This window comes from Lepeophtheirus salmonis, chromosome 3, assembly GCF_016086655.4.
Source record: "Lepeophtheirus salmonis chromosome 3, UVic_Lsal_1.4, whole genome shotgun sequence".
NCBI classification, from domain to species: Eukaryota; Metazoa; Arthropoda; class Copepoda; order Siphonostomatoida; family Caligidae; genus Lepeophtheirus; species Lepeophtheirus salmonis.
The window spans coordinates 35,534,249-35,678,427 of record NC_052133.2 but is presented as its reverse complement, the minus strand read 5'-3'; the positions used below and the strand labels follow the sequence as shown (position 1 = coordinate 35,678,427).

General features: G+C 30.5%; 7 protein-coding genes and 1 long non-coding RNA gene across 12 annotated transcripts; 3 read left to right on the top strand and 5 right to left on the bottom strand.

Annotated features, from left to right (window-relative positions):
• Window positions 1–31,103: 31,103 nt before the first annotated feature.
• On the bottom strand, window positions 31,104–36,533 carry LOC121114991 (uncharacterized). Of its 2 annotated transcripts, none has more exons than XR_005863393.2 (4): window positions 36,387–36,533; window positions 32,909–33,607; window positions 31,865–32,683; window positions 31,104–31,806 (listed from the first exon to the last, which is right to left on the bottom strand). It is a non-coding gene; the product is annotated as an uncharacterized lncRNA (long non-coding RNA). The 2 variants fall into 2 exon arrangements; XR_005863392.2 differs by lacking the exon at window positions 36,387–36,533 and adding an exon at window positions 35,933–36,135.
• A 135-nt stretch (window positions 36,534–36,668) lies between these two features.
• On the top strand, window positions 36,669–40,356 carry LOC121114990 (uncharacterized). Of its 2 annotated transcripts, XM_040709128.2 has the most exons (4): window positions 36,669–37,012; window positions 37,073–38,003; window positions 38,069–39,260; window positions 39,666–40,356. In XM_040709128.2, the coding sequence occupies exons 1-3, from the start codon at window positions 36,872–36,874 to the stop codon at window positions 39,256–39,258; spliced, it is 2,262 nt and encodes a 753-aa protein (XP_040565062.1). In that variant the 5' UTR covers window positions 36,669–36,871; the 3' UTR covers window positions 39,259–39,260; window positions 39,666–40,356. The 2 variants fall into 2 exon arrangements, with proteins under 2 accessions (XP_040565062.1, XP_071743470.1); XM_071887369.1 differs by lacking the exon at window positions 39,666–40,356 and having other exon boundaries at window positions 36,695–37,012; window positions 38,069–39,368.
• Window positions 40,357–48,129: 7,773 nt separating this feature from the next.
• On the top strand, window positions 48,130–59,715 carry Rme-8 (receptor mediated endocytosis 8). Its single transcript, XM_071887368.1, is given in 18 exon segments — window positions 48,130–48,773; window positions 48,854–49,185; window positions 49,258–49,759; window positions 52,883–53,248; window positions 53,325–53,504; window positions 53,556–53,786; window positions 53,858–54,262; window positions 54,323–54,682; window positions 54,746–54,981; window positions 54,983–55,201; window positions 55,266–56,408; window positions 56,473–56,680; window positions 56,767–57,457; window positions 57,522–57,788; window positions 57,860–58,136; window positions 58,193–58,567; window positions 58,640–58,790; window positions 58,847–59,715. Coding segments are annotated over 18 exon segments (6,540 nt in total). The 5' UTR covers window positions 48,130–48,446; the 3' UTR covers window positions 59,117–59,715.
• A 4,044-nt stretch (window positions 59,716–63,759) lies between these two features.
• On the top strand, window positions 63,760–70,132 carry LOC121114987 (uncharacterized). Its single transcript, XM_040709125.2, has 3 exons — window positions 63,760–67,049; window positions 67,727–68,853; window positions 69,141–70,132. The coding sequence occupies exons 1-3, from the start codon at window positions 64,150–64,152 to the stop codon at window positions 69,701–69,703; spliced, it is 4,590 nt and encodes a 1,529-aa protein (XP_040565059.1). The 5' UTR covers window positions 63,760–64,149; the 3' UTR covers window positions 69,704–70,132.
• Window positions 70,133–70,961: 829 nt separating this feature from the next.
• mRpS29 (mitochondrial ribosomal protein S29) lies at window positions 70,962–72,705 on the bottom strand. The gene is given in 3 exon segments (XM_040709126.2): window positions 70,962–71,831; window positions 72,134–72,355; window positions 72,358–72,705. Coding segments are annotated over 3 exon segments (1,188 nt in total). The 5' UTR covers window positions 72,620–72,705; the 3' UTR covers window positions 70,962–71,127.
• A 7,375-nt stretch (window positions 72,706–80,080) lies between these two features.
• Window positions 80,081–88,704, bottom strand: LOC121114986 (uncharacterized). Of its 2 annotated transcripts, XM_071887367.1 has the most exons (3): window positions 88,553–88,692; window positions 81,168–88,423; window positions 80,081–81,104 (listed from the first exon to the last, which is right to left on the bottom strand). In XM_071887367.1, exons 2-3 carry the CDS (start codon window positions 81,180–81,182, stop codon window positions 80,280–80,282), a joined length of 840 nt encoding a protein of 279 aa, XP_071743468.1. In that variant the 5' UTR covers window positions 81,183–88,423; window positions 88,553–88,692; the 3' UTR covers window positions 80,081–80,279. The 2 variants fall into 2 exon arrangements, with proteins under 2 accessions (XP_071743468.1, XP_040565058.1); XM_040709124.2 differs by having other exon boundaries at window positions 81,168–88,704.
• Window positions 88,705–111,787: 23,083 nt separating this feature from the next.
• LOC121114984 (uncharacterized) lies at window positions 111,788–119,458 on the bottom strand. 2 transcript variants are annotated; one of them, XM_040709122.2, is made up of 4 exons: window positions 118,980–119,458; window positions 117,626–117,781; window positions 112,666–112,984; window positions 111,788–112,033 (listed from the first exon to the last, which is right to left on the bottom strand). In XM_040709122.2, exons 1-4 carry the CDS (start codon window positions 119,035–119,037, stop codon window positions 111,913–111,915), a joined length of 654 nt encoding a protein of 217 aa, XP_040565056.1. In that variant the 5' UTR covers window positions 119,038–119,458; the 3' UTR covers window positions 111,788–111,912. The 2 variants fall into 2 exon arrangements, with proteins under 2 accessions (XP_040565056.1, XP_040565055.1); XM_040709121.2 differs by having other exon boundaries at window positions 117,626–117,787; window positions 118,980–119,136.
• A 606-nt stretch (window positions 119,459–120,064) lies between these two features.
• Window positions 120,065–121,036, bottom strand: LOC121115487 (uncharacterized). The gene is made up of 2 exons (XM_040709652.2): window positions 120,935–121,036; window positions 120,065–120,870 (listed from the first exon to the last, which is right to left on the bottom strand). Exons 1-2 carry the CDS (start codon window positions 120,992–120,994, stop codon window positions 120,124–120,126), a joined length of 807 nt encoding a protein of 268 aa, XP_040565586.2. The 5' UTR covers window positions 120,995–121,036; the 3' UTR covers window positions 120,065–120,123.
• Between the last annotated feature and the right edge of the window lie 23,143 nt (window positions 121,037–144,179).

Here is a 144,179-nt window from a genome sequence, read left to right as displayed (position 1 = left end):
AGCCTTACCAGAATCGATCCCATTTTACAATCACGGACTTGAAATGTGCTCAAAATAAGTTTAAAAACGCAAACTGGAATCGATAAAAATATTCAAGAAATTGGAATTTACTTCGACTTATGAGAAAAGACTTGAAACTCAAGCTAGACCTGCAGTATAATTACTTTTCCCCCACCTCTAATGAAAATATGTAGAGAGTCTTGACAAAAAAAACCTTTAGAAACTCTTTAACATGTGGCTTGAAGCTAGACTTAAAAAAAAATATTTAGTAAAGGAATGGACATTATTTTGTTTTGGATAAAGAGGCACTGTATGATTTGAAGAATTGCAGGTACCATGAATGGATGGGTATACACAATACATATCACTCTAAAGGGGGGACTTGAAAAGTTTTACATACTGTCGTAATGAAATTAGAAACTTTTGCGTACATACTTTCCGTATGTATGCCAAGCATTCATAGCTATCTAAAGATAATACATATAAATATAGGTATAATTATAAATTAGACTGTCCCGAGTTCGGGTAATACTTCTGTTCCCCAGTAAAAAGACCCTTTCTGCTGAGGACTATAAAAAATGACTTTGGCAATGTTTGAGGCCCCTCAACCCATTATTTGCGCAATAAACGCCATTTTAAATTGAAAAGATGGATTTTTGGTTGGAAATTAGTGTCGACATGACACCAATACTTTGTACCAGTTCCGGTACTAAAAAAGAAATTGGTATTTGGCTACTTTCTGATAATTTTTAAATAAAAATTTGTTAAGATTAATTAACATTCATTTAAACTTTCACTTTTTTATAAATAAATTTTTTCATTTTTGTTTGTTTTATAAAAGAAATTTTTGTTTGGAGTGAAAGAGAGGCTTACGCTATTCTCAGTTCAATGTTTTTATAACGTGGTTCCATTATAAGTACCGGTTTTAGTATCAATTTAGTATAGTACGTTTTTAAACGCCTCAGTAGCTGGGTTTTACTATTTTACCGGTATACAAAACAACACTAGTCCAAATTAGGACTTTTTATGGCCCTTGACCCGTCCCAAATATGATGCTATGAGTCCAAAGTTACACTTTATATTTTCTTAGTATTTGGTTTATCTTTAAAAAAGATGAATGTACGTCTTTTTTTTTAAAATAATTTAAGGGGTAAAATATGTCCTCAATGATTTGGGGTATCACTGTTTTATCAAACATTCTAATTCTAGTTGAAATGGTCTTTGTTTAATAAAATGGTTATCTTTGATAAAACAGGAAAACTGTAAATCATTGAGCAAATCTTATTAGACCCTTAAATTATTAAAAATAAAGTACGCAATATCTATTAATATATTATATTAATTTTTTCATTTATATACTGACAGTGCTTAGAATTTACAGCTCTATGTCTATCAAATGGATATTTTGATCTTGTTTTTCTGTATCTAAATATAATGAAGATAAATAATGTACACAATTTATTATAATCAGATTTTTAAATACTAATTTATATCCGTATCCATACATAATTTTTTTACATATTTTATGTATGTATATATTTATAATTATCAGATTTTCAAAGTCAGCAAAATATGGCAAGTCTTGTATTTTATCGAGTATACTTAAGTATTTTTAGTGATGACTAAGAATTTGCTTCCTTTTATGTTATTCTTAGATCTTTTTATCATTAAATCTTTGCTTGGATAATGCCAAAGGATAAAAAAGGCGTGAATTAAATTATTAGACTCCCAGAGGGATGTTCCGTCATACATACACAATATGTACATTAGACTGTACAGCATTTTGATTTGAAAATCTTTAAGATATCGAAGAAAAATATCTAGATACAGGATTTTTATCATAGCTGACCTTAAATATATATCAATGATGTGTAGAAACATGACACCCTGATCGTGGTTCGAAAATTGGGTTACCATGACTTTTAAATCAATATGGATCCACTCATAGTACAGAGTTGAATGAGTTTTTAAAAAATAATGGGACTTTGCTTCGCTATAACATGACTGACTCATAGGAATAATACTAATAACTATGAAACAAAAGTATAAGAAAAGTTTCCCATCAAAACAGTGGAATATTTAAAAGTTTTTTGAACAAATATTCCTACATCAACGTATATAGGTATGCGTATATGCTTGATTTAATATCAAAAAATTCAAACATACAAAAATAAATGACAAATAATTCCTTTTTAAGGATTTATTTTATTAATATTTTAAGAAAATGAGCTGCATCGTGTTAATCCTTTTTATTATGCTTAAGAATAAGCCATATAGCTTTGAAAAGTCAATAATATTTTAACACTTTATCCCACATTCTATAAATCTTTATGCAAGAATAACAATAAGAAAAATTATTAATAATAATAATGTGTCATGCACTTAAAATTTTGTGCTTACTTAAAATATCTACACTTACTTGAATACAGTGAAAATCGTATATTTAATTTTCTTTTTATTCAAGTAAAACTATACTATTTATATCAAAAAATGTTAATTATTTTATTCGTTAAACATGTCCTTTAATCAGTGCTGCCACTCGTTGGGAATTTAATTTATTGTATGTATAAATTATAAGATTGAAGGAAAATAGTTTCCTATACTTATCCAAATATAGGGATTTTTTTATCTTTGCACTTTTTCTAAAAGGAAAATTGATTTAACCAATAATATGTAAGCAATGTTAATCGCCACAAAACCTCGTCGAGTAAAAATACGTTATCCCAGGAGATATGAGTTTTACTTACCTAAGTGGATTGATAGTTCTAGGGTATCGATGATTTAAATTATTTTTTGGGACGGAATATTTGGATTCTACCCATTCTTTCCTGACTTAAACTACCAAAAAAAACATTTTTCTAAGTAAAAATACTTTATACATAGAATTTGTACTTATTTGTTCCTTTCCTTATTCCTGACTAAGTAAGGGCTCTTTATTAGAATTTAATATTTATGAAATTGAAATTAACAACCGTGTTATAAAGGTTTACAGGTTGATTGTTTCATCTATCATGCGTAATACGGTTATAGTTAGAAAGTTATATGAACTTTGCATATTATAGTCTTCAATCCTCAATAACTCTCCTTTTCCAATTGAAAAGGTCGCGTAAAAAATGTCGTAAAATGTGTCTTGTTTGTAGGGGTGAAAATGCATTGATAAATTAGATTTTGGAATAACGAAAATTACAAAGGTTGCATTTTATCTCCTCCCAAACAAGAAACATTTTAAATCAAATAACATTTTTTTTAATAAGGAGTGTTTTTTTTTATTTGAAGATTAAAATAAGGAAAGCTCATAAAATAAATTGTGGTTATACACATAATAAATGTGGAAAATCACTTTAAATGTGTTCTTTAACCACTATAATTCCAAAAAATAATTTATATATGAAATTCAGGCTCTTTTGTTCCTTTTTCTTTTTTTGACCAACTAAGGGTTACTTTTTAGAGTAAAATAGATAATAACTGCAATAGAAAGTTGAATTAAAACAATTGTGCAATGAAAGTCTTAATGAATTAAAATATTTACTTTACATATTTTACCAGAATAATAATTAATAAACAAAGTTCTTTTAAGTTATTAATACATTCATAACAAGATAGTTTTAATCTGATTGTCTCCATCATTTCATAACTATTCCACAATAGAAAAATTAGCCTCGAGTTGGTAAATAAAAAAGAAGGGAGAAAAGAGTGTGCGTTTCATGTAAAGAGTATTATTATATAATTGGTTAAAATATTTATTATTTGTAAATTCAAATTCAAAATTGTATTTCGGGCGCAAGAAAAATAAATTAAAAAAGAATACTCTATTTAATTTATTTATATTGCGACCTCAAACTTTTTACAGATAATCTACCTTACATAATATATTTTTATATATATGGCTCATGAGTCATGCCTAGGGATTATCACGGGAATTTCAAACATGGTGCGTTTTTATGAAAACTTGTGATTTTATGTTTTTTTTTGGTTGCTGATTCAGAATCTGTATTTAAAAAATTGAAATTTGGTTGTGGTGTTGTTTTGTACAATTTACTTTCAAGGAAAAGCTCAGCTTTTGAGCTTACGTAAACATTGGAAAATAAACATTGGGCTCATCTTCAAACATTCAAATAACTCCAACAGCATCTCCTAAAACATCCTAAGAATTTGATATTTCATAATTTTTATTCGATTTTCGGAATCCGCATCTCAAAAAATATATATCTCATAAATTTATTAGTTTTAAGCTACTTGTTCTTGAAGCTGAAAATGCTCAGAAACGCAGGTGTGCTCCCGTGAGAATCCCTAGTCATGTCCCATTGAATGAATTTGTAGAAGGAATAATAATAAGTGACAATATAATATTTAGAGACATTTCAAGCAGCATGCAGGTACACCTATAGAAACTTTGATTTTAAAAGGAAATTACCACTTTTGTTTTTTTAGGTTTTTTTAATGGTGTGAAAAACAATTTAACACAAAAAAAGAGATTCTAGTGTACCTATTTTTATTTTTTTGAAAGCATTTTTTTATAGTAAATTTCATAAGCATAAAATCAATCAAAAATATAGTTTGGTGATGGATTGAACTTAGTAATTGAAAATAGAATCTTTATGACTACTTTCAAAACCTTTGGGGGACATTCACGAACCACGTGAGGGGGTAAACCCTTAAACCACGTAAACCCACAATATGCCACGATGGCATAAATGACGACATGGGAACAATAAGGCCTTAAGTTTAGTTATAAAATAAAATAAAACAATATATCTTTTTTTTAGTTAAGGTGGTAACAAAGAACCACGTAGCTCAAGAGGGGGAGGGCTAAAGAAAATAATCATGTAAGTACACATGAAGGAAAGGGTAAAAATTAAGTGAAAAAAGAACCACGTGGCTTATGAATTACGTCTTACATAACATTAGTTTAAATCTCATTAAAACTCTTATGACACGATATCCACTTGAAATTAAATATATAATTTAATGTATACGAATCATTAATTAATTAATTATGTACTAGACGTGCTAAGTTTGTTGAATATAAACACTTGAGACTTTTGAAAAACTTATTTGAATACATTGAGAAATAGTGATTGAAAAATATAACTTTAAGACAAATAAAAATAATAATCTTTTCATGTTATCTTCTATGTTCAGGTTATTTTTTTTATAGATAAAATTTTGGATCCGTCAAAAACCTCAAATACATGATTAGACATGTTAAATGGTAGGGTTTGTTATAAATATGACATTTCCTCAACAAAATCGTGGAATTAGAATAGACTGACATTCACAGTAGAATCAGGTGGATTTTTTGGGATTATTTCCAAATGACGATAATTCTTTTCAAATTCATCCTTTAAAAACTACCAAAAATAAACACAAAAAAGCCGAAATATGGGAACTCCGACCCTTACATAGTTTTACTTATCTCTACAACAAAGCATATTCACTAACAAGATTTTGATTAATTATATCAAATAATTTTTCTTCAGATAATTTTTCTAATGAATCTAATATATGAAAAATATGTGACGAACAAACATAAACGGAATTATACAAGAAAAAAATTATTTTTTCTTCTTTCTTGTTTTTTTATCACATAAAAAAGCAAGAGTTAATATTAAAATGTAAATTCAGCTCTAGTAATTAGTCGAATATAAAAAAATCACAGTCAGTAATTAAAAAAACGAGCTATTATTTTTTTTAAATCCCATGCTTACTCATTTGACCCACTGCCTTGTGCACAATTTGGCTTTAAACGTGATGACGAATAAGCTTCAGAAATTATATTTATCATCATTGTGATATCTCAATGATTAAATGACCTAATTATGGGAATAGATTTATCATAGAATAATCTATCATTTGTATTAGATACATTTGTTGAAGATCCGTAGGACATTCAATTTTGAGGAAATAAAAATACAAATTGGAACATTTTCCATCACTTCATTTCTTTAGACCATAGAATTCTAGAGACCTGGAATAATCAGGAAGAATTTTTATTACCACACATGGGGAATATAAAAGGAGTGATTGGTTGAAAAAAGGAGAAAAATGGTCAATGTCCTTTTTTACTCTATTTCTTCAAGAGGGGAAATAAAGAAAAACAGTCTAAGCTGCATCCGTGATTATTCCATAAGTCTGGAATTCAATGCTTTAGACCTACATAATCCCTTTGTACTCAATATCTAACTTAATCCTATGGACCAATGATTCCCAAACTTTTCATGACTGCGTAATTATTTTAGCGGGGGAGTAGCAAATTTTTCCCAAATTGAGCCTACGATTTTATTTATTTTTAACTTTTTTATGTTAAAAAAACTTTTCTTTTCAATTTTTGACTAATTTCATGAGGTTTTTTAAAGTCATTTCCTGATTACCTTGATAACCTCATAGAGCCCTTGACTAGATGTACTTTAGAACCTTTGTGCAACGTGGAGCCCTGGTTATAGATCAATACATGTTCATTACTAAATTGTAAAGGTTTAAAAAATCAATTTTTTTCATCCGTACATAACTGTTTGTATGTTTCTTCCTCGCAATTTATGCTCTTTAACTTTTATTATCCATCCATCTAATCATTGAAATCACAAAATTTTCATGGATAGGTAAAGAGACTTGAAGGAATGAGGTGGCAAGATAGTTGAAACAAAAAAGAAGGAAAAAAATATTTACAAAAATTGAGCGGATCTATTCAAGCAACCTCGATCAAAATAAATAGAACAAAAATGACTTGGGATGGGATAAGTCGTTTTTTCTTTCATAACTAATTAAAGATGTGGTTATTAGAAAATTGATGGGGGTTATAAAATTATATTATGCAATATTCTTAGAAATAAATTACTTGTAGACGCAGGATCTATGTGGAACCCCATCTTAACTCTTAATTGAAAAAGTTATATTTTGGGCAAATAAACACCTAAATTATTTCATTTCGGAATCCCTCCAAATATATAAATGTCCAACCAATTCTTATGGGAGTTAAGCATTGGTAAAGATGAAAACCACATATTAATGCTATCTGTGAAAAATTGTTTTTATGTTTGCTCCCCACAAATGGCATTTCACTTTATTTTTGAAAAAAAGCTTTCACTTTTCAGTATTTGAAATCCAAGATCCTATTTGGGATATATTTCCCCTTCCAGCTTTGAATGGCAAAAGGATTCAATTGAAGAAGAAGAAGTAATGTGTATTTTTATAATATGCTAATGATTTTATATGTATATAAAAATCTCTATGAAGAAAAGTGTTGTGCATAGAAGGAAGAAAAGGAATTGGATTGGAGGGGGTCATTTTCTTAAGAAGAAGAAAAAAAATGACATTATACATAGAAGGAAGGAGGTTCCTAAAAGCAAGCAAGGAAGAAGTAAAAGAATAATAATAAGAGCAAAAGAAATAAAACCTTGAAAAAAAGGATATAAAAAAGACTTTAAAGGTTAAGGGTAAACTTTTGTGAGAATGAGTATATGTGTGTGCGTTGGAATGTCTTATAGCACACCCTTTTAGATATACTTTTTGTGTGCGATATGTATGTATTTATATATTATATGTTGTAGGACTTAAGTATGTCATGTTAAGTGTTGTTAGCAAACATACATACGATCAATTACAACGGGAGAAATCCTTGAAAGAGTTTGAGAGAGATCTATGAAAAGAGTAAAATACAAAATGGTGGAAAATTGATTATTAGGCTAAATTGGATGTACTTCACCCTGTACAATATGCTTAAAGTACGAATGTACTTTTATAGTATCTCAAAACATTTTATATGAAAATAAAACTATAAAAAAAAGTCTCAAAATCAGTTGGTTGTTACTCAATATCCCAGGTTAACAAGACCTTATATAAATTCATCCAATTAGCATTCATAACACTGATAATGGGAGTAGAAGCAGAAAAATGATTAATTGAACAATGTAGCTAAGTGAACAGCGCACTCGGGAGAAATTATTCTAATGGACTCAATCTACGCATGTTCGATACACGGGCGTTCCTAGAGTAGGATAATATAATTAATAGTATATGGACTTCACAGGCAGTTCCTAGACCAGATGGAGTATTTGTACTCTGTTAGTGAACACCCTTTTGATAACAGCCTTAGTAAACTGGATATACAAGAAACCCTATAAATAAAACGTGTTTAATTAAATGATAAGCAGTTGAACTATTATAATAAAACCGTCATTTAAGTTTTGTATCATTTATTTAAATATGACATTTATTAAGCACTCGTAAATATCGATTATGAAGCTACTAATACTTGTATAGATATAAGACATCCAGAAAAAATTTATCCTCATATTGAAATAATCATATAAAATAAGTTTGGAGTATCAAGAAAATATTATTTGTTATTCTCATAGAAAAAAAAATATATGTTCAGAAAATTATATGAAATATTCATTTCTTTATGCAAATTTTGGGAAAATTATTACCCATCACTTTTGATGAGGTTGAGTGTTTTATATAAAATAACAGCTACAATATTAAAAGTTTTGAAACTACTGTTGGCACAGGAAAATATAGGGAACCTTATTGACATAACTGTATGTTTGGTGCACTAAGTGATCATCGGATTAGTTGAATTTGTAAAATTCACATTAAAAGCTCTTCTTGATTAAAATTTCTGTTATGATATATTTTCAACTTTTTTTCTTCATACTTATTCTATGAACCTTTTCTTACTATTATTGTTTGCATAGATTATACAAGAGACAGAAAGACAATATTTTTCTATACATAAGTCGTAATAACATTACCTTCTACTTTTCTATAACTTAATACACTTACTCCCTTGAATTTACTATGAGCGGTGATGTATAAAACATGCCTTGCCGGTATGTAAAATAAAAGAAACCGGGGAAAAAAATGGTAAACATGACAATTTGAAGAATGGTTGAGAGGAAAGTAGCTTTTCTTTATGCCGTTTTATTAGAACAGTCGTAAGATTAAGGAAATAAACACAACACGTCCTTACCTTTATTGTATCACTCAACCTTTCCTCCAAAAAGAAATAGGAAAAAGGTCCAAAATCGTCTGGTAGTTAGCCAAATAAGTCAATCATACCAACTGCCATTTATCTCTTATATACTCCCAGACTATAACTGTCATATTATTTCTTCAACATGTTTAAAATGAATTAGATATTATTAAAATCTACATAGTATTTTATTCGATACTTTATATAATATTACCTAGTAATATTTGATTAAAATAGTTGTTAGGAGTAGTTATTACATTATATCTATGAAGAAATGCCCAAAATTTCTTTATAAAAATAATAAAATGGACAACATATATTATATAAACGACAGAGGATCAACAAGAAATTGTATTCCTGTTCTTTTGGAAACGGAGCATATGGATAGAATAACCTATTACTTTGTATATTTATTAAAAAGAATGAATTATGAAATGGCCAGGCATGCCGTATGAAGGGAGAAGAAGGAATCGACAGCTGACAACAAAATGCTTAGGTTATTTTTGCGTTAGCGCGGTAACACATGGACAAATTCTACTCAAATATACAGGAAGGACATATAAAGAGGAATTAATCAGATGTCGATCCTGAATTTTACTCCCAATTCAACAAAGAACTACACTTATAACTCTCGAGAAACCCTCATTGTTACTCTCCGTCTTTCATGAGCACACATTAGTTATTACTTTATACTTGCAATAATCATTAAATGTTATAAAGCCGTAGCCACTTGAAATTGGGCAGTGAATTTCCTACCATCGGTAATCTTTTTAGTAGAACTCATCATATGGCTCGAATTGCACCACCTGCGAATTTATTATTTTCGTTTCAAACAAAATCAACGTGAAAATTCTGCTCGAGGAAATACCAGACCTCCAACCCACATCCGGATTCCAAATTAAGTTAAGAGCAATCTTATAAACTTTGGGCGAGGTTGTAGAAATCCCGACAAGTTAACATCCAAGTTGCTCCTTGCTTCTTTTTAATGAAAAAATGTATGATGTAAAATAATTTTTCAAGCCAACTATTTTCCTCCTTAATCAAATGCTCTCTGATTATCGGAGACAAAATAGCTTTATAAAAGGTGCATGGAAATACTTGTGTGTTATATTAGTGGACCCTTTTTTCTAAGTTAAAATTTATCCACTCCGCTAATTTTTTATAGATCAAACTGTTAAGTGAACTCCATTTTCCTAACGTTACTCCGTGTTTGTCCTGCTTAATCCCAAGAACTTCTAAATTTTCTCTTATTATGTAATCTCGAACTTTATTGTAAGATATTGGAGCCCAATTACCAATCGATAGTATTCCCATTTTTTACTTGTTAACTGCGAGCCAAGACTTATCTCAAACTTCAAGAAGAAACCAATGAATTCTGATCAAATGACTACAACAGTATTTTTTTTTAAATATGCATCCCCTAATATTTATACTCGTAAATATGTACAATATTAAAGGAAGATAACCTTCGAAAAGGTTAATAAAGTGAGAGAGAGCGAGACTAATTGACAAATTTTTCACAGTTTAGCAAGTTTGTATCAGTTCTAGATATGGTACTTAAAATTGAGTCTATACCTCTTGCCAGTCCTTAAAAAAGTCACAAATTTTAAAGTGCCCTCCAGAAGGCATCATTTTAAAGTTTACAAATTGAAAAAGAAAAGTAAAAATTTAAATTTCCTTCATTTGCTAGAAAAGTTTTGTATTATTCTTAATTCAGGTCTAATTCAAATGTTTATCATTCTTATACAAATCTGTAAAGAATGATTGATTATGATGTCCCTGGATGATATCTACAATGACGTCATTTGCCAAATATTTTTCTATAGGACGTTTTTTGCATCCAATTCGGACTACTATAATAATCAATTTGATTGTTGTTACCAATATGTTATGTTTTTTTTGTTTTTTTAAGTATCTAAATTACTAATAACATAATTTTCATTGTGCACTGTTTACAAATAATAAATATTTATTGTCCCATATTGGTGTTAGGAATGTTGATTTGTTTAATTCAATGTATTTACAGTTAAACCTTAAACATGCTCTAAATTCTAATAATCAAAGAAAAATCCAAGAGTTGTGAAAAATGGTATACTATAATTACTGAATAATTTTTGTAGTTTTTTCTGTCTCTTTTAGGAGGAAAGGATAAGAGATATAACAACGATAACTATATTAAGTGTAAAATTACTTGTATGTTACATATAAAATATGTATATTTAAATAATTATTTGATATTTATATTATTATAAAAATACGAGTATATTTGTTAATTATTAAATAAAAAAACATCAAAAATGCACTATTAATTTATGGAACTTCTAGCACTATCCTCCTCACAAACACTCAACACATTCTTCATAACCATTGTACTCCTGATGGTAGAGACTGTGGCCAACTCGATACTTAATTTGACTTTTTCTACATATTTTTTAGATTAAGTAACATTTGCTACTTTTTTATTTTAAGGGGCATGGGTTGTGAATAGTTCATGATAATGAAGTGGCAGTTTTTTGCTTGAGTATCATCGGCATTTAACCAAATAGAAAAAGTAGGATGAGTCTCTATAAGTGGGCACAATGGTCATTTTATTTGAAGATGCTTTCCGTGCATCCATTCAGTGGGTTCATTTGTTAATCTTTTTCCACTCATGCCTTCATTTTTTACACGAAACAACAATGTCTATTTTAATATACTCCAGATTACGTTACATAATCATTATTTCACTTTGCAAATTGTTTTTATTGTTTTGTTGTAGAGTAAGTCATGATACCCACAGCATCCCTAACTGACAAAAAAAAACTATTTTTTGAAGTCAATTCAATTTGTTCAAAAAATGATTATGGTCTTGGTGTTTTGGTTTTAGCTTCAACCCCTTAATAAAAAAATATCTAGGAGAATAATAAAAAAAGAGAAAAGAAATAAACGTTTATAGTCAATGATGAAAATCCAGTATAGAATGGGCATGTTAAAAAAAAGGAACCAAAATCAACGTGGTAACCATGAACATTTGAAGAATGTTTAGGAGGAGAGAAAGAATAATGCTCATGACGTTTCATTAGATCCGCTATAATCAGCTGTGACAAGAGAGGAAGGAGAAAAGGATATAAAAAAGGCTAGAATTGATGCGATTTCTATCCCCAATTCTACTCTGAGTCAAATAAGGACTTACAATTAAGGACCCAACAAATCCTAAGGGTTACGCTCGGTCTTTTTATGAGGATACACAAATGTTCAATCAGGTTTTGAATATAATTGAATCTATTTAGGAAAGGATGTTCACTACTCAGGAATTAAATAATAATGACAACTGCAAAAGAAAAGAAAATTCCTTCTTTAGATTACCAATTACAAAGTAACGGGCAAGCTAAAAAGCACACCGGATTTACATCATTGGTTATAGTCAGTGCTGAATGATATATAAGTCCCACCAGTATGTAAAAATAAAAGAAAAAGAAATTTAACTATGTCTCGCTTTACAACTTTAATTTTTTGGGAGGACAGAATAACGCTGTGATGACGTTTTATTAAATCCGCTGCAAGCAGCCTTGAGAAAAAGCAAATAAACAAAATCCTACTTTGGGTATAGCAAGGGCATATGGGCAGAAACTACTCCAATTTCGATTCTTAATTCTACTCCGATTCCAGCAAACACTTACATTTATAACTTCCGACCATACCCTCATTGTTATTCTTTGTCTTTTATGAGCACAAACACTATTTATTACTGTATACTTTGATATTCTGTCTCCAAAAATTAAATAATAATGAAAACAGCTTTGGAAAATATAAAAAAAATAGATGTTCAGATTACCAACTGGAAAAATCCGCTTCCGGATTCTAGGACATCTTTTATATACATCTAGTTAAAATGAGCTGAAGTCATGAGCGGTGCTCATTTTTTGGCTGTTAATAATATTCTCCCACATTCGAAGTGGATGATTTTCATTATTATTTTCAATTTAAACATTATAAAATAAATTTTTAATTGTGTCCAAGTTGTCAAATGGATCCATTTTACGTACATATGGAGTATGCACGTTGAAGAAATACTAAAATCCATAAATGAAAGTGATGATGATACCAACAGCCGTTATAAAAAGAACAAAGTTATTTTATTACTTTCTTAAATTTAAAATAAGCGTCTTCATTCAGAAATAAATGTAGCATTATTCTCAGGTATTCAAGGCTTAAAATTATTCAGCATATTTTTGGTTTCGACGAGTAAAGTTACAACTTTTGCAAAACAATGACATACCTAATGCAAATATATTTCCGTATAAATTAGCTTTTTTGCAGCCTATCCTTTTGTCAATCCCGAAGTGTATCCTTTGAATTTATTGGTTGACTATTAAGGACAAATTATAGCTCTGATTATATCTTTTTATGCCTCACTTCATTGCGATTCCCTATAAACGTAATTTGTTCAAAGCAAAAAAAGCCTTGTCCTCTCAAGAGATGCATTTATGTAATTCTTCTATTTTTTAGGTAAACATAACCAACTTAAGGACTTTATTTTTTTCCTCCATATTGATATATATTATATGTACATTCTCAATCCATTTCAAAAACAGAATATTATAAATGTTATCATACAGTAGCAAAACTTGTCATGTGAAAAGTTTTAGGAATATATATGTAGTGCGTATTTTCATTTTTAGATATTAATTTTTTTTTAGACTTTTTAAATTATTTAAATAAATATTTGATGACTTCTAATAATTGAAATTTTTATAGTCAAAATTAAGTTCGAAATAAAGAAAATATGTTTTCCAAACTTTTTAAAAGAATAATGTAATCAAAAAGTTTTCTTTTAAAAGTGTTTTTTTCTTTCTATTTTTATGCTCATAAATACATATGTATTTTATATAAGTTTGATCAAACTGTTGGTTTCATACATACAGGGTTCTTCAAAGGGCTGGAGGACTACAAATGTGATTAGTTGGCATAGAGTTGGGTTTTGGTCAATGATATTAATTTTGGTCCAAATCGCTCTAAAAAAAAATCACCGAAGCAAGAAGAAGATTGTCTCGGACCGAGTTTCAACACTTGTAACTACATTAAGGGATCGATTAATATAATGTACATATTAAACAATCCCTTGAATCCAGTCCCAAGTCTCGAGTACAATTCACAATATAATGAAAAGACGTAAATTCATAAAATTGAACAATGGATTTGAGTTTCGCTGGAGTTACAGTTTTTGAGGTTTAATTTCACTAAACTTTTTCTCAGGAAAGAAGATTTTCAGAGTTGATTAATTCCACAACTACACTTTAGAGAGGGAAAGCAACAGGCCCTCACACCCAAATGTGGACTCACTGAAGTCCACCATAGCAGCTGACTTGCACAACTTGTCAGATGATTTTGTCATCAACTCCTCCATTGCCTTCTGACAAACGTGTGAAGGCTGTGATGGATAATAAAAGTGGCCATATTGAGAAAAAAAAAGGTTTGTAAAAACATTGCCTACATGTTTTGTTAACATTATTTTTTTTGCCTATTATTGAAAATATAAAATTATTGATGTATTTCTAAGTCCATCTCTCAAGTGCACGTTTTGCTGCCCTACCCTATATATAATATTTTCATATGACGTCAGCATTGTTGATATCTGCCATCTTAGGAGTCTAAAAAATCATTTATTATAAAAAGAATAAACCCTTTTTACATTGAGATAAAAGAAAATAGTAAACTACTGCTTTGTATTGAGATGTCAAAATGGAAACAAGAAAAAAAAAACTCTTTACCATCTTTAACAAATATTTCTCTCTTATGTCTGGCTTCATGATATATCAGACCTTAATATGTATTAAAAAATTTGTTATTCTAACATTACATAGAGGGGGGAAGCAACATAATCACCTTTTTCAAAAAAGCATTAAAACATGTTTTTATAAATGAAAATTTTTATATTTGTTTCATAATTATAGTACATTATTAAAGTTTTGTTTTACACTGTTTTGAAAATCATATCAGATAGGTTATGTCCCTCATTGTCCATAACCAAAATAAACCGAACTTTGGTATTTTAATCACCAGTGATTTTTCATATTTTTGCTTCTCTTTAAATTATCTTTGAGAGGTTGGAGAGAAAAATTTATTTCCTATAAAAAGATGGTAAATTTAATTGACAACATATCTTATGTTATAACTGTAGATAATTAGGTGATTTCGTAATTAGTTATTCCACAAAGATCTTAAAAGAGTTAGTTTTTTCAACATAAATCAAGTTCCAATCATTTGATTTGACCAAATTGCCCAACTTGGAATTAATGCATAAGACAAAATCTAATAAAACTAATTTCACCTATCTAAGTTTATTATCTGTGGAGTTATTTGTATTCAAATAATTTTTTTTCAAATTATGAAAATTAAATACAATATTGTTTTTTTGTATATTAGAAATTGAAGCAATTAATTGATTTTCATAAATCACACCAATAAAATCTCGGATCTAAATTTAAATTAACTTAATTGTATATAATATTCTGCCACCCCATTTTTTGGTAGTATTTGTTTTCGATGGTAAACCCACACTCCAACGCATGATAGCAGTTGACTGTATTTTAAAGAAAACCTTAGAATCTTGCTTCTAGAATGAAACCACACCCACTCCTCTGCTGTTTGTACAGCCCGATTGCCACAGATTGTAAAAAATGTAGTTATGTTTACGCATCCTGCACATTGTTCTTATTTAAGTATAGTTAATAAATTAACTATTACATTGGCAAGGATCAATTTTTTTTGAGCTATTAATTTAATTCAAATATCGGTGTTTTCATTGGCATCAAGTAGTATTCAAAACAAGTCTTTCTTTTTGTAGCCAATTGATGAAGTTTCTTTAACACTTTTATTGGAAATACTTTTATACGAGGCATTGAATAATAAAACTTATTTTGAGGTGTAAAAGTAATTTTTTTGACGAAGCAACATCTTCCCAATAATTTTGTTTGTTTTTCATTGTTTTTCTGTAAATCAATTGATATACTTTATCAACAGATATTATTGAATTTATCAAAACTCAAACTCAGGTTCAGCACAAGATCCTATCCCATTTTTATTAGGAGTCCTGCTCTCGGTGAATATATACCTAGAAAAGAAGAAGTTTTGATCTCTGTATACAACTGTATAACAGATCATTTTACTCTTATTAGACCTGCTTGTGTACAGAGATAATGCTGGTATCTTGTATTTTCTAAAGAATGTACGAGGGTGGTCTGACCTTGCGACCTAACAAAGATATTTTTTTTAAATTATATTGTAAACAAATTTACAACATAGTATCCTTATAAGTCTACACAATTCTCCCAGGGTGCTTCCATCTCTGTAGCCTGTCCAAATAGTACTTAGCATTTTTCTTTACAAAATAATTATTCACGAAGGTGATTGCCTCTTCATTTGACTAAAATATTTTTCCTCTGAGGGTCATTTTTAGATTAGGGAAGAAAAAGATATCCCTTTGGGCTGGATTTGGTGAGTAAGGTGGATGGTTCAAAAATTTTCGCCATGGCAACATTTTGTCCATTTTCACATAAGCACTCACATCAACTCACTCAAACGACTGTTACATAGCAACTACGCGTTTAAAATGGCTGAAACTTTTGTGTGTAACTGTTAACATATGCTAGACAGATGTAACTAGCCTTCATTTACGAGTGCTACCATCTTCAGCTTGAGGTCGGAAACTTTTCATACCACCCTCTTATGTTCTAAAGACAGAAAAAGGTTTGAATTGATAATCCTAGAATGAGATCTACAACCCTTGAAATCTAAGATTGGGATTTTTTTTTTTTTTTTTCATTTATTGTTTATAATATTTCTAACTGTTAATATACAAACTCGTACATTTTAGACGGAACATCATTTCCCTTATTTCTGTTTATTTTCATCCATAAATAAATAAATTAGTACAACATTGATAAGTTAGACTATAGTTGGATCCATTTCAAGATAAATAATTTCCTAAATCTAGTCAAAATATTCCATATTTTACTCCAGTTATATATTAAACTCAATACGATCCGTTTGAATTTATTAATATTTATGTTGAGAAGCACCCTTTGCACTGATTTAGTGGCATTACTCCTTCGGCATAACTCAAGAGTCTATTTCAAGACTTAAAGCAGGCATATACGAAGTGAATAAGTAAATAAAACATTTTTAGTAATGAAAATTGTGTGCATTTGGGCGTGTTAAAAAAAGAAACCCAAAATAAACCTGTCAATTGAAAGAATTTATTGGAGAAGAACAAATTAGCTATCATAACGTTTCATTAGATCAGCTACAATCAGCTGTTAAAGGAGGAGGGGGAGAAGCTAATAAACAAGGACATTGGCAAGAATTATTCCGATGTTGATCCCAATACTACTCTGTGTCCAACATTTACTTACAATTATAACTCAACAACAAATCCTCAAGGTTACTTTCTTTTTTTATGAGGATACGTGAATGTTCAATCAGGTTTTGAATATAACTGAATGTAGTAGAAAAGGAAGTTAACTACTCAGGAGTTAAATGATAATGACAACAGCTTAGGAAAAGAAAATTCATTCGTCGGATTACCAACTCAAAAAATTGGGACAAGCTAAAAAAACCACCCGATTTTGAGGACTAAATATTTATCATTTGAAGACTCCGGACTTATGCATCAACTTTTTGACATTTATTCTTGTTATTGGTAATTTAAGACAACTGATGTTATTTAATTAATTAGTGATAGTTTGATCCTTTAATGTATTGTTACTTTTGATTCAGGGTAACTGCAATAGAAATAACTATGATAACAGTACTAATAATAATATTGTTTTCATGAATTCGTCAATTTGTATCAATTAATGTTAGCTTTAAATATATTGTAATTTAAATAATACTAATACTAATATTTCGTCAGATTGATTTTTTTTTTTAATATAGTTCTGTTATGATATTTAAATCTACGGGTAAGTTGAATTACCTGCATTTGAGATGTAAATATATTTAAATTCCGCCAAAATTTTACTACGACTAAAAGAAGCAAGCTGAAATGAAATAAAATCAGCTTCTGGATAATATTTGATTTAAATTTTTCAAATATTTTAGTAAGTTTGATACAACTTTATTTGACAAGCTCCTACGTACTGTTTTTGAAAGTGAAGGGGTCAATAACTATAATTTTCTCTAATAATAATAAAATAAAAGTCAGTTTAAATATAAAAAGTGAAGAATCAAAATTCAACCTTAAATTTTACTAATTTCAAAGTATTTATTCTCTCTCCCTACTGATTTCAAGTCTATGATAAAAATATTCCAAAATATCTATATCCACTTTTTATGATCATAACATAAGAAACATATATATACCAAATTTTATGAGCATCCATGAAAAATAATGTTTTTCTTGAACATTATAAGATAATGATCATAGAAAATATTAAGTATTCACAATGTGACTAGATTTTACTGATCAATTTTGACTCATTTTTAGAGAAGAAGGGGGGAGTTAGTTATATAATGGATATTCATAGGAGAAAAAAAAACGAAGAATATTTAGTGAAAGCCTAATTCAATACTAACATTGATTGTAAAGCTTCGGGTATAAAGATTATTTTCATGTTTACTAAGGTTAAAGAATTAAGGAACACATCATCTTAATCCAAGGGCAAAAGTTTGTTGACTAGTGTCAGTCGTTTGAAACTTGTTTCTAAAGATTCTGCATAGATTAATGACAAAAGTATCATTCATAGGAATTAATCTATATTCCTCATTCTAAGATTGATGGATCATACCAGGCTTAGACCCTTCATCCATTCAGATTTTTTTTTTCTCACTAATTAATTTATTTTTTTCAGTTATTTTAAAGAAGACGGACTTGACTGAACCAACACAAGAAAGTATAGATGTTTAGAGGATCAGTAACATTTAACCCATTTCGTCTCCATTGGACACCTCTTCAGAAATAAAAAAATAACAATATTCTTAAATTTTCAAACTTTCACAAAATAATAGAAACATTAAAATTTATAATTAGGAGGATTTAAAATAATAAACCAATAATATATATGCGTACATTAATTTACATGCGGTGGAACAATGATTTGGTTGTTGGATTGGAAAAGGTCGATGATGTGACGGTTTGATCCGAATTGTTTATAAGAAAAATGATAGTTTCGGAGTATCAGAGTTTTTGACAATGGTTTGGGATTAGGTTATGTTGGTCATTTTTGAGTTGAAAAATTATTTCATAATTAATTAATGAAAAAGAAACGCATGTGACAAATTGTACCTAACAATAAATTTACAATAATTATTGTAGTAATCTCCATAAATTGTAACGATGAGATACCACAGCTTACAAAAAAAAAAAAAAAAAAAAGAGGAAATATAGCCCCATCAGTGAAAAATTTTAGTGGTTTATGTGAGGGGGGATGTTAATATTTTGACATTAATAAAATTTCAAAAAACTTAGCAGTTTAATATATTCTTGTTAATTTAATGATTTCCTGATTTTGGTCATTCCTAATTTTTGATTTGACTAAAAGTTTATGTCGAATAAAAATCGACATAATCTACAAAAAAAAACGGAACAAAGTATGCATTAACGCAAAAGTCCCGGGCGCTCTGGACAGTATATAAAAAGAGGACTAGTTTACATACTATTTATCCAAAAATGATACTTGTAAGAACAGAGTGTATAGAAGAGAGTTTCTCCTTAATAAATCTTGTGCTAGAATAGTGTTTATCTTAGAGAAGACCTTTAAGTGCATGGTAGAGTTGAGCAAAAATATAGGGGGGGGGGCGAAAAAGGGATGGACGTATAAACAGCAATATGAACTTTGTGTAATTATTTTTCCACCTTTCCGTTCAATTTTTACCCATTCAGGCAATCAGTAAGAAACAGAAAGCACAAGCGGCGCTACTTTTCAGCTCAATATCCATGTATGGATCACTAACACTAATGTGAATAATTATGTGCCTTTTCTACGAAGATCATTATCAACGTGCCTTCACGTTGAGTGTAGCCCATATTAAATACCATAAGACGTTAATTTCTTAACCAGGGATCGTCGAAACTCTAATGCTCCACGTGCATCGTCAAGGGTTCTACTAGAGGTTACAAAAGTAATAAATAAAACATTTGGTTTTTCATACTTTATAGGCTGCAAGCCTATTAAAAAGTGTTATAGGCCTCCACAGTGATGAAAAGGGTGGAACTAGTACTATAAGGTCTAGTCTAAGATGAAAATATAACAGTTGATACTTTTCATGATCTTTTCTGCTTAGTCATTATAACGAATTAACTTGATATTGATCTCAGACTTATATATTTCTTTCACAAGTTTTCACTGACATGAATGGGGGAGCTGAGTTGCTCCACGAATGCTGATTTTCCTACTTAATTAGATCTAGAGAAAATACTTTCATTGATTTTTTTTAAACAAAATTTACATCACAAATCGTGCAGGTATGCCTTGTGAATTTTTTCTCCTTTATTTCTGTAAAATTGTCGTAGAGTAATTAATATAGTATACGAGTATAAATTAGAGTTGTTAATTTTGTATGAAAAAAACAAAGCTTAGAAATTAAAAAAGGAAAAACAGTTGTTACCTGTGCTTTTTCTTCTTTATTATTCATTATTTAATAGGTCGTCGTGCTGTATATTTATTCTTCTAAAGTAACCATTATCACCTATCTTTGGTGTAAACTTTTTAAAAAGTCATAATAAAATAAATATATATGAACTTAGATAAAATAATAATATTTTCCTTGCACTGACGCTAAGCTAAATGTAGAAGTTCTCCTTTTTATAGTAGTAATTCATGTTCTCCCCCTCCATAATCATATAACAGGCACCTGATATAAACAAGGGCCTTTATTCAATAGTACCATATGCCTCGCTCCAGCTTTCTCTTCGCGCTCTTTTTTTCCATACAGAAATGGCAACTCTAATTTTATATATCAGGGCTTTAACAAAGCTAAGGGGGATAAAATTCATCGAATTTTTTGTCTCATTCCAATGAATTATAAATTTACAAGTAAAAATTATGACAAAGATAATAAAAAATATAGTTCCCCGATAGTATTTGTATAATTAGAGCGACTTATAGTCAAAAAAATAATATGCAGTCACCTTTTCTAATAAAAAACTTAGAGTCAGTGTTTATCGTTTTAAAAAAGTTCAGAATTTAATTTTTACACTATACAACAGAACTTTTGCCTGCAGGCTAAAACCTACATTTATTATTTTTATCTAAGCAATAGAACACATCAATTAATATCAAAAGTTTCAATCACTGTAGTTTTGTCCTTCAAAACATTTCTTTTTAAATCTAATTTTGATTTTGAAATATCCAAATATTAGATAGAATTTAAGGTAATAACAAGTGATAAACAACCTTCCAACATTCAAAAAATAAATTATTTATTAAGTTATCTTGAATACAGTTCCTACAAAATGTACCTAATCATCCAAAAAATTACGTAAAATAAAGGATCATCATATATGGAAGCTAATATTTTTTTCATATTTTTTTCAATTGCTTTATATTATAGTTAAAACTGCAGAATAAACCTTTTATTAAAACTTCAAAAGATTTTCAAAAAATATCCAAAATATATTAGCTTCGAAATAAACCGTTCATTTAACTTGATCTTTGTATAATTACACACATTTTATAAGAATCTGTATTTAAGATAACTTAATAAATATTTTATCTTTCTAATATAATTATATAGTATACAGTTATTTCATTTCAAAATATGGCTCTGAATCGAAATTTTACTAAAAAAACGTGATTTAAAAAAAAGGCTTTAAAAGCCAAAACTTAATATTTTACACTACTATACTTAATTAGGAAATGTACATATTATTTGATCATTTTAGTAAATTTTGGATTAAGTAGACTTATTTTATAAGTGGTTTTTAAAAGACATTCTCAGATTTTATATTTAAGTACTTACAAAAAGTAAAAAAAATAAGAAATACTTGAAACAATTACATTTTAGCAAAACATTGTAATTAAAAAATTAGACCTACAACAATAAAATGTATTTCATTGTCTGGTATAGTTAAAGTTGATAATTCTGTAGAGAAAAACGCGTGAAAGGAGAAGGGGGGAGAAAGACTTATGGTATCATAGTTTAAAATACTGATGTGATTATCAGCTGCCTGCTTTATTATGATTTTTGAGGGTATAACGTAAGTATTTATGCACAGGATAGATATATCTCTACCGATGAGATCTAACTAATTATTAATAATAAAGGAATATATTACAACTCCCTCAATGATAATATTATTTAATAAACAAATAACATGTACTTATATTTTTCACATAGTGGGCGCTGTCAAAATTATTCAGAACATGCAACATTCTTTTTTTAAAGCAATAGACTGTCACACCACCTTGCAGATAATAAATATATTTATAGTTTGCTGATATCCTGTTCAATAATACAAAAAAAGATTTTGATTTAATTAAACAATAAATTAACAAACAAGATTTTGCTATTGAAATTAAAGAAAAAAACTGTTATTTTTTTGGAAGAAATTGTTGAATTACACCATTTAAATAAATAAAGAAATCTTTTTGAAATACTGATTAAATTAATATAGATCATTTCTAATCGAATATATTTCAATATACATGCTCTCAGCATTTGATCAAATCAGACTTCAAGCTTGAGCGGAAAATTTGCGCCTTTCATGTGTTCCTTCATTTTTAACCACTTGAAAGGATTAACAGGTAAAATCTTTGGACGGCGTTCATTTATTAGTGTTTTTTATTGTTCTCCAAAGAGAACAGATATTTGATTTGTACCCTTTAGGACGAAAGGTAAAAAAGTGAAGAAACGGACCAGTGATCCATTTTTGCTCAAATTTATTCGGTTACAAGAACACTTTTTTAGTCGCTAAGGGCGTTGATTTTCCATGAATTACTCTATAACTATATATCAGGGGTGTCCAAAGGGGGTTGTATAGAAGAATTTAGAATATTTTCAGCTCTGGAAGAAAAAATTATAATGAGAAAACAGGGGATAAAAATCTTTTTTACGGATTTTTTTTTTCAAATTAAAATATATACATCTAATCCTGAGGGAGCCCCTGTATATGCAACCTTCATCAATTCACCCTACAAACTGCATTAACGAGGTAGAAATTGTACATTTCAAGAGAATAAATGTTTATGTGACGTCGTCTACTGTACCTCAAAATTAATATATCACGAGGAATTTTTTTCTCTAAAATTTGGATACAAAATGACCACGTGTTCATCGCTTCTTTTTTTTTTTTAAATGAACAAAAATAAAGAAAGGAACACTTAAATGGAATGAGAAAAGTGTGAACGAGTCAAACCTTGGATACAATTAAGTGTAGAAGAATTGTTTATTAACTCTTTAACTATGCTGTTATTATTTTTATTTTTTTAAATTATTACTTTTTCATATTTTTTTTTTTTGATTTATGTTTATTTTATTTTAATTTCCTTTCGAACTTCTTCTGTGTATATTTGTAATTTATGATAATAAATATTTCCTTATAAAAAGGAATTTTCTTATTTTGTTATTTTTTAACTTTTCGAAAATAGAAACTTATGACACGGCATTACTTCACCAACATAAAAATGTCCTCTGTATTTGTTGGTCAGCGGCTGATTTCATGGGGTTTTTTTTTCTTCGACTCCCAGTCATCCTTCTGAACGTTAATTACTTTAATTAGAATTAGCTTTTTTAAGCTCTGAACAATTTCCAATAATCATTGAATAATAACGTGAAAATATTTATCTCTTTACAGCAGTGTTCGGGGAAATTTAGAAAATTTTGGGGGTAATGGGAGTACTACTTAGTAGTGTTAAATAAAATAAACATCATGCCACTACAGGGGCGTCCGCAGGGGCTGAGTCCCCCACCCAAAAAAAAATAAACCAAAAAATTTAATATTTGAACTTTTGGAAAAAAATTAATATTATAAATTTTTCGAAGAAAAATTAATATTAGGAGGAATAGTTTTCTCGTAGCCAAAGAAATCTTCCCTACTGGTGAGTTTCTTCACTTTATCTTATAGTGTTTAATAGAAGAAAAAAGCTAGATACTTAAATAAATTTTTATATACAATACTTATCTGTTTATTTCCAACATTAATATATTATACGCAATAATTAATTAAAGTAATGTTAATTTATGGTAATTAAAAATGTAATAATTTTAAATAGCATAATAATGAGTAATTAACTCTATATTTGCAAATTTTATTTCCATGCAGTGATATTATTTTATCAACGACAAATACGACAATTATAAAAATAAACTATACAAAAAGCAATAATATATATTATATTTGTCGAAGGACCCCTAATTTTTAGCCTCCTAAAAATACTTCTTCCAAGTAAATTCAGTATACTAGATACTTTATTAAAAGGAGTGCTAATGAAACTACATCATTATTACCAAAATAAAGGTAATATAAATTTATGAATCAATGGTAGCAGATGTTTATTTTTTTAAGGATTGGGGTTAGTTACATTTTGAATCCATATTCTTGCAATAAAAGTGTCATAATAGCAACAATTAAAAGTTAAATTTGTTTTGATGTGCATGATCGATTTGAGCATGAGTATGGCTTGGGGCAATGATAAATGCGTATGCCCCTTCATTCATTTTTTTATTTTTTTAATTCTTTTTATTTTTTAATCATTTCACTTTTAAGAAAATAAAATGTGGGCCCTTTCTTTTTGTAATATTCAAGCCTTTTTAAACAAAGGTATGTATATTTTGTGAAATGCTGTTTTTTTTGTTTTTGTTTTTTAAATAATACTGTATTTTATTTTTAAAATTATATTTTTGTAATGACTGATTGACCTTTTTATAGTTAAAATTACTTTTTATTATTCATAAAAAATTCATTTTTAAAAATCCATATCATTTTTTTTTTAAATCTATCCCAACACGGGGTCCCCTATCAAGAGCAGCCTGGTGCAAATGCCCCTCTCCCCTAAAACTGATCCTATATCAACTTATGAAATTATCAACTCACTCACTCTATTTCATGGCATACTTGACGATTGAGCGGAACATGAGTCTAGTTCATAATGTATTGCGTTCAACTCGACTGGAATGGTTAATTTTATGACTCGATTAAAATTTTGAATCAGTTTTTATACTCAAAAATAAAAACGAACTTATTTTGAGTAGTTTCATTTTTTTATGAGTCGACCTCAGAGGTGCAGATAAGATTTTTAGATAGTGGGATTTTTATACTAATGTTGTAAGAGTCTCCAGATTTCTCCAGAGCCACCTTTGCCCACCGTCAAATTCAACAAAAAATAGTTATAATGACTCATTAAAAGTGGAAGTCCCACGATTTTTTCTTCAAAGTACTACCAATATTTATTTTATATAAGACCTAATCTATTTTATTAAAGTTGTGAATATTTAATATTTATTTCATTAATTTGTGTTGTTTTTTCTTATAATATGTATACTCCGGTGTTAAAAAAATTTGAAATTTCGAGATCGCGCTATTTTTGTAATGACTACTTGAAAAAAACGAAGAGTATAAGTGAAAGTCATTGTAGGCCTCGGAATAGTACTGAGGATAAACATCCTTGTAATTCCTGACTATATCAATACTAGATACAGAGTAGAGTTTGTTTAGTTCCTTAATCTCATAGCTGCACCTAATTTAATGAAATATCATGACAGCTAAGCTACTCTCCTCTTAAACATTATTCAAATTTGAATCCTTATGTATACTTATTGTTAATCTTTGAATAGAAAAACAACCAGAGTTTGAAAGTTAAAGACTTAAAAGCTTTGGATTTTTGCAAATTTTTAAGAAAATAGATTTTTGAAAAAAAATACGAAAAATTTAATATTTCTATTTATTTTTTTTTCAAAAATTTCCAAAAACCAAGCCCCCTCCCCCCAAATATAATCCTACGGAAGCCCCTGCTTTTTACCTATTTTATCTATTAACTCGTCAAGAGAGGTTCTATAGCAGTGTTAACTTCGTCGGCTATTTTCAGTTTCGTCTCGTCTTCGTCTTGTCTCGTCCTCGTCAGCCAATATTCTTCGTCATCATTTAGTCAGTTTTCGTCTTCGTCAGATTTTCTTCTTTGTCAGTTTCGTCTTCGTCATGAAAAAAAGCTATGTTGACAAAATGATTTCGTCTCGTCAGGCTTGACGAAGTTAATACTCGTTATTACTTATATTTCCTTACCTTGTTTATATTATGGTTATATGAATAAAATAACATTCTGGAAATATATAGAATTATTAGAATTTCTTAAGTTTTGTGGTTTTTTTTGCATTTTTTATAGATATTTAAATATTCTGTTACTGGAAATAAAATTATTTATTTAACACATTTCCTTATTTCTGTCCCTGTATTTGTTATTAGACATCGAATATAAATAATCTAAAATGTGCTACTTAAATATAGCACACTGATAATAATTTATTTAAATATATGCTTATTAGTTATATAAAAAATATATAGTTTACTAAATTCAGTATCTACAACAAGGTTGGGTAAGGTTGGATTAATTCATGGATTTTGTGCCTCATTTTCAAAAAAAGTTAGACTTTAAAACTTCAATCGGCTTTTTACACCTACAAGCCGAGTTTTTTGTATCGTTTTTTTATTTACTTCATAAAACTCGAGTATCAATTTATGAGTTTTTCTCGTGGCACATCAATAATATAAATACTTCTTTCACCTATCCCAATTTTTGGTGGTATCTAATAAATGAATTAAAGTTTATTATTCAGTAAAGTATGTTGATTAGTTATTAGAACTGGATCCAATAATTTCTAAATCTATTGAATTAGTTCGACTTTTGCTTATAATTAAAGTAAGGCTTGGACATTGAACGGAAAAACGAACGTTCCAAACTCTTTCCGTTCCTTTTTTGAACGAATGAACGACGAAGGAAATAAATGAACGATGAACGAAATATGAATGGCGTTCATTTTCTTATTGTCCACTTATTGTTTTTTACTATTTTTCCCGAAGATTACTACATCTTTTTTTTCTTGATTATGAGTATAATTAAGACTTTTGTTCTTTCATATGGTGCAGTAATAAAGAATGAAGGACTAATGTCGGGTTGAAATTGATGTACGTTTCATTAACAGATTAAATGGAAACTTTACAAGTTACTAGATAAATAAATGTTTTTTAATCCATTATAACTTTTATTTAATCAATTACACCCCATTTGTAATTTTGAAGGCTATTTTGAGATGACTTATTTTCCAGGAAATGATGCAATTAAACAAAGCAATAGATTGAAAAAAAATTAGACTGGTTCAAATATTAAGAATTTATATACATTAAATATAAATGACATGAATTTGATTTCCCCCATTTAAGTAATGAAAAGCCAGCATTTCTATGGGGATCCCCAAAACACTTCTATACTTCCGTGCATTCCTCCTACAAGTTTTTTTCTCCCCGTAAATCGGCATTTTGTAACATACCTACTTTATTTGCTTTATTTTTGGGGAAGGTATTATATATAAATTACACTTACATATAGATTTTCATCGTGAACTCCAAATAAAGGTAATTAATTTACTGAAGCTCCAAAACACTATGAAATCAAACCGCAATATATTTGGGAAGTTGCTTACCAATAATTATTTAATAAACTTAGAGAGAGACATGGTTTTATGGTCCGGTAGCATACAAGGAATGGGCCTAACCAAGCTGTGGAATATTTATCATTGCAATATTAAATTCAAATCATAATTTGAGTACATAATTCTAGTTGATTTTATAGCTTTATCTTCTAGTTAGTTAGATTTAGTTACTCATTTGTGGGCCACAGACATAGCCAGTTGAAAAATCAAAAAAAGGCGAATCGATGACGTTTGAGGCTTCTTCTATTTAAATTTCATATATATGGTATTGTGATCAACCATGCAATCGAACAGGGGGAAACTGAATCAATTTGGCGCCTAATACAAAATATTAGCCAATAATATGTATATTCAATATTAAATTGTTACACAAAGCTGATTACATTAATTACCTTAAACATTTATTATATTCTGAGAAAATATAAATACCTCTATTAGCATAATAAATAATTAAAAAATATAACGTCCATAGTCAATGCAAAATATAAAACTGAACTATGTACAAAAAGAAAACTGTAGACAAGTGTTACAAAATAAAAATATTACAACTGCACGAATATATGTATAGACTATACGGTATAGTATATACCGTTGTATGCAGTATGTACTTATTAACTGGTCAGAGCAGTGCAATCAGGTCGGGTTGTAGCCGAAAATATAGAAAAGGTATTCTGGACTAATTTTATCCTCTCACATGGGAAGAACCTCCACCCCCAAAGTCTTGCATTAATGTATCTAACAATAAATAATAAAACTAAGACAAACTAAGACCACTGTGGGTCTATCATAGATGAACTCACAGGAGGACTTTAGAACATTTTGAAAAAATCAAAAAAGCAATTAAAAACCAATCAGAGGCCTCTCCAAAAAAATCAGACAGAAAATAAAAAATGATATTCGACTTGGCCTGACAATAAAAGACCGACCAGATCCTAGTTTTATGAGCGCAACTTGGCCCAACTATAATGTTGGAAAAATTGAAGCCGGTCCGAAAGTCAGGTTAGGTTCGGGGTCACATTTTTATTTTCTTTGCACCCATTATGACACCCCTGAATGAACGACTTACTTAGCATTTGCCTATATTGTCTATGTCACGGGTCAACCTTTCCATTAAATAAAGTAACTCAGAAAAAATATGTAGGTTCAGCTATTTTTTAGGTTGGACTATTTATACTAGACGAATATTAGATGAATAAATAAAAATTCAAAAATGAACGATTGAACGGAAAAAAAATGAACAAATGAACGGCGAACGGAAAGTTTTTACAAAATGAACAATGGAACGGAAAAATAGTGAACGGGTACAAGCCTGGTTTAAAGACTGTATTTAATTTTTCTTAACTTATTATATTTGTTGACTAACAAAGTTATAGAACTTATGTATTATAATTCTATAAAATTATCAAATTTATTTTATTTCAACAATTTGTTGATTATATCTCTCTATTATGTTTTTTAGTTCAAATAAATAAAATTAATTAAGCAATTGTGCTAACTACAGGGCCATCAGAATGTCTTAAACATTTGAGGGGCATAATATTTTAAATATCAATTATCATGTTACCTAATATAAAAACAAGAGGTTTTGCTGTGTTAAGAAAATGTTCCGTAAAATTAAAACTAGATTCTAGGCCCAGAGTGGGTAAACTTTTAAGTAAAAAAAAACATTAAAGGAATTCTAATCCCTAAAGGACCTCATTCAGAAAGATACATACCTTAAAATCATGCATATTAAATATAACTATTTGATTTTGGTTCTTTCACACATTATACCATGTGATCTAATAAAATATGATATCTCAATAAAACAACACAACTTTCTTAAACATCAAGAGAATTTGATTTAATTTTCAGGAATTACAGAATAAAGTATTGTGTAAAAGTTGATATCTTTAAATACTTGCAATTGAACTGTATAATATGAAATTCGAGTATATGAATATCTTCGCATGCTCTCTAGACAATTAATGATAGATATTGAAAAAAAAAAGATATTAAAAATTAACACAAAGTACTTTCATATTACGCAGTAATAAAGATTGAAGGTGCTAATGTCGGGTTAAAACTTATGTGCTTCGGATGAACAAATTTAATAAAAACTTTACTAGATACTTTATAAATAAATCCATTAACGTCTATCATACCTTTTATTTGATCCATTACAACATATTTGTGATTTTGAGGACTATCTTGAGAAGACTTGTTTTCTAGTGAATGGACCAATTAAACGAAGCAACGGATTGAAAAAAAAAAAAAAAACTAAATAAACTATATTTTAGCCACCATCAAAGATAGTAATTATAATTAAACCCATAATCAAGAAAAAAAGATGTAATATTTTATGGACAATAAGAAAAGGAATGTCAAAATAAACGCCGTTCATATTTTTCTTTTCTATTTGACTGCCGTTCGTTTTTCCGTTCAATGTCCAAGACTGCTTTAACCACAAGTTATTGTTGTCATAAACCAAAATTAAAATAAAACCACATACCTATTAGTTTTGAAGATAACTTTATACAAGGTCAGTTTTAGCATGAGCGGGGCTTGAGTCTAAGATAAATGTGCAGAACCCCTTTCCTTCTTTCCTTTTTGTTTGCATAAATATATATATTTTTTTAAATAAAGTTTTTTATCGAATTACCTTTTTTTGGACAAAAAAAATTATTCTATTTTGTTTCTGTAATAACCTTTTTTTGGAAAAGTCAAACCTTTTTTATTTGTATGCCTATTGTTTATAAATTTATTCTGAGTTTGTACTTTTTTTTTTTTTTAAATTTTATCTAGCTCATGGTCTCCATTCAACAGCAGGTTTCGGCCCAGTAACCTTAACATTTGGAGCAATGAAACAAGTAATACTCAAATATAGGACGTTTTAAAGGTATTCAATTTGATCCGACTTTTTTTTCTTTGTATTCTAAATATTAAGAAAGTATTTAGAAATAATTTTAGCTCCATATATTACATTGAGTACAGTTGTGACACGGATAACCTAGATAAATAAAACAATATAAAATTAAGTAAAGAAGACGAATAATATTAAATATATATATTTATTAACAGATTTGGGTAAAATTCGGATTTATTGGGGAATTATCTTCTATATTATTTAAGCAATCCCAAGTACTACTGCTATTAATATTTAAGATAAATTTCCAAGAAATCCTCAGTGGTACTTATCGTTTCTCATGAGCAGTCACAAGTAGTTACTCAATACTTGGATTTCCTCTCCTCAAGAATAAAACAATAATTATAACAGTTTAAATATTTTTTTTAATATGATGGTACTAGCCAATGACTACTATATATACATAAACTTAGACCAAAATATAACTTGTACATTTCGGGGGACCACTACTAAAGCTACGTATTAGTATAAATGCGACCAAATATCACTAATTTATTCACAATTTAATCAAATGAAATTTCAATTAGTTACAGTTATGAAAAATACTCGATAAATGGACCTAAAGCTACGGACCACTTATTAAGAAATAATAACAAATACAATCAGTTATCATTTATAATAAATATATATTTCAAAGCCAAACTAATATAGAGCACATTTTTTCTCAGATCTCAACTTCTTTAACTTATTCGAAATATTATTTGGAATTCAGGGTAATAACTTTCCATAAAATTCAAGACCATAAATGATACTTTCATGGAACAAGACATATACTAGCGCGATGTGTTTTTTTTTTCAATGAGGTGAGGGTTAAGAACTTTTGTCATTCAATTTGTATGCATACTTCACAGGTTTTGTTTGCTCGAGATGCTATAATTTTTTTACAAGGACAAATTCAGCAATTATTTCTTCACCATCAAACGAAGGACATTTCAAACACCTTTTCCCAAGAAGTTTTTGTATATGCACTCTATCAAATAACATTAATAACTTTTTCACACTATCACAAAAGTTGACTATATGCGTATCCAATATGCTGTTGCATAGCTCTTTAGTGTAGAATTTTCTGTTCGCCGAATATCCATCAGTGAGGAAACTAGCTCAAAACCAGCAGGTGTTATTGCTTCTACAACTTAGAATATCTTTCTCTGAATTTTATTATCTAATTTTGTCAAAGGCACCACTGAATACGGTCTTCATATTTGTTAGTTAAGCTTTTGATCATCACACAGAGCAAGGTCTTTTTAGTGTATCCACTTCATGTTCAATAACGCAAAATTTCCCTCCTTTATACACACAAACTTTTGCACTGAAATGAAAAAGATATAAATTTCGTATAAAAGTAACTTGAATTTCTTGCAGCTTACCAATATACTTCATCCATAATAATGGTCACAATTGTTTCTCTATCGTTCAGATTATTTACTCTTTGTTCCAAATATTTTATGGTTTTGATGACTAAGTAATATATCGACTGTAAAACAGCTTGAGAGCCTTTGCTAGCCGCTGCATAGATTGTAATTTCGGGATTCCTTCGCTCAATATAAATTTGTGCAAAGATTTCGATGCACTTTTCGAAATAAGAGCTATTGCTGAAAATTAAAAGCGTTACTTTAAATTAATACATTAAATTAACAACAATATTTATCAAGTGTGCTAAGGGAGTAATTCGTGGGGCCTCTTGGATTTACAAAATTCCAGTTTTTCAGTGGAAAAATGTATCAGTGGTTTAAACTGCTATCGATATTTTCCACAATATTATTGAGTAAGTCAATGAAATTATCTATGACGAAGTCTTTGACATAACTGTTTCAGCACATAGTGTTTTGTCTTGTAGATCAAATTGCATAACTTATTCGTTGATGTAATGATAGCCCGTGAAGACATCTCAGAAAAATGTCTCATGGCCACATGACTACATTGTCATAGAAATATCAAAGGTAATTCGTGATTTAACCGAAGGCATAGAACAAGACGGACTCTACTTTCCATTGAATTAATATATTAAAAGGTAAAGACAATCCATCAATATGATTTTTTAACTCTGAAATGGTTCGATTCGCTCTGCTTCAAAAAATCAGATATGCAGTTTTCTAGCCTATGAGCTTCAGCTTCATGTCGGACCATACAACTCGTCCTATTTGATCTCTCTTTGGGAACATGTCTCGAATAATGCTTTGGTAAACCTAAGGAGATGAAAAATATATATGGAATGGTAGAACCGAACTGTTGAGTTAAAAATTGAAAAAGGACCAAAGAGTTATATAAGCAAACATGAATTGACTTCTATCCTTATTTTATGAGTACGTCCCCTCAATTGAATAGATGAAGCAATATAAGTGTTTCTAGAGTCCCATGTTGTGTAATTCCCTAGATATAGTCCGATGGGAATATATAATATCTAAATTTACCGGGGTTCAGGCTTTCTTGGAGTCGAGGGTAGAAACAATTTTTCCGTCTCGTATTGGTGTCCTAAGAAGTAGCTCAGTAGTTGGAGGGATGGAAATGAATAGAGAAAACTCTATCATAATGACTTGGCTTTCAATTAGATGTGGGATGGCTTGAGTCCATTCATGAGAAGATCTTCCTTCATCCGGAATACATCAGGAATAGCGCCTGGATACTAAATACTAAAGAGTACTGAGGAAGCAGTTTCTTTCTCAGTGTTCCCTTCGATGTCCACTTTACTTTCTTGTTTGAACTAGTTTAAGTTCATGTATATATAGTAGTCATTCGACTAGCCAAGGAGTACTTTAGTCTAGAGACTAAGAATCTAAGAAAAAATATGAGTTGAACTACACATAATCAGTGCTAGAAATGAGACCTCCTCATATAGTTCTTCGTAGATCAAGTGTCTACGTAGTCCTAAGATCCACTCAAAAATGAATGTACGTAGTATATTCACAAATACATACAGATAAACTATTCTTTATTATATTTTTTCTACTAGCGGTAGTACCAGACGTTTCCCAGAGTTGTTAGGCATCCACGAATACAAATTTTACTTTAATAATATAGATGATAACTCCCCAACAAATCTTGGTGTTACTCTCCGTTTTTCATGAGCAGACTAACACAGAGCTACTCACTCAATACTTAGACATTCTCTCCTAAAATGATAATAATAACAGTTTGAGAAAAAAAATATGATTTGATGAGCCAGGGAATACTTTAGCTTATTAAGTTATTAGTTATTATTAAACCTCAGTTAAAGTCAAATTCATTTTTAAAGTTTAATATAAAGTCATTCCCTTTATTTTCTTTTTTAATATGAGTTGAAATAAACGCCTGCGAGATTTCATTTATTTTATACAGTGCTCCCTGTATATATTATATTATAATACTTCCTTTTTTTCTTTATACCGGGTGGAAACTTGAAACTTAAACACTTGGAAAGAAAAAAGAAAATAGCCTGACATTCCTTAATTATACATTTAAAAAAGCTTTATTAATCTTTTTCTGATACATAGCCCTTGTCAAATCTATTAATTCTATTTGGCCGTCATTGGTCTCACAGATGGCGAAAAGCCTCTTGCAAAAAGGGTTGAAAGCATTGCGAATGAAGTTTGGGTCCATGGTAGCCCATTCCTCGTCGACGGAGGCCTTCATGGCTTCAACGTCAGGGTGACGGATGCTACAGGTCCTCCTCTCGATGTGTGGCCAGAAAGAAAAGTGGAGGGGATTTACATCCGGACTGTATGGTGGCCACATTCTCTTGTCCCAGAAAGTGATATTGTTAGCTAGAAGGTCTGATCAATTTTTGCAGAGTAAGCGGGGCCCATCTTGCTGAAAGATGACCAGGAACTTTCCATCCAAATTTTTGATATTTTTGAACACGGCCGTGTGACTGACGTTGAGATACTTGGCATGGGCATGTAGATACTTATTTGGGCCCTTTTTGATGGCTTCCCTGAGGCATCCATATTAATGATGGTCTTTTTCCAGAGTCCTCCTTCCTCTCTATGGTCTGGTTTCTTCTTAACATTGTAGATGTTGTTACGAGACATTCCCGTCACCCTGGATATATCTTTTAGAGTGTGGCCCCAACAAAGAAGTGTTGATACATTAAGCATGAATATCAGTCCGATGGCATTTCTCGTCCAAATTAAAAAAATCAAAATGCAGCAGGTACTTTAGATGCATGGCTACCTATACAATTATAGACAGTTCTAATTTCCTCACGCAGAACCTCTAGAATCAAATTAATACAAGTGAGTAAGTTTCAAGTTTCCAACCGGTACTATGTTGGTGTAGGGAGCACTATATTGAATGCACCCTGTGAATGTTTAAGATTTTTATTTGTATTAACTGAAGATGGTTAAAAATTCAAAAAAATAAGGGATCACGAACCTTAAAATATTTAAGATCAAAAACTAAGGTCATGATTAAAACTTTTCTTTCATAACATTTAAAAAAATATATATGAGATAACTGATAAGTTTTGTTAAGCTAACTAATAGTAATTCAATTATGTCTTTGACTTGTATATCATTTCTTTGGTTTATGATGTATCAATAATCAAAAATTTATCAAAATGCTTATGGCTACATTTTTCCTAACATTAAATATTGACTTAAGAATTAAATATATATATGCAGAATATATTATGAGATAAGACCAGAATTAAAATATTATCATATTCTTTGATTAAAATTAATTTAAAAAAAATACCTTTTAGGTCTTAATTTATATTTTACTTACTACACAATCATAAAATATTGATAACGACTGTACAAAAACATTTTTAATGCTATGAGGAGGTGATGAATTATTTCAATATTGAACAATGGGTACTTAAGACATAATTTGAAGATAGTAACCCTGGTGTCCATTTAGTTCATTAGAATTAAATCTTCATATCTAGCTTTTTATGCCATAATGGCTATGATATTTGTGAATAAAATGGAAGATTTTACTACGAATTGTCATTAAAATTAATATAAATATATAGAAAGTACAGATAAACTTAATTATTTCAAGATACCCAAAAAAATAACATATCAAATTAATATAATATTTTTCAGCAACAGAGTATGAAATGTGAACTGAATTAATCATTATGAATCATAAAAATTGATATTTAATCATTTATCTTATTAGATTAATTAATTAAAGTTGTTAACTCAAGTTACCCAAAAATGTTCATTAAACTATAAGGTAAAGTAGTCCAAGATATGAATAAAATAAATTTATTTCTAATTATGAATGATTACTCGGTGATTTTAAATTATTAAAAAAGAAATCAATACTCAAACAAGTGTTCCATAGGACTTCCGAAGCCATTAAGTAAAATAATTTATTTGATATACATTCTACTGGGGAAAAAATATAGCAATCACATTATTATGTATGATAGTCCTTGGTTTGTCTTCATCAATACGATTATATTTTAATATCCTTAATATTAGATGACTAATTATTGTTTAGTTAGTTACATTAATATGAATAATAAAATCCAGCACATATGAAGAGCTTGTGGTATCTTTTTTGTACGACACATGAATACAAACTATTTTAGATAAATATGTTGTGTGGTTTTGAAGTATATTCTCTATGTTTTGACACCACTGTTTATTCAATATTATTATTTGTCAGAAAAAGTTTGATGACAGGCTTTATGGTCCTACACAAGAAACTCATTCTAAATTTGTAAATAGTAATCCTTGTACGCGTCATTTTTTAGGTAAAGTCATTCAAGCAAGGCATTACTGGTAGGGTAGGTAGGTACATAGGTAATATATTTATTAAAAGATTGAAATATTTCTGGAAAGAGCGAATCCCCTTGGTCCCTCTTTGCAAATGCATTGATGTAAGAAGGGAAAATGAAGCAAGTTAGTTAATAATTCAATGACGTATAACTACTAAATCTGGCCATATAAGTTGGCTAACCTGTAAAATATTGGGGTGTTGGCTGTATTGGAGGCTGAAGAAGGAGAATTACTAGCTGAGAGCGAAAGAGATTGAAGTAAAGGTAAAGGTGTTTGGTACCCATGTCTGAAGGAAGAATATTAATGGCGGCCATTGTTGTTTCTTTTGCTGCTATGAAAAATAAAAAAAGGGAGAGAAGAAGAGGGGGAAGGGAAGGAAGAGGAGAGATAGTGGTAGAGAGAGAGGGAGAGGGAGGGAGAAGGAGGAAGAGAGAGGGAGAGAGAGAAAAAGAAAGAAAGACAAGAAGAGGAAAAAAGAAAAGAAAAGACAAGAAAAAGAAGAAGAAGAAGAAGAAGGAATATATAATATTAATATATATATATATATAAGTAAGAAGAAATTAAATCGGTGGGATCGGATACCGTTGTCGTGGTGTATTTTGGTTGTTGTTTGAGGTGGTGGTGATCCCTAGAAGGATATTGAATGAAGTGCTCTTTGTTCTCAGAATGACAAAATGTGAGAATTCGATCAAAATAACATTGGATCTTCCATCGGGAGCGGCCTCGAAACTCGCGGAATTAGCGAAAGCCGGGGATGGCGTCCTTAAGGAGCTGGGGATCCTGTCCCTCCAGGTGGAGGGTGATCAAGTAATGTTGTGAGAGGAGTGTGGGAGTGCTGAGTAAAGTGTTTGTTGTTTTGTGTTGCAGGTAATTTCCGTGATGCTCGGCGAAGAGAAGGGAGAGGAGGAGGAGAAGAAGAAGAAGAAGAAGGTGGTGTTGGCGGCGCCTGGAGGAGGTGTGTCCGGCTCTGCGTGTTGGAGACGGAGTGTGAGGAGCGAGGCTTGGGCCTCGCCTTCCCTTTCCATTTCTGTTCCTTGTAGTCCAAAGAGCTCGCCTTGCAATTACGTCCAGGATTTCATGCACCCCGCATCGGATCGACCTCCCTCGACCACAGTGGCGAGCTTAATCATGCCCCCTCCTCCCTCCTCCAAGGCAGGCAGCAACAGAAGAAGGCAAATTCTAATCAACCCCAACACTGGGCACTTGGAGCCTGGTCCGAGTGAGAATAGTGAGACTGAGAGCAGTTGTAGTGGAGAGACCAACTCCCCCCTCAAAGATAATAATACACAAGCTTCAGATAGAGCCTTAAAATTGAAACTCAAATTGCCTCTGGATATCAATGCATCATCCACATCGTCTTCCTTAGGCATAAAACGTTCTTCGTCGGAGGTGTATCACGATGGAGCTCGTAAAATCCCTAAGCTCATATTGTCTGTCAAAGACAAAACAGTCAAAATAACAGAAAAAGCTGTTGCTACTTCTGGGAGTAAAAAGACACCCATTGGAGAGGAACCTGAAAAGGATCTTAAAAAGTTCAAGTGCAAATCGCCTGTGAGTGCAGTACCCTCCACATCTATCCCTAGTCCTTATTTACAAACCTCGTCCTCCTCCTCTGATGATGCGTCTTTCAGAAAAATCAAAAAGGCCAATAAAAATACTGTGAAAAATAATAATGATCGTGTTGCAAACTGGACTAAAACATATAATGTAGATCTAATAAGTGAGTCTAATGATCGTGATTCTTGGAAAGAAGTCTTAGACTCTCGAGTGAAACCCATTCCATTGGACTCAGATTTAGGTAAAAATACTTGTTGTTCATTTATTAACTATACCCATGCTTCTTGATATTTTTATCATTATTAGATATGGACTACTCCACGAATTCTCATCATCGCTTGACTGATTCACAAAAATCAGTAATTAATGGATACGATAAATCTGTGGACATTATAAAACAAGGGAATGAGAATGATTCTTCATTCTCCAATCCGAATAATAAACCAAATCATTCAGGTGGTGGTGGAGAAATTGATTCGCCATCTCTACCTCGAGGAGAGGATCATCACGGGCACCTAGGAGAGGATTCAGGGATTGAGTCAATGGATGCATTATCTGAAAAAAGTCCCAACCAAGGTGATGGTGATGATCGAGACTTAAAAGATGGATCCATATCTCTCCCTCCACCTCCTCCGCCACCATTATTACCACCTGATTCAACCTCTCCCGTCATTTCGGAAATACTTGATAACTCATCCTCCAGTACTAATAGGAGGAGTAGTAATAATTCTTCAATCGAAGCATTAAAAGAGAAGGGATGTGTTATTGAGAAACTGAAAAGCGCTGAACAATCCAGTAATAATGCTGACATTTCTAGTAGATTGCTTCATAATATAGGCGAAAATATGGAGTCTAAACTTGTTGCTACGTCCATTAAAACTGGAATGCCTCCATCCGTTCCAATCGGGGCCAAAATGGTTCCGGTCAAGCTTGTGACAGTTTCTGGAGAAGGTAACCTTCGGCTTGTTAGAGTATCTCCTGTTAAAAACTCTTCAGAAAACATATCTGCTTCACATGGTACTCGAACTGTTGTCATCAAATCATCCATGTTGAAGGCAGCAGCCGGAAATCCTTCTTTCTTTAATCCTAGTCTCATTAGTAAGATCTCTTCTACATCCCTTTCTCATCCCCAGCCCATTACAACTATTGAATCCAAAGTGCCTCCAAATTCTTCAACCGTCTGCCTTTTTCCTCTCAAAACCAAAGATTCAGGGACATTATTTGAAGATAAAGATAACCTGGACAATGGTTTTAATTTATATAAGCCAAAAATTGGCAAAAATCCGGATGATGCAATACAAACTATTAAAGATAGTCGGGAAGATGCTCAGGAAGATAGTAAATCTAGTAAAGAGGAATCCTTGACAAAGACCAATAATCCATTAAAGTCCGGTTCACTAGCTAGTTCTGTTGAAGTAAATGCATCCCATGTTCGAAATGAAATCCCTAATGAAAAAAATAGTTCATCATCAGAAACTGTGTTAAAAGATGTTTAGAGGTATGCTAAAGGTCTAAAGTTCAATTTTCTTAGTTATAATAATTATTGTTACTTATTTAAATTATATGATTATTCTATACAATAAAGTTAAAATCGAATGCACTGTGATATAGGATTTCTCTTTTTAAACAAATAGTAGTTAATTTGAAAGGTGTTCTTATGGATAGCTAGTCTATGCAAAATTTTCTATTAAGTTATTTTAACTAAATTTACGTGATAGTGTATTTAAATACATCATTGGATTTGCTTTTTTATTGGGGGGGGGTCAATTCATCTCCCTGCTAACGGTTTGAATTAAGCTATTGTATTATGGTGAGGAGGATCCAGTTTTCTACATTATTTTGCATTATTAAATATTAATATCTTGAGCACTACTAATGTATTAATATTTTTGATTTTTTTTAGGTGCTAACTGTACTCATATTTCTTCATAAGACAAAAAACATGGAATTCAAATCGTAGCTTAATATTTAATTTTGCTTTCATTCTGCTCTCCGAAGAAAAGTTAAAAAGACATTATTAATAGATCTTTGATATTGAGCAGATTATTGTCTTGACTGCTGACATAATATTATGAACTTTGTCATTTCCTACATACATACATATGCATATTTTAAATGGTGTCTATTATTGCACACAACAAGTGGAAACGCATCATTGTAATATTTCTCTCTGATGATATATTATGATGGATTCATTAATTTTTGATGTTTGACTATATTGTTTTGTTTTTTTGAATTAGGTAATGTTTAAGGTGTATACCAACCGATCAACCAACATTGGAATATGAAAGCTTCGTCTATTTTATTTTTTTTGTTTCTTTTATTATATTAATTATTTGTTGTAGTGTGGTATTGGAGTGTGTAATAAATCCATCTTCTATTGTTTTGGAAATGCCCCTACTAAGCTTAACACATTACAAATTTAGAATAATAATTTCAAACATATTTGTTTTAATCGCTAAAGTTTATTTATAACGACAAATTTTATGAAACCCATATTGTTTAGTACGATCGCATATTTTATTAACATTGTGTTAATTGATAAAAATCATTTCATATCAGAAATAATAAAATATATTTATAGAATACATAAACTATCGTTCATTTTCTCTTTCTTTTTGTACTTTAATTCATAAATAATCATTGAGATTAAGTAGGTGCTTTATTCCGTTATAGGCTCAAATTTACCTTATTATCCTAAATTAATTCGTTGTTGAACCTGTATTGTTATAGTGCATATTTTGTCTTATCCCATTATAACACTTGGCGTATGATCTTTTATATTGATTGGAATACATAATCTATTCAAATATATAGAAGAATAGTCATTGAATGGGAGAAAGTCAATTTCTTACCCCCATTAAAAATGTATTTTTCTCTTTTAACAAACTTTAATTCCACTTTTATAATCTAACTAATTGTTCCTTCTTTAATGTCGTTCTTGAACCACGTATATTACTAAATGTACTTTAAAACTACTGTCAAATCCGTCGTAGAAAATCAACACCTTGGTTCCATTGCAGTGAAAAAGCCACAATTAATGTGCATGAAGTGTATTGAGTTAATTTACGTACTTAGTTCATAATTAAACACAAGACACACTTCAGGATCCAAAGTCTGTTTACTTAACAAACGCATGAAAAATATTATCTACTGTATTATTTAGCAATTATAACAATGAATCCAAGTAAAAAGATTAAAAAAAAAAAAAAATGGTGTTTCCTATGTTCATAACAATTCTTATGGCAAATTTTGGCTCTATCTGTCTTATGAATAAATTTTGTTTGATGTTTGCCTTGCTAAGATATCAAATAGTTACAAAATACTATTTTTCTTGTAGAATATTTCATTTCTTAATAAAATACATGGATTTATTTACCACTATATCATGTATTCATTCTCTCAAATATTTTGTGGGTTAAAAAAAATGGCCAAAACTTGTTTTACAAGTAGAAATTTCGTATTAATTCATAAAGAAGTGGATTTTTCATTAAAAACTGTTAAATTAAAGAAATTTTTTTTCCGACTGATATAACATTTTTTCTGCCTCCTAATAGGAGATGATATTTTTTTTGGAAGTAGTATTTTTCAAAGGGCCCCATATTTTTTTAATCAATTTTTTATAACTTATGCATCACTAATAAAAAATAACCTGTTTTTAACAACTCTAATAACCCATGGGGGGTCATCCCCCCTTGGCAACGTCCTTGCATGATTTTGAATAATTTAGATAGTTATGATGGACAGTACTAAGAGATATGCAGTATTGTAAATTGAATGAGTTTTCTGTATATATATATTTGGATTAAATATGTAACATCATATTGCTGGAAATCCCGAGGGGGTATAAGCTGCCCCCCCCCACATAAATAATTTAAGACACAATTTAAAAAAAAAAGACTGCTACTCTTCTTTGAACTTGTTCTTCCCCCCTTCCAGTGCTGATTCCAGGATGGGACAAAATATACAAGTGCGGCATCACACTCATTTGCAACACCTACGACATCGACTTAAAAAGACAAAAATAATCAAATCTTCTTTTCTCAAAATACAACAATTCAAATTTAATTCAATTAAAAAAAAGTGGTCTCTCGATAAAGTTATTCGCAAAATTTTTTACTGAATATTGCCAAGAGAAATTTGGATTGTGGACACTACATGTTTTATGGGACATTGAAAACACTTTCATTAAGCCTTACACAGTACAAATGGCATATATTCTAATAAAATTAAATTTTATTATAAATTTGTAAATAAACATCTTTAATAAAAAACCATAAAAATCTAATCGGAAACAAAAATGTAATTCATATAAAAATAAAAGACAATAAATCACAGCACTCTGTTAAAAATATATAAAAAAATATTATAATTCCAAAATTTTCAAAAAAACAACAACAACATAAATATCACTTCCATATTTAAAAAAAAAGGATCCTGCAAATTGGTTTTACTCAAAGTAAAACCAGCTCAGCCAAGATCCTTTACTTTTATCTAAAAAATATTGATTGGACCTCTGCGAAATTATTTCCTTAAAAAAACAATGTTTTCAAATTAAATTATTTAAAAAAAGAGGGCCCGAAGTTGTGTCTTGAGGAGAAGGAAACTCTTTATAAAGTGGAGTCCAGGATGACCGGATAAATGAGGTGAAGGAATGGCGCGGAGGAAATAATACAACAGTGATTTATAAGAACATCTATATTCTTTATAATAGAAAAACCTACTCAAATACAATAAATACATGACTATTTACACTAGGCAAAACACTGTACTTTAATACATGTATATATATATATATATACAAGAAAATAAGGGACGAGAAGAAGAAGAACAAGGGGGAAGGAAATACGAATACATTACACTCGATCACGGTAATACCGACTCTTATTACAGAATATTAATGCCGGTTTGCACCAACTTGATGTGAACCCCCTTCCCCTGCATGGATATGCCAGTCAGAGAAATTGGAAATGAGTTGGAAAATTTGTAATATTTAATGAGAAAGAAAGCAGTTGTTGAAAATTTATATTATTTAATAATGGGGAAAATACGAAAGGTATTTTCTAAGAAAAGGTTATTCAGAGAAACATGTCTTAAAAAAGGTCATAAAATACTAGGTATTTTCTAAAAAATAAGGGTTTTTTGATTTTTTATAAAAAAGTACGAAAGATAAATCCTTGGAACGGCCCAGAAATAAATTTGTACTTTTTTAGAAATTTGATATTAAATATATTTTGCTCTTATTCGAATTGGAGTACAAATATATCCAAATATTTACTATAATTAATCTACTTGTACTTGAAGTTTACTCAATGATACCTTAAACAACTAAAATATACATATTTCACGTATTTTCCTAGATATGAATAGAAAGTTAAGGAGTTGCATATAATATTACTTAATGACTGAGAATGAAATGACACGTATTCTAAACCAAAGGTCCTTCATTCATTTAAATTAATATAAAAATCAAAATCCTATGTGGTACTCTTTTGACTTTTTGAGTAAGCTGCTTTAAATCATACAAGAAATGAAAATTAATTAAAACTGCTGGGAAAAAAATGCAATGTGTCTTTCAAAAAGCTGAAACAAATAATATTTATAGGATAATAAATTGAGAAGAAGCAAGATTAAAATTTGTATTTTCTATAAATGAACATAAATGGTAAAGGTGCAGCAACTTTAGAAAAATCGGTATTTAAGGCGTACGGTAACACTTACACATACTTTTCTTCTATTTGAAAGTTGAACCAGGCTAATACTGGCTTAAAAGACAATGCAAGTCAGACCCCCCCCCCCCAAAAAAAAAAAAAAAACTTTTAAAATTTGACAATTTTCCATAGAATGTTAAACAATTTTTTTTGGATCACATTGGATGGGTTACTTTGTGCCAAACTATTAAAATAATGACGATTTTTGACAAAATGTTATACAAATTTGAGCCATGCCGCTATACAAATCAAAACTTTGACAAAATGTGAAGCAAATTTTTTTAAATCACTTCTGAAAAATAAATGATATCTTTTTTTTGTCAACAACATTTGACATTAATTTCAATTAAGTAATTTACTTTTCAAAATATATTTGTAATTTAGAGAATTTTTTTTTCTGTTATTAAATGTTAAAATGTATTACTTTTTGACAACAACCCTTGTCTTCTACACAAAATATTAAAAGTTTGACAGCAAAATTTTAGTAAGGGAGGAGGATGTACTCAATAACATTGGTACTCGACCTGCCCCACTCCAAATTACACCGCCTAAAGTACACAAGCCTTCTAGCCTAGACAGTTTATACATTGACTAATTAAAAGAAGTGACACTAGTTTATGAAGAACTCCCATTCAACAGATTAACCGATTGTTAATTACCTTAAAAATCAAACAAATAATTATATACGTAGATAAATTTATAGATTGTAAAGCTCTCAGTAATTAAATTTTTTTTAGTGTGGTCTAGAGGAAAAATAAATTATTGTTATGTATTAAGGTGGATCGTAAAATAGAACGTCGCCAATTTATGAATAAATAGGGAGTTGTGAAAGAGTACGCAGAAAAAGGATATATTCTCGAGATAAGAGCAATTCATTAATAAAAGGTAAAAAGATTACGTACGTATATCAAAGGATAAAACTAAGTTTATCTATAAAATAAGAAAATCTAAAACTGGGATAATCAAGAGTGGGGGTTGATCACTAAAACCATTCCTGATCACTGAAGTAGTGTATGAAGAAGCATAATGTTTGATATCTAATCAATGTGCATATGTAGTTAAATTAATTCTGAAAATTTGACCTCTTATTTCAGTTATAATTTAATATTGATATCTTGGCATATTTTGTAAATAATGCGGCTTTGATTACGGAGCTGCATATCTCCTAATTTTACCCACAAATAATACGTTAGATATGCATTTACTTTGTTCAATACTTTATTTAATCATTTAAACACTCAAAAGTCCCTCCAAATATCATAGAATCATATTTTGTAGGGGAGGCTGGAACAGTTGCGACACGATACTGTTGGAATATATTCTTTAATCTCTAGCATTAAAAAAGCTATAGAAAAAAAATTACTTTATAGTTGTATATTATAATAAAGACTATTATAGAAAAAAATCAATAAATTTTGTCAACTTTTCTTTGAAATATTTGCTGATTTCTCGGAGTTTCGATGACTCAAGGAGTCAAACTAATTTTTTTGGAGGAGCAATAATTTTGTAATAGTGTAGTCAGTTTTTCATTGTTTTTGATTTAATTTATATAATTTGAATTATTGATTTTTTTTTTTTGCTATTATTTGGGATAAATATGAGATATCGAAACACTCTGAACAAAGGGTCAGCTCCAACAAGTGCTGTAATTGTCTTCACATGGTTTATTTTTCTTTATTATGTTATATATTTGGGCTTGTTGATCAGAGTTTTTCTGACACATCAAATCGGCGGTCAATTGAACTAAAAATACTTTTCTTGATATAGTCTTGATATTATATGGGAACACTGATCGTGAGGAGTATCACCAAACGTCCCAAAAAAATCGATCCTCATTTTTATATCGCTATATTGCAATAGAATTAGCAAAAAAAAAATGCAATCCGATCAATTATCCGAAAATATTATTTAGTCTAAGTTCTTCATTCTTGAGCTACCGTCCCTTGTTTCTGTAACAGTTGCAATATTTGACGTTAGCATTTAAATACAGTAGTGTGAAAAAACTACTGACTTGTATAATCTTTAAATAGATTCAAACAAAAGGAGACATACTATGCAGATATATTGGTTACAAATTTGGCGAGTTAATGTCAAACTAGCTCTGAATAATTTATTCAAAGACAAAAAAGTGTTGCAACTCTCCCTGGTCTCCCCTACAAGTACATGTTTCAAATTTAATCTAAAAAAACTCTTATTTATTTTATATCAATGTTAATTTTTGCGTAAAATATTTTGAAATATGCATTAATGATCCTGATAATACTTAATATTCTAGGAGTTGTGTATGATGAAATAAATAAAGGACTGCATAATGACAGAATTAGATGTAACTCGTGTAATGTCTTATATAATTAAAATATTATCCTCCCACTAATTCAATTAGTTATATGAGAATTTTCAAAAAAATACTTTGCAATTTCCAATATTAGGCATATCATAGCTAGGTCCAAGCTTGAATCCATGCAATGAATTTTAAAATCGAGAAAATTATTTTTAGACGGATCCTAAAAAATCCATAAATTAATTAAAGAGAATAGTCAAAATACTATAGTTGGGTTGTTAATTTAGCCATGAGGAGGAGTAGGGGAGACGGAATCAACTTGTCAATGAATTTTTTTATTCTATACTCGAAATTCAGAAATAAAATAGAGTTCATTATAGAACAGTGGTTCTCAAACTTATATAGTTTGAACCAATCTGAGAAAAAATTAAAATCTCCAAAGTCTAAATATTATTGCTATGATCAAACTTAAAATGCAATGCAGCGTTTTCACTGACGTCATTAATTGCATCATAATTGAAGGAGACACCTATCCTTAGAGTCTGCAGGGGGCTAGAGTACTTATTTTTACTACATTAAATGGACAAATTTCCAATACATTTTGATGAAACTTCATCAAAGGGCGTTATGAATAAAAGAAATATTTCAAGTGGCATCGTTAATTTTTATCTACAAGATGTTAAATCTAGATGTTGTAAATTTACATATGATGCTTGAGATGGCTCCCCTCGTAAAAGTTGGTCAAGCCAACGCCATCCCTCAATTTTATCCTCATCAAATTATCACCCATGAACAATTAATGTCAGATTTATAAATGTTTAATGTCCTTTACTGATAAAAGTTCAGAAATTAAATATTGCCAAACAATTGATGTTAGTAGATAAAATAACAGGATTTATGAAAAAGGGTGGGAGAGAAATATATCATCATTCATCTAGTCATCTTTGAGATTGAAATAAAGTGAACTTTTATAGAGCGTTTTCATGTGATGTCAGCATTGCTGATGTCGGCCATTTTGGGTGCTTAAACAACCAAGGTTTATGTCTATAAAAACTCGCTTTCAATACTATTTAGAAAAATATTGAATTATTGGATGCCAAATAGAAGAGCATAAACCTTACTGTGTAGCAAAATATATCCCTCTTATACCTAGTTTGATTATATATTATTATCTGATATGTTCTTACATCTTTATACAAGCCAGGGAATAATACCCCGTACAAGCTTATTTCCATATGTAAACAGTAAATTAACTATTTCAATTGAAAAAATAAGATATTTTTCATTAATCCCTCAAAAAATGTATACATGTTAGTACAAATCTAGACATATAATAGGGGTTTTCATTACATATTACTTTGCTTTAATTTAAGTCCTTTTTTCATTGATACAGACATTCGATAGAGTTTAATCAAAAATTTGTCCCTTTTATGTAGTAAAGATAACAACTTTGAATCTCTGAGATGGAGTCTCCTCCATATTAAGAGGCAATTTTAACTAAAAATTAAAAAAATGTTAAGAACCTGTTCCAGTCTTCCCTAAGTGGGGTCGAGTAAATAGTATTATATTAGGTTGGAGAAAAAGTAATTTCGTATTTCTAACACTTTTTTTAACTAAGTATATCTTGTTCATTATTGGTCATATCGGATCATACGATAAAGTGTTTTAAAGGTGTGAGTGTATACTACAAATACTTTTCCGACATTATTGCGCTTGGCCGGTTCATTCATAAATTATCATGGGTCGAGTGTGGGGGTTTCAATAGAAGAAATTCTCCATATTTTAAATTTTTACCACCTGAAGGGGAATAATGCGTCGAAAGCGACCAAGAACATTTACAATGTATACGGGGTCGATACTAATTTGGTTCGTGTTGCACAGTAGTGTTTGAGAATTTTTTTAAATGTTGTAAAAAAATTTAAAAATAAATTTTTATAACAATTCTGCCCTCTTCTGTGAACAACTCGACCGTTTGAAGCTTGCGATCGAACAGAAGCGGGCAGTATTGGTGAAAAGGAGACAAGACAACACCAGGCCGCACACTTCTTTGATGACACGCTAGAACCTCTGGGAGCGCGAATGGGAAGATCTTATGCATCCACCCTAAAGTCCGAACCTGGTACCAAATGACTACAACCTGTTCTTGGGTACAAATTTGATCTCGATAGAGGCCTGTGAAAATGAGTTGTCCGAGTTTTTTGTAAATAGGAACAAGGGTTTCTACACTACATATAAAGCATTGTGATTGAAATAAAGCGAAAAATACGAAATTACTTTTTCCCCATTCTATTACAAATATATTAGTTAGATGAAAGTCTGAATATAGCTAGATTCTTTCGGCCATGAAATGGAGTGTTTGTTATTGTTTGTAGCGTAACGTCATAAGTGTCTGTCATAGATGTGAGCTTGAAATGCAGAAGAGAATAGAAATACTACTGAATAGAGTATATTACATAGAATTTCCATTTCTAAACTTACTCTCAGACTTCTCATAGAATATTAATAACATAAAATAAAGCAGAAGAGGAAGCTGCTGAGAGACGTACGAACCTTGGAGGAGTATTTTCACTGTTCAAGTAGTTTGACTTTTAGCACCATTCCTCCACAAAACTCCCCACTATTTCGATCTTTTCCCACAAAGTAATAGTGAGCTGATACTCCAGACATTCAGCTACACCCTTGTCATTGAAGCATGAGCCGGCATCCGAGCTCGGAGAGTCCCTCTTCGAGTGAGGACTGTAATTATGTTGTGACCAAACATTCCTGGAAAGGGAAATACAAACGGATTCTCTCTGTGACAGATCGAGTCCTTACTCTGAATCCCAATACTCTTGAAGTGACGAATCAATGGGAGTTCCATGAAGTCTCAGCCCTTTCTCCCTCACGGCTCAACGAATCCGAATTTCAAATCACTTTTAAGAGAAAGAAAAAAACGGAAAATTTGAAATTCTCTTCGGAATTTCGTCCGAATTTACTCACGACCATTTTGAAAAAATTACCTAAAAACTCCCCCCAAACGGTAATTAATTCGGAATTCATTTATTTATTTATGTAGATCCGAATACGAATAATTAATCAAGTTTCTTCTGTAATTTATAGAACTTAAATGCCTTTACATACTCATCAGAGCATGAGCGTAGCTCCGTTAAACTCTATTTAGAACCTTATGGAATTATCGAAGAGCATGAAGATTTTCCAGTGGTTAACATACGGCACTTTCGTGACATTGGACAAATACTTCGTCTCGACTCTGATAACGCATTCATCCTTAAGGAAAAACTCTATGGGAAGATGCATCTCTATTATTACGACCATTTAGATAGAATCGTTGAAAATATACGTTACATGGCGAATGAAAATGTTGGCGTAACAATCAGTGTTGATAATATATCACTGTCCAATTTCTTTTTAGAGCGCTACGGCTCATTCAGGTACATACAATCTTTCGTTATGGAATTATTGTATTTATATATCTTTCAATGACAATCTATTTTCTCTTTCAGCTCAGATGCTCACATTACCTCATCCATAGAGTTCTTAGTTCATTACATATTAAATAGTGATGATTGCAAAATAAAACAATATTTATGCTTTTCGGAAACATGTTTAGTTATTAGAGATGTTCAATCCTATAACATCAAGGCCCTAGATCCCTTTAGTGAAATCTCTTCATTAATTCGATATGAGGAAAATTGCCAAATGTTTGCCATACACTTTATGGATGGTCGTGTAGAAAAATATCTATCCAATGATAGGGATTCCTTACTTGCATCTCTTCTAGACTTTGCTCGAGCCTTTGGTAATAGTGATATTCATGTTCGAACTAGTCCCCTTGATACAAGACAAAGACATGGACCCTTAAGATTCTATGTCGAAGAGGATGTGGAATTATCTCATTTAAAATTCTTAATTCATCCTCCTGCTTATTGTAATTTCGTGGATCTCGTTAAGAGATTCAATGCCAACATTGCCTATACGGGTCTTCATATGAAAATCAATCAGGAGGTAATTATTTGTATCTATCCTTTCATTTTTTATATTTTTATTATTTAACAAGATATAACATAGCAGCCTAATCGATTACTTGACATTAAAATTATACAAGAAGTACTATTCAAAAGAAGAGATGTCATTTATTAATTGTAATAACATAAATACCGATGATATCTATTTACTAAATGCTAAATTAATGGCCATAATTCATTTACAAAATTGAATAGATGGGGGTCAGTGATAATTTCGACTAGACAAAATATATTCTCAAAGTGAATTATATGAATGTTTCTTTCTCTGCGAAGACGAAACGAAACTACTTTTTTGAATGTTTTGTCTGACTAAATTTTATTTTATTTTTCTTTTCTTGAAAAAATAAAAACAGACTAATATTAGCGAAGATGTATTTTTTTTTTAATTGCGAGTTTGGTTGGATTTTACATAATTAATAATAGGTGGTTGAGGGTTTTGTTCCTTAATTAATATTTGCATTATTGTCTTTCTTTCAGATTAGTATTTGGGTAAGATTCAAGTTGATATCTAAAAAAAATAATTAACATAACTAACAAATTAATTTAATAAATAAGATCGATCTAAACTTATCAAATCAAAAAAAAGAAAAATGCTTAAATTTACATTCTTAAATTAACAATTAAACTATAAGTATGAATCATTGTGAATATTTTTTTTTATAGTTTTTTCCGTAAGACAAAATACTTTCGACATACAGTCAAATCCGGATAAAAGTCAAATTCGCTTAAAATCAATTTTCCCTATGACACAAACATTTTACTCCATAAACTACTTCGTATTAAAGCTACATGATGCCAAAAAAGTCCGTGTAAGTGTAACTTTTGGACTTAATTAATTTTTACGTAAAAATTCTTCAATATTAACAAATCAATAAATAAAAATATTTTTTTCAATTCCCACGGTCCTTTTCTTCTTCTTAAATAATTTGAATGGGTTTTCGAAATTCCACCGTTGAGAAAATTAAAATAATAATAATTAATTTTACTTAGCTAAAATACAGAAAAAGTAACCGATTTTGTGAAATAATTATGATTTGAAACTAATCCATATTAATGGTCTTATTTCATTGTACAGATCACCAATGTACATAAGTAATCCAAAAATGGGATTTTTTTTCTCACTTCAGGTAAGACCAACATTTTTGCGGGAAAAGAGGAGTTGTTCTAATCTAATTTAGATTTGACTGTATTCTAGTTTTTTAATTTATAGTAATTATTAACTTAAAAAAAATAAAATTTGGAATCATCAATAGAATATTTAATTAAACATGAAGATATAGGATTTCTACTTTTCAAAAATACTATTTATATATTAGTTCATAAGCATTCATATGATGATCTTTAAGTAACTTTAAAAATAATAAAGTATCGGCCAATTCTTTTTGTAAAGTTTAATCGAATATTTATATAAATACCATGTTTGTCCATATTTAATATTTATAACTATGATTTGTTTCCAACTAATGCATTTATTAATTTATCCAAAACAATGATATTAAATAGTAATACACATCCTTTTCTATAATTATGTAATAGTCCAAGGTTTCCTAACAGGTGGGTCGCGACCATTGTTGTAGGAGACAGTAGGACAGGGGGGCTATTGCCAGCACCAAATGAAGGGAAACTTATCAGTAATTGGGTATAAGGTACATTTTTTACTATATTTGACCTTTCAAAAGAATACGAAAAAAAAACCGTCATCTAAGATTTTTTTTTAAAATTCGTCATCAGAAATGTATTTCTATAAAAAAGGTCATCAAGAAAATGTTTTCAATTCCGAATATTTGTTCAAAATTTTGTTGACCCCCCCCAATAGAAAATATTTTAAGCGAATCCCATAAATTTGAATACCAAGTCTTTTAAATTTATGGGATGATTTTAAGTACTCAAGAATAATAGCTATAGTTTAAAACACTAATTGGATCTATGGCACTAAATTTAACTCTAACATTTTAAATTAGGACATATCCTAAATTTTAAGTATTATATACCATCTCCTATGCCTGTGGTTGCGACCTCCAAAAAGTTGCAAGAATTTGGGTCGCTTTGTAAATACCACTATGAAACAGTTTTTTTTTTGTCCGAAATCATAATTTATTACTGTTATTTAAGCCGTAAAACACGAAATTGACTATTAAGCCTTTAAAAAAAAAATATAAAGTATAATTACATTTTTTTTTTAAATGCCCCTTTAACTTGTTAGATGAAGTAGCACTTATTCAGAGTAAATATTAAAGTATTATAATTACTCCATCTGAACTAATAATCATCTTTGAAGTTTATGTACATAATGTATATTTCCTTCTCTAGGATCGACCCTGACTCGAACCTGCGCACATTGACTCTAAATGATTTTTTCTCCCAAGCGCGTTGTCCACTGGGCTACGTCGTTGCATAACTATGATTCATGATTTGCTTCGAAATAAGATTCTTCATTTTACTAGATTTTATTTATTAGACACATTTTTTAGGAATGATAATCAAGATCAAGTAATTATCCAATTGTATTTCAAATGTTGTAACATTTTTTATCAATCTTTCACGTCGAAATTGGCTCTAAATTGTAATTATGCCCTAAAACATGTTTTTTTTAAAAAAAAGGCTATCATGGCGAAATCTATGTCTCTTGAAGATTATAATGGTCATTTTCCTGTTCTAGAGTTTAAATATCAATGTTAAATCTAGGTTTCAGGTCACGGGCATTCCAAGATCTGAATTTTCTGACGCAATATAATTAATTACGGAATTTTTAAGGTGTTTCCTCCCTTTCTTTCACGGAAAATAAAAGTAAAATGATATTGCGGATAATAAGCCATTAGTGATAAGGGGATCCCTTGAGAGGTAGCAGATGCACCTGGATTGGCAGCCACTGTCATAGTCGGAAAAAAATCCAATCTTCTTTATAGAAAGTATACTTATATTTCATGAATTAAGTTTATTCGAAATAATGCGCATGTACCCTTACTATTATTTTAATTTTTTCCAGACAACATGAGTGTATTACATTTAGTTACTGCTATCTGCTTATTCTTTATTTCAATGCCTGTCGTATCATGTTCATATTAATAGTTTTCTTTTTTCTTGCTTAAAATGATAATTTCAGAACATTTTCTCTGATAACAAGGAAAAAATCATTCACGGTGTTTTAAGCGCGATTTTATCCCGTAACTCTAATGAAGAACAATTTTATGAAGAATTTCAAGCAATAAGACGACTAATATCGTCCAAATATGGATTTTCTGCATTTACAAGCATCCCTCATATGAGAGAAAAGATTGGCCAAAAAGTAGTTATCGCATTGAAATGTGGAAACGATGGTATTTCCTACACTGCCATTGAAATGCTGTCCGCTCTTGTTCGACCAGCTCATATTCATATTGATCTTCGTCAAGAACAATTGAATAAAGCCAGTTTACTTAGTTCAGATACGTTTGTTTCTGCACTGATCAATTTATGGATGAATCATATCGTAAGTCTGTATTTATATCCTTTTCTTTCTTAAACATATATTTAAAGTTCATAAATAATGTTAATTAATTTTTCAGTCTAGAGGTACAGCGTCTCTACTGGTAGCAGCAATTTTAGATTTTTTTACATTTTGTTTGTGCCATCCATTTTCTGAAACAACAGATGGAAAACAATTTGATCACTTATTGGAAAAAATTTCTTCCTTTGGGAAAACTATATTCATTTTGTTTGAGCATCCCTCTCTAACTATAGTTAAGGTTGGTCTTAAACACATTTTCTGCAAACATGTTTTGACCAAAATTTTGTAGGGTGCTGGTCTTATAGTCAAGGCATTAATCGAAGAGGGCTCTCCAGAAGTGTCCCAGAAGATGCAGAGACTTTCATTAACAGAAGGTTCAATTTTGATACACTTGTCTCGTGCTTTATATACTGAGCAGCAGAATAGAACATTCCTACTTCACTCTCAATTATCTAGAAAACTTTTATCTTTTTGGATTTCGAAGGATAATGAAGGGTTAAATTTGTTCAAACAAATTATGGTAAGGCTTTTAATAAACTAAAAACAATTAAAATAACAAAATTGTTCTATTTAAATAATTTGGTGATATAGCCTGATGGACTTATTAGCTTTCTGTATTCTGAGGATAAATTAGAAGATTTATCAGAAGATTTATTGAACTTTCGAGATAATCTTAAAATTGCTGAGCGAAATAATGATGAATTAAAATCTTCATTTCAAGTTCCTAATATAGATACAAGTGTGATTAGGAACATCCTACAAAAAGCTCCCATCCAAAATCTTGGCGCAGGTAATAAGCCATACAACGTCATGTTCCAACATTGGCATCAGAGAATGATGAACACTTTGAACTCCAATGATATTCCGAATCCAAATGAAAGGCCTATCGTTTTGAGAAAAAGTCGGAGTTCCTCCATTATCCCCTTAAATTGGAGCTTTTTTTATCATGGTTTTTATAAGGATCATTATTCTTCGAAGTTAATTTGGAACTCACAGGTAATTTCTCTAACCACTTGGGTTATAAGTGATTCATGCAGTGTGTTTAATTTGATTTAGACTCGTTTAGAGCTCAACCGAGCTCTTACCCTAGAATCTGATCGGTTGAAAAGACTTAAGGAGTCAATGCAAGATAAATTAATATCCTGGAATTATCAAGAATTTGAAGTCATCTTTAGTCCAGTACAAAATGAAGTTCAAGCTGGTGGTTACTATTTACGTCAACTTCTTGAAGAAAAGAAAATTGATATTTATGATCCGCTAACTTTCTTTAATGACGTTTATCATCAGTTCTTACTTAGTTTTGATTTAGAAATTAGAGGAATTTGTTTGCAAACTATGACGAGGCTTTATAATTCTTACTATGAAGAAATTGGCATTTTCAAAGATATCAAACATATTATTGAAAAATTACAAAAAGTAAAAAAGACAAAAAAAAAATTTAATATTATTACAAATATATTTCATTTTATTTCTTCTTAGACATTTGATTTCTCAGAAAGGGATTACTTGATCCTGTTTATTGCTGCTTTGCTCAAAAATATGGGCAATATCAAAGACTTTATACGACATGGTGGAATTGAAATTCTTGCTGAGTTCTTACCTCTCGCTCATTTAACCTCTTCTAGAGTTACTCATGTTTACTCATCTGATGCAATTAAATGTGATGAAGAAACAATATATCAAGAAAAAATGTGGTTTTATAGTAAAGAGGGGAAATGAACAAATTGGTCCTGCCGGGTTTCACGAAATAAAGGAGTTTTTTGAGAATGGAACCATAAATAAAAGTACTAAAATTTGGGCTGCTGGTTTTGATAGTTGGAAAAATCTTGAAAAAATACCTCAATTTAAATGGACTCTCATTGCTAAAAATAATCCAGTTCTCGACGAAACTGAATTAGCTTTAACAATCATGAATATATTCAACGATATTTGCAGGTAAGAAACTTTTACGAAATTCTCAATGTTGCAAATTGTGCGTACACGTATCTTTTTTCTTAAGGAATTTCCCCTCACGGGATCAGGAAAATTCACTCATCTGTCCTCAACCCAAATTCAAATCTATAATAGCAAATAAGAAAATTTTGCCGAATATCGTTCAACTATTAGTCACTTTTGAACCAAGGATAGTCGAGAAAGTTGCCTTTTTCTTTACACTTATTTTAGAAGATGACTTAGATATTCAATCTTTTTGTACAACTGGTGTTTTCTATTTCTTGTTGATGTATACGGGTTCCAATGTCGTATCATTGGCTGAACTGCTACATATTTTAATGAAGTATAAAAAAAAAGACAAAAGGTTCTCTTCTGGAATAGCCGTAGTAGAACAAGTTTTGCCAGAAGCAATGACCTTATATTTGGAAACATATGGCCCGATTAGGTTTTCCGAAATATTTCTTGGAGAATACAATAATCCAGAAGTCGTATGGAATAAAAATATGAGACATTTCATGATCCAAAGACTAGCAGTTCACATTGCTGACTTTATTCCCAAGCTTAAATCAAATATAAAAACTGTGTATCAATATCTTCCGATTGAAAAAATTCGATATGAAAATTTGTCGAATGAGCTCTTCTGTCATACATATTATTTGAGAAACTTGTGTGATGAAAAATTTTCAGATTGGATTATTTCTGAACCATATAAGCTACTTAAAGATGTCATTGGCACATGGAAGAAATTGATGAAGAAAGAACCCGTGAAAAAGAAATATTTAAACTGCTTAGAAGTTCTTGGATTGACTGAAGATGATTTACATAAAAATTCTACGGATAACCTTCGAAAGTCTTATTTCAAGTTGGCGCAGAAATATCATCCGGATAAGAATCCAGATGGACGGACGCAATTTGAGGAAATAAATGAAGCGTACCACTTCTTGTGCTCAAACTCTTTAATTGAAATAGATAAACAAACTAATACGAATATAAGGCTCATATTACAAACCCAAAGTTTGCTCTACAGTAGGTTCCCTAATGATCTCTGTCCCTTTACATATCCGTGCTATACGGAGTTAGTTCAAATGATAATGTTTGATGCTGAGAGAGAAGATTTGTTTTCTTGCAATGATTCCTTCCTTTTGGACTGTTGTGAATGTGTTTTCCAAACGATCAAATATTCTTCTAATAATGTTATGGAATTTTATGGGTATGTTATTCTTTTTTACAAACTTTTTTTGATCCATTACAACAGCATATTTCTTCCAATACAGTGAAAATGGCATTCCAGCCTTGTACAAGGCAAATGAGAGATGTATACCTCTTATGCACTCTTCATCCACTGAAAAAGACTTTTCTACTAAAATTTGCTTATACACAATTCAATCTTTTACTACTATTGCTCAAGAATCAACATGTGCAGAAAGCATGAAGAATTTGACTGCTTTTGAACATAACCTTTGCAGAATTTTAGGTCTAGAGGTAATCAATTATATCTATGGAGTTTTTTATTTCAAGTTGTATTTATTACATGCTAATTTTGTTTGTGTAATTTCTATCATTTGCAGCATTTAATGCCTTTACGAGCATCTGCTGTTGAATGTCTCCTTCAAATGTCTTCGAACAACTTTTTACGCTCTAAAATTATTCAAGCTGGAACCATTTGTCATTTGCTTTTAGCCATGTTAAGATACGATTTCACTCTCTGTGATACAGGCATTGATATGGAAGTCGAGAAAAATACTCAGGCACAAGCCAATGAATTAGCTGAAAAGGCATGTTTAGCATGTCTAAGAGTTGCTTTTGCTGATGATAAAGCAAGCAAGGTCTTGGATGATTATTTAACCACACTTCTCACGCCACATATGATTAATTTTATGAAAAGTGGAAATATTGTAGAAGTGTTGAAAATTCTTACCTCAAATGTTCGTAATCCTTTAATATTGTGGAACAATCAAACAAGGAGTGAATTGACTACATATTTAGAAAAGCAGATATGTGATTCACAGAAGGAACAGGACTTCTTTCTGTTGTTGGAAGACTTCAGTTTCACGTATTCATCCTTTGATGACGAATTAGTAATTGGAGGAATATTTGTGAACATTTATAATGAAATGCCTTCTTTCATCATTCCGAATTCAAATCTATGGATAAATGAATTACTCACCGAATTGAGGGAAATTCTAAATGATAAATTTGACCTGGAAAAATGTGAAAAAATAGTTTTGGCACTATCTAATTTGTTATTGTACTCAAGAGGTAAGATATTTTTTTGTGTGTTATGTATGGAATATTTATATATATAATGAGGAACTTCTTATAGATTTAGGTATTCAATATAACGAACATTTGCCCACGATATTTCAAATCTTGGATACAAAGGAAATTCCATCATTACACAAGGGCTGCATGAGTATTGTCAAAGAGCTTGCTGGAAAAGATACTTGTATTCCTAAAATGCTCAGTCTCGATGTCATTCGTGTTATACTAAACTTTCATTACGATCTAAATGCCATGACGTTAACATTTTTAGAAATAATTATGTCTTTATTATCAGACAGTCGATCCATCAAGGATTTTTATAACCACGGTAATTTCTTCTTATTTGCTACTTGTTTTTAATAATGGTTTTTAATAATACATCAATGTTCATTTTTGTAGGGGGAATATTACCTGTTTTAGCAATATTTGCTTCAAAAGGAGATGATAGACAAAAAACTGCAGAGATCATGAACTTGGCCCTATCTAACAAACTCTTTGGTCAGAAATTCATTATTTATCTTCAAAAATACATACCACGAGCGGTTATCGAATATATTCGTCAAAATCCCAAGGGTTCTATATCCTTCTTTGACGCAAACCATGAGAATCCAGAATTATTGTGGAATGACAATAAGAAAGAAAAACTCAAGAAAAAACTCATTGATGCATGTGATAGGTATGAAACTATAAGCTGAGCACTCATGATGTTTCAACTCTTTTTGTTCTTTCTAGTCATTCTTTATTCCTAAAGAGTAAAGGAAAAGATAAAATATGGGCTGATCAAGACGTAACGGGAACAAATGATTCTTGTGATGAATTGGTAGTGAATGGAGTTTACATTTCTCTCTACAATGATACTCCTAATTACACAATAAATAATCCTAAGCCATTTTTAATTGGTCTTTTTGATAATATTTTCGTTCAAGAAAAGTCAAGGAACAACACAAATCAATCCGCTTTAACTACAGCTTTAGTCAAGCTCTTGCTAACGCAGTCCTTTATTGCCGATACTCTCCCTGCTATGGGCTACATTCCTTTGATTATAAAGAGTTTACAAGATGAATCCCTCGTATCAGATAGTTTGAAAATTTTAATTGAAGTTTCTAGGTAGTATTCTTTTCAAATATTACTTTTAAAAAACAACTTGCATAATTACTTTTTTCCTTCGTTTCGAATCAGGTCGAGTAAATGCATTGAAGTAATCTGTCAAATAAAAGACTGTATTAAGACACTTTTAGCAGTTTTAAGTAAACATGAAGATTTGACTGATGGTATTTGTTTAGTTGTTGATAAATTAGTCGAAGCTTCTGATGAAAATATTGTGGATCAGGTATGATGACTAAAACAGCAACATATATTATAGCTTATAACTTTATTTCTTTTCAGGCTGTTCAATATGGTTTAATTGAATGCTTTCTCAGAATCCTATCTTCGGATTCATATCCTAAAACGCCTGCTACTATTTCTTTTATCATCAACTCTCTACAGAAGCTTCAAGAATTTTCAAGGAATAATGAACAAATCCAAACTATATTGTCCAAGAGTGCTATTTGGCATCAGTACAAGACACAAAACCGAGATTTGTTCATTGAGGATAACAGCACTCACATGATATCATCAACAAACATAAATTATCTGATGGATGCTTCAAACTAATTTAAGGAATTGACTCTTTTTTTTTTTTTTTGATTGAATACTACGAACTAAGTGATCATGCATTTTATTCTATTCATACTGATTTAGGAAGCAGCAGGATCAATGCTATCATACACATTTGTGAGTGTCGATATTATTATTATTCATTAGGCAGAACTATTCCATTGTGTGTAAGTGTATTTCTAACTATTACAACAACAACGTATGTTCACTGATTTTATATGTATATATTTTTTTTTTTGTAAAATTCTTATTAGCAGTGAATGACGATCTATTTCTAGTCTTCAAAAAGAGTTAAGGGAATTATATAAATTATAGTATTTATTTATTATTATTATTATAATCGTCATATTTCATTTAGCGAACAAATGGTTAGAATAGTAATTATGAGAGAATTAAAAGAAAAATCTTAAAATTTAATTCTAGTTTTAAAATCAGCTTCCAAAAAATCTATTGAACAATTATTTTAAAAACAAATATATAAAGTAATAAGGTGTTAATAAATTGTACGTAAAATGGTTTTTTTTTCTTTGCTTGATTTATTAATAAATTAAATTAAAATGTGGTTAGAAACACAACCAACTCATTTGCCAATCAAATATTTTATTCGTTACTATGTTTTCTTAGCTTGTTTATAAAACCTGTTTGGGCGCAGATACTAATAAAAAATATGTGACGTTTTAGTTAATGATAAAACAATGATATTTCAGGAGTGACATGCCCGTACATAATATAATAAATTATATATGCAATTAAGAGTGTAACTAATGGCGCTCAATTCAACCCCCGTTTCATGGGGTTGGAAATGTGTACATTGCTCTATTCTAACGGTTTAATCTATGTACCTATGTGTGCATGTTGTATTTAAGTTGAGTTTTTTTAATTTATTTAAATAATAACGAAAAATAAAAATATCATCTCAAAGTTGTTACTACTAAAGAGACTGTAAGGGAAAGAGGCGTCATGTATATCAATCAAGAATAGAATGTTTTTTTCTTATTTATAATTCTGATTTGTGTATATTCGCTTTGAACTTCTTTTGCACAGTTCATTGTTATCACGTTTTTTGACTAAGACTCATCTATTGTAATTTAATAGAAGTCAACGTGTCGGATAAGGATATGAATTTTTCTTTCGATTTAACTAGAAACCTAAACTATTAATTAAAACAATAATTCATAGTATTTGAATCATAATTATGCTCTAAAAAATTATAACAGTTGTTTTAAAACAAAAATACATAACCTTAATCATCAACGAAGGGTATTTATATTCTATATTTTTTGATCGAGGTTACGTAAATCATGAAAATAATTCATATACATATTTTTGTTGACTTTTTATTTCAACCATCTTGTCTCCTCTTGCCTTTTTAGTCTGTAGTTACTACGTACATATAATCCGCAACTCAAAAATAAAATGACATCATTTCTTTCCAAGAAAAAATTAATAAATGAAGAACTGTTGTGACAAATTAAATAATATACAAAGAAAGGTATTTTTAAAATAGAATTACGAAGAATATAAAACTCGTTATTTCTTGATGGGCAATATCATCTTTATTAAAACATTTGCTTATATTTTTCAAAAGGTTTATTCATTTTTATAAGTCCTTTTACACTCAACCCTTCTTTTTATAATATTAGTTACATGCATGAAGGAAGACAATTTTGAGACATAATTATGTGTACAACGACTTGCATTGTACTTAAAATATAAGTATATCCCTTCTCCTCTCTCTCCGATTGAGGACGTCTCCAACGAGAAACCTGTTATGCATATAATTTAATATCTCAATTATGTTTATCTTGAAAAAATAATTTCATTACTATCCTTTCGAGTTCATTCGTTTCATAGCCCTTTTTCAAGGTATTTTGATTTTTTTAACTTGATATTCGTAGCAGAGCTTTGTACTAGAAACATAATAATTAGTAGACGGGTGTTCGTAACCAAAAATAATAATTATGTAATATGTATTTTAGGCACAAGGAGAAGCGTATATACATTCAATAATTCCCCCTACAGTTCGAGTAATTTGGTTTCATGTATATACCAAACTATTCGAGTCTGTTAATAGTAGCACTGCGAACAAAAAATGTATTATGTTGGTATGAATGTAAATGATAGCTTTAATTACTAAGGTATTTAGGGGCTACGAAACAGAGGACTATCCGCACTTTTTTTAGAATTTACAAAAAATATATATTTAATTAATGATATTGCTAAAAAATGTTTTTTATCTACATGAACCACCCTGGAATTTATTTTCTACATAGTTTGCGAGCTCAAAAACGGTGCGCAATGCCTGGTCTTGGAATGATAAAAATGATCATACTCTGTGTAATGTGTATATATAAATCTGGACTTAATTATTCATTGCTGTACTTTGACTTCCGAAGGATAAACATATTCAAAAGTTATTGTGATATTAGCAGTAATTACCCAAATAGTCTCGGTAATTTGTCCCCTGGATACTCTAGCAGACTGTTTAGAACACAAAGTGTGTACTAGTGCTGCTACGAACAACTTTTTGTATTCTAGTTATTATAAGGACAAACACGATTTAAATTTAAACTTATGCCATCCCTACATTTAAGTTGTTTTAAATTTAAGTTTGAAATGAAGATTCTTGTACCTTCCAGGGTTAAACCCGGACTAAACGTGGAGTGTTTCTGTACATTTTTTATACAAAATATAGAGAATATCAAATATGATGTAATTATATATACTTTTAATTATCATTCTCATTATTTTGCAATAATTTGATTGATGTCAGAGATTCATACAGTGATGTCATGTTCTACATTAATAAATATTGCACGAAATTTATTTAAAAAAAATGAATACATAATATTTTGACATCTTTCATTACACAATATCAGAAATCAACATTCTATTTCGTCAGCCATATAGTAGTAATCATTTTTGTAAAGCGCATAATTTCTTCTACGTCTTCTACATGATATTTATCCATCTATCTACATAATGTATTCAAGGTCTCCCATGAATTATAATATTACATTTATGTTCTTAAACTTTTCTCCTATTCTAACGCCATGAATCGTCGTCATCGTCGTATACCAAGCCTTAGCTAAGCAAAACAATGGAGGATGTACATATTAAGATTTTAAAAAGGTAGGTAAACTTAACCTTGATTTAAATCTTAACAATGAGAAATGCGGAATTGTTGTGAATATTCATATACTAGATTGATGCTTACGGATATTAATATGTACATAATATTGTTATTCCTATATGTATTTGTATAAATATGAAGACAACATCTTCTTTAATATGGTAAATAGTTTGTGGCTAATTGTCATACTTTCTGGATAATTTTTTTTTTGCAGAATAGGATTGTGTATATTATGCTGTATACAAGTTGTAACTTGTACGTTACAATTTGTAACATCTCATAACACCTTATTCAATTATGACATTAGTTAATTTAATTACAAATTATTAATTGAGGCTATCATTTCCTTTTGATAGTATTGAAATTACGTTTTTACGAGTAGTATAATTATTTTGGGCAATTGAACTTTATAATGTGCCACATAATGTATACTTATTATCAATTAGTCATTTTCTATTCAAAAAGTCAAAAATTACAACACTATCATATCGACGACCATCCAAGGAGTATTCAACAATACAGTAATACATTGAAATCCATCTTAAAAAAACTGTAGCAATTTATCCTATAAGAAATAACCAAAAAAATAATCTGTTCTAGCCTTAAAATTAACTTAACTAAACTAGCTCGGATGTCAATGTTAATTTTTGTTCGAAATCCACCTCATATCTACGAAAAAAAACCTCGTATGTGGAGTCACTTGTATCTCAAGGTATTACTCTATTACATCCTCCTCATCATAATTACCCAGGACTGCTGAGAGGGGCGGTGACAAGTAACAACCCTCATGAATTATCTGAGTCGAGAAAAATTATGAAGTCAATTTGGATTTTTTTAAAATTATTTTGGTAGTGACTTGGAAAAAAAAGTTGAAATTTAAGGTCTTTGGAAAAAAAAATATATATACTTTTTTTACAGAAAAAGGACGAACTAAATATCGATTAAGTCTACCCGAAAAAGTCATTCAAATAAACCCAAAAAAAAACAAAAAAAAAACATTACTTAGTAAAAAAAACAAAACGTCATTCAATCAAAAATATGTCAAGTTATTTTATCGAAAAAATTAAAAAGGCCCAATCTTATTATTAAAAAATATGTCACCTCATATCAGAGTCAGAAAAAATGAGATATTAGACGGAAGATTTGAAAAAAATATTCTCCCCCCTCTCCAAGAAAAATCTTTCTCTAAATTATTCATCTCATTTTTGCAATTGCAATTTGCTTATACAAGTTACAACTTGTAGACGAACTAATATATACTTAGAAGGTTTGACATTATTTCTCACTTTTTTATCCTGTTGAAAGTTTTGTTTTTCTTATTTTATAATTTCGCGTATCATTATATAAAATGGAGGAGGTATCGTGAATACTTTTCCTTTATGTACCTTAAAGCAGATATGACTTCTTTACCACCACCACCACCACTACCAATACATACATACTTTGCCAAAAATAGTTGAAAAAGTAACATTTCTACTTTTTTTCCTCTTCATTGGAAGTTGTAAAAATATTTTTTTTTTTCTGGATAGAAGAGCGTTTGGAAATGGATTCCCGTTATATATGGAGTAGCCGTTACGAAACAGACTCTGTTTTTTTTCTTACATGCCTAAAATCAGGTTGTAAAGTATTGCAGCTTCTTTGTTAAATTTTTTTTAAACATGTAACTAATTTGGGATTTGATTAAGATAGAAGAAGGTGTAAAAAAATAATTCCTCGGTTTTTAGATTGACCCTGACCTTGATTTGGCATTTACAGGAGGGATTTAAGTTCATTCTATTCTTATTATTTTTATTTTTTTAAATATTTATTTTTATAAGGAAAGATTCACTTAATACCTGCGCGTCTTTAGTGAAAGTGTCTTCATAAAATAATGCTTTAAAGCAAATAATTAATAATAATGAAATTAGTAATTTTGACTTCATGCTTCATACTTTTGGTGCTTGGAGATGAAATTTCCATACTGGAAACTGATATCTTTGCCGTGCAAACCTTTGAAGAATCCTTTGCTAAAAGCAAATTACGAGTTAAGCGCCAATTGGGAAATGACTTCCCCAACATTCCTTTTCGGGAAATGGCATCATTTGTCACTGAGGCTGAATCTTCTGTCAAAAGCAGGTTAGAAAATATTGAACCACGAATCTATAAAAGTGATGCTCGTCAAGATCCGAGGACTCCTGAGTGGTTTATGGCCGCTTCATCCAAAATCAAAATAATTTCTAAAAACATATCCAAAGTGTCTCTGGTTGCAGAAGAGGCAACTAAATTCATTGCCAAGCGTTATAACCTCTCCAAGAACGATATTACATTCAAACTACCTTTGGCAGATGTTCGTGGAACTGCATTAAGTGAGCTCTGTCACATCAAAGTCGATTTTCCATGTCAACCTGGAAAATATCGTGCTTATAATGGCTACTGCAATAATGTACAAAATCCAAACTGGGGTGTTGCAAATAGAAGATATCTTCGTTACCTTCCTCCAGACTATGCTGATGGAATCAGTGTTCCCAGAACAAAAAAAGATGGGACTTTTCTAACTAGTCCTCGTGGAATTTCTTTAGCAGTTTCTCAAGGATTTTCTGAGGTTCATCCTCACTTAATGATGATCACTGCTATTTGGGGTCAGTTTATTTATCACGACGTGTCCCATACACCTCAAATGGCTGGATATTTAGGACAGCGGCTCAAGTGTTGTGATATAGAATTTGAAAATTTCCATCCAGAGTGTTATCCAATAAAAATATCTTCGAATGATCCTTTTTATTCAAAAGCAGGCTTAAGATGCCAAGAATATGCTCGATCCGGAACAGCCTCCAGAACAGGATGTACCTTAGGGCCACGAGAACAAATCAATCAAGTCACGTCATTCATTGATGGATCCACAGTTTACGGAAGCTCCAAAGAAGAAGCTGAAGAGTTGAGGTCATTTAGTGGAGGGCTTCTCAAAGTTCAACACGATAAAAAAGGTAGTGATCTTTTAGCAAAAGATACAGAAAATAGTTTGGATTGCAAAGAAGATCGTAAGAGTGGCCTTAAGTGTTTCAAATCTGGAGATGTGAGAGTCAATGAAAATTTAGGGCTGGTGACAATGCATACACTTTGGGTACGACAACACAACAAAGTTGCAGGAACTCTTGGAACTTTGAACCCACATTGGAATGACGAACAAATATTTCAAGAGACTCGTCGAATTATTGGAGCTCAAATTCAGCATATTACTTTCAATGAATACCTTCCAGTAGTTTTAGGAAAAGAGGCTATGGACCGATATAATTTACTTCCTCAACAAATGGGCTTCTTCTCTGGATATGACATCAATACAAATCCCGGAACAGCGAATGGGGTGGCAACTACAGCTTTTAGATTTATCATGTCTTTAATTCCTTCTACATTCAAGTTTATTGACCCAAATGGAAAGACAATTAAAGAAGAATTCCTTAGTTCTACTTTCTACAACCCTTTCAGCTTGTACGAAGATGGAATGATTGATAATCTTATCCGTGGCTTAACTCATAGTCACGCAGAAAAAGAAGATTTGGTCATCAATGAGGAAATGACAAATAAAATGTTTATGGACTCGCGAACTGGATTAGGCCTCGATATTCTAGCTCAAACAATTCAACAAGGACGTGACCATGGTATCCCAGGCTATACTGAATGGAGAAAATTCTGCTCATTATCTCCAATTCGTAATTTTGGAGAATTGGAAAATATTATGGGAAAGAAGACTGTTAACATTTTAAAATCTGTGTACACATCTGTCGAAGAAATAGATTTATTTATTGGAGGATTAGCCGAAGTTCCAAGTGACGGTGCAGTTGTTGGACCCACATTTGCCTGTCTCATAGGGAGACAAATGTACTACTACAAAACGGGAGATCGTTATTGGTATGAAAATGACATTCCACCCTCTTCACTCTCAAAAGAACAATTAAATCAAATTCGCAAAACAACTTTAGCTCATATCATATGTGAAAATATTCCTTCTGTGCAATTCATTCAACCAAAAGTTTTCATAGAATCAGATCCATTTTTAAATGCCTTCATGCCTTGTCATGGTGATAGCATTATACCTAGAGTTAGTTATAACGGGTGGGTTACAGCATCGCCAAGATTTATTGTTCCTGATAATATGCTTTTGGATGCCATTGAGAGAGCCAAAAAAGATGTAAGTTTAATCAAAGACAAAGAATGGAATCTCTGGAGAACAGGAGATATTGCTGATCCCAAGTCACCAATTGGTTCCTCCTATGGATTCTTAAAACCAAAGGCACAATCCATTGAAATATCCAACTCTTCTTTTGTACTACAATACGCATCCCGACGGTTTTTAAACAACTTACTAGATGGAAATGATGCCACAAGAGCAAATCGTCAACTTAAGGATGCTGAATTTGGAAATCGAGGGATTGGTAATATAAGAGAACTTATGGACGTTCTACCAAATATAGACGTGTCAGATGTGATGGACATTCCTAAAGTTTTTCAGTGTGATGAACAAACTTTACCTTGTGATCATACTACCAAATATAGAACCCTAACTGGATGGTGCAATAATCTTCTTTTCCCCGAATATGGAAAATCTATACGTGCGTTTACACGGTTGTTAGCCCCCGCCTATGATGATGGTCTTATGAGTCCAAGAAGTCGCTCTGTTACTGGATCACCTTTACCCAGCCCTAGACTCGTATCAGTCAATATTCACAATGATGTCAGCACTCCTCATGTACGATATTCTCTTATGATGATGCAATGGGGTCAATTTGTTGATCATGACATTACTCATACTCCAGTAAATAGGTATGTATTTTATCAATCTATTATTTTGCAAAATACATGGTCAAGAGTGCAATGACATTGATATATCATGATTGTTTTCTACATATTTATTTTCTATTTCAAACCAAACTTCTATTCATGTGTGTAAGACCTTAAAAAAGATTGATTTGGCTTTTTGTTCCAGATGAAGGTTATATTCATTTAGACAAATAGTAATAGATCCATATAATTATTGTGATTCTTAATAAATTTTACATTTCTTTAGAGTTTAGACACAAACTATAATGGTATTTGGCAATCAGTAAACCTGTTTCTTGTACTCAACTGTCTTATTGTAACATTCATATATATATAAAGGTCATAGATTCTTACAAAATTTAAATATATTCTATAAATGTTTTTTTTCTTCTTTAAATAATATGGCCCATTAAAAATGCCTACTGCTTCGAGTCCGTTTTATTTCTACACGTATATTTGACAATGAAAATGATATGGTTAAATACATAGGAGTAGGTAATGAATGTTTACAACCTTGATGGTCATTTTATTTAAATATTTCATTAACGTTATTGGGCCATCAATCCTTTTTTTCCCTCCTTCTTATAAATAACCTTATTATCATCCTAATGTTAAGAAATATCCTGTGAATGAAAAATATGTAATATATGATGATTATTAATATTTATTTGATTATTTAGTGGATTTGCTGACTCCATTCTTGAATGTAAAGATTGTGATGCTGCTAGTCGTATTCATCCAGAATGTCTTCCGATACCTGTTCCCAAAGGCGATCCTTTCTATCCTTCTATCAACATCACCACTGGAAAGCCTTTTTGTCTTGCTTTTACAAGATCAATGCCTGGGCAATTGACTCTGGGCTTTCGAGAACAAATGAATCAAATTACTTCATTCGCAGATGGTTCTAATGTTTATGGATCTGATCTGTGTGAAATGCGAGAGATTCGAGAAATGCACGGGGGAAGACTCAACTCTACTAAACAAAGACATGGTCAAAAGGATTTACTTCCCCTAACTACTGAAAATAAGGAATGTAAAGCAGAGTCTGGTTATTGCTTTGAGGCTGGAGATGCAAGGAACAGTGAGCAACCTTTACTTACATCCCTTCATACTCTTTTCATGAGAGAACATAATAGAATTGCTGATGAGTTAATTAGGTTAAATCCACAATGGTCCGATGATAAACTCTTCCATGAAGCAAGGAGAATTGCTTCTTCCATTCAACAACATATTACATGGAATGAATTCTTACCTCGTGTACTTGGATGGAACGCAGTGAATTTGTATGAACTTGGATTACTACCAGAGGGATATTATAGATCCTATGATGAAAAATGTAATCCAACTATTTTGAATGAATTTGCAACAGCTGCATTTAGATTTGGCCATAGTTTAATCAAACCTAAGTTTAAGAGAATGAACAATCAATATTCTGAGAAAGGAAGACCTTTGAAATTAGCAGACATGTTCTTTAATCCCGATAAATTGCATGAGCCTGGTATGATGGATGATTTAATACGAGGAGTTAGCTCTACCTCAATGGAAACCTTGGATCAATTCATTACTGATGAAGTGACCAATCATTTATTTGAAGACAAAAATACTCCTTATTCTGGTTTAGACCTTGCTTCATTGAACATTCAACGTGGAAGGGATCATGGTATACCAGGCTATAATCTTTACAGGTCTATTTGCAATTTGACAAGAGCTCAAAGTTTCAAGGATTTACAAAGAGAAATTGCTCTTCCTGTCGTTGAAAGGCTTGAAAGAACTTACGCACATGTTGATGATATTGATTTATTTACAGGTAGGTTGCTATTTTCCTTAAATTAACAAAGTCTGAATACAATGATTATCACTTTTACACTCTGTCCCAGGAAGTGAATGTTGTTATTTTTTGTGTACATTTTTATTATGTGAAGGAGTGTCATTATTTAATTAGATCTTTTAGATTTTTGTTAAAAAACTATTTTTATTAGCTAGATAAACTTGCATGAAGTTTTATTTTTTTAATTAATTATTCAATGTCATTTTACATATTATGTATTTTAATTTCCGTTATTGATTGTAATAATTATTATTATTTCATTGAAGGTGGTTTAGCCGAAACTGCATTACATGGTGGTTTGGTTGGTCCAACATTTGCTTGTATTATTGGTATTCAATTCCGTAACTTGAGAAAATGTGATCGTTTTTGGTATGAAGGCGGAAATCCACTCACACGCTTCACCGAAACACAACTAGCAGAGATTCGTAAAGTTACGCTATCAAAGGTACTCTGCGATACCACTGATGATATTACTACAATACAACGTGCTATTTTTGATATACCCGATCCATTTTTGAATCCTCGGATATCCTGTCAATCTCTTCCAAGTCTGGATTTGGATTTGTGGAAGGAAAGAGTCATGTGTAAAGTTGGAGATATTCATATTGACACTGGAGATGCACGACGCGTATCTCCGTGCGTCATGTGCACTTGCACAAAGGAAGGTCCTCTTTGCCAATCCCTTAAGATTGAAAATTGTTTTCATCTTGCACAATCCTTCAGTCCTAAAGCTATTTTAGAGGACCACGTTTGTAAAGTGCAATGCGCTTTTGCTTTCAGGGCATTTCCCTCTGTAAAAACCGGTCAAAATCAAATTGGAATCAATTAAAATTGACCAAATATCTTAATTCATGCATCAAAAGAAATTCTTACTCCCAAAATTATATGGCGTTCCAACCAAAACTGGAAAATATTGCCTAAAGTAGGCACACCTATGTTTCGAAGGCGTTATTTGTAGTAATACACAGCTTGATTTAAATATATTATTTAATTATCTATTCACTATGGCATGTGTTATATATATCTAAATATATGTATTTCTTTGAATAAAGGAAAGAAAAAAAATCTTATGGGCATTTGGCATCTTTGATATAAAATTAAATTTTCATAATATATTATATACAATCTTCACAAATGAATCATTGGAAAGATGGAAGAAAATTGAGAGTCATATGAATAGTCAAATTATTTAATCAGTTTGTCAAATTAAAATCTTGCAGTACAAAATAAACTTAAAGGATGTTAAGTAATAATCGCACCCATTCTTCCCAACCTTTTTTTTAATTTGACCTTATAACTTATTGATATATGTAATGCTAACTAAAGAATATTCAAACTTAAATGCATTACTTCCTCAATTTAAAAGTTCATGAATGAGATTTTAGCCTGGATAGTAATGATAATATCATGACAAAACAGTCATCTGGAATGTCTTGTGGTGACAATTCCTTCGTAAATGTATAAGACAGACCTATAGGTATAATAAACACCACTCAATTTTTTAACTATCATAAGTATAACAACCAGGCATATTTTATTTTAAAAAGAGAAACACCATTACATTTATGGCTGTATTATGCAGATATTGGACCGGATAACAAATATTTGGCTAATAAAAAATATAAAATATCCCTACTCTATAAGAATACACTATCCAAAATAGTGTTGAAGAATAAACATATAATCTTGATTTCAACTATTCCAAATAATGTATATTTAGTAATATCTAGTGTTGGATTCGAGTTAACATTTTTGAATTCGAGTTTCTGACAATTTCCACAAACACAATGTAGTTGCTTCTTTTTATAAGATACAAGGGTCTGTAATTTTTACTGTCCTTTTGAGTTATGCTAGAAATTTGACATATCATTACTTAAATGTTTCGAGTTTCAAGTATACTAAAATATTTTGGGCAATTTTGAGTAATTTCCATAAAATGATAGACTTGATGAAGGTCGAGTTCGAGTAATACTCAAATCCAACACTAGCAATTAAGTAGACAAATATGATTATAGGTAAATTAAGTGAAGTAACTTAGGAGGAATGATATAGTTGATATTATCTTACAAATTCAAACTCTTACATAGTTAATGTTTGTTATTTTATAATTCATATTTCATAGATATAAACAGACCATTAATTTTTAAAATACATTGTATTTAAATGACAATAGTTCTCATTTAAATTATGAAATGAGACTTTCGAATTCAAAATCCTTAGAATTTTTTTACAAAGTAAACTAATTAAATATATTCACCAATAGTGACAATAATTAGCAAAGTCTAGAGGAGATTTTCCAGTCAAGAAATTAATTTCAGCCCGCCCAACACTAGTTCCAGCAACAGACCTAATGTAGTCTTTTTCTAATTTAAAGTCGATCATAATATTAAGTTCTTCTTCTGAATAAAATTCTACTTCAACGGGTATAAAAGGTCCCATAGTCTTCCAACCTTCTTCTCCTAGCAGAGTATAGGGCAAATGGGAGTCTGTATTAGGACGTTTTCGTGTAGGCCTGTGACGCTCCACTCGGCGTTCTCTCACTACGTCATGCGAATCAACACTTGTTACAATGGTCACATTATTCGATTTTGCACGAAGTAATCTCTTTAAATTGAAAATAACACTCAACTCATCCGGCACACACAAGAATTCTCGATTTAAATTAGCATGTATCCTTTCCTGAGTTAGTTTTTCGCGATGACATGCTGTCAGTTTGTTAAAAATGGCATTGATACCATCACCTAGGACTATGATTTTGCACTTATTTTCTGTAGAACTTAATCTCAACTCGTTCATTAGTACATTTAATACATCAGCACTAAACTTTGGACGCTCTAATCCTTGAAGTAATACTTCAATTAGAGGAGCATCCACTGGAGTAGTTTCTCTTGCACTCCAAATGTATTCTCGATGAGTGGTGAGTTCGCTTATTTTAGACTCATTTCGAAGTTTAAACTCTGAAAAATATTGATGGTATGATTTAATAAAATATGGTTTGTACAAAGATTTAGAAGGTTAGATTATTTTTAACAAAAAAAGAAGTTAAATAGGAACTAAAGCTGATCAAATTCCTTTTTAAATATTTTGATAAGGACGTTGTAGATTAAAGAAAATATGATGGATAAATTTGGAATATCAACCTTGAATGGGTCAATCGATTTCGCAATTTAAATATACACTGAATTACGAACTAAAAGAGTAACATAATAAAAAATGGATTAATAATAACGAATACATGAGTAACTTGGTAGTAACATACCTTGGAGAACTTCTAAGGATTTGGTTATATGATCAATTCTTCCACTTTTGTGATTAGATTGCGCCATTTCTCCCGAAAAATCAACCAACCAGGATTTAAAGGATCCAAAGTTAAGGGATATAAGCTTTGGATCTGCTATAGAGTAATGTCCAACATGACTAAGAGTACTTGACTTCCCACTTCCTCGTGGACCGTAGAGTACAATGCCTAATTTTTGGGGATATCTGCTCTTAAATAATGGAATACTTCTAACGCTGGACTTCGAATAAGTAAATGAGTTTCTCCGAATGTTTTATTATAGTCTTTTAATTCTGATGTAGGATTCACTCCCGAAACAACCTCCTGTGGTATTTTATATAATTTTCCTTTGTGAGAAGATACGTGATTCGTGGGGTTGGACTCTGGGGATTGACTATAGGAGGATGAATGAGTCCGGTTATGAAGGCGAGGCAAATTCAAAAAATAACGTCGGACAAGATGAGACATTTCTAATACTCCTTTCGGCTTTCAATTTCACCTACAACTCAACTTAATGTGCATGAAGAAACTGATGTGATGAAGATATGTTTGTTATTAAAAGGTTTCGTGATTTTTATATTAGAAAGTTCCGTGATAATTAAAATTTTTGTAGGATGATCTATCACAATTAATTAAGTAAATTAATATTTTGCCATTATATTATACCAAGGACTAGTCCTCGTATTTTATAAGTCAGTCTTTTCCAATTACCAACTATTAATATATTTTCATCAATAAATGGTTTTTTGGAATAATTAATTCTCTAATGTACTCATTGTACCATAGATTCTAATACATAAATTACTTATCAATTACACAGGGGAACACCAAATTTTCACTAATGAAATTATGCTAATAATATGATTTATCTTTAAGCACAAAATCCAAAATCGATCTCAGTTTTTTTCTGGGTTGTCAGGTTTCAGAAATATGCTTCAAATACATTGTATCGAAATTTCCAAAACTTTCAACTGAGAAAATATAAACTGGTGTATTTGATGGACCATAAATACGAAAAATCATCAGGGATGAAGATTTAAAAAAAAAAAAATGACCAATAAGGAAAGAAATGCCTGTATTTCTTTCATAGATGTGGTGGATAATTTCCAGGGGAACCACAAACTACAAAGAATTAGTGAATAGACTGTTGGAGGACTGCAAAGTAAGAGGGTGTAAAATGAGTATGAGATCCTTCACAGCCATCTTGCAAGCTTTCCAGATAATATTGGTGATGTAAGTGATGAACAAGGGAAAAGATTTCATCAAGATTTAATGGTAATGGAAAAATACTATGGGAGAAGATGGGATGTGCATATGCTAGCAGATTATTGCTGGAGCATAATAAGAGAAAAATTTTACCTTAAATTAAGAAATAAAAAAATATATGTATATTAAAATATACCTACTCTTTTCAAAATTATATTTCGTGTTGTTATTAGAGTATCTGAGATATCCTTGTCTTCATATTATAAATTTTTCTTACTTATTAACTCAAAATAAAAAGATTATTAAAAAAAGTTACATTTATTAGTAAGTGATAAAATATGTGTTCTGAATTGGTTAATGTCAAGTCATACATCCTCTTCGAGACACTACTGTTCTAATTGAATAAAATTTAAGACTTGATGTGACACATGTAATTATAATTAAGTAAAATATTAGGTGTGTTATCCAAACATAACTATTATACAAAAGCTACAATTATAAAATTTAAATATATTAAAAATAACATGCAAAGTATTTGAGTAAATTGAGGGACAAAATATAAATATAAAAGTTTTTTCATTTGCTTAGATTGATCTATTTATCATTAATCAAAGACGACATTTTTTTTATGAATTAGGATAAAAGAAGAGACCAGAAATACTTTATCCTCAACAAGATATCTTCCAATATCTACGCAAGTGTAACAGGATGAAAATTTTGCCGAAGAAGAAAACCGAACAAAACTAAGCTTAATACAAGAGTAGAGTCAACTCTTTCCTTTTGTGGGAATCTCTCCATCCATATATAACAATAAATATATTCAACGGTTGAAACTATGACATTTACTTTCAGATTCAGATCAAATGCTCTAAATGTAAAATATATTATTGTTAATTAATTTGTTAATTACTTAATACAACAATGAGAAGATATAGCCATAATACTAAAATGTACTACAATTTGAAATTGAAATGCAATTTTACTTTGTCAATTTTTAAAGCCTAATTTATGACTGTGAAGTGACTTTTTTTTCTCCAAGAATTAGGACCAAAGGAAGATCATTCATCTCAAGAGATGCTTTTAGTCTTATTCGAAACTCCGTACTCTACCAGGGACAACGGGAGGAAAATTCATCCGAGAAAAACTACAAGGCTTCATAACAGAGTAGATTGGACTCCTTCATTCGGAAATGGGATTCCAGGATAGAAACAAATAAGAATGAAGAGATTCATTCATGATGAGTAGAGAAAGAGAGAGAGAGAAAAAAAGGAAGAATAATTATAAAAAAAAAGTGGTGATGGTAGATTTTAGTAAACATGCCCGAGAATTTTAATATTCAAAATACACTTAATAGTAATTACTAATTAGTTTATTTGAGTTCGTGCGAAGCGCAGTATTAATTATGTTGTGATTTTATTCATTACGCGGTATGACGTCATTATGAGGACATTGGAATCGTAGCCAATGGGCAATGAGTTCTTATACTATCTGGAGGAGCACAAGCTCCAATAACGCAACCTGTTGTGGTGCTAAACATCAATTTTTATTACAAATTCCTGTGGGTAAACTCATATGATCTTTGTCTAATTATAAAAGTGTAATAGTTTGTCGTTGTTAAAGTTTTTTAACATCATGTGGTGTTTTATTTAACTCTTCCATTTTGGGCTAGCATTTTAAATTCCCAAAAATTGTTTTTGAGGTGAAAATGATAGACTCACATCACGTTCACAGCTCAAAATCAAAGTAGATATTTTTTAAAAGTTTTTCTAAAGTAAATCGTCAAAAAATAATAGAACTAATTCTTTAGACGGATAAATTTGCCCTTCAAAAGTAAATTATCAACTTTAGTTCGTGTTTGTACAAGAGTATGTAGTTTCAGTTTCATTCAAATGATATTATATTTATTTAATAGATATTAAATTTGTAATAATAAAATAATTCATTCATTATGGTAAACAAGTTTGTTTATCTTGGGTGTCGAACTGAAGCCGATAGGACACTAACTTCTGGCATCGGACTTAATCGATTTCCCGACCCCTTAATTCGTACGCCTAAATGGATCAACACAACCCGTCATGAATCATCATAGATACCTCGTCTAATTTTGCAATTTGCTCATTACATTTTAACGAAGGACATTATTTTTATACTGATAGTATAAGAACTCATTGACAGAGTCCTAAAAGTAGAGTTACGTCACCAGGCTATCCGCTTTGACGATAGCTGACTTCCTCATGTGTTTGAGTCACGGCCCAAAACAGTCAAAATTTAAAACCATATTTTAGGTGAAGAACTCTACAAAGGCGATGTATTTTGTTAAAATACCCCAAGTATGCCCTCTTGTCGTGTGCCGTGGATTACCTAAAAAATGGAAATATGTCGAGTTCGGAAGAGAATACAGAATCAATAAAAACACTTATAATCATTAAATACCTTTTTACATCAGATTTATTCATCGTACTTCAATTTGGTGATTGTTTTAATGAGGAAAAATATCTCTGAACGATAATAGTCTCGAATGATTATAATCTCAAATATTTTTGAAACCTGACAACCCAGAGAAAAACTGAGATCGGTTTTGGATTTTGTGCTTTAAATAAATTATATTATTGGTTTAATTTTATTGGTGGTAAATTTGACCCTTCTAATTGTGCCCCTGTGTTTTAATTTTAATTAGAAAAGTAAGAAATTAAAGTGTTAATATGCATAGGCATAGGAGGCGGGAGGGATGCAATTGTCCAACCTCCATTAATGAGGGAACTATAAATATTCCTTAAGTTATATATTTGGTAAAGCAATTTGATATATTTGGGCAAGTAGTGTGATATATTCCTACTATGTTATAACTTTAATAAAGATCTTCGAAACAAATAAATCAGTCACGAAAATATTAAAATGCAATTGACAAATATTCGGGCAAAATTTGGATGCCCCCTCCCCCTAAAAAAAAGAACAAAAACTCCCTTACGCTTTTAAATATATCGTACATCTGATAGAATTCTTTATTTAAATTGCTTTATCCCATTTTTTCATTACAACTTGATCAATTTGCTGATATGATAAAAGTTACATCTAGACACCAGTAAACGAAATTTATGTATTTTTATATATATATATATATTTAAGCAGAAACGAAGGATTTTTCTGTTGTTCGTCCCCTCTTGAGAGCTTCCTACAAAAAGGAAATCCGAATATGATTGATAACCTAATTTTGAGTAGGTAAATAAACAAAAGTAATTTCAAGACTTTGCAAATTGCCTAATTTATTTTGTACTTACATATTTTAATACACAAACTGAATCTAATTTACCACCCCTTTTTTCAAGCACAAAGGCGCTAATAAGAGTCAAGAAGGGTATTCGGAAAAATAACACCAGTTTATTTCTCAACAAGCAGAGTTTCCATTAAACAGCCTAGTCAGTACACCACTGCCACAGGGGCGATTCAAAGTTAAGATGTGCTTAGGAGTTAAGAACTTGTACTCTTATAGATATTTAAGACCCCCCCTATTAAAATAAAGAAATTTGAGGTGTATTGCGAAAGGAGGTCAAATGCCGTAAACCTTCATAGTATCTCGCAACCTTTTCTCCATAAATAAACCGAAAAAAAGGGCTAAAATCTCTTGGTACTCCTTCCAACTATGGGAACTTATTATTAGAGTTGTGTAAATTATACATTTAAGATTTATTTGCATTTTGGGCTCTTATTTGCATTTTCGACCTTTATTTACATTTTTCCAGCCATTTTTAAGTAAAAAAATATTCAGTTATTAGAGTAAAGGAAGGATTGAGTGCGAGTATTGGAGAAGGAAGAGAAGAAAAAAAAAAAAGGATGAATCGATTGGCAACATGAGTTATAAAGGGAAAAGTACTCGGTTAAAAAAATATATATTATATCCATCTTGCCACCAGGGTTATTTAAATTATTTACAATCGTTTTTTTCTTTATAAATATTAATTTATGCTATATAAAGTTGTTGAAAATGCAATTTGCAATATTCTAATGAAACTTAAAACTTTAATCCAAGGTTAATAGAAATACAAGGTTAGACCATCATGTAATCGGGCTTGCTAGAATTTTCAATCTGATGTATTGTACCGACTGCTGGGCAAGATAGGGAGGAGATTTTGACAAAACACGTAACCACTCATAATCTATGACGTCACAATTGCTAGAATTTTCAATTTAATTTCTCGTACCAACTCCTGGGTAAGAAAAACAGATTTGGACAAAACACACAACCACTCATCTACCCTGAGTCTATATTGAAAGCTTGGTGGAAGTCAGAGATAAGTCGTACACGCGTTATGGTATAACCTTGTATTTCTATAAGCCTTGATCTCATCGATGTAATTTTTATTAAACAAATGAAGTTAAAATTCAACATCCAAACATACAATTGAATTACTGTCATATAAATTTTAGTCCACATACAACATAATTATTTCAAAAACCTTAAAATATATATGGTTAATTAATGATTTGGAAATCGAAACTTTAAAAGAGCTTAAACGACCCCCCTCTTCCCTTTCACAAATGTTTTTTTTTCTACATTAAAATAATCCTTAATCATTTCACTTCTTTAGCAAATCATATCATAATAATAGATATATTACTGAATTATTCTTGAAATTTTTATCTTGTAACTACAATCTCCTCCAGTTAATTCCTTATTTTTTAAAGGTTGCAATACTTGAATTTCAACTTTCCGCTGTCGCTGTCTGTCTCTAAATTCGAGATAGAAAGAAAAGGTATGACGTTCGGGTAAACATATACAGTGTACCCAAAAAGATTTCAGTCTGTCTTTTTTTTTATATAACAACAATTATCCAGTTTGAATTAAAGCTCTTATACAACTTGAATTTCAATCATATTAGTCAACAAATAAAGAAAACATGAGTACACTTCATTTTTCTCCTTACAATTTTTTTAAAATTTTTTGTACCAATCAAGAAGGAGGAAGTTTAAAAAAAATACAAAAAAGAAATGAATATTCTTAAGTTTCACTTACAACTTCCTCGACTGAATGTCGTTTTATTTGTTAAATTGAAAAAAATAAAAATAGTCATTTTCTTTTTTAATATCAAGACAAAGCAACTCGGGGGCGTTCGCAGGAGTATATTTTTTTCTCCTCAAATTACCTTTTTTTAGAAAATAAATCCCTGCAAAATTTGTTTCCACCTGTTTTACCATTATGTTTTTTACAAAGTGATAATTTTTCCTGTGTCAAAGCAAAAATTCCTTGATTGAAGAGTGGGAGGGCTATAAATCACCCCTGTGGATACCTCTAACAACTACAACTGTATATAAAAATGAATTGAACTCTCAAATGTTGATCCTTTTATGATCTAGATCCCTCAATAAATTTAATCTTGTCTCAATCTTAAACGTTTAATGTCTTGGTCTTTTTGTGATCTTGGGTACAGTAGTCTTAATTTAATATACCATTAATAATTAATGTCTTAATCAACCATTAAATATATTAAGTTGAATAATTTTGGTAGAATAGGTATTTAAAAAGAAAATTGTTAATGATTTTTCCTTTACTTAATTGCAGGCATGTAAACGAAACGTGAAATTTATCGTCGTTCAGCGGATCGCACGTTCAATAAACGGAACGATATTTAAAAAAAAATGCTGAATGCTAAAAATGAAAATTTTAGCGTTCCATTCCACTAATTCACGAGGTATGAACACATAAAATTATTTTGAATTTTTTTCCAAAATTAACGGTCACCAAGAATCTAAGACATAATACATACTTTTTTTTTACATTTCAAGCCTTTTGAAGATGTTATGTCTGCAATCGGGAAAACATCGGATTCGTTTTGACGTATGGTCAACACTAATACAAAAAAATAAATATATATGTATGAGAGCGGGTCGGGTTATATTTTAGCTCTTTTTATAGCTGGTAGGATGGGTTGTCGAAAATACTAACCTCTGCCACGTTGCTACCTTTATTGTATCATACAATTTTTCATCCGAAAAGACAAATAAAAAAGGCCCAAAATCAGTTGGTAGTTAGCCAATCCTTCCCAACTACGGAACTATTCTTCAAGGATTGTTGATAATTGTTCATAACTTAAAATGAGCTAACTATAATTCGACTAATCAACGTTCAGAATACTGATTACGAGAAAATATGCAAAAATGTCGACAGATGACAACAAAATATGTACACAATAAATTTTTCTGTTTGTGAGGTAACGCTGTGTTGCATAACTTATATGTATGTACCAACGAATTACTCCACAGATAACTGATTATCTGATAGGTACATATATAGTAGACATAGAATAATTTGAAATGTTGAGTGATCGATAAATATTTTGAAGTGATTTGAATAGAGTTATTTAAATTTAAAAAATCATATTTTCTATCTTTCATATCTTTGAAAGAAGGATTATATTTGGTTCGTTAATACTATTATTTCAGCGTTCTAGTCGAACACTAAACTGGAACGAATACAATAAAGGGTTGTAAAAATATTTGTTGCGGTATAAAATTAGCTTATATTAAAATCTTTATCATCACTCAAGCTTACAACATTTTAGAATAATATTAATACCATTTTAAATGTACCTTGATGACATTATAGTACGGGTATACCTAACAACACTAATATTAACGCATTTTTGAACTTTTACTATTCAAATAGAAGTAAAATAATTTTTAACTTATTAAAGATAGTTTTTGGAAATAAATACACGTATCACAGTATTTAATTAACATTTATTTATTTTCATTAATTACAGATACAATGAGTCATAATTAACATGTATTTGGATTATTTTAACTTGTATCTAGATTATGATTTTTAAAGCTAAGAGAAGTTTCTAATTTTCCTAAATTATCTTACAATTATCACTTTTTCTGACTTGTACAAAATACAGGAATTATGGCATTAAAACTCGACTAATCAATTGAGAGGAGTCGCTTCAATTATTCTTCCATCAGATGTAACAAAATGTGACGTATATGGAAAAGAGGATGGATTATCTAAAGGAAACCTTTGAAGACGTACAATATTTGATTGTGGAATTGAAACGGGATGAAAAAGTGATAGAGATTCACTTTGTACTCTTGATGATGAGGATTTTGGAAATTTCCTTCCCTCGATAATGACGGCATCCGAATCATCAAATTGACGATTATCATTTCCTAATTGACCGAAAAAAGAACCAGTTGAATCATCAAACTGGCGATCATCATTCTCTATTTGACCAAAAAGAGACTCAGCTGAATCATCGAATGAAGATACCTCAATCGGTCTTGGAGGCTGATTTGCAATAGATACTGGACCTTCCTTTCCATCATAAGTCACCTTTGCTTGAAATCCATTTTCTGCATCTGCAGTGTATGTAACCGTTCTAATTCTTCCATCAGGATCAGCGACAGAATATGAGCCCCGAACTACATCTCCGTCCCTGGTCTCCTCTCTTGTCTTTGTATCTCCAGTCAATGTATCAGATACGGAATATCCAAAGTTATAGCCAGGATCGATTTTTCTTTCTTTTTGTACTTTCTGTACGGTTGGACTAAGGGATATAAGTTGACGAAGGGATGGAGATGCTCTTTGAACAAGCGTCGGAGTTTGATACACTCTTGTCTTCCTTGTATCAAATCGAATTGGACTTCTTAAGGGAATAGCACGAAGGCCAGAAAAGTCAGAGATCCGAATTGGAGCTTGAATGAACCTTGGAGAACCAGCACTCACTATGGAAGCTAGAGCAAGAAACAATATCTGAAAAAAAAGTACTCGTTTAAGTCCAGAAAGAAACTAATATATTATAAATATAGTACTTACAGCTTTAAAAATCATTTTTTTTTGTAGAGTAAAAGATATTCTCGTGAAGATCTTTCTGAGAAGATTGATATCATCTAGTCAAGGAACACATCCTTTTATATGTTCATCATCATTAGAAACAGAAACAACATTATTACAACAATGTCACATCAGGTCATGGAGAGACTTGTCACACGCCCTGATTCTGTCTTGGAGTTATCCACCCTCCCCCCTCTAAAAAAAGTATGTATTAATTTGTTCACTGACCGTTTGGAATGTTATTTTTCTGTTAAAAAAGAAACCATAAGAATATTTTCCACATTTTTCGTTTATTTACTGATTGATATTGTCTTTTAATTGAAAACAGGGTTTGATTTGTATATTAAGACAGAAATACCTACATATTTATGTATATATACATAATAGGCATATGAAAATATATCTTTCTATAAACCAACTGCATTCTTTTATAAATACACAAAAATATACCGTGTTGTGTCTGTCTTATAATTTTCAATCCAATCCAGTACAGAAAATAAATCGTTCGATCCTATCAGCTTTTATTAGGCTATTATATGTAGCCAGGGGTATGAGGGGGAGTTCAAAGATTTTGCTAACCTTCTGCGTCAAAAACAACAATGGTTGTTATTAAATTACTCAAAAATTGGAGCTATGATGTCAAGATGTGAATTTAAAAACTCATTTTAAACTTCTTCTAAAATAAAGATAGAAATACAGTTTTTCACATGAATAAAAAATCAACTTCTTAAATGTCATCCACTCACCCTCCAAGAAAAAATCCAAATCAAGGCCCAGCGAGACAACCCCCCCCCCTCCCTTTCCCAATTTACTCAGGCAGAAAGGGATTTAAAGTTAAAAAACAAAAAAAACAAAAATAGGATTTTGAAACTGTTAATAGGTTTGGGATTCTTATTTTTTATGAATCTGCAACGATGAATTATTTCATTATATTTCAGATATACAGAGTGGGGAACCAAAACTTGAATTTAATGACAATTTTATACCCGTTATTTTTAATTATGAGTTTTCCCATATCTCTATGTTTAAAAGTGTAGGAGCAACTACAAAAAAGGCAAATTCGTGTACGATCTCGTCTGCGCCGATGCCAGTACCGAGAACACTGCAGAGATCGATCTCCATCCAGACTGCCTACTTCATCGATAAGTCCATTACAGGCCCATACAGCCAAGAAGAACCAAAACGTCTGCAGTAACAAAATAGCAGACTTCTGACCTGCCTCCATGAGGCCCTACTCCAGACTTCAACCCCCGGACTTTGAAGTTTGGAGCGTCCTGGTAAAGAATGTCTATCGCAACTCCCATCCAAATTTGGGTACATTCCGAGATGTCATCATGATTGCGTGGTACACCATGCCCACGGCCTACATCTTCAAGAGCTACCAATCGGGTCGCCGGCGTGTCGAGGCTGTTATTACTTGTGAAGGAGAGCATAATGAATAAAAATAAAGCTTAATACTTAAAAAACTTTAAATCTGTATACAATTTAAATATATCACAAATCTGTTTGGAGTTGTTTTTTCTGGATTCTATAAAAATCAAGTTTTTTGTAACTTAGTCATGCTATTGCAAGTTTTGGTTGCCCATTCTGTATAATTACAGTTACACACTCGGTAATCATATAATATCATTAAGACTAGTCATATTTTGGCCTCCTATAATTTTAAGGTTAAATAAATCAATATTCCCAGGGATTTATACATAATTCAACAGTTTGATGATATTAAATAAAAATAAAATATTCAAGTGTTTAAGACATAGCTAAATATAGTTGTAAATGTAGATACAAAATTTAAAAGATGACATAAATTCAGGGTAATACTTCTATATTATAAATTTACTTGGACAAAACACAAAATAAAAACCCGTCTTTTTATATAAATAAACCCACCTAGAATTATTTTTGAAACAACTATAATTTTGAAAGTTGACACTTTACACTATAAAATCAAAACTGAATCTATTTAGATTGATTAATTAACTGTTTAACTTTTTAGTAAGTGTACTTTACTAGCAGTTTAAAACCCACATTATTAGACCAAGTAAAAATTAATTTTATGCATCGTAATTAATGCTAAAGACCCTTATTAAGGCCCACGGGGAGATTAAGGCTACGGCAAAGACACTAAGCAGCTTAAAAACCACCCTAAACACTTTACAAACTATATTTGCGCAAAACATGTTTTGGTCCGAGGTAGTGTGATTTTGTTAGTAAATGACGGGAAATTTTCCCTAATGACAATTTTCTACTCAGACAATTTTCTCCAGGGCAATTTTCCTAGACCCCAAATATTGATCACGTAGTATTTGTTTCGCCACTTGGTTTACTGCTTTAATGTAAAGAAGATTGATATACATATATGTGTCCAATTGATTTCTGTTTGAAATGTATCTATTTTGACAAAATTATTTTGTTGTACTAAATGTTTTTGTTTATGTAACAAATTCATAATATAAAACTACAAACACTCCCTTTCGCGTCTCTTTTTGTAAAAACTCATCGAATTGAGTCGATGATATACAGAACGTACGTAGGTATGTACAATATGTGTATTAATATAGGTACACCAGAGACTGACAAAAACATCATATTCACATATGAATAGCATCAATAAATAACAATAATAATCTCCCTTTCTTCAAGTCATTTTCACTTAAAATGACTTTAAGAAATTTATTGAAAAGGAATTTTTATTTAAAAAGGAAAAAAAAATTACTTAAAGGTTTAAAAGAAGAAGGCTTTAGAATCCTTTATATATATATACCACATATATATAAAATTGAATAAGGCCACATCAATATTCAAATATTCATTTATATATATATATATACTTTATTTCTTTACATGAAAGACGATAAGAGCCATTGGCATCAACTTCCCCCATTCCACATACTCTTATATTAAAGTGACAACACTGTTAAAAAATGGGATTAGTTTTGTTGTTGTTGCTTTCTGGAATATCTCAACCTCTCCTTCCAATTAAAAAAAAAAAAACCCTTCTATTTGGCTAATTACGTCCTATACTCACCTACAACTGTAGTAGCCATAGTACACATTAACAAGGGATGGAACAGCTAGAATAAACAACTACTTCAGTCGTCATAAAAAATATTTCTAAATTTGGATATATTTTTAAATACTAGAGTTATTATTGTGTCAGTCCTTATTTATTGGGTCCAGTCCAGTCTGAGGACCAGTCCTTCGACTGTCACTACTAGAAATGATTACAAAAAGAAGAAATATTTTAAGTGACGTCATCAAGGACAGAACACTATCAATTTTAGAACTGATATGCAGGAATGGACCGTAACAATAGTTAAGTGGACGGGACTGCAGTCTTCAGTCCAAAATAAGGATCGAAGACAACATTGATTATAGTATTACAATACTCCATCTGAGCTAGGAATTGTCATTGAAGTACACACATAGTAAGTACATTTCCTTCTCTAGGAACTACCAGGTATCGAACCTACTCACATTGAGTTCAAGAGCATTATTTATCTGGAGTGCGTTGCTCATTGAGCTACATCGTTCAAATTTGAAAATTTTCAAATTTTTTCGAAACATGACATATACAAAAAGGTCGATAATGGTTCGTAACTATTTAACGAATATATACTACTTATAAAAACTGGCAAACAATATTAATAGAAAATATTTTATTGAATAATATTATGATTTTATATTTGTTCGACTTATATTTCATATATGCACTAATAAATATTCATAATGTACTATTCTATTTTGATACTTTCCTCAGATCAGGAGTACAACCTTTTCCAACCATTTTCAGAGGGATGATGATTGCTTTGTTACAGAGACTACTACAAAATTTGTATTCTTCTTTGATAATTATGTTTATTAAGTCTTAAACCTTTATTTGATGAGTAGTGTCAGCAGTAAATAAGGATTGATTAATTTTCGAATGAAAATATACTTAATTTTTGAAGAAAAATCAATTATTACAAATAAAACTAGAGTGGAAACTTTCACCTAAAACATTTTATCTTGAAATTAACATTGATTTTTGCTGTATGTTAAGATCCAAAAGTTGGCATTGTGTGACATTTTTAGCCGTTTATGTAACTTTGATCCTTATGCTGTTCCAAAACTTCTATTATTATACCTACAAAATGATCCTAGTTTGATTGATGGATCTCAATTTGATCCAAAGTTATGGCAGATTATGCATTTTACACGTTTTGTGCGAGTTTGACCTCTCAAAATTAAATGACCGCTTACTTTTAACATATATATTCTTTCTACGAAATTTTAACAAAATTTTGTTTGTCACTTTTTCAGTAATCCTGTCTAAAAACAGACGAACAAACCGATGCGAAAAAATAATCTCCGTTCATTTTCGTTGGTAGAGGTAATTACTATACGAGTATATACTACATTTCTGATGGCACAAAACAGGTGACCTCTATTAATTATTGAGGGTTTCATCATTGGAGAATTTTTGGCATTTGAAGTATAACTTCAAACTTTATCCATTCTCTCTCTCTCTCTCTCCTTGAATTTTGATGGGAACTTATATTCTCTGTTTTTTTTTAATATCCTGGATGACCTGTTTTACATAATGGGCATGAAAAGGTACTAGTATTTTCACACGAATTAAAATCAATCTTTTGATGAATTTTAAGCGTGAAATAGCTATTAAAATTAGTATATTAACTTATCTATTCATAGTACATTTAAAAGAGTATGTATTACAATCATATTATGTTATAAAAAGAAAAAGTGAATGCTAGGCCGACTAATCTATAGCAGGCAGAAAAATACTTTTTCTTGTTCCTATCTTTCTCTTGTGTATCCTATGGTTAGAGCTTATCACGTAGTTACCTTTATTTTATCTTGCAATATTTCTTTTATAAAGAAACAGGGGCAAAGGCACAAAATCAGTTGCTAGTTGGCCATGTCTTATACTCCCCAACAACTATTGCATGTCGTTATCTTTATTGTATATCACATTTCCCCCCATAAAGAAACAGGAGGGAAGGTCAAATGATACTTACCCAGTTACGCCTTAAACCCTCCAACAACAGTAGGAGTATAGTAAGCCGTTATTGCAGATTCTCCTCCATAAAGGAACAATTGAAAGGTTTAAAATCAGTGGTTAGACAGCCAATTCTTCCCAAATATGTTACTCAATAATTGTTAGGGATAGTTCACAGATTCAGAGAGCTAATTAGAATTCAATTAATTCATGTTGCTCAGATCAAGGATAAGGGGTAAAAATGTTGGTATCGTGACAACACTAGTCTGCTTCATGAATATATCTGAGGATAAGGGCATTATATATTATTGTAATACCCAGTTTATTCTGGATTTGATCTGTTGAGGATTTTTTTCAAGATTCTTCAATAAAATTAACCCTTTACGTACCAGTTTTCAGCACAAAACAGTCTGGATTTAAACATCTACATATATCTAATATGTATACCAAACTAATTCGCCCAACTGTTCGGAGTGTCTATATTCAAATGGGAATAACTGTGTAAATATGATTAAAAAAACAAATATGACGTCATCTATTGAGCATCCCATAAACAGCATACCCCTTCTATCAGATGCAGTCATTGGCTCAACATTGACACCAACCACCTTGTGGCTTTTATGTTTTAGACTATTCATCCTTTAGCTAATAGTAGGTATATTTACTACTTAACACAATTTAATTCAACTAATCAAAGTTAAGGACAGTAATGAGGATCCAGAGAGTTGTAGCTAAATCAATAGTTGGATACAAAAATTAAGTGACATTTTTGATGTTGCACAGCGTTATTCCACTTTCATAAAAATTATCAGTTGTCGATTTATTCCTTATTAGTTATGAGTATTCTAAGCAATGATTTTTTTAATTCGAATACATTCTTGTTAAGCAATGAACATATTAGTTAATAGCAATACGCCAATTACGGCCTATTATTCTCCCCAACTCATCTACTAACTACTTATTATAATTTGAAGCTTCTTTAAAGAGGAAAAAAGGTGATACACCTAGTAATGAGCACATAGTAGATAGAGTTCCTATGTACATACTTAGGTATAATAATTAATATATCTCACTTTTCCCATAATTTACCCCCAAATAACGAATATTGAAGTTCTCATTACTAAGCTTTTATTTCAAATTTTTTAATAATTAAGAATAGCTTATGTAATAGATGTGATCTTGATTATAAATCTATTGGTTTCTATGTATATTAAGGTGACCAACCGTCCTCTTTTTACATTTTTACGTTGTTTTCAGTAAAAAAATCATGAAATGTCAATTTTAATGAAGGACAAATGACGCAGGTTAAAAATCGACTTAAATAAAAAATGAAATTTGAATTAAAGAAAGACAAAATCCAAATTTTTTTTTCTAAGCCCCCCAAAACCAACCCCAAAATAACTTAATTAAAAAATAATTGGATAAAAAAAAAAGTAATCATATGTATCTTATCTTAAATGAATTTATTTCTCATTTTGACGCCAAATGTCTTCTTTTTTGAGAATCAAAATATGGTCACCCTAATGTATATACTCCATGAATGGTCTCAATCAATATTGTACAGTACATCTAGGAGTAAAAGGGGAAGGGACTCTCCACTACTCTCCTATTGCTCCTTACTGAACAACAATCGCTTTCTCCCTCCCATTTCTTTGGACATATATGAAGCTCTTCTTATTGGTTTTCACCGATAAATCAATCCCCAATACTGAAATTGAGTATTTGACTCATACAGAGGGGGTTATTTTATATATTTTCTTATCTTCCTTCGTCAGAGAAGGATTTTCCCTCTCTTTACAATCTACGTACATAAATTTACATACAACATATGTGCGTATGTAGATATGTTGTTGTTTTTATTCTTCTTATTGTTGTTGTTGTTGTTATTTCCCCACTCCTTCATCTCTCACTTGGGATTGGTCCAATGGCTGTCTCTTAAAATGGCTCTCCTCCTTTTCCCTATTCTTTAAAGGTGGACTTTCTAAGGCTTTCACTATGTATTAAAGGTGCTATTACTACGGCGTGAGTCCTCTCTCTTTCTCTCTCTGCCCCCCTACTCTTTACTCGCCACCATTGTTTATCGATTTTCTCCCTTCTACTACCCATTCCTTCATTTTTTGTTGTTGTTGAAGATGATGGAATGGAATAGTAATAAATATAGATATAAAGAGAGAAAGAAAGAGAGGGGGAAAGAGAGAAAATATCCGTACGTCTTTCATTTTGACCAATCCAAAGCCTCCTTTCACAAATCCATCCATACAAAATATACAAAAGAGCATTTTGGATGATTTTGTATATATTTATTCATTATTATAACTCTAAGTCACACTCAATCACTATATACAGATTCACTAAATGATGTACTTACATCTTATATAACAATATAAAGTCATAACACATTGCGAAAAAGTAATAAAGGATCACTCACTCACTTACTGAGAGAGAGAGAGAGTCTCTCAACCAAATGCTAAGAAAACTAATTAAAACGTCTTTCTTCATCAAAGGAATCTAAACTAATAAGAAGCAAAAAAAAAAAGTCTTTCTTTTCACTTCTAAAAAAAATAAAAATAATAAACTTTCTCTAACTAATTTTTTAATTTCCCCCACTTTCCATCGTTTTCCTTGATGAGGAAAAGGCTGCTTCTACTAGAAGGATTCTTTCCCTCCTTGCTTTTTAATGAATGCCCCCGCGTTTACAAAAACAGCTTTTTCTTGTTGTTTTTGATATTCAAATGTGTCTATGTTCTTATGTATGTAAAATATGTAAATTTCAACTAAATAAAGCGTTACAGACTATGTACACACTACAATGAAAAGGGAAGAATACTTGATATTAAATTTTAGTGTTGGATTCGAATATATCCCGAACTCGAAAAAAGAATCTAGTTTTCTAGTAAAGTCCACAATTTTAAGACAACTTACTATGACTCGTCCACTGAAATTTTACACTAGTCAACAAATTTTGGGCCTTAGATTAAGATAGTATGTTCTTTATTTCTTTTAACTCTATAAACATGAACATATCTAGTCCACAATTTTTATTTCTGTGGTCCATAGAGAGCAGCATTTTATATTGTCTTTAGGTTGTCTCTTAATGGAGTATTGGGCAAAGAGGCACAGTAGAACTATGAAATCCTACTCTACAAAATCAACGAACAGGGATACAGAGAATAGGGAAGGGTTCATAGGGCTTATATCCATAGTTCTACTTTGTTCGTTGCTCTACCAAAAATCCACCTTATATATCTTTACCTTAGAAAAATTATAATTTTTTTCATTGTGATCCAAAAAGTATTTATTAGACACTTCTGAAGAAAGTGCCAATTTTTCGTCATTTAGATTGTGAAAAATAAATATTGTTGTAAAAAATATTCTGTGGGCCACAAAAGCAGAAATATCGAGTTATAAAAATCCTTTTCATGCTTCTTGAAGTAAAATCAATCAGGAACACACCATTTTAATCAAAGGCAAAAAAAAAATTTGAATTTTGTTGACTAGTCATTTGAAAAACTCGAATATTCAAAACTCGAAATATTCGAATATATATGGATTAATCTCATCTTCTTTTATTTCTATATTTTTATTGAGTATGGAATTTCTCATTAATTTCGTTTGTCATATTTATGGGGGGGATATTTTTTCTAGTGTCTCATTGCACCTAGCTTTTCCGATTTGTTAATTTCACAAATGAAAGAAAAAAAAAATCAACCACACTTTTAGCTTTCATAATATGTTGTTGTATACAAAAAGTCTCAAAGCTACTGCCCCCAATGTGTTCAATTTGACTCACGAGAGCTAAGGAACTATAAAACGAATCTTTTATGCAAATAAATACTCATTGCCTACATTGTTAATATAATTGATGGTTTTATTGATGTAGTTAAACTAACTTACTTGATTTTTTTTAACCATTCAATGAAAAAATAATGTATTTGCAAGTGTAAGGTAGGGGGAATTATATTATATAATGATGACGTCCAAGTCACAAAACCTTACAATTTTATTAAATAAATATTACTCTTAGTCCAAAAAAGTGAGGGCTCCTTGTTCTTAATTGTTCCAACGCCACTGATGAAGATTCAAATCTCAAAAAATCAACTCGACATCATATTAAAATGAACGGAACTCCATAGTTATGATTCGAATCCAACCCTATGTATTAAATATTAATAATAAGTAAATTCGCCAAATGATGTTTTTTTCTTCCCTTTTGTATTTATGTATACTACATATTGTTGTCGTAAGAGCATTTCATTCCTACGTACAAAGGTCTTATGTATGTACTATGTGTAGATATAATTCCTGGTGATGGTGGGGGAGCGAAAAAAGAAAAAAGGAAAGAGTGAAGTAAAATGGTTCATTTGCATAATTCACCCCCCTCCCTCTCTCCCTCACTCCGAACCCCACTACCACTAGGGATGATGGCGTTTAATATTTTATATTTACATATATGAATGCTGTGTACATATGTAACTAGACAATGCTTTATGCCATAAGGGGCTTTTAATTTGAATAAATCTGTTAAAATAAATGCAGGGATGAAACACATTCATAAAGCACTATGTATGTAATATGTAGTTTTATTTAGAACATGATATCAGTTGTGTTTTTGCTTCTCTCTGCTCGAAAATCAAATGAATGAACACTTAGTATAGAATGTATCTTGGGTGAGAGTTTTTTTCATCTTATAATTAGTTGACATAATATGTATTCGTGTTGTTCTGTGTACTTGTACAGTAATATTTTACGAGCTTAATTTGTTACTGGACGTAAGTCAAACCAATTTATCCTATAAAAAATATCTTAAAATAAACTATCGACCTGAGTGTATCCTTAAAATAACTCGTATTTCAATGCAATTTTTGCTCCGAATTCAGCTCGTATCAAAAGGTATTACTGTACTTTGGGTAATACCGGGATTATAAGTAATTACCAAGTAATACGTGTAAAAATGTCTGACTAACAACAAAAAAGGCAACACATATGTGATCACGTGTCAGTTTTGGGTTCCCCCTCTCTACTATCATAATAACCAATACCTGCATTACATCATAAAATATTGTGCCAACGATGATGCCACCCTCAAACTTATGAGCTAGACTGCCATAAAACAAAATTTCCTTCGAAATTATATATACCGGTGAGCAGATTAAATCAGCCAAAAATTGTCAATTATTATCAATATTTTATTTCTTTAAAAAAATATCCTATATATTTAAAAAAGAAATTAAGTCATAAATTTATTTTTTTAGAACAAATGAAATTAAAGGTTATTAATAAATTAACCGTTAGAAATATATTTCTCTGAGTTATTTTAAGTTTAATTAATATTTTTGATCCGAACATTCAATTTAGTTTATACTTACGTATTTGGCATCACTTTTAATTTTCATTTATTGTCAAAAAAACTAAAAAATGCATAAAATCCTAAGTATTGATCATCAATAAATTAAAACTAAATTTATAATGATCAAAAGAACAATTCTGGGATTTTTTTCTCAAATCTTGGAAGATTATTTTCTTAGCTACATGGGGATGAAGAAAAATAACAATGACTGAGCTTTTGTTTGATAATGAATAATTACTGGAATTCCAAAGGAAAATTTGAAAAAAACAAAACATATATTGATTAATGGATTTTTTTTTAAACTCGACCATTCGGTATCGGTCCTAAAAATCCCTATTGATCGAGTCTTAAAATCAAACCCATCTCCTCCTTAGTATATTCAATTAGCAATTCTTTAAATATAAAAAGCTAACTGTGTTCATTCAATAGAATAATCTTCCTCATAACCAAAAATAAGCATTTCAAAATAATGAATTTTTAATGCCAATTAGATAATAAATTATAATTCATTCATCCGTGGTTTTTTGGGGATACATTCTTTATACAATCACTTGTACTTAGGTTGATAAATTGGTTATAATTATTCATCTCCATAAATACATTATTTTTTCTTACTTCAATCTCCAGGAGTGGTAGAGATAAGTACAATATCAAATGTATATAATTTTGAATTTGCAATTTGTACGGTAGTTAGTACTATATTATATCCAGTCAAATATTATTTTAACATCAACTATTTAGTACTCGAACTCGGAACCACGATCGTTTTTTTAAATATTGGTTTAGTCTTAATACTTTTCAAACCAATGAGGGGAATCCTTAATAGCAAATTTTGCAAAACAAAATATTAAATACTAAAATTATAGAATTTGTTTTGAAATGTACGATAAAAGACTCTCTGACAAATAAAAAATTGCAAGGATATTTTTATTTGAATTTTTTTGCTCAACTTTATCAAATTCTATCTTTTGTCATCCCTCTGATTTGGAAAACAAAACAATTTTGAGTTACATAAAACTACTTCAAATATATTATTAGCCATTTTTCTATAATAATGACTTAAAAATTTTCAGGCCGAAAGGACATAAATTATTTTTTCTAGACACATCGTTACCTTTATCGACTTTCACGACATTTCTTTCTCAAAGAATAATAAGAAAAAGATATGAAATTACCCAGTACTTAGCCAATTCCATTCAACAATATAATTATTATTCAATATTGTTCATAGCTTAACAAGACCTAATTCGAAATAAACCAATCAATGTTCAGAACACTGATTATATAGTGTCAGATACTGTTTTAGTAAAGTAACATCCTGATATGACACACTTTAAACTCGTACTACGTCATTAAACCAATGTTCACAATTTGGAAAACAACATTTTATCATCAATAACAATTCATATATAGAATCGGTCTATGTCTAATTTTCAATGAAAAGCCACAAAGGCCAACTTAATAAATTGGATTGATTCAGACATAACATCTTTAAAGAAACAAATGTTTTACAAAAAATGATAATGCTCTCAGATCAGTGTAGGAAATCCAGAAGGAAAACCAACCCAAATTTCAACAACTGTTGTCCGGTATACTGGTACTTAAGTGTACCGGAGTATTGAATCATATATAATGGTACTATAGTAAATTTGTATTGGAGCCGATACTTGCAGTGTAATTATATTACGCAAATATATGACGTAATTCCTCAAATTTCTGGGCTAGCCAAAAAATGAAAAATCGCACAAGGGAGAAATTATCCTCTTTAAATCAATGTGCGTAGGTTAGATTCCCGTTCGCTCCTACAAAAGGAAATAATCATTGTGTTGATTTAGGACTACAAATACATTTCCTAGGTCAAATGGTGTAAAGGTATTATACTATAATATTTCATTACACTTAATCAGTACAAAAATGAAAATGGGCTTATTAACAAAAATTATATAAAATTTTGTGGGCATGCCAACCCCAAAAAGTGCTGGGGATACCCTCGTAAGTGCACTTTGTTTACGAATTTTTGTTTCTTATTGTTTATTTTTTTAAATGATCCTTTAATTGATGAGATAGAGCTAAACTTGTTTGTTATTGTTGAAAAGTTATAGATATACATTTTGGTATCAGAGCCAGTACAGAAATATTGGAATAATAACAACATTAATATCAACATATACATAAATTAATTTCTAAATTATTGAAACTATTAATTTTGCAAGTAGTTACTACTAAATATAAGCACATACCTGACCATAAAAAATGATGCTAGTAATGAAGATATTAATAACAATGTATAAAATATCTATGATCATTGCCTAAAGGCACAATTTACCTATATACACTTATAGGTATACATTTATAAATATGTGCTATACATACATATAGGTTAGGGAGGGCATCAAACGCCAGGTTATGCTTTTGGATTTCTATACTTAATCTCTCAAAATGTGACACTTGGTAATATAAAGATGTATGAGGTCAGAGGTGGTACTGGGTGGCTGACGAGTACTTATATAACATAAAAATCTTTAAATTTTTTTTCCTAGTATCTCGCCAAGTTTGTATCAAATTTATGAAAGCTTTTGAGATGAATAACACAAATATAAACATACTTGTGGTAGTTCCCAGGACTGCTCGGAGATATTAGGTGTCAGCAAAAAAAACAACAACTATGCTTTAGTAATATGGAAGATAACTTCCCAAGAAATACTCTATGTTTTTTATGAATTCACTCGCTAATTATTACTCTATACTAAAATGTTATTTCCTCAAAAATAAAATAATAATGATAACTACTTGATAAAATAGCAAAATAAACAAAACATTTTTCAGATCACCAAAAGCAAAAAAAAAAAAAGCAAACCAAAATATGCTTAGGATTTACAACACTTAATGTATGCAATCCTTGTTTATTTTATTTTTTAATATAACACGCTGAGCTATAGCTACACACGCTCGTTGCTAAACTTCATCAAAAGTCACATTAATTATTTTAAATATGTACTTTTCTTTTCTTTTCATTTTTAATATGGCGCGCTAAGCTATTGCTTCACACGCTCGTTGTTAAAAATGAGTCCTCCACATGCCATAAAACAATCAAATATACCAACAGACAAACAAACTTTCCTTCATCAATATAGATTATGCAAAAATACCAAACATGACTATGTTTAAGGGGGAAATAAGAAAGTTAAGGAGTTTTATGTTATGGCCACGAATGCATATGTATAATTGCTCTATGGCCACCAAGGACCACCTCAACTGCGTTTATTTTTGTGGATACATGTAATATTACCAAGTGTAGCATTTGAAAGAATAAGTAAGAAAATCCATTAAAAATATAAAAATAATGAGGCGTTTGATACACCCTAATATAGATTCTACCTATTATACAAAATATTTATGTAACAACTATTGTATATAGTATCAAAATACACATTCATATATCACTAGTAGGTACCTCTAGGTAAATCATGTAACAAGCACATACAAAAATAAGAAGAAAATGTGGGAGAAATAAATTGGATTTCTTTTTCGTCAATGTATGCTTTCAATACATTTTTTCTCTCCCTTATTTCGTTCCTTCGTTTTCTTACATTTTTTAAATTGGTTTTCCATAATAAAAAAAAGTAATAATTCAAAATGCATATTTTATTCGAAAGGCTTATTCGACAAGGCACGCCATAATGGAGCTATATGCATGTATGTACGTAGCCAATTTGGTAATAAAGTACCAAATTATGTCCAACTCAAAGGATTCCCCGAAAATAAATCACTTTCTTTCCCTTCCTAAGTTACAATTTCTTCATTCATTTACATACATAGATATATTTATTGTACATAATATATTATTATTTACTTACTGACAGGCTATAAGAACATACATAAATACATAAGATATATCTATGCATATTCAAATTGTCCCATGAGATGTCTTCAAATAATGATAAAAATAATAAGACAACTAAATAAGTATAAATTATTATTATTTTATAGTTTTCTTTGTCTTTCAGTCCTTTGAAGTATCCAACTATGTATTAGTTGCGTTGTTTTAGATACCGATACTTAACTTACGTTTATAGAGATACCCAGGGGTAAATCTATAAAACAAAGTGGGAAAACTTCCTTGTTAGGTTCAGTAAATTTCTTATCGTACTTTTCCTTACGCAAAATGTCGCTTTTAGGTCCCACTGACGACGTCACTTTATCATTTGCCCTTCATAGTCTATGTAACTTTTCCTTTCCATTCAGTTCCTCCTTAATTAATGTAAAAGGATGAATTTATGGAAGTTGCTTATAGTTAGTTGTAGAGTAATTTTCATGGCACCTTCAACGCATCTAGTGGATAAAAATAGTATTGCTAAGAGTACAAATATTGATCACATGGTCTTAGTTTCTCCACTTGGTTGGTAGCTCTGCCAGTTTTAAGGGACCATAGTGACAATGCCCGCTCTTTATTGGTGGCAGGACAGAACTTTTAGAATTTTCCCAAAAATGGAAAATCATGCTTAAAAAGTAAATAATAGCTACTTTATAAAAAGTTATTCAAAAAAATAACTTAAAATTTATTCATCCTTCTTCAAATATAAAATGAAACATAGTAGTAGTTTGATATACGAGTTTAATTTATTCGCGGACCGACCTCTTTAGTCAAAAAGCTCCGAAGTCAATGTAATAGGACACGATATTATCCACAAGGGGTGTTTGCCATTTGGGCTAATATTAGTATGTATTGCTTAAGGGCACTATTATCGCTTAAGATTACGTCAACTGTTCGTGTGACGTCGATGTATTCTTTAGCTATTAATAAATAATAAGTATTAACTTATAAGATTTATAGTTAATACTTATTAGTGATACTTATATTAATATTATTTATTCATACTTAATAAATAAATTGAAATAGATTTCAGAATACAAAAATAAATTTAAAATATCATATGTTTTAATGGATTTAAATCCAAATTGCAATTCAAGGACTACTAGCGAGAAGGACACCATATATTTCTTATTTCTTGAAAATAATCGACTCTTTTAATTAACTTTATGGGTGTCCAACTCATCTTTGAGTCAATTATACTTTTAATTTAATTATGACTTAATAAAATCTTTTTAATAAAGTCTCAAATAGCAATGAGTAATAAAATTAAGGGATTTTTGTCAATAGGTGACTCAACTTCGTCTGAAGTCTTTCCTTTCTCTAGCTATTAGCTAGTATTCTTTGGCCGGATAATTGTAATTATTATTCAGGGAGGTTTATTATATTTCCACAATGTGGCACTACTCACTGGTGATTTGTTTACAAACAAATATAAGTATACAACGCACATGCCCTATTTATCCCATAAGAAAAATATCTAACTCTTGACCAGCTTGTATGTCAGTACGATTTTTTGGTTGTAATACACCTCGTATCTTAATATATAACTACAATTCAATTTCACAGTATTTATTCTATACTAACAGGGTCCCAATATTTCCTGGGATCCGGGAAATTTCAACACCCCTTCCCCGGATCTGTCTCAAAGGTTTCACTTCCTGGGATATGAGAAGTCCTTCATAGTATTTCTATATGTACTATGTCAATTCAAATAAGTAAAAAGTCTTCTTTCACCTTTAAAGGGCAAGTCGTCCAGGAGAAGGGGAAGCGAAGTGAAAGCCTCTTTAGGGCGGGGCTATTTCTTCTTCTTTCCCCATTTTCTTTGATGCTTCATCAATGTACATAAGACGTACAGAGAGGGGGGAGGTATACATTTATAAATTATTGCTTTCCTTCGCTTTATGTATTATAGAAAAAAAAGGTCTGTGAATATTCCTTTGACAACTTATTCCCTTTCACGTCATTATCATTCATTATGAGTTATGCAAATCAAATCTTTTCTAACCTGAATCTAAATTTTGTCTTATGTATTTTATTTCTCCTTTCCATTAGTTCCAAGTCATTTCCTTCAAAGCCTCACCAGATACAAATTGCTACAATTTACTTTTGATTATTTCATATAAAATTCCTTTTACTTTGATAAAGTTATGTTAATAAGTAAAAGCAATGGAATGGAAATGTCGAAGCAAACCATTGGCAATAATATTTACATCAGTGATGCTCAAACTTTTTGACGTGCGGCTGATGATAATTATTACTAAAATATAACAAAAAAAATAAAGGGTTAAAACTTACTTCTATAATGAAATCATTGTATATTTATGACTTAAAATATTGGAACTAGGTCCAAAAATTGCATATAAAAAAATAATGAATTAATCTTTTATAGGATACACTTTCAAAAATACTTGGCTCATTATTTTACGAATTTTCGTTTTAAAGTTATGGTAACTCTTTATTTATTATTACTGGTGGTGGTACCTGGCATTGCCCTGGGTTGTTAGGCGTCGACAAATGTACAAATTTTACTTTTTTTAAATAGGAAATAACTCCCCAAGAAAACTTCAGTCTTCCTCTCCGTTTTTCATGAGCACAGTCACACGTAGTTTATCAATACTTGGACGTTTTCTCCTTAAAAAATTACTGTTTTATATATTTTTTAATATGATTGGATAAGCCAGGGAGTACTTTAGCTCTTTGCTAAACCTTATCTAAAGCCACAATCATTGTTTAAAACTTTACATAAAGTACTTCCCTTTCATTTTCTTTTAGTATGAGTTAAACTAAACGACTGAGATATACTATACTCTCTGTTTTTTCTATATACTGTATTGGTAGATGATATTTATGTAAAGTGTTACCTTGTGGCTGTTTTTCATACAAATATACTTTGCTTTATTAACAAAGAAGATGTATATTTGTATTTCTTTTTCTATATAGAGCGTTTTTACTCTGACGTTGTCACAAATTACATCATAAACCAAAGCAAAACCATCTTAACGATCTAAAGCTGGTATACTTATCAAAAATAAAAATAAAAACTTCCAAACAATGTGAATCAAATGAATTTACAAGTAAAAAAAAGACAAATTCAGATTTATATTGGGATTAGCATCTTGTAACAAGCCTGCATCTTCCAATTTAAGAGCATTGAACTTCAATATGCTTAATTTAATGGCTTATATTGCAAAGAGGCTTACTAATTCAGAATAAATATCTAAATATAAAAGACTTAAAACGAACATTTCAAACCACAGCTGCAAGAAATGCAGCGCCTAACATCAAAATCCCCGACATCGATAATATTGGATTGTATACGGCGATATATCTTGTGGAATACTTACCTAACAGATTTATTCAGTTTCTCAGAACTCAAAAACACATTGTCAAAAGTCGTCTAGAGGAATTCTGATTATCAGCCAAAATCTTTTGGTTGTTTTGTGTTTAATTTTTTTCATTGTATCATTATTTAAGATTATTGTGCTTTTAAATTCTTAATAAAAACTTTTTAATTTTTCTCTAAATAATGTAATATGTAGTTAAAGAATTGCTCAAAGAAAGTACATACGTCAAATAATGAAGGTATTTTCCTAAAGGGTATAAGTTTAAGCTACAATGTTTATTTATGCTTTCTAAATGCAAACTTAATTCATATGGGAAATATTTAAGTATATTTTATAAATTTTTGATTGTACAAGAATGATAGCGATCAAAAAAAAAAAAAAAAAAAAAAAGACTAAACTCTGGTATAGAATGCCAATAAGAAACAATGATTCTAGCAAATGTAATTGATAATGTATTGCTTTCACTATTTACCTGATATATGTATAATAAAGTTAGACAAAAAGGGAGATCTATTTTTAAAGTTTTAAGCCTTTTTATTAGTTAATATTATTTTGACATTCAAATTCATTCATTTATCTGAATAAAAAAGTTCTTATCCTTATAAAACTGGGCTGTTGAAGTCCCTAAAATGACTGACATCAACAATTCTGACGTCACATGAAAACATACTTCATATATCATTGGTTATAATTATTAGCATCAATGGCAATATCGAATTTTCGGAAAAGTTTTATATTTCATAAAAATAATAAAATAGTCATTTTCTCTCATTTGTAAAAAATATCTTCCTTAGGTCAGCTAGTCCCTGTTGTAGTATCACATATATGTATATTTGGCTTTTTTTTTGGTGTTATTTTTTTGAAATTTATAATCATATAGTGAGTGTTATTTAAAAAAAAGAATAAAAATATTTTTTAAATTTTTTACAAATAAAATCCCTGAATCAGCTTTACGTTGTAGTATCACAAGTATTCCTCTCCCTCATACTAAAACAAAGAAAGAAATAGGATCAATCTTTAATTTTTTAAAGAAGATAATTTTTGGCGTGTTTTTTTTTTAATAAATAATTTCTCGTTTCTTTTCGTTTAAAAAAACAACTTAATTCTATAGTTTGATTGAAAAAAAAATCATAACAATACTTCTTGTAAAGCCTTACTCAATTATGCCCAAAGTTAAGGAAGAAGTGTAACAACATTTTAATTACATCATTAGAGTAAAAAGTTGAAAATATATTTTAAATAAAATTTTGTTGAATATTGAATGTATTGATGTATGTTCTGTTGGTGAGATAACTACCTTTTAGATGAATGTTCATTCTAATAACAATATAAATTAAAATATATTAGGATATTTTCTATTTTTTACCCCAATTACGTCATTTTGTTGTTACATGTCTAGGAATTACTGTTTTCTTTTCTAGTGCTCCGACCTTATTATATAAATCTGGACTATGCCCCATAATTTGAGAAGCAGTAAACTATGAACATTATACACAAATAGTAAACCTAAAAAAATTAAATTTTGGGGAAGTGTTTGACTAAATATTGTTTTAAATGTTCCTTTAATTGGTCAAATGGAGTTGGAGGGATGAAGTGTAAGTAAATATTATAGGATAACAATTACTCTATCTGACCTATGAATGGTCTTAGAAGTCCATATACATTAAGTTTATTTCCTTTTCTAGGAACGACCGAGTATCGAATCTACGCACATTAAGTTCTAGAGTCTTTAATTTCTTCCGAGGGCGTTGTCCATTGAGCTACGTTTTTAAAATACATAACTGTACTTATAATGTGACTTTTTTAACATTATAGAAATACCATAATGTTAAAAAAAAGCTTAACCTAAATGCCCCATAGTTTGAGAAGCAGTGATTTGCATATACAAAAATTCTACCTAAATATTTGTTATTATTATTGCTGTTTTATGATGATTTCTTTGAGCATATATAGTACAATGTACATATCCCTGCTCTTTGATCTTTTAAGATGGATGCAAGCAAACACGTACATACTATAGTAAGTTTTCTCATCTCTCTGATTGGCTAAAAGAATGACAAAAAACAAAACAAAAACTCAATAATAATAATAATCCTTAAAGGAAGGATTTAAATATATATGTATATGTTGTATGTACAACACCGACTTCAATACACGTTTCTTAAAATAAAATAATAATATATTACATCTATATAAAGAGGATAAGAACCCAAATGGAATATATAATCGACGTCTTATAGAGCTACTACATATATCCAAATATGGGTCCAAAATTCAATTTATTCGGGAAAAGGGAGAGAGAAAAAGTTGAAAAAAGAGAAAGGGGGGGGGGGATATTTTCATTCTATATAATATATACATCAGCTTTTCAATCAAAGGACCACCGTCTCATATGTATGTACGCACTAGAGCACGACCGTATATAACATTTCCGATAGGGGAGTTGGTTAGGAGAGACTGGAAATTAATTATCCGGGATTAGTTTGACTAAGAGGTGCCACAATTTAAATCATTAACTATTGCTTGAATCTATCAAAATATTACATCAGTCAGCAGTTGTTTAATAAATAGCATTAATTACAAACTATTAATGTTGCAACTGAAGGAAAAAAAATGTTTGGGAGATTCCGATAGGTCTGAGAAGGAACTTTCCAAAGGGATCTCTCTGCTGACCGCAACTGGCTTTCAAGGGTTATGTACTTTAAATACTAAATAAAAATGATTTTTTATTTGAAATTATCATGTTTTAAGTACAAATGACATAAGAAATAATTGAAAGAGGAAGTATATTGAAGAAAAATATCATGAATTAACATTTTAGTTTATAATTATCCCTTTTCTAGTACTGTTTACTTTTTTTTTTCCCGCCCTACAATCATAGCAATTTTATTTCTTTTTAAAAGCTTTTCAGAGTCCAAATATTTTGCTGAGATTGAGGGGTAATACATAATAACATCGGTGAGATATATATATCCAGATAAACAGGTGTCTGAAATCCTCAAAGAGAAGACAGTAATAGTTGATTTCCTTTTTAAGGGAGAAAATATGGTAATAAAAGGAAACTTTGGTTAATTGTTATTGAACTGTATTAATCGGTTGTTTTAATCGATGAATTATCAGATATGTACATAAGGGGGGGGGTACTAGTCGGTACCCGGGTTAGTTAACACAATTCGATTTTCTACAACATATCTACAAGTTGTGCTTCAGCTACGTGAGGTCATTGAGAAATCCTGTTTGTAATAAGGCCATCAAAAAATGTACCTAAATAGACTGTCAAAATTATTAAAAGTTGTGCTTCAGCTACGTGAGGTCATTGAGAAATCCTGTTTGTAATAAGGCCATCAAAAAATGTACCTAAATAGACTGGCAAAATTATTTGCTCCCCTAGACATAAAATAGTAGACAACGCGCTTAGGAGAAGTTATTCTCTTGAATGCAATGTGTGTAGGTTCGATTCAAGATCGCTCTTAGAGAATAAAATATACATTATATCACTTATATTGACTCCAAAGTTATTTACTAGTCCATATAAATTAACTACTGAGTGACAGGATTTTTTTGCACACATTAAAACTACTTTCTTGCCATCAAAAAGAAAAATACTTCGGTGAGAAAATGTTTTACAAGTTTATGAACATTTTCTTTGGTGATATGTACTATTTAAATCATCTTGCACTATTTTTTTAACTCTCATAAACACATTTTGTTAGAAGGGAGAAACGATGGCATAAACCTTTCAAGTCAAAACTGCAAGTATGGTGCACTTTGTTAATATTTGAAAAAAAAATCTTTCACTGAAAAAGTTTTCCTAATGTTAATTAGTCACTTTCTGTAGTGATTCGGATTTTTTAAATTTTCAATTGGAATGTAAAAAATGTAAAATGTTAATGTAAAAAAAATTGATTACATTAACAATGCTGTTGTAAAAAGCAAAAAAATATATAAAATTACTGTCAGGGAATTTTGCATTACTGGGCAAATATCCCTAAAAGGGAATTTCGTGCAAACTAGCCATCAATATGGAGAAGGAACGACTCAATATGGTTGTGGAATAAGGATATTTTAATCATAGTAAATATCTACATCTACCTATAAATGCATATGCACCCTTGAAATGAGAATAGAGCTTTGATGCATTAAAAGCTATAAGACGAAAAATAATGAAGGTACAACTTCAAAGAGTATTTTTTCTTCTTTTAAAGTAAAGAAATAAAGTAAGAGGAAAATAAACAAAAAACAGCTATAACCTATTGAGGGAGAAAAAGAAGAAAAAGGTAAAATGCATTTGTATTTTATTGTATTCAAAATTCGTGAAAATGTTTTTCATAAATTTGATTGCTTTGTTTCTTCATTGAAGAGTCGTATGTGAGCTTCAATGTCTCTGACACAAATCCATATATATATATATGTACAAAAAATAAAGTTTTTCCCTCTCTTTTATATTTGTTATTATTTATATTATATTTGAAAACGAAGTAGAAGACGGGAAAGAAATATTTTATGCCTTTCACATATTTCTTAAACATTTTTGGTTTTTCCTGTCAAGACGTCAAGTTTCTTTCCTCTTTTTTATTTTCTATTATTTATATTTTTACTTGAATGATGATGAATAAGTTATGGGGGTTTCTTGCTTGGTATATGAATATGAAAAATGGAAAAAAATATATATTCATACATATATATATATTTGAAAACTCAGGACAGATGAAGGAATGACTTTCTCGGAAAGAAAAAAGAAAAAGAAATGCCACAATTATCAGTGTGTCAAAATGAGATGAGGTGATTATTAGGGATGTGTGAGTCACAAAGGGGTTGAATCAAAGTTTAAGTGACATTTTGTCCTTCTACGTTTTGTCTTTCAATCTTTTATCCTAGTACTATTTTAACCACAGATTTAAAAACAGGTGTAGAGAAAATAGTACAAAGTAAGAAGGCACAACCAATTCGACCTTACAGCCCGGGTAAATGTTCGACTGTTAGAAGTTCGGATAAGGGCGCTTCTTACAAGTCCATTTTTACAACTATGGGAATACTTTATCAACTACAACTTCTGCATAGTTAATTTCAAGATTTATTTATGGATTCCTCTACTTTAACCTACCCTGTTGGTATTAAATGTAATCTTTCATCTACTGTTTCCGGATAGATTGGAGCAGGATTCTAATTTTTTACTATATAGAAAGAGGAGCGTAGAGTTCTTGTCCAAAACTATACGGAAGATCAATCATATTAAATCCCGACATTAGAAGTGACAATGGACATCTTCAACAGCAATCATTATCAAAAATATGATTTCCAAAAGACTAAGAGGCATTATATTTCCCTGACTTTCTTCGATTGTCCCTGATGACATTATTTGTTAGAAAATATTTTTCTTGATTAACCTTTTTTATAAAAACGACATTCCTTTTTTAAAACTTAAATTATAACATTGTCCAAATATACCATGCTATATAGTCCTGAATATGTAATAAATGTTTTTACTACCCACAGAATGGCAAAATAATTTCTTCCGTCTCTTATACGCCTAATTCAGGATATATTTGGACAATCAGCATTTGTATTTCGTACAATGTTTGATTACCAGTGATGTCGCCCTATATTCTTCCCTAAATTAACACTGAAATCCCAAGAAAATAATAATAGTTTACAGAATATCAATACAATTGGATACTCACCTTGAACCAGTTATTCTTCTTCAACTTCAATAATATCTGCTAATAAGTGTATAAAATCATTTTTTATGAGTTTTGAATATATAATTAATATAATCAAATGCCATTATTCAATAATCATTGTTGCATGTATAAAATCCCAAAATTTCGACATTTTGATACAAATAATCCCTAATGTAACGTTAATATCGCAAGATTTGAGTATAAATTCCAAAGAGTACAATCTCTGATGATGATCCGAGGATACTTGAGTCCCAGTTGGATCTCAAGTCCAAGTTCCCACATCTGCGATCTATATATAATTTTTTGTAATAGTTGCTTTCTAAATGAATAATTTGATTTTTACACTAGGTACACAAATTGAATTAATAAATTTAGTATGAATATATATATATATGTATAGAGAGAGAGAGAGAGAGATGAGGCTGTTAGACACAAAACCGAAAAACAAAGAAAAAAGAAACTTAATATATATTCATAAAAAAAATCATAATATGAATAAAACAATCATTTCTGCAAGTTTTTTTCTTATTTAAGCCTGTTATGCTCGTTTTTTTAAACCATCAAGAAAATGATGAAGAAAATCAAAATTAGATATATATATATATATAGGTATAGTAAGTTTGTTATTATGCAAAATACTTCCAACAATCATCTCCCCACCTGCACTTACAGTACTTTAAACAATATGATCAACATAAATTATAAACAGTTGTATGTAGAGCACACTTATCATCATAATATCCTTACAGTATGACGACATTCCCCTTTAACCCTCTCTAGGAGTACTTAGTATATTTATATATGTACAGGGTGCAGGAGCAAATTTTTTACTAACATCAATACTTTGTGCAATATATAAATAAAAGTACTTTTGATTGCAATGCTCCTCTATGTAATGGCAAGCATCACTTACTTTAACTACTCACAGAAACATTCAGATTCTTGAAACGAGAATGAAAACTGCCGTAGGTCTTCTGGATGTATTCCTTGAACATCGGATTCCGGTACTCTATGGTGCATTCGCTCACATTGCAGACATTTAAAAAGCTTCACACAAAGTATTCTAGAGGATTGAGATCAGCTGAGGATGACAGTAGAAGGGCTTGCCCTGAAAAGGGGCAAAGTTTTTTAGGTACAACTTTTGGTCCTTGGGAAATGTATGAGATAGAGCCCCATCACAAGTCCTACCTTAACTCATTTAAGAATAATTGGCCTTCAAGACAGTCCACCTCAAAAATCTTATAGTAGACCTCGACATCAACTTTTTTCTAATGCTTGAAGAAATAGGAATTCATTTTCTTGTCATTAGGCGCTACGATATCCAGACATATGAACTGAGTAGCTGGATGCTTTGTTCTCAAGGGTTCCCTCACGGTCTTGTATGAAATTGGAATGCATATTTCATTTCGGTGTTATAGGACTTTATCCATAGTGAATATCTTTTGCGCCAAAAATAGCAGACACCCGTTGCTTTGTTGCTTGTTGTGCATTTATTTTTCGTCTAATTTCAAAAAAAATCTTAATTCAGGGTTAACATAAAGAATCTAATTTGCGTTTTGATAATGCTAGAATCAAATATAACTCTGCAGAAAAATTATCTCTTGCACTCTGTATATATATTTATTATTATTATTTAAACTTCAAGTACAGACTTTGAAAAGGGTAAGTATAATTCGCTCAATTTATTGCCTTTATTGGCATTGAAAAGAATAAGACGAAGAAAATACTTTCTTATAATTCTCTAAATTAGAACCAAGCGTTGTTGATCTCCTCTCTTTGTCATTTACAACAAAAGCATTTGATGCCTGAGCATGTACATAATATATTATTATTACTAAGGCGTTTGTATTAGTGTTGTGTCGACTAAAAAAAATACCGAACTCAGTTCGAATCAATTTGAGTCAAAGATTTTTCCACTTGACTCAAATGGTAAGTTGATTTTCAAATTTGAAAAACCCGAATCAATTTCATATTTTTATTGAGTCAGCTTGATTTTTATGACTTAAACTCATCAAATGTTTTGAGTTTCGGAGTGTTGCTGTCCCTAAGTGACTTTCTCATCAATTACTATTCAACTTATTTATAGCCCCAAATTAGCTGTTCTAGGACATTTTCTAGGAATTTTTAAGATTTCAATCATTGAAAAGTAAATACAAAGAGGCAAAGAGATACGCTAATAGCTGTATAAATATATACAGCTGACAAAAAGGGTATAATATGATGTTACATTTGTTCGTTTTTCTTATATATTATAATCGACAATTCCAACTACCGAAGTGATATTCAACCCTGATGGTTTATTAAAAAGTTAACTAATCAACTTTTTTCCTTTGACTGACGTTGAAATTATAATACACATTAATACTCAAAGAAAACATAATATAGAGTACTATATAACAAAAAAATTTAACTCGTTCCTTCACGAAGCCTGTAACTTAAAAAACTTGAAGTGGCTCTCGTATCTTAATAAAAATTCGGATACGCACACGTATCTCTAGTTATGACTGTATCTTTGTTTCTAGCCTTTGTCGTTGTTGATTATCATTTCTTCAGACTGAAGGTTTTAATCTACTACAGCAAAACTATGCCGAACTTCCAAGCAAGAAGGAAATGTGGATAAACACTAATAATTGGGCAGTAGTGGGATGTGTAGCTCCTTGATTTGATATCTTTATTTTTTTCCTTTTCTAATTTATCGAGTCGAGTTGATCCTTAACTTCTTTTCTCATTGTTTGAATGCATTAAAATATAAAGAGAGAGAGAGAAAAAAGATTAACTTCAATCACCATTTGTAATCACTATAATACGACATCATAAATCCGATCAAATTCCACTCCCCATGCCTCTCGATTCTTTTGTATATTTTTAAATGCATATGTATTCCAATCAGTCATATTTATAACCACTCCGAGTGAGTGGTTCTTTTTGCTATAATCCATTCAATTTGTAGAGGGTTTAGTAGGGGTGTAGGGAAATGAACCTAATCTTTGAAATAAAGGGGAGAAACTGTTGCTTGTGTTGATTTTTTCAAAAAAAGGAGCTCTTATAGGTGTGTGTATTTGTACAATATGGACTGCATTTCATATTACAAGGGGGATACTAACTATATGACGTAAGGTTCACTAAAAATCATCAACCATTTATCAGAAAAATAATATCATCAGAGCATAATATAATTTAAACTTTGCATTTACAATAACTTTATCTAAATAGCTCTCTTTTAGCAATATATGTGGTATTATTTATGTGCTGAGTTAACACAAAACAATCTTGAACAAAAATTAAGAAAATGAGAATTTTTTTATATATCATATGTGTTTTGTACATACAGCCCATTAATTCATGGGATTATTTCAGTTATAGAATAGGTTTAGTATTTAAATGTGTTGGGTAAGTTGAGATACTCCAGAATGTTAGTTATGTATAGTTTAGATTCTTCATTTCATTTGTGAATCATATGGTATTATCATATATTATTAAATAAATCAATTTTTTTTTTTCATTGTGATGGTGAATTTTTGAAACTTTAAAATTTTCATTACCTTCAAAGGATGAATCATAACTATCTGTTGTTAGAAATGGAAAACAACAATTTTGTCAAAGAATACAAGTTTAATTCAGACAAGAAATGTCTAATTGTCCTAAATTTTCTAGGTTCAACTCAGTCTATCAAAAATCACTGAAGAACGGACCGAAACATAAGTCTGTCTTTGACCGGGTCTCAACATTAATTTTACTTGTTTTTAGAACCAACAAGAGGGACTGTACTAAACTGTACTTGACCTTGGTCTTCAGTCCTGCATAGAAAACCAACAAATTACTTCATAATATGTCATTCAGTAGTAGTTGGGGCCTCAATCAAAACAAGGCAATAGTGAAGGAAGGATAAAAAGGGATTAAGTCACAATCTGGAACTTGAAGCAATAAATAAAACATTTATAGCTAAAGAGAAAGCATTTACCTTTTTATGATGAAGAAACTTAAAAAAAAGAGAGAAAGGAAGTGTTGGATCTCGCCTCAAAACACTTACTTACTTATTTATTCCAACAGCCGCTAGGAGCTTTTTTGATAAAAAAAAAAATCCTCAACGATAACAAACTTTCTTATTGTATATAAACACACATACAAATATTAGAGTGCTCACTACTTTTAAAATGAAATAGGATTAAGGTACCCATTTAAGGCATGAACGTAGAATGTCAAAGATAAAAATGAATAACTTTTCCTTCCTCTATGTCTCACCCGGGCTATTTTGAATAATTTTTGTATAAGGTTTCAAAAATATATGGATTTTAGATATGTGTCGAACAAATTACCTTTACAGAACAATAACAGTCAACAAATCAAAAATTCAATTATAAGCTTTCAAAATGAGCCCCGAAAGAACTGAAACAAGATTAGTAGATAAAACTTTATGATATAATTGGTTATTTGGAGATTTATGTGCCCCTTTGACTTTGACTAAATTACTACATCAGATTAGTATAGTGAAATATTATTATCTTACATCGATATATTCTTGAAACTTCATACTAAAATTAGTCAAAATCTATAAAAATGCCCTGTTGGGGTTCTAGAAAGACCTATGTAGAGTAAAACCATACATAGAAAAAAGACACCTTCATACTATTTCAATTTTAAAACATTGACCACTCTAATATAAGCTATTGTACCCCTTTAGGAGGGGTACAATATATTTAGAGGAAACAGCAGGAGTCGAAGAGGTACCTATTTACGTTATAACTTATAACTATGTGTGTAGCGTGTACAATAATATTAGATCCAATATACAAAGAGAGGAAAATGGAGATTCAAGTTAGACTTCTTCCTCCTCCCCTTCATCATTCCCTTGAGCTTTTGATATGCAAATGTGTAAGCATACATACATACAGACAGACAGACAGAGACGGAATAGAATACATAAAATGGAACTTTACAATAATATTACTTCTAATATATATTTATACAAGAAGAAGAAGAAGGGATAATAAAATGAATACTATAAAAAGTAGTCGTGGAAATATATTTATTTATATCTCTATATGTTGTGCGTAGAGAAATGGAATCAAATCGATTCGAGGAGATGATAAAGCTGGGAGGTCTTTGTATTTGTAAGGATGAAAAGGAATAATCATAATATTAGACTGGAAGTACTCTAGAGAGAATTCACTGACGTCATAGAATTACCAAATAATTGAAGGCGACGCTATCTCGGGGACACATTCTTGATATTTTTACTACGCTAAACTACCAAATAGTCTTGATTAAACTTTATCAAATGGTTTTAAAAATAAATAAAAAGGACGACATATATTTGTATTATATACAAATAGAGCCCCTGATAAATAGTAATATTTTAATCCTAATGTTTTAGGCACTCTGGAAAAAATAATTTTGTATTTCTAGCCACCTTTACCCTACCCCCAAAATTAGTTTTTCTTATAAATTGTCATTTAGTCAAATTTTACTACAATTTTCTTTTCTTTGTTTTCGACATATTTATCAAGTATTTATTATGTCGATAATAGATTTAATACATTCCATGAACCAAGAAGGAATTTGCGTCCTCGCTAACAGAGGGGCTATGGAGGGGGTATGATCCATCACTTCTTTCCAATATTATAAAGCTGTTGCTTCATGTATAAAAGGGCTTTAGTGATCACGACATTCGCGATATTTTTTATGATTACTTTCAAAATAGATTAAAAATACCAGGCTAAAAGTGTTGAAGCTGAAATTTTCAGTGTAGAGAGGGGGGTTGAGGACAATTGTAATGATTTTCCCCACTAAAATACTCCTAACAATATGTGGTCATTAGAAAAGTTGGGCAAAAATTGAATTTTCTCATTTTCATAAATTAAAAAATAGCTTAAATTCTACGTTTTTTTTTGGATCGTTTCGGACGAGAAAATAGGATAATATGTGAAAAATATTTTATCCATTCAATAAAAAAAAAAATTGATTTATCTTTTAATATACTCAAATACGGATTTACAATGGGCTAATAATATAGTTTAATACATATTTAGGCTTTGTTATCAAATTAAATGGGTTGTAAGGAAAATATATTTTGATAGACATTAATATTGAAGTCTTTTTATTCATTGGCCATCTCAGGTTCTATTTTTTTTTAGTAGAGTAGTTATTGAAATGAAAGAAGGAATTGAAACTAAACAATCGTGTAATGAATGTCTTAAGAAATTCTTTTTGGTTCATCTATTTATTTTGTGTCTTTATGATAATCAGGAATAAATTAAGTCCTTTTAATTCTTTAAGATATTAATCAAACGATTTTCTTAATTCAATTTTCTCTTTAAGCTCATAACAACTTTATTAATAGAAAAAATAGTCTTTAGTTGGTTCAAAAACCAACAAACATTAAGCGTTTCGTTCCTTGGAATATTTAACAGTATTTAGTACTATGTTTACTTAACCCTAGAACACAAAAATAACTATTAAAACCATCAATAATTATTGATTGGGACTTATAAGCCCTATTTTAAAAATAAAGTTTTACTAACGTTAAGATTTGAATTTCTATTATTTGGTCTTGAGTGATTTTTTCGAAAGCGATCTGCACCGATAATTTGATTTTTAAAGTGTAAATAAATGTAATTTCATTTACAAAATAGTATTTTCTACCCTTAAGGTTTATTTTAGTAGCAATCTTTATTTAATTAAATTTTTTTTTAATGAAAAAATAATTTCAGAGACTACAAAAATTAATATGATAAATTCGATTTGAAATTCTATAAAGGATTATTACAAATTATCATTAATCCAATGAAGGCTGTAGATCATGGCTGTTAAGCTCAAGGTCCATAAAGTGATTTTATTTGATTACAAATATTATGTTTGATAATTACATTGAGGACAACTATATTAATAATATGGCTCTGGTCTAAATGAGATTCCCACTCTTCCTTTGTACCTTTCACGGGTTTCTTAACCCATTCCAAGTATTTGAATATAATAAATTATAAAATATAAAGTAAGAAAAACCCAAAACATTTCATTTTAATTTTCTTCAAGATTGATTTTGTGTTTACACATCACATGGATATATGAAGGTTTTTTCTACTGACAAATATTTATACGCAGAAGCCTTCGATTTCTATCATTCCTTTCTAAAATGTTTTCTCTAGGTATGAAATATATCTGAAGGGATTTTTTTTCTGACTGAATATCTTTCATAAAAATTCACACATATCTAAATGAAATCTTTTACCGTACATCACCCACGAAAAATATGTCTTTTTATTATTATTTTCATTATCAAATATCACAACTTTCATAACGCTCAAGTGATTTTTTTTCTTTATATACATATATACTCAAAATAAAAAACGTCTTTAAAGACTTTTGTTAGACACTTAATTAATCCGAGTTTAATGTCCTCTAACGAACGTACAAACAGCCATAAATGAACAAAAAAAAAAAAAAACTAAAAGATAATGAGTAGAGATACAAATAATTGTTCAGTTAACAGTTGTCCACTCTTGTTATGCGCTTTGTACTCGACGGAATCCCTTTCCACTCGGATGGGTTCTTATACTCTGCATTCCCCGCCACTATCTTATGATTTCTGTTGCTTCGTTTTGAACTTTAAAACAAAGAAAGATGAAAAGTGTTAATCACATATAATTAAATATTCATGTCTGTCTATTAACATTGTATCAGTCTCCAATAGGGGTTTTAATTTGGTCTCGTCTCGTACTGTCCCGAGAATGTTATTGGCAACTAAAAAATATCCCAAGCCTTTATGCACCCTTTGCAAGGTATAATTTACGCTTTGATTGCAGCAAATCTTTTAGCCAAGTGGCTTACAAAGACCGCATCATTTGCCCAATTTTTATCAACTAGGGTCGTGGAGTATACTTGAATATTACTTTATAACAAACTAGGCAAGCTGCATTATTTCACTCTTTTAGTTGAATTAACAACAACAATTAATTTTTTTTCCCCAAAAAATTTATTATCTAAAAAGTGAAGTTTGAATAAAATCAAATTTAAAAAAAAGCCTTAAAGAAAGTGGCCCAGGCCACGCTCACGTTAAAATGGTAGTGGTCTGATATATATATGATAATGATGTTTTGAGAAAAGTTTGTTTTATGGACGGCTTTTATGTCCAATTGGGAGCTGCGCTTAGGATTTAGAATGAGGCCATAGGAGACATCAAAATTTTGGGACTGATATATTCCTAATGTCTATTGTACAAATAATCATAATCAGTACCTAGCAAACAATTTCCAACAGCAGTTCCCAAACGTTCGAAGACTTTTTTCTCTGGGATTAATAAACCGTTTACTTGCAAAGAATCGTTTGGGTGTTCCTTGAAAATTAGTTTTGGGGTACAATAAGATCTCACAATGATTTTCCTCATCTTTGTGGGATAGATTGAGTCGTCTTGCAGTTCTCAGTCCACTTCCTCCTCTGCGTGATGGCAGAAACTTTGTTCTTAGACCAAAGCCCTTAGCTTTGAGAAGGGATCCCCTTTTAAACATCCAATTCTGATAGTAACTCTTACATTCTTGTAGTATTCCAATGAAATTTGCTGTAAAATAGAAGATTTCATAGTATTATACAACTTGGATATTATTTTATATCTTCATTTCCATCCACTCAAAGCTACAAAGTTACGTCATGTTTTTTTGGGTTTTTTTTTGCCAAAAAGTGAATTGGCGTACTCAAAACAATTGTGTATTTATGATATTTCATTGAATGATTTGAAATAACTTATGTATTTTCAAAAAGGTAAACAAGTTTCTGTTAAAACATGCAAAGTAATTTGCAATAAATATAACTAACTTTGAGTCCAGTCAATTTTTTAGTAGTACAAAATTTGGAATTGAAATGTCTTAATTTTTTCATTTTTGTTCATGTCACCCTCATCATTTTTTATAAACTGATGGGTACTTTTTTTTTTTGAAAATATGAAAAATAAATATTATTTTGTTTTGTTTGAAACTAGCATATAAATAGTGCAGGGCTGTAGGAATCGTAAGGCGCCACTCCCAAAAAATTTCAATCTATAACACTAAAACAGCCGTACATATTTTTTTTTATCCATCGGAGAAATAATATATCTAAATGGCAACTCAGTAAATTATATTACAATTGTACATCTTTAAAAGGTTTTAAACGTGTAATACATTAAAATAATTTAATAAATTGAAATATATTTTATTTCCTCATGTGAAATTTAAAAAAATAATAATAATAATTTATAGTGACTATGGAAAGGAACTTTATTCACTAAATAAAAATATCTATTTTTTTAGATAATTAAAAGGGATTTTTGAACTTGTCACCGACTAACTTAGGGTTGGATTCAAACTCCTCTTCGATGCAAAACAATTGATTGTAGTTAGATAAACGTTCAGATCTACAAGGTACTTCAGTCTTGATTTGAGCAGTGCTGAGACCACCAATGATATCAGCGATGAAACAATCCTCTATTTTACCGTATCTATGAGATACCATGTTACCCCAGCTGTTGTTTTTGGGAAGATTGTGGTCCTAAATAGATTCCGTGACTCAAACAATTTGATTTACTTTGACGAACATGCAGTTACAAGATTTCTTGTCAACAGCCATTTGAATACTTTAATTAATTAATGATAAGAGAAAAATTGTCAATGGAAGCTCTATTTGAAATGTACACTAGTTAAGGTTAAACAATGACATTGAAAATGGCAAAGTATCGAAAACAACACCTAGGCCGTTTTAATGTAAGTAATATTTTTTATAGGAATCCGTGCTTGTTCATACAAGTTAAGTCTTCATCTATAGATATTGCTCTCCTGATTGTGAACATATGTATATAAGTTGATAAAACTAAGCCATTACTCGGAAAATGAGGCCTTCTTAAATTATATTTGGATACTTTGTGACGTCATGGGCTTTTAAAACAAACGACCTGATATTTACTTATACATTTATACAGATCTCTTGGCAAAAGGATCCTTTTCTACTTTTCAAGCCATTTAAAATCACCGTGAATTTGCTTGTTCAAGGACCCTCTTGATTGTATCGTCATAGGCAAGATTATTTAATGGGGATTTGGTGATGAATAAAGGAAAGAGTTGAACCTGCGTTTAAATCTAACTTTTTCTAGTCCCAGTCAAGTCTAAGCCCTTCTGGTTTCAAGTCCATGAAAAATGATACAAGTACGACATCTTTATGTAATATATATAAATTTTTTATCTGTTCTAAATTACATATTCATAATATATATATTTTTGCATTCCGATCTTCGCAATAATTATGTTGTATAGATAAATCAGCATTATGCTTGTATTATATTATCGAAGGAAAGTGAATCATGGAGCAAAAGTTAATTGTACAAAACATTTAAACTCTTAATAGGCACGATGGTTTATCTATGTATTGTATACGCACTAACACACACACACATACATAACCAACCAAACTATGGTCAAAATGCAAAAAGATTATAATTTATGCCATAGGTTTTTTTATGTGCCTTTGACTTGTTGTAACTTTGTTCGTGTGGTTTTATAATCTTCATAAAATAACACAATGGTGTTATGGTATCATGGAATCTCTCTGCAATTATTTTTCCTTTGTTAGTGGGCTCTACAGTTAATTTAAGCTTCAAGTTTAAGAGATGATTAAAATCTCCCTGAGTTTACTTCTTCGTTTCCATTTTAATTATGTGTATTTACATTGAGCTCTTTCATTTTATATAGGCACTTTTTTTAAATAAAAATATCATTTAACCATGCTATTTCAAACACCAAAAGTGTACATATGTGCAACAAAAAAAAAAAATATATATCAAAAAATATGTTTGTTAAGTTGATTTAAACTAAATAAACTGATAATGAGCCAATCTCATCACTCCTTCAACAAAAATACTAAACAAAAAGTGGTGGCGAGCCAGTTAAAATAATAATGAAACAAAAAAAAATGCATTTAAATTATGTTCATGCATTTACACCCCTTCAATCGAAAAAGGACTAAGGATGGGATTGTCGTGAAGTGAAAAAAAAATATAACTGTAATGTTTCTTGGCAAAAATGGCATCCCTAATAATGACGCGAGACAAAAGATTAACATTGTACAATACAAAATTTTAAACCTATCAGAATTCAAGGTGATACATTTATTTTTACAATTGATATGTTGGTCACCTTTATCCTTATAGACTCCTTTACCTTTCAACTATTAAACTATTCTAAATCTAATAGTTGGGATATTTACATTTTAATGAGATATAACTCGAGTTAAAAAATCAAAGTTTAAAACCAGAGGTGATATCAACAGTCTATGGCAAAGGGTGTGAAGAAGTATCGAGAAGAAGTGAGAGGTGATAATTGAACATCTTTTCTATATAAAGTTGGATTTTAGTTTAGAGGACGAGAAGGAAGCACTCTCTCTAGAGCTGGTTCTATTTGGAACCCTGATAAAAGAAATAGAAATTGATAGCTATCAGAAAAACATTACTTGAGTGATGTTTTGGAATGATTTTGGAAAATGTACACCATTTATTCTTTTATTAGCTCTCGATTTTTCTTTTATTTTACTAAAATGATATGCTTATTTTATTTCACAAACTATCCTTCGTAAAAAGAAAGGAGAACTCACCTAAAATCAGTTTTTAGCTAGCCAATCACATCTTCTCAAATGTCTTTGTCTAATAGTCAGGAATTGATCACATCTTTACAACTAATTCGCGTTCGAATTCGACCATTAAAGGTTCAAAAAATGAATTAAGGGCACATCATTTAGCCATTTAATTACTCTTAAATTATTAAAGGTTTAGTAAAAAGTATTTTTACTGATAAAATATATACTACAATGTACAAATTCTAACTTTTGGTATCATATTTGACGCGGTACTAAAAGTTTTAAAATGGCAAACTTTGACACAAGAGTCAAGATAAAAATGGTATGTACCATGTCAAAAATGATCTAAGAGACCTCAAACTTTTCTGAAGTCAATTTTGTGATTGTTTTTAATAGAAACATTCTTTGTCTTTGGATGAATAAATTATTAACCCGGACACATGAAAGTCACATACAGTGTTAATTTTGTCTTGTTTTGTGACATTTAAACGATGAAATACTTTCTAATTTGTTTTTGTTACGTCATTGTCTTGTAGTCGTTTTAACAAAAAAATTGCTGACAGATACGTTTCGTCTTGTCATAGGTAAAAAATTATATTACTGGTCAAGTATGTTGTATGTGGAAACTCACTTTTACAGGGTGCGGCAAATACTTCCTTTTTCCAAAAGGCAATAAAACAAGTTTTAAAAAATCAAAAAGTTTTATTTTTGATTCATAAGGAGGGTAAACATTTAAACTTTTGTTCTACACAGTTTTAAAAATCATATCAGATATTTGACGTCCCCCATTGCCTACACACAGAACTTTTGTATTTTAATACCGGGTGGGTGGCTTTTGCATTTTTTAAAATTCCTTTTGAAATACTTTTCATTGATAATTTTTAAAATGATTGCTTTTTAACATATATATAAAACGTAATTGGTAACATATCTTGTATAACTAGTTGATTAGATAATTAGTAAATGGCGATTCCACAAGGGTCTTAAAGATGTTGGGTTTTCCAGAATTTAATCAGTTCCAATTAATTGATTTAAAAAAACTACACCATTTTAGCATTCTTGAATGATACCAGATCTGATAGAAAAAATTTAATTTCTCTAACATCATATCCCGCAGAGTTATTTGCGCTACAAGAATGTGGTAACTTTCCAATTATGACAATGAATTGAAAAAAATGTTTTTTTGTATATTAGAAATGGAAGTAATTAACAGATTTTCATAAATTCTACCAATAAAAACTCTGGAGTGAAATTGAAGTTTGATTAATTGATAAAATAATCTGTCGAATTGTATTTAGTAATATTTATTTTTTGAGGGAAAACCCGTGTTCTTCACTACTCCAACACATGATAGCAACTGATTGTATTTTCAAGACAATTTTAGAACCTTGCTTCTAGAATGAAACTCTTAGACTACTTCCACATTCCGGTTGTCACTCATTATAAAAAAAGGAAGTTATGTTGTTGCACCCTGTACGTATAATTTATAAGCCATAGCACATAGGATGAATGTTTTAAAAGTCTTAATAAAGGAACAGGAAGTGCTTAATCTCAAGAATTATGAATAAGAAGGACAAAACATTATAAACAAAGGCACACTCACGATGTTTGAAAATAGTTTGAAGGTTATTTTTGGCTGAGATATCGAGCAGTTTTTCGCAAAGACCCTCTAATTCACCATTGATATCTCGATGTACTCGTCTATGCAGACCATCATCCAAAGAGGCCTCCTTCACAACCTCTTCTCCTTTTGTTGCACCTGAAACTTTATCATAATTGTTATTAGTGATAATAAGAATAAAATGGCGTACTTGCAAAAATGAAAAATAATTTAATCTATTTTATTCTCTCTCTTGTTAGGGTAGAGGGGGGAAATCATATTACATTTTGATGAGATTTCATTTTTTTTTTACTTATTAAATTAACTTTTGTATATGCAAAAATGAAATATTAATAATAACATAAAAAAAAAAAAAAAAAACAACAACTGTTTACTTCGCCTCAAGAAAATTGTTTAAAACTAATACATACATAGAACATACAATATGCACTTAAGAAAAGAGTCTTTTTGTTATTATTTTTGGTTCACATATTAAACTTAAATTTAATCAATGTCATTAGAAGTTTTAGATTTTTTTGTTTTTGTCTTGCCTTAATGTTTAAATTTGAGCAAAGATCTACAACCTAAATGCTAGTGTTCAAACGTCATTGTTAAATTAATCTTGCTTCGTTACTTTTCATTTTTATACATTTTGTCCTGTTTTCTTCATATTTGATCTAGTCTTTATTTCGTCGTCGAGAAAAGAAAAGATTTGTTTGGGTCAGACTTTTTGTTTGGTGATTGTCATTCAAAAAAATAAAAATATTTTACGCACGCATTTTGCTGAGAATTGAATGTGAAGCGTAATCAAAATACTTGTACAACTAATAGATAATTATGCTAACAGTAAAAATGCTTAATATACATTCTAGCAAATAGCTAACATTTAAGTCTATCTACTTGTATATAGCCTATATGCCAAGGAAATGTTTGATGGGTGGGTATCAATGGAAGATTTAAACAAATATTAAGTGCCGGGGCATAAGAAAATTATGTCACGGTAATTGCCTAGCCACCCTCAAAACCTTGGTCTCATTGCCATGAACAAGACGAAATCAAATAAATTATTTTCTAAAATATTGTAAGATCAACTTTTCTTTCTTGTTCTCGATCTTTCAAAGTTTTGATTTTCGCTCTGAAAAGTTTAATTTATTTCTTGATTTTGTGTAAAGTGATCTAGAACAACAGACTGGACTTGGGCTCCCCCCCCCCTAGAATGTTTAAAATACTTCTAAAGTTATTAAAAAGCTGCATAAACAATATAAATTTTATTTAAAAAAAAAAAAAAAAAAAACTTTATCAAATTTATAGTTCTAATTTTGCAGCTGGATAAAATAAGCATTATGGTATAATTTACCTATAAGGGTACAGAGAACGAGGTACACTGATACTTCTAACTTGTAGTTCAGTTGCATTTTGAAAACTAACAACACTTACTATATTGCTCTAACAAGGGAATCCGGAAATATTTATCAATTCTCTACATATTGTCAAAGTACTTAGATAGTAAAACACATTTCTTACGTTACATATTGTGTGTGTATGAATATGACTTTATGAATCAACATTCATGTTTGATTCCTTCAAACTAGGGATAGGTTTCTGTCAAGTATTATTATTTTAAAATTGGGTAGATGCAGAAGTTAAAAGAATATCCACAAGTATAGAAAAATTGGCTAACGCAACTGAATGTGCGTGTGCACTAAAGCTTTAAAACAAAAATGCGAATCGAAGACCATGTAATCAATATTTGTACAAGGTAGTGTTCGTAATAACACTTTTTTTTCTGTCCACTAGAAATATTACTCCTTAACTTCTCCTTTTAAAATGTGTACTAACATGGCATTTTCTCTGTCACAAACAAGAAACATTTTAAATCACAGAACCTCTTTACTTTGAATGGGAGAGCTGTTGAAGTTTAAAGATTACAATATGCAATTTTTTTTTAGAATACATTTCGTGTTCACGCAGGATATATCTGGTAACCCACCTTAAGTTACTGTTGAGTAGGGATGGGATTTTTGGAGAGCACGATGCACAGGTGGGTGTGAGACGTAATATATATTAAGACCCTTGATAGCATTAGCTGCCTGTTACATGATTTTGGAGGGAGAAAATGGAATTACTGAGGAGAACCTTTAACATTTAAAAGGGATTTTTAAAGGAGAACAAAAATGAAGAATTTGGTGATTTTTTGTTGTTATCAATATTATGATGTCATTTTATTAAAACTGCTTTCCCATTTATTGATTGGTTACACATACTCTGATTAAACATTTGTCCTCCCACGAATAATTACCAGTAAAGTACCTATTATTGTGTGTGATATGCTTAAAATTGATGTTTTGAGTACAAGTCCAAAGGTACAATTATTATCCAGCCCCATCCCTATTTCAAACCAAGTGATAAATTCCCTTGTTACGTTTATGATATATTTTGTATTTTCATCTATTAAGATTAGTGAATAATATATATTTTTCATATTATTTTTACAAATATATTTATTTATATCTATAGGATATTCCGGCAGATGGGAAGGCAAAGTAGCCTGTGGCAGTGTCCTCTGAGAGGGAATAGTTTGGAGAACGAATAACTTGCTGTCTGTTACTCCCACCATTCGAATTTCCAAGTAATCGAACACGGAGTGGCCTCTGGTTTTGAATAGATAGTAGCCTAGAGTTATCCTTTAAATTGTCATTTCTTATCCTGGACGCATTATCATCAATGACTCTCAATCCTTGTCTAGCCGGGATTCTAAAGTTTTCATTTCTCACAATCTTAAACCTTTGACCCTCATTGACACCTTGAAAAGCATTATCATGCACAACAAATGGAGTGAACAAGTTCTCTGCTCTCTGTAGCGTTGACTCTCTCAAGTCTTCTTCAATGGGATCGTTTGTCCAGTCCTCTTCTTGTTCTTCATTTAGAGTGAGACCTCGAGTTACTTCCAAATCAGAATTCCAATCCTCATTTGCCAAAATACTGGACCCTCCTTCATTTATTCGGATAATCCTTCCATCCTGAGTTTGATAGAGTTTATCATTTGATGATAGAATATTCTTTTGAGATGGTGGTGATCGAAGTGCAAAAAGGCGTCCATCCGATGTTTGAAATAGCTGGGGATGAACATCAACAGGATTGATTCTTGATGAAGTAAATACATTTTGGACTTTCTCAAAGCGTCGTGCAGAAGGGATTGAGGAAACGTAAGGGGTGATACTCACAAGTAATACAATTGAATATACTATCTGAAATGAAACAAAGGGACTTGTAATGAAGGAGAAGGAGATTGAATAAAATACCAATATATACCTTCATATTTATGGGAGTTGTTTCTTTGATGGATTTGTAGTTCAAATGATACAGCTTCATCTGAAACCATGGGCTTTTATATATAAAAATATATTCATAGCATTTCTCCCCACACTCAATGACAATAATAAAAACAAATGAAGTCACCCATCAAAATTCTAACATTTTTGAATGAGTATTTCATCATTCTTGTTTAAAAAAATATGTTGACGCATCGCTTCTCTTGATTTTGAAGCAGTCATCAAAGTTTCTTGACCTAGAGTCCAAAAGCTTCAATGTAAGGAACGGAACAAATGATGGATTACTTAAAGTATAAATACTTGGTTACCACCAGTTTTTTAAAATCTTTGAATAACTGAATCACAAACCATCATATTAACTATATAAATTTTTCATTTGATCTTTTTAACATTTCAATATGTTGGGCTTGGCTTGTTTGTATTTAATTATTCTCACTCGGTTTTCTATATGAGGATCCCATTTTACTGGAATTTGTTGGGGCTTTAGACTTACAAGAAATCATCCTGCATTTAATTATTTTATGAAATATTTTTCAGTTATTAGTTATATAATCCACTAAAAATTGATAGTTCATCACTTACTATTTAATCTAATGGTCAAACCGGCCTATAAAGTTCACAAAAGTTGAACACACGAGCTCCAAAAAACAATTTGTTCACTATTAGTGATAATGATACAAACGAAGAACTTTAGCATTGATAACAAGACAAGCTTTAAGTATATTATTTCTTCTTAAAATCTAAAAAAAAAAAAATCTAAATTTATTTTATAGCAACGGTATCCCGCTTAAAAACAATTTATAGGGAAATCATCATCTTACCATCTCTAAATCTATAACTGTGGGTCAATCACCTTTCCAGCACATGTTGTCTTTTAGATTATCTACTTAGATATGTACACACATATATAAATACCATCTTATCAATTAGAAAAATATTCCGACATTTGTTTTCTTATAGATTTATGTAGTATAAAAAAATGTTCAAACTCCATAAAAGTATATAAAATAAATATATATCAATTTGAAAGCGTCTATGATTGTCATTTAAACTACTTCATGTCAACGGAAATAGAATAAAGATGGATAAGAAAAGATAATAATCATATCCTTCTTCTCATCCCCCCAAAAGAAGGGGGAAAGCCCAAAATTTAATAATAATAATTGAATGGGGTTGACTCAGATAAAAAACTATGAGTAGAACCTACATTTTATTATTACTTTCAAAAACTGTCAGTTAAAATAAAATTATATTTTTACGCTTCATTTAAAACACGAGTTAATTGGAAAACGTCTGATAAGTATCAGGGCTTTGCGGTAGTTTTAACTAATTAACAGGATGTATACTCTCTTATCTAAAATAAAGCGAGGTTGAGAGAAGTAATAAATGTTATTTATGAGGAAAGAGTGAGCCATGCCATGAATTGTAAAAAATATAGATATTAAAATATGCAGGGCAGTTTCATTATTTTTATTAATTTTTAATATCTGACCCTATTTATTGAAAAGTCAGGGGTTATTTACCATAGACCCGTGGACTGCAGTGCAGTCCACTTAACTATTTATAAAGTTTACTCAAGTACTTTCATATATTTTAATAAACTTTTCTGCAAAAATAATATCGTCTTTGGTTTGTACAGCAAATTCCCGAACAGATCGTAGTCAGTCTAATTGAATCCAAAGTATCTTAAACTATAGGTATTGACACGAACTAAATTGTATTGCTTACGCATGATAACGGATGATTGTATTATAATGGCCATTAAATGAAAAACCATACTCTAGTCTATAATGAAATTCAAAGGCTTTATTTTGAACACTTCAAATGTTTAAAATATACTTAAATTTATAATTTAGCCCATTATGAAGAAATGTTGATTTTTTTTGTTAAAGTTCTTTTCTAAAAGTTATAAATTGGATATTGACTGCAAAGTAATGTAGTGTGGTGATCCAGACTAATAAACTCGAGTACAAAAAGAGACCAAGCCTTGGAGATATTGAAACCTAGACGAAAACAAGATTTAAAAAATCGAAAACATGAAAGAAATAAATGGAGTTTTTTTAGAAAGGATTTTATTCAATCTTGTTGCTTTGGTCTTGAAACGAGACCGATAATTTTAAGGATACGAAACCTAGATATACCAAGACTTTGAGGAGTCGAAACCAAGAATCTCAAATATTGGCCTGAAACAAAGACAGATCTCAAAATTATATCTCAAATTAAGACCCGAGGAACAATTTTAGAGTAAGGAATCAGTCAATGGGAGTTATCATTGTACAATTGGTTAACCTTTTAATTAATATTGGTAAGTGAAACAAATTATTTGTGATTTAGTGATTATTATTATATATTTTGTGGCCAACTTATGGCTTTGGTTTGGAATTTGGACCAAACTCTATTTATAATAGACTAAAAGTGTAATGCATACATCAAACTAAGGATTGTTAAGTTTAAACTATTATCAAATATAAGCCTATATCAATAATGATCCGCTCTCTTGGGCCATTATCGACTCTACTACCATCTCATTCTTTGAATATTATTGTCAAATATTTAGAATGGAACAATCACATTATATGAATAATAAACATGTTTATCTATAAAAAAAATATTAAAAGAGGCAAAATTTAGTTTTTAGTGATATGTTAACTGAACATATCCCTAACGTAACAAAAAACCCAAGTTCATGAGTATATATTACCTGAAAGATATCTATCTTGCATGCCATCTTGCCACGTAAATTTGTTAAAAGATACATATTACTTTTGAGTAACGTAATTAGTTAGCGAAATATAAAGTGAAATATTTCCAAAAAAAATCCAAATTCAAAAATGACGTAAAAAGGAGAAATATTTAGCATTATCAACCCGTGAAGTTCAACGGGTATTTTCTCCCCGTAAGTGATTTTTTTTAATGCGCAAATCCATTTCTTCTCTTATTATGATTTAAAAAAGCGCGCCGGCCGCTTAATATCTTTCAAGTTCTTTTGTCTTTCCCACGGTAGATGACTCTGTCTGTCGTAAGTTGAAAAGCATTGTAGCGTCCACTATCGCCCTCTATATATGAAAAGAGGGACTTTCTCTACGCCATCAAATTTTCTCTACGTTACAATATTTAATATACAAGTGTTAGTACATATTATAAATTTATATAAAATTATAATTGTTTTTGGATCTAAATTTAAGAGGGAGGACAACAGTATAGTCTGTTCTTAGTCTAGTCTCATATGTTGATCTTCAAAAATAAGGAAAGTAAAACCAATGTTTTTCACATTGTCAAATTATCCTTGTTTAATTACATTTTTATTATTAATACACTATCATAGGGTGACCAATCTTTATCTTTCCCGTTGGACATTTTTTCCTCTTTTTATATTACTATTATTATATAAATTCATAGAATGCCCCGTTTTAAGAATGATAAATGACGCATTTTAAAAATTGACATAAATAGAAAATAAAGTTCAATCAAATGGACAACCAACGGGGTATCAAGAGGTAATTGGGTACGATTGAATATGATGGTCAACAAACAGATCCAAAAATAGCGTCATTTATCTCTACAAAAACGCATTGATTTATATAATTTGAAAATTGTTCCTCTTGTATTATACAGAGCTACCTCCACTCCTTCTCGAGCAGAATCTGCAATGTTCAAAGTTTAAGGGTATCTTCCATAAAAATTATATTCTTGCTTTAAAGCGTCCAAAGTATAAATTAGGACTCTGCCTTTTATCTAATATAATTCCAAAATTTTACAAATAGGGTGAATTTCACGTCCTCTAAATATTATGAATGGATCCAAATGGGAACACCTTTAACTAATCGGGATTTGGAAGTTTTTTCACCACTTTTAGCGTCTATTCAGATAATTTTATGGAAATCCGTTTTTATTAGGGAATACTGCTCTCCATCACAAAATTTTAAGTTATTTTCACTTAAGCCAGGAATCTATCTTTTGGAGTGGGAGATTCCGTCTTCCTCTAAAGAGATCTCTTAAATATTTTACTCCTTCGAAACCATGGTTTTTAAAAATGAGCTTATGCCAAAATTCTTCGGCGGAAGTGAAGTCTGTATCAGATTAATATATGGTACTACTCGATCTTCCTCCTTCATGAGATCGAATAATTCACCCATCAATTTCTGGAATTTCAGACGGGCCCAAATTTACGGCACAATTTCAAATTTCCACTGACAATATCAATTTTATTATCCGTGCAAAGGCTGCAGTTTTATATTCAACTCTACCCTACACACTTTTGCTGATTACCCAGTTTTGGGAGTAGTCAAACATTTTATCCAATTCAACGTTTGTTTGACAGAAAATATTTCTTCTAACTTAATAAAGGCAAATATATTATTTGGAGCTTATAAGAGAAATAAAAAATTTTCTCTTGTTCACAAGCCGTGGAGTTTGCTCTATTAAATATTAAATCATTGATTGCTAAAAAAATAACTATTGACTATCCATTACATGGGGAAGAATTAAGAGCTGTAATGATAAGCGCAGCTGCTCGATATTCAGCACTTTCTATCAAAATCCCTCTCTCATCATCTTCGTCGTGGGCATGGCCTGGAAATATCCTCAAATTTGTTCCTTCGAGGTCCGTGCAATATGTAAATCTCATCAAGTCAATGATAAGAGGATATCGTCATTTTTTATTAACCTTACCTGATGTTTTTTTAAAAATATTATATCAGGTTATTTTACTTCTGGACATTAAATATGAACTATAATGTTAATTTATGTTTTTTTTAACGTAATTGTCCTGTGGCTTTTTATTTATATGATTTACTTTTATCTTTATGTGTATTATTATTTAGACCGTTTGTATTGTAGAATTTAAATAAATTATTATAACAAAACAAAAAACAAAAAGTTCAAAATATCATATATATGTAAAAAAAGGCAAAATCCAAAATATATTTTCTAAGGAAACAAAAATATGAATAAATAATAATGGATCCCTAAATTTATTAATTTCAAAACATGAACCCCCTTCCTCTGAGCCAAGTGTCCTCCTTTTGGAAAAAAAAAATATGGCTAACTCATATTATCGTTTTTTTATTTATTGGGATTTTATTTATCATAGAAATATTCAGTATCCTTCGAAAATTATATTTTTCTTGTCCGTTTTATATAATTATTCAAAAACTTTGAGATACTGGTATTTGTAGAAATATAATTGAGACTATGTGGCATTGGTTAAGATGCCTAATGTCTTTGCAAATAACTAGTAAATAATACCTGCCAAAACGTTGAGAGATCAACCTAAATTGATTTATCTTTGATCATAAAGAGTCAAGTGGGTCATATAGAACCTGTATTTATTGGGATGGACTCATTTTTTTCAGACTGACACTTATTACAATTTGACATTAATTATATGATCTTTTTCTCAAAAAAAAAAAAGAGAATAAAAGGACCCAAACTTGCGTATAGTATTTGTGTATATAGATTATTTTTCCAACTTTTGGATGATTTTTTATTGAATATGTAGGACATTTAGAGCTTAACAATAATCATACTTCAAAGAATATAAATTTAATTTATAGATATAGGTAGTGATTAGTTATATGTAGTTGTGCAAGGCATAGATAAAATATTTGGAATATAAGATATTTAACAAGATGCACAACAAATAAACTGGATCAAACTCTATCTGTTGCCTATAAATTTATAAGTTTCTGAACATAATTTATGTACTCATAACCGAGGACCAACAATTTACACAACCTCTCACTGCAATGTTACAATTTAATCTGGTGACATCTACTATTCACAAGACTGAGTAATGAACTAGCATGGCTTGTGGCTATACTATACCTAACATAATAATTTAGATTTAAGAGATGTTTGGGAATTGTGATTGTATAGACTATAGTGAACGTTTGAAATTTGTGAAATAAACTTATAAGTTAATTAATTTTCAAGTTTCAAAAATTAATAGTAATTAATATCTATATTTTATAGCCATTTAGAATAAACTTTACAAACACTCAATCTGAGCATTAGATTATTAATAAGTTTTAGTTACATAAATTATAATAATTTTTATGACCAAAGTCGGAGTCGGTACAAATTTTCCGACTCCTGACTCGGACTACACCAAAAAAGGGACCGACTCAGACTCCAAAGGGTGCATACGTCAGAGGTGAACATGATATAGCAACGTCATTCGTGGTATCTCAAAAGTGACATCACATAAGAAATTTTCTCAAGCTAACAATATCGTTTTATCACTTGGTATGAAGATATACTTTTCGTAGTCCAAGAAGTTTATTAAGATGATTTTTCCTCTCTTTAGTTCCTTATGCTATCAATAAAAGAAAAAGTTTCTAAATAATAATAATTATCATCCATTTAGTCCCTAAATAGAGTTTCAACAACAAACGTTACCGAGCACAAAAATTGTTATATGTATACTATAAGTATGTACCTCTGAGTAGTAACCCATGCAGAGCCCTTAATGGTTTCGAAAATGACCTTAGGTAGAATAAAATACTGTGTATCTATGTACAATGTACATTCTTCCCTGGTTAGATATTATTTTTCAATTCATTAATTAATTATCTACTAAGAAGAAGAAAAAAATGGAGAAAAATACGATGGAAGATACACAAAAACATAAGGAATAAGTTGCAAGTCATGTTATTTTCGCTTTTTTTAAATGAAAAAATACGCAAATTAAGATCTTTTTTTTATTCTTTCATCTAAGCTTAAATAAATATGTATGTAGGTATATGGATGGATATTGTACAGGTATGGAATATAGGTTACAATATAAGTATAAGTGCTGAGACTCAGTCCGTGACTAATTTTTTTCCGGTCCCGTCTTATGTGATTTTTTCCAGCAGGACTTTTTTTTTTTGAATAAACAAAGATACAATGTATTTTCCTTTCAACAAATTTCACTCTTGTATTAATTAAAGCAGCTGATTTACGACTCATGAACTCAATAACGGCATATTGCATATAACTTTTATTTTGATATTAATTTATACAAATCTAAGACTTTCGTCTAGAATTCCTGTCATTTCATCTTTATTGTCAGTCATTGATTATTATATTGATGAAATGATGAATTCAATTTTTATTATAATTAATATCAAAATAATAATTTATAGTGGCAATATGAAAAAAGCAGAAGGTGAGCCACCATTTTTTGTCTTCAAATGTTTCCTTTTCCTTATGAAATTTGAGATTTTTTCCTTTTTCTGTACCTTATTAGTGTTCTATACGTTGATTGGTTTATCGAAAAGTAACAGGGACCAATTTTATATCCCTAATATATGAATAATAGTTGGGAATAATTGACCAACTATCATCAGATCTTGGGCCCTCTTTTCTTTCCCATTTTCTTCGAGGAATTGTTACAAGGGACTTGTGTAAATTTCGAATAATAATCGTTCTTTGACTGTGAATCAAATTTTTTATAAGTCTCAGATAATAATGAGTCGCTTTTGTATGTACTAAATGATTTTTGCTCTTTTGAAATCATAATTAAAACATAATCAATAGTTCATTAAAATGCCATCAGTCCAGACAGAAGTTTTCCATAATACCGAACTTTCCTTCCAATAATGAAATATATATGGTATAAATATATACATTTTATTTTTTTGAAAAAGTTATGCTAAAATGTCATTTTTTTTTTTTAATCTGAAATTTCCAAACACATACAAGATTCTTGTTTATACCTATTTTTTTTCTGGAATCATGTTTCCTTATATGACCTTGCCTACATTTCCCGGTAATAAACAAGATTGATTAGCTGTCACAGTATTGCCAGCTGTCGAAAACATATGTACTTGTAGTTGTGATGTATCGTGAAGCTAACTTGAAAACATTGGGGAAATTTATTTAGATTATCCCTCCACCATACCACCGAGTTTTCGGCGACTGGGATGTATTTTATCATTTTATAAATCATTATCTCTTTTTTACAGACTTATTTATTATATAAAAGGTTGCTTATGGATTAAATCTTACCTCACCAAGGGTAAATCATACCGAACCGAACTACGGTACAACCCCATACCGTACCAGTCCAAATATTTATATATCACCTTATTGGAAATGGTCGAACATTGTATGTAATGATATGTATTTATTCAAATCAAATTCCGTGCCATTACTATAGGTATATGTACAATATTGTACCTTTTTTCCATTCATTTTCGAATAGCTTACATACATATAATTAATTACGTCTATGAAATTGATTTACAGAGCTTACTATGGAATATTAAAAGAATATTGTACATACTTACAATATAAAAAATGGAATAATAAAAACAAAAAGTACAAGAATAATAAAATAGGTGGGAAGCGTGCCATGATGGTGTAAGTAGCCTCCCGAGATCTCCTATGAGTTATATATGTACAATGTACATATCTTTTAATATAGCGAATTACAATAAAATGATTAGGCTATTTTTACTCTCAAGTGGTTGTTTATATGTACAATATACTATGGGTACTATGAGGAAGATTAAAAAATATACCTATGATTAATAATCTTCTTCTTCTTCATCTTATAGATATGTAAGTCCATGCATGTATTTTTTAAATAGAGTTTGTAGAAAAATAATAGAATAACAAGAGTAGATTACTCCTTTTACTATATGTTTTAGAAAAAGGACTCTTCTGTCTATTTTTTCTAGTGTTGTGTCCACTGGAGTAGTTAAAGAACTACTCCACTCGATATATTAGAAAAACATGAAAATAAAAATTTAGTAGCTATCCATGTCCACTGTCCATTTATTAATTATTAATTTTAAATTATATCTTTCAGGGAAAGTGGTTTTCGGGTGACTTATGATATCTATCCATATTGATTGAAAAACAGTTTGAAATGAATTTAAAAATAAACAAACTGAACAAAAATCTTGTACTTTTAAAAAAGCAAAATCATCATGGAAATTCTTCATCCTCAAAAATCCCTATGAAGTTAATAAAAAAACAAGGAAGAAAAAGTTGACTTTATACGGATTTTATCTATACGAAGTATTTTATGTTGAAAAACGTTGGTATCCGAGAGAACGTTGACTATAAGCGTATTTTATTATATCTAAATTTCTTACATCCGGATTTGACTGTATCTTAGAAATAGTAATTTTATGAAAAGTTGCAGCAATTTTTGATATATTCTCATAATAAATACTTACTACGTTTATTAGTTGGGATACTTGAAATTGCTAAAACATGTTTCATAACTCCTTGTAAAAATCTATACAATCAAATTTAGTATTTTAATAAGTTTAATTTTGATTGATTTGAAAATCCCTTAGAGACAGTAGCGCCTCAAAATTTATAACATTTGATGAGGTCTAGTGATCAAATGACTAAGTTTACTCCATAATAAAATATAATGAAGATGTATCGTTCTTTTCAACCATTTGAAAATCGACTAACTATTTGAGTGAAGTCCAAAAATCATAGTAAATAACTAGCTTAGTAAACAACCTGCTCATGATAAGTCATTCTCCTGAAATTGTTGTACGTGAGTTCGATACCCGGTCACTTCTGGAGAAGGAAAATGACACATAATATGTAAATTGACTTTAAGATATTTCCTAGGTAAGGTAGAATAATTGTAGCACTAAAATGTCTACCTATACTAGTGTTGTTACGATACTAATATTTTTGTAGTGGTCTGGTATCTAAAATATTATCAATATTTGATACTTTTTCGAATAGAAATATGAAACAAAAATGTGGTTAAGGGTAGTTCACATGCACTCACAAGATTTTTGTTTCAGGAACTACATAGTTCAGAAATTTGAAGACGCTATAAAATACAATTTTCACTCTTATTTAGTTATATATAGTAACATTTTCTAGCCCAACAATTTGAGGAGTTACGTCATTGGTAGGACAATTTGTTTAGTATGTAATGACACTGCAAGCACCAGCTCATATATTAATTTAGTATTGTATCTTTTTAAAGGCGTCAGTACCCTGGTACTACAACAGTACCTGTATATTGAATAACACTAACTTATACCAAATTGCTTCTACTCCCTCCGACCAATAGGAGAGAAACAAAGAGATGGACTCAAATTGTGTTTACTCGAGGTGATAACTGTTGTTCGAGTTAAGACAACACTACTCTTTTCTTTGCACATCTGTTCGGAATTCGAAGATGATGAATAAGAATGAGGTGGAGGATTGGAGAAAGAGAGAAGAAGAAGAAGGAAGAGGAAAGATCGTGATTCTGCGTTTCCACTTCATAATCAGTAACATACCTCCTCCTATTTTAATATTATTTTATTAAGCACAACATTTCATTGAATAAGTTTGAATCTATGTATGTATGAATATGAATATGAAAGAAACTTCATCCTAGAAGTGGTTCAGCCCAGATTACAATTAATATTATTATTGTATTTCCTTTATAAATGGTTTATGAGCTATGGTTGTATGTGTGTATCAAAAAGCTATAGCAATTAAAAACATGATCATAATAACAAAAACAAGAACAACAATAGACCTAATAATAACTTTATAAAATAATTCAACTCCCTTTTCATAGTTCATTAGAACCTATGTGAGTCATTTTATATACTCTAGTACATAACTAACAATGTATGTAAGTATAATATGTTCACGCCTATGAGTGTTCTTTAAATGATATATCAATGACGAAAGGCTTAATGGATTTCTTGAACTTTTGGAGAATTCGTTCATTGCTTTCATATTATACAAGGGGTAGGAGATGGGGTGGGGGCAGACTCCAAATCCAGTAATAGTCAGCTAATTAATTAAACTTTGATATTTTGAATATCTTTTTACAAAAAGGTCGTAACAGTTACATCTTTTATAAAAAAAACCGTCATCTCAAACGAAAGAATGTCATCAAATAAATGTTTTTTCTTTTTAATAAAAAAGGACATCACAGCAATAATCTTTTATAGATAACGTTAATTAAAGAAATCATTAAAAAAATCCTTCCACAAATTAACATTAAATTATTTATTAATATTCGAGCAAAATGAAGTTGCTCCTTTAATAGATTGTCATCTCCTATGCCTATGTTTATACGAGGGGGATTTGAAAGTTTCCAACCTGAACGTGAAGATGTCAGCACTCGTAAATACATTTAGCATCTGTTGACAGTTACTCACTAAAGGTTCAGCCATTTTAGAGGTGTGGTTGTTATGCAGCAATCGTTTCAGTGATTTGATGTGAGTGTTTTTGTGAAAATGGACAGTGTGGAGTGTCGAGTTGTCATTCAATTTTTTTTGAAAGTGTAACCTTTTATTAGATTCCAGCAATGGCAGACATAAAGGCTTGTTGTGTTAAAATTTGACGCATCTAAGTCATCCAACTCGGAGTAATTGAACCAAAAATTGAAAGTGTTTCGTGAACAATTATTTTGCAGAGGAAAAACGCCAAGTTCTATTTGGACGGACTAAAAAGGGAGAAGCATCGCTGGAAGAAGTGTGTCGAGTTACAAAGAGACTATATTGAAAAATAAAATAATATGTGAAAAAATGCCTTGTATCTTTGTCAGGTCGGAAGCTTTTCAGACCACCCTCGTTTTTACATAAGCATAGGGGATGATAATTCATTAAAGGTGCAACTTCATTTTCCTCGAATGTTAATAACTAATTTAATATTAATTTGGTGGAAGTATTTTTTTAATAAAAGACATTTCAATCGCAAAATAGACAGGTCATTTCCGATTTAGAAACTTTAAAGCATACTCCCAACTATTAAGAAATAATGTGAGTTCTAGAAATCAACCATTTGTGCACTAATATAGGGGCTTATTATAAGTACATATCAACAGCGAACAAAAAATAACAACATATATTGTAGTTCTGGATATTTTGGAGGAGAAAAGTTTGAGAGCTATAATATAGATAATATAGATCACATTATTCTAATCACTTCGCCTCAGTCTAATGTCATAAAATTGACCCCATAATTCAATAATTGTAGGTCTATTTGAAAATACCAATCTGTCCATATGTTAGCAGTTCTAGCAATGAAAAAAAAAAAAAATCTGAGTCCAGCAAACAAATGATATTTTTATTTAAACATTTGAAACTAGTATGTATACATGTGGTTCTTAATGCCATATGAATAGTGGGGGAAAGTAAGTTTATGTTATTTGCATAAGTTTTGAACCTTCCAACACTCCTGTATGACCGGTCCTTAGTACTGAAAAATGAATCACTATAGGACAACATGATTTTAGGGTTCTAGGATGTTTCACTCTGGGAATTATCACCCACATATACATATTATATATGACTAGGAATATGGGCGAATCACTCCTGATACCAGTCTTGAAAAAGTTGAAAAAATTGTGTCTTTGGTAACATTATAAAAAAAAGGATCAATGTGATTATATTCCAAGGAGGGGAGGCCTATATATTTCAAGTGACCAGTTGTAATGTACATTCTCGAGCAGCCAAGTCTGGGTTGTCTTGGTCTTATGAAGACATATGGCCTACCCCTAGCCACCTCAATCATCCAGTTATTCATGACGTTCCTGAGGAACTCCTGGTAGATCTACACATTCACCTTGAGACTCCGAGGGAATGAATTCAGAGGAAATGACGCCGAGGGCCATGAAGATATATTTATGCTATAATTTATATGAAGATGATGGCGATACTTCCCAGGTTGAAAATTCCCGCTGGGGAATCTTACAGTCACTGAATGTAGACTTATCCATCACTACTCAGATAATGACACTTGGAATCCTTCCTCTTAGTCGATAGATACCCAAAAAGTATTGCTCTCTGTATTTCAACTCAATTTATCAATTAGGCATTTTTATTACACAGCAAAAGAGACTACGTATTTATTCAAGCCTCAAAAAGAAACATGGAATAATGATTTGTGAGGAATGAATTAATCAGAACAAAGAATGTATGTACATTGTACGTAGATATCGCCTGATATATTTGAATTTTATTCAGTAACTTAAAGTATACATATATATATATGAAATACAAAGACGGATGTACATATCCCTGGTGCAATAAATTATGTATATACGATGAGTCAAATACCACGATGTGATCCTTATTGTATCTCTCAACCTTCTTCCTTCTAAAAGATAAAAATAAATAAAGTAGGAAGATTCCTCAATGGGAACATTGAGCTGCAAGGACTCACATACGTGTCTCCAATTCCTTTTCGGAAGTAACTTAACGAAGTCAGTGAGAATATTATCAATTAATCCTACATCTTACAACGTTATCTCACTAACTTTAGTAGTTACCCTGTATTTTCTTGTCACCTATACATAATTTTGTATCTTTTCCTATTATTTGTATTATAAACGTTAATTGGTTGAATTTGAGGATTGCTCTTGTTGTTAACCTGTGAACAATTCCGTAAATTTAATTATTAAATAATAATTCCATAGTTCAGAAGAATTGGCTAACCATGCACGAACTTATTTTAAGTCTTTAATATATTTTTTTAAGGATAAAAAGATCTATACAATAAGCATAAGTAGATAATCTCATTTACAATTAGTTATTCTTTTCAGATTCAAACCCAAGCCAATTCGTTAATAATATCCACCATTTTATAATATGGAGTTGTTTATATTTCAAAAAGCTCTAATTTGTGTTTAACCAATTCATGTTCAGAATACAATAAGGGGAAACAGATTGTAGATTTCCATGTAAATATGGTGTTTCGCCGTGACACAAACATAAATAGTAACATTTGTATAATGTATAAAAATTTAAAATTTGTAAAACGCAAAATTATTTGCTCATTTTAACGGTATCTATGGGTCATCAAACCCCCTTTAATTACCCCATGAATGCAAGAACAACAACACAATTCTAACACGGAGAGCATTCAACTCATTCGCATCCATTCCGAAATGAAGACAAGCGTAAAACATTATTTTCATTTTAATTCGTGCAAAGACCGTTCTCATGTTTTATTTATTTATTTTCATTTTTTATATATTTATCTTGACACAACCTCGACCTTTTTTTGATGATGATTATGATGATCGTTTCAGCCTCGTTTATCTCTCCTGGTGTAGTTTATACATACATACGTATCCAACAAGCATATGTTATATTTATCTTAACCCTCTTCGTTTTAAATAATTTATTTATATTCAGCAATAAATTAACTGAATTATATCATGGACGCGTGTCTTATTTATGCATTGCCTTGAGATTTTTTTTTTGCCCTCACTTGCATTATATATGTATGTACCTATATAAATATTAGTGTTGAGAATGAGTCCGAGATCGTTTTTTTTTAGTTTTGGTCTTATAGGATGATTTTTTAAAAACATATCTGGACTGCTATATTGGTCTCTAGATCACGGTAGTTTAAAACTGTGGACTAAAATGGAAATTTTAGGTCGAAAATTGAAAATAGTACACTTATGTTTGCACAAAATTTTTTAAATTTTTCTCAAAAAGGTAATTATTATATGTTTTATGAAGTTAATTTTATAAAAAAAAACATGACACTTTGTTGAGCAGATTAGGACTGATTTTGTGTGTGTTGTCACAAAAATTAGTGTACTTTTTCGACTAAAAATATTTAAAAAAATACTTTTTAAGGTATATTAACTTTTACTAATTAATTCGTCGGCAGGATATTTAATTAGGACAGTGACAGAGGATTTGTACAGAAATCTGATGACGTTATAAAAAACATTTTGGATTCTTGCTTCGTTTTTATAAAGGACAATTTGTTTATGACGTAATATCAATTTAGTGTAGTACCATTTTTGTACTCTTGTATAGTGTTGTGTCTCGATCCTTATTTAGGTCTGAAGAAATCAGCCCTGTCCTACCAAATTCAGTACTGCATATCAGTCTTAAAGCTTATAGAGTAAAATATTTGATGATGACAACGTCTGAAGGACTGATGGCCTTAAGGAGCGGTCCTAAGACCGGACTGGACCGAATAAATAAGAAGTTACACAACACTACCCCGATACCACTATACTATTAGTATACTGAACAACTCTAGTGTAGACCGAAACCCAACACATATATATATATATATAATATTATACATCTATACTCACCTCTGACTATGACAATGATAATTTTGTATCTACACACAATATGTAGGGAAGTTAAATTGTACAGGGTACAGCCTGATTCTTTTCCTCCAATGTCATTTGAAAATAGTACACATAATTAAAAGGCCATTACTTACTCACATATTATTTTGTCTTCTACAACCATTTTACTTTTTGAGCTTCCATTTTTATTTATTCTATACTCTACGAAGGTCTCAATGGGTGGGCAAATCTGAATGAAATAATGAGTTATATTACTCATATCCATGGACAACAATAAATTACTTTGAAAAGTAATACCTACTAAATACAATACCCCAGTACTGATGCTTTGGTTAGTAAATAAAATATCTACTGCTATATATAGGGAAGACCGGTAACAGTTGCAACATTTATGGTGTTTAGATAAATCACTTCAAGTTAATTTGACTTAGAATCACCAAATTTTAACAAATATATCTAAATATACATGCTATTGTTTAAATGTATTTAAAGTTTATAAAAGTCAACATTTTTGCATTAAATTACATTTGAATACAACACTCGTCTTATGTTGAAAATATCAACATAGATAGGAATGTTTAAAAAATATCAAAAAAAAAAAAAAATATATATATAATAATAATAGTTGACTAACCAAATATACTTTTCATGATGTTGAATTAAAATTCATTACTTATAGTAAATTAAAATCAAATGAAATTATTATCGTAGAGGACTTCTCCGTATTATGCATCGAATAAATTCAGTCTCAAAAAACTCTTCAGGACTCCGTCCTGGATAAAAAAAGAAAATAACTTGATGTGAAGTGTATTTATATAAAATACTAAAGAAGAACAAAACGATGCAAGGGAAAATAGAAGCACTTGTGCAACTGTATTGAGTAATAAAATATCTCAAATTCTTCTTCACTGAGTAAGTTTTGAACTTTAATAAAATTACATTCATGATAACAAAATATGCAGTAATTCAAATCGTATTATATTTTTTGGAAAAACAATAAAAAAATAACTGCATTATTTAAAAAATAATAATAATAAAAAACAACTTTTATCTAATAATATCTCGAAGAAAAGTTGACACAAAAAAATATTGATTTTCTTACAATATAATCTGCATTAAAATATACAATTATAATGCATATTTTGTGACTGTTGCTTTTTTATGGTCAAGAAAAAGGGACTGTTGCAACAGTACAGTGTAACATCTGTACCCAGTCTTCCCTAGATATACATTTATTATTTAGGCACCCCTTTTTTTTGTGGGCCCAGTAATGTGGTACATACATAAATATAATTGTGACAACATCTTTATATGTAGTCTTTATGATAATACTAATAAAAAAACACAACAATAGGAATTTTAATTTATTACCACAAACAATTAATTGGCAGACACGGAAAAACAACGACTTCTTCATTAATGAATTTATGTATTATCTACATAATAGTTGAAACAGATTGTTCTCATTCAATAGAACGCCTTCTAGATATTTTATTCTAGGTACATAAGAATAATATAACAATACATATAAAAAACCCAAATAAATATTTGTTTGTGTATAGAAAAGGTCTTTTCATGGATGACCCCGGTAGGGGCCCACACATACCTATATAAGCAAATACACCCACTAATTTCACTTTGCTAATTAGTGAATGCTGAATTCTTGCAAATAATTCATATATCATGCTACTAATTATACGTACAGTCTTCTTGCCACAAAAAGTATAAACTCCGCAGTAAGATTCTGCACCTCATCACGGATCAAATATGACCCAAAAGTGGCTTTAATCAAATATCCGATTTTGGTCAAAGGATTTATGACCTCCTTCATTGATAAATTAAAGCCCTGTAGATCATTACATATAGATAAATTTAACAAGAAAGGTCAAAGCTAAAACCTACTCAAATATTAAAACTTTAAAGTAAGCCATTGTCCAAGAATGGGATAGTTTTGGAGAAATATACGCCGTGACTACTAGAATTCACTTGAAAAAAGATTGAAAGTAGTAATTGCCCATTATATAAGCTATATTAAATAATTTCATGAAATAGTTGTGACATTATACACATGCTATCAATGGGTCTGATTGGACCCTGATGATTTCCAAACAAACATGAAGACAAAGTATCCGGATTCGATTTTGGTCCTGGCGGTAATCAGCATGGAGGTGCATGCCATGCCCCCACTCCTTCTAAAAGAGCCAAACAGTGACCAATGACGTCCTCAAGGATGTGGTCATCCCATATATGAATGAGGTGACTGATGGGAAGCCAGACACATTCCAGCAAGACTCAGCACATAAAGTAAAGATTGTGCAAGAGTTCTTGGTGCAAAATGTGCCATAATTTAACCCCCATCCTATTTACCAGACAATAGGCTGAGCCTAAATCCCTGTGATTATTACCTGTAGGAAAGGGCAGAGAGGATCCCTTGCAAAAATCCTCTTGCCTCAGTTAAGGCCCTGAAACCCTCCATCGTCAAGACCTTGAAGGATCCGACGAGATGGCTAGGGCATACCAGCAATTTAGGCGGCATGTCCAGATCGTAATAAAAAACGAGGGCTGTCAATATAAATAGATATTTTACATTTAATGTGGCTTTCAAATTAAAAAAAAAAAAATCTTTCCATCTCGTATACATGTCTAAAAATTTGTTGTTAAAGTTATACAAGGATTTAACATGTCCACCTTGTATGTATTTAAAAGGTTATATTTATATAAGAAGTTTTTTAATTAATTAATTGTGTTTTTAATTAACAATTAAAAGGGTGCACGACTGTATAGAGTATCTAAATCTCTAGTATTGTTTCAAGTTAAACTTGTTTACATTGAATGGATCAAAATTTAAATTAAGTTTGGACATATGATGCATTATTTAATAACAGGCCTAAAGTTTCGGACCATTGGTGGAGTTTGAAATAAATTGTAGGGGGTTTGGGGAAAGAGTTTAAAGTTTGTTCTAGAGGGAGTGGGGGAGGGGTCAAATGTTAATAAAATTACACATATGTTTATAAATTAAATATTATAGGCCAGTGGGCACTGCCTCCTGCAAACTCGGATTTGATTCGCACTTAAAACACAACTTCAGTTTTCGACTTGAACTCAAAGTGAAAATACTCGTGACTCTACTTAAACTCGAAGTTAGAAGAGGCGAACAAACATCTTTTGTCATAAAATTACAACCTTCGTCTTATTTGTTGTATGATTAATTTTTAATATTAAAAATAACTTAATCTAAGATGAGAACTTGGACCTATGCCATGTACTTAAATCTAATTACATTGCAACTTCTAAGTAAACCTGGAATCACACCTTGACCTGTTCTCAAGCTCAAAGTATAAAGACGTATATTGGACTTGTAAAAAATGACTTTCGATCAGTTTTTTTGTTATGTAATATGTAAATTTGGTATATAATTTAAGGATTATTGATCATTTAACAAGTTACTTCTAACGTTTGATTTTTTAAAATTTAATATATTATATTTGAGATGGCTACGTTTTTGAGGAAATTTGACAAATATCATTTATTATTTAAGCCATGTTTAACTAATTACATCAACCAAGGCTGTATTTGATTCCATTTTTTCCAAGTCCTTATATTCAAAGTCCAAGTCAAGTAACAACCCACGTTCAGAGTTCAGACTAAGATAAAATATTAAGTACAAATCTATATTTGAAATTAAATTTTGATTTGATCAGAGTTAAATAAATCACAAATATTTAATTAATAAGAAGTAGTAAAAACAGAGCTTATAGTAGGTACCCGTATAATTATTCTATTTGAATAGTTAAGTAAGACCATGTACATAATAAGTAAGCAAGGTTGTCTCCGGTTCAGGTTCAGCGGCTCTATAGGTCCCAGTATTGGTTCTTTCATTTTTCAGGTTCCGGTCTTCGATATCAGTTCCTCAGACAGGCTCAGTTTGGTAACAGGTATGTAAAACAAGGTGTGATATTTCCCTAGAAAATTTGGGTCCATTAAATTATATTAGATACAAACAGTACACACGAAAAATAATGTTGCTTAGACAATGGTTTGCAAAGTGGGGCTGTGAGGGGAGGCTAGGAAAGGGGGGGCGTAGGTAGGTGGATAATTGAGGATTGCTTTCAGTCTACACATGCATTGCATACATGTTTTGTATAGGGGGCCTCAGCTAAATTCTACTAGTGTACGAGGGCCAAGGCATAGTAAATTTTGAGAAACCCTGGCTTGAGAAATATTATATTTGGTATATTATAGGATCTGACAAACTTTGTAACGGACCTGGACCAAAAATCTACCCCACTCCTTCCTTCATTTACTTACATCGTCTGGTGCCTGAAACCACTTTTCCGGTTGCATAAGACGCCTTTATCTATTTGGAGCTCAGATTAAACTGTATCCCCCGGACGACGTAAAAATTCATTGGAAAACGCTGCAATTACAAACAAAAAACTCAGAAAATTGACTTATTGATTAAAGCTTATTGACTTTTTAATAATATATATTGTATTTTCTTTATATAGGAATAAAAGCATAAGAACCGAGGCCGATAAGCAATAAATTGCGGTCTCGGCTTGACTCTGTCGGTTCCAGTTCTAGCAGAATTGAGAACCGGAACCACTTGAACCGCTAGACCGATATGGGGACAACCTTCTATTTATGAGAAAAATACTGTACTCCTTACGAGCGTATGTTTATCACAAATATGCTAAAATAAGAGATATACCAAAAACAACTCAAAGTCCAAATACCAAGTGATTGCAATTCTGAGTTCTTATTTTCTAGAGCCCAAGCCAAGTCTGACTATATAAAAAAAATCTCGAGCCTGGATTCGAGTATCGACTTGCTAAGGACAAAAAGTTAACAAAGAATTCCACATATTGTGAAAGGATTTTTTATTTCATATATTATTAATTCAAGGACATTTGGACTTCTTAAGGGAAACTTTTGCATATTCATAGATAAATTGCACGAGCTAAAACGTGCATCCTACTTACATAGACTACATCTTAAACATCCGTTACGAAAAAATATCCATTTTATATGTATCTACATATATTTATAGGGAGAAGGAGAAATAATGTAATTCTTGGCACTGATGTGAATTTGATTTATTTATGGAGTGCTTGTTATAATTACAGAAATAGAATAATTATTAATATTATCAAAAGGATTTTCATTTGTTCCTGCATGCCTACAGAGACATACATACATATGTACAATATAGATTTTTGCTCTGTTGGCCAAATAAATATATAAGTGTACAAACCTTTTGTGTTGTGTTTATGAATAATACATAAAGCATCATTCATAAGGCCTTTTATTATTGTTATATCTCCAGAGTGGGAGTCGTTGTTTTGGATTTGAATGCTCAAATACATACACATGTATGTAGAATGATTCGCCAGTGAATACATTTTGTATTCACTTTTTGGCTCAATCATAAGAAAAGGTGAAACATGTATTATGAACAATATGAATATTCTGTACAAGTTGGGATTTTGTACAAGTAGTTATTTTTAGTAGATAGTGTTGTGTGGACTCAGTTAAACTCGATTTGAGTTAAATTTAAACTAGAATGGGGAGTCGATTGAGTACAAACCTCCGCCTATTGTCAACTTTTCTAAATGAAATATCATTTCTTCACTATGTTAAAGTCAAAAATATTCAATTTTGAATTGAATTAAATTAAATATCTATTGTATCCATACTTTAATATGTGTTATATACTTGTATATGTACACTTTGTGTGCCACAAAGAAAGAATTGATCTCAGCACCGTATCTCAATTTGTTCAAAAGTGATGGTCGATTATACGTTTTTGACTTTTTGGTTCACTTTTTATTTGTAATCTTGACCTTGAATTTTTTGCTATATGAATCATCTTTATTGAACCTATATAATAGCATAAATTTGAGCTCTGTACATCAATAGGATCCAAAGTCATTATCAATGGTGTATTTTTAACCTTTTTTGTAAATTTGCCTTTGACTTCTCAAAATTTAGATGCCTCTTACTGAAACCATATATTCCCTTCGTACCAAATTAGATTAAAATCGATTCGCAAAATTTATCGTAATCCTTTTGAACATCAGACATACAAACAGAGGCAAAAATACAAATATAAAAAATATATGTTCAACTTCATTGGTGGACGTAAAAACACCCAAGTCGACTTCATATTTTATTATAGCTTATTTTTTATCATTCAAACTCAACAAATGTTTTGAGATTTGTGGCGGTGTTGTACATGAGTGATTTTCACAATTTTATCATGAAGTTCTTCCAATCTTTGAAGGTACAGACTAGACATACAAGTATAAAAAAAAACAGAAACAGATTTCAAAATAGTAAATGAAAAATAGATAAGTAATGCACTAAGTACACAATGAAAGTACATCTTCTATTGAATATTAATAAATAAATTATCAATAGTCGGCATCCTTAACGACTCAAATTTGTTCGGTTCAATTGGATTCAAGTCGACATAACACTACTTTCGGAACTAGTATATGAAATTTGCAATTGATATCACTCATCACAATGATACCCCTAACACAATTTTATCTTTATTGTATCTATTCATCAATCTTTCTTTCTCTAAAAAGAGGAATAAAAAGAGACCAAAAATCATTTGTTCGGTGGCCAATTCTTCTTTTGGACTATTCTTCATTCAATAATTTAGGGAATTGCTCACAACTTACTAAGAAGCAAAGCTATAAATGAAGAGGCAAAACGACGGCCACGTTTTACTGAATATAGTTTCTTTTTTGTCTGCTAGAGCTGATTTAAAAAAAATGATAAAGTCACGTTAACTGTATCCAAAGTAATATCTTGCGGGAAAGGGGGCCAAGAAAATCTCATTAAGTTAACAAGAGGGTTTTGCCACTCGGTTTATAGCTTTGGCAAGAGGTCATTCGAGTTTAATAAATAAACGTTTAGAACAGTAATACAAAGCAGGGGTATAAGTTATGTGAAGTAGAAAATAGTTAGCTGACAAAAAAAAAAAAGGATCTAAACTTCTATTATCGTTCTAAAAAATGAGCAAATACTATCGTTTTTCTCTCAACTGTTGATTTTTATGAACTGAATTTATTTATTTTCATCTGTGAGTAACCCTACTGTTATCCAACCGTGAAGATAAATTTAGAGCAAGTTTATGGTCTTCAAGAATAATAAGAGTGACAAGTAGCTTTATTCTTTGGAGAGGTTCTGTGGGGTGTATTTATCACCTTCCGAGAAAAAAAAATCTACTTGATGAGGATAGAAGCCAAAAACGTTCTGCTGTGATCGAACTCAACTGCTCAGTAAACTCTGCCCCTGACATAATCAAACTCCTAATATACCTAAAAAGCACCATCTACACCATCAATAAAAGAGGAACAAAAATACGGCTATATCTAGCAGATCCAATCACAGTCCTAAGAGTAGCAAAAAGATGACTCCAGGTTCCGGGATGGCTCAAAAGGTCCATCATAGCTGACCCAGGGAAATCCATGTCCATCCTTGCCAAAAATCGCTCCGTGCACTGCAGTACAATCTCAAGGGCCATAAGTGAGGACGTAGGGTACACAAGCGACGTCCTACGGGCGAGACACCTGTTAACAGATTCAATAAAGCTCGCTAGAAGGGCTAGGTGGAAAAAGAACATTTGCAATTCTTCTCTCTTGACAAAAGGAAAAACAGCCCTCCAACTTTCCTAATCTTAATCCTTCTGATTATTATCTGCAGGGAAAGTTGGATGGCGAGGTCTGTGCAACCTAATATAACTCGATGGAGAAGCCCTGAAGTCGTCCATCAGGTCTGTGGCCAGCTCCATAGACGCTGCAGAGGTCTCAAAGTCTGTTAAAGCTTTCAGGCACCGAGTTGAGGATGTCCTTGAAGCAGGACAAAGAGGACATATATAATAAAAAATATTGGAATTGTCTCATGCTCATTTTTTGTAAAATAAAGTATTCCGCAGAACCATTCATTATGGATCTTGGTGGTCTTAAACTTGGTTCAAATTTATCTGTGCGATCCTCCTGTAATAGTCCAACAGTGGGAAAGAATGACAAAATCGAGTAACTAACTTAATATTACGCAATTTTGAGCCTTTTCTCTATCTTTTTTTTTTTTTTGAACCACAAAATCTAAATTTCCTCCCATTTAAGATATAGCAGTAAATTATTTCTTTTATTCACTTCCACTCACTTCTCAGTTG

Coding starts and splice junctions, on each gene's coding strand:
- LOC121114984 (XM_040709121.2), bottom strand. CDS start 119,037: ATGCAACTGAACTACAAGTTAGAAGTATCAGTGTACCTCGTTCTCTGT. Junction 112,985..117,625: donor TCAAACTATTTTCAAACATC/GTGAGTGTGCCT, acceptor TCTATTTTACAG/CAAATTTCATTGGAATACTA. Junction 112,034..112,665: donor TGTTGGAAATTGTTTGCTAG/GTACTGATTATG, acceptor TTTGTTTTAAAG/TTCAAAACGAAGCAACAGAA.
- LOC121114987 (XM_040709125.2), top strand. CDS start 64,150: ATGAAATTAGTAATTTTGACTTCATGCTTCATACTTTTGGTGCTTGGA. Junction 67,050..67,726: donor ACTCATACTCCAGTAAATAG/GTATGTATTTTA, acceptor TTGATTATTTAG/TGGATTTGCTGACTCCATTC. Junction 68,854..69,140: donor TGATATTGATTTATTTACAG/GTAGGTTGCTAT, acceptor ATTTCATTGAAG/GTGGTTTAGCCGAAACTGCA.
- LOC121115487 (XM_040709652.2), bottom strand. CDS start 120,994: ATGAAGCTGTATCATTTGAACTACAAATCCATCAAAGAAACAACTCCC. Junction 120,871..120,934: donor CAACTCCCATAAATATGAAG/GTATATATTGGT, acceptor GTTTCATTTCAG/ATAGTATATTCAATTGTATT.
- LOC121114990 (XM_040709128.2), top strand. CDS start 36,872: ATGACAAAATGTGAGAATTCGATCAAAATAACATTGGATCTTCCATCG. Junction 37,013..37,072: donor TCCAGGTGGAGGGTGATCAA/GTAATGTTGTGA, acceptor TTTGTGTTGCAG/GTAATTTCCGTGATGCTCGG. Junction 38,004..38,068: donor TCCATTGGACTCAGATTTAG/GTAAAAATACTT, acceptor TATCATTATTAG/ATATGGACTACTCCACGAAT.